Source organism: Electrophorus electricus, chromosome 16 (genome assembly GCF_041902795.1).
Source record: "Electrophorus electricus isolate QZ-2024a chromosome 16, ASM4190279v1, whole genome shotgun sequence".
Classification (NCBI taxonomy): domain Eukaryota; kingdom Metazoa; phylum Chordata; class Actinopteri; order Gymnotiformes; family Gymnotidae; genus Electrophorus; species Electrophorus electricus.
The window spans coordinates 17408217-17545375 of record NC_137512.1 but is presented as its reverse complement, the minus strand read 5'-3'; the positions used below and the strand labels follow the sequence as shown (position 1 = coordinate 17545375).

The 137159-nt window shown below is 39.8% G+C and overlaps 16 protein-coding genes and 1 pseudogene across 42 annotated transcripts; 7 read left to right on the top strand and 10 right to left on the bottom strand.

Annotated features, from left to right (window-relative positions):
• Positions 1-1751: 1751 nt before the first annotated feature.
• Positions 1752-6416, bottom strand: tmem168b (transmembrane protein 168b). Its single transcript, XM_027024551.3, has 4 exons — positions 4608-6416; positions 4288-4430; positions 3861-4135; positions 1752-3672 (listed from the first exon to the last, which is right to left on the bottom strand). Exons 1-4 carry the CDS (start codon positions 5742-5744, stop codon positions 3125-3127), a joined length of 2103 nt encoding a protein of 700 aa, XP_026880352.3. The 5' UTR covers positions 5745-6416; the 3' UTR covers positions 1752-3124.
• A 298-nt stretch (positions 6417-6714) lies between these two features.
• On the bottom strand, positions 6715-13395 carry samtor (S-adenosylmethionine sensor upstream of mTORC1). Of its 2 annotated transcripts, XM_027024554.3 has the most exons (6): positions 13128-13395; positions 10655-10796; positions 10203-10331; positions 9843-9963; positions 9353-9681; positions 6715-9243 (listed from the first exon to the last, which is right to left on the bottom strand). In XM_027024554.3, exons 1-6 carry the CDS (start codon positions 13279-13281, stop codon positions 8799-8801), a joined length of 1320 nt encoding a protein of 439 aa, XP_026880355.3. In that variant the 5' UTR covers positions 13282-13395; the 3' UTR covers positions 6715-8798. The 2 variants fall into 2 exon arrangements, with proteins under 2 accessions (XP_026880355.3, XP_026880356.1); XM_027024555.3 differs by having other exon boundaries at positions 8897-9681; positions 13128-13393.
• Positions 13396-14610: 1215 nt separating this feature from the next.
• ppp1r3ab (protein phosphatase 1, regulatory subunit 3Ab) lies at positions 14611-23708 on the bottom strand. Of its 3 annotated transcripts, XM_081699442.1 has the most exons (5): positions 22639-23707; positions 22119-22171; positions 21955-22037; positions 17924-21174; positions 17686-17825 (listed from the first exon to the last, which is right to left on the bottom strand). In XM_081699442.1, exons 1-5 carry the CDS (start codon positions 23415-23417, stop codon positions 17813-17815), a joined length of 4179 nt encoding a protein of 1392 aa, XP_081555568.1. In that variant the 5' UTR covers positions 23418-23707; the 3' UTR covers positions 17686-17812. The 3 variants fall into 3 exon arrangements, with proteins under 3 accessions (XP_035388356.2, XP_026880359.1, XP_081555568.1); XM_035532463.2 differs by having other exon boundaries at positions 14611-21174; XM_027024558.3 differs by lacking the exon at positions 17924-21174 and having other exon boundaries at positions 17640-17825; positions 22639-23708.
• Positions 23709-24854: 1146 nt separating this feature from the next.
• Positions 24855-35869, bottom strand: ahcyl2a (adenosylhomocysteinase like 2a). Of its 3 annotated transcripts, none has more exons than XM_027024553.3 (17): positions 35567-35869; positions 34080-34179; positions 33462-33590; positions 33223-33323; positions 32768-32870; positions 28061-28155; positions 27678-27784; positions 27441-27557; positions 27052-27115; positions 26542-26630; positions 26376-26446; positions 26147-26241; positions 25818-25916; positions 25574-25642; positions 25340-25418; positions 25121-25241; positions 24855-25011 (listed from the first exon to the last, which is right to left on the bottom strand). In XM_027024553.3, the coding sequence occupies exons 1-17, from the start codon at positions 35867-35869 to the stop codon at positions 25005-25007; spliced, it is 1749 nt and encodes a 582-aa protein (XP_026880354.3). In that variant the 3' UTR covers positions 24855-25004. The 3 variants fall into 3 exon arrangements, with proteins under 3 accessions (XP_026880354.3, XP_081555571.1, XP_081555572.1); XM_081699445.1 differs by lacking the exon at positions 35567-35869 and adding an exon at positions 34841-35560; XM_081699446.1 differs by lacking the exon at positions 35567-35869 and adding an exon at positions 34253-34825.
• On the top strand, positions 28254-32724 carry LOC145651758 (claudin-23-like). Its single transcript, XM_081699447.1, has one exon. It carries the CDS (start codon positions 31214-31216, stop codon positions 31880-31882), a length of 669 nt encoding a protein of 222 aa, XP_081555573.1. The 5' UTR covers positions 28254-31213; the 3' UTR covers positions 31883-32724.
• A 3325-nt stretch (positions 35870-39194) lies between the features above and the next one.
• cacna2d4b (calcium channel, voltage-dependent, alpha 2/delta subunit 4b) lies at positions 39195-62511 on the bottom strand. 5 transcript variants are annotated; one of them, XR_014117711.1, is made up of 39 exons: positions 62210-62505; positions 61578-61966; positions 60013-60094; positions 58607-58723; positions 57679-57738; positions 57237-57399; positions 56957-57088; positions 56818-56878; positions 56124-56274; positions 55862-55936; positions 55294-55383; positions 54959-55072; positions 54544-54622; positions 53974-54107; positions 53458-53475; positions 53002-53160; positions 52836-52910; positions 52657-52743; positions 52484-52555; positions 50967-51028; positions 50530-50597; positions 50291-50336; positions 49908-50005; positions 49717-49810; positions 49385-49477; positions 49168-49298; positions 48840-48908; positions 45158-45219; positions 44724-44738; positions 44442-44486; positions 43956-44018; positions 43253-43323; positions 43009-43084; positions 42606-42658; positions 42441-42496; positions 42068-42088; positions 41467-41584; positions 40344-41089; positions 39195-40130 (listed from the first exon to the last, which is right to left on the bottom strand). XR_014117711.1 is itself a non-coding variant. In XM_027024547.3 (38 exons), the coding sequence occupies exons 1-38, from the start codon at positions 61691-61693 to the stop codon at positions 40038-40040; spliced, it is 3300 nt and encodes a 1099-aa protein (XP_026880348.2). In that variant the 5' UTR covers positions 61694-62511; the 3' UTR covers positions 39195-40037. The 5 variants fall into 5 exon arrangements, 2 of the variants coding, with proteins under 2 accessions (XP_026880348.2, XP_081555569.1); XR_014117710.1 differs by having other exon boundaries at positions 61578-62505; XM_027024547.3 differs by lacking the exon at positions 53458-53475 and having other exon boundaries at positions 40344-40426; positions 40974-41089; positions 61578-62511.
• Positions 62512-62883: 372 nt separating this feature from the next.
• Positions 62884-67906, bottom strand: samm50 (SAMM50 sorting and assembly machinery component). Its single transcript, XM_027024531.3, has 15 exons — positions 67748-67906; positions 67075-67185; positions 66874-66975; positions 66674-66761; positions 66482-66588; positions 66124-66254; positions 65824-65911; positions 65522-65650; positions 65284-65355; positions 65104-65190; positions 64924-64994; positions 64689-64756; positions 64176-64322; positions 63860-64001; positions 62884-63548 (listed from the first exon to the last, which is right to left on the bottom strand). Exons 1-15 carry the CDS (start codon positions 67766-67768, stop codon positions 63503-63505), a joined length of 1410 nt encoding a protein of 469 aa, XP_026880332.2. The 5' UTR covers positions 67769-67906; the 3' UTR covers positions 62884-63502.
• A 599-nt stretch (positions 67907-68505) lies between these two features.
• Positions 68506-79911, top strand: efcab6 (EF-hand calcium binding domain 6). The gene is made up of 31 exons (XM_081699147.1): positions 68506-68624; positions 68984-69149; positions 69269-69489; positions 69725-69804; positions 69885-69954; positions 70035-70171; positions 70266-70384; positions 70607-70728; positions 70818-70966; positions 71080-71163; positions 71325-71445; positions 71633-71806; positions 72376-72459; positions 73950-74110; positions 74198-74320; positions 74463-74637; positions 74800-74914; positions 74996-75120; positions 75296-75525; positions 75631-75718; positions 76100-76218; positions 76378-76509; positions 76670-76825; positions 77046-77262; positions 77391-77588; positions 77736-77963; positions 78082-78288; positions 78512-78704; positions 78844-79028; positions 79292-79441; positions 79776-79911. Exons 2-31 carry the CDS (start codon positions 69005-69007, stop codon positions 79896-79898), a joined length of 4431 nt encoding a protein of 1476 aa, XP_081555273.1. The 5' UTR covers positions 68506-68624; positions 68984-69004; the 3' UTR covers positions 79899-79911.
• A 650-nt stretch (positions 79912-80561) lies between these two features.
• Positions 80562-83099, top strand: LOC113586424 (patatin-like phospholipase domain-containing protein 2; annotated as a pseudogene). The gene is made up of 6 exons (XR_014117645.1): positions 80562-80748; positions 81059-81291; positions 81466-81534; positions 81755-81964; positions 82121-82181; positions 82295-83099. The product of XR_014117645.1 is annotated as a patatin-like phospholipase domain-containing protein 2 (transcript).
• A 78-nt stretch (positions 83100-83177) lies between these two features.
• tdg.1 (thymine DNA glycosylase, tandem duplicate 1) lies at positions 83178-88504 on the bottom strand. Of its 3 annotated transcripts, XM_027024572.3 has the most exons (11): positions 88235-88503; positions 87270-87338; positions 86725-86900; positions 86039-86355; positions 85841-85910; positions 85590-85725; positions 85416-85498; positions 85234-85328; positions 84842-85013; positions 84546-84683; positions 83178-84365 (listed from the first exon to the last, which is right to left on the bottom strand). In XM_027024572.3, the coding sequence occupies exons 2-11, from the start codon at positions 87326-87328 to the stop codon at positions 84232-84234; spliced, it is 1380 nt and encodes a 459-aa protein (XP_026880373.2). In that variant the 5' UTR covers positions 87329-87338; positions 88235-88503; the 3' UTR covers positions 83178-84231. The 3 variants fall into 3 exon arrangements, with proteins under 3 accessions (XP_026880373.2, XP_026880372.2, XP_026880374.2); XM_027024571.3 differs by having other exon boundaries at positions 87270-88504; XM_027024573.3 differs by lacking the exon at positions 87270-87338 and having other exon boundaries at positions 88235-88502.
• A 328-nt stretch (positions 88505-88832) lies between these two features.
• On the bottom strand, positions 88833-93346 carry tdg.2 (thymine DNA glycosylase, tandem duplicate 2). 4 transcript variants are annotated; one of them, XM_027024533.3, is made up of 11 exons: positions 93229-93346; positions 92814-93018; positions 92238-92416; positions 91940-92142; positions 91704-91773; positions 91475-91610; positions 91114-91196; positions 90938-91032; positions 90645-90816; positions 90385-90510; positions 88833-90080 (listed from the first exon to the last, which is right to left on the bottom strand). In XM_027024533.3, exons 2-11 carry the CDS (start codon positions 92867-92869, stop codon positions 89956-89958), a joined length of 1245 nt encoding a protein of 414 aa, XP_026880334.2. In that variant the 5' UTR covers positions 92870-93018; positions 93229-93346; the 3' UTR covers positions 88833-89955. The 4 variants fall into 4 exon arrangements, with proteins under 4 accessions (XP_026880334.2, XP_026880333.2, XP_026880335.2 ...); XM_027024532.3 differs by having other exon boundaries at positions 92814-92886; XM_027024534.3 differs by having other exon boundaries at positions 92814-92874.
• Positions 93347-93710: 364 nt separating this feature from the next.
• uqcc6 (ubiquinol-cytochrome c reductase complex assembly factor 6) lies at positions 93711-95015 on the top strand. Of its 3 annotated transcripts, none has more exons than XM_027024569.3 (3): positions 93711-93735; positions 94487-94600; positions 94699-95015. In XM_027024569.3, exons 2-3 carry the CDS (start codon positions 94493-94495, stop codon positions 94786-94788), a joined length of 198 nt encoding a protein of 65 aa, XP_026880370.1. In that variant the 5' UTR covers positions 93711-93735; positions 94487-94492; the 3' UTR covers positions 94789-95015. The 3 variants fall into 3 exon arrangements, with proteins under 3 accessions (XP_026880370.1, XP_026880369.1, XP_081555198.1); XM_027024568.3 differs by having other exon boundaries at positions 93728-93839; XM_081699072.1 differs by lacking the exon at positions 93711-93735 and adding an exon at positions 93742-93839 and having other exon boundaries at positions 94450-94600.
• A 637-nt stretch (positions 95016-95652) lies between these two features.
• On the top strand, positions 95653-102462 carry nt5dc3 (5'-nucleotidase domain containing 3). The gene is made up of 14 exons (XM_027024574.3): positions 95653-96069; positions 96510-96694; positions 97193-97267; positions 97372-97427; positions 97545-97635; positions 97846-97983; positions 98534-98594; positions 98825-98927; positions 99123-99224; positions 99438-99519; positions 99703-99789; positions 100191-100331; positions 100665-100729; positions 100961-102462. Exons 1-14 carry the CDS (start codon positions 95784-95786, stop codon positions 101220-101222), a joined length of 1734 nt encoding a protein of 577 aa, XP_026880375.1. The 5' UTR covers positions 95653-95783; the 3' UTR covers positions 101223-102462.
• Positions 102463-106640: 4178 nt separating this feature from the next.
• On the top strand, positions 106641-108758 carry parietopsin. Its single transcript, XM_027024567.3, has 2 exons — positions 106641-108071; positions 108176-108758. The coding sequence occupies exons 1-2, from the start codon at positions 106755-106757 to the stop codon at positions 108329-108331; spliced, it is 1473 nt and encodes a 490-aa protein (XP_026880368.2). The 5' UTR covers positions 106641-106754; the 3' UTR covers positions 108332-108758.
• A 335-nt stretch (positions 108759-109093) lies between these two features.
• cax2 (cation/H+ exchanger protein 2) lies at positions 109094-119274 on the bottom strand. 7 transcript variants are annotated; one of them, XM_081698929.1, is made up of 21 exons: positions 119137-119274; positions 117500-117638; positions 116653-116811; positions 116128-116234; positions 115933-116041; positions 115679-115798; positions 115524-115585; positions 114996-115151; positions 114480-114704; positions 113966-114059; positions 113659-113800; positions 113251-113434; positions 112896-112995; positions 112554-112678; positions 112360-112397; positions 112121-112233; positions 111679-111824; positions 110695-110789; positions 110327-110405; positions 109847-109955; positions 109094-109428 (listed from the first exon to the last, which is right to left on the bottom strand). In XM_081698929.1, exons 2-21 carry the CDS (start codon positions 117555-117557, stop codon positions 109355-109357), a joined length of 2295 nt encoding a protein of 764 aa, XP_081555055.1. In that variant the 5' UTR covers positions 117558-117638; positions 119137-119274; the 3' UTR covers positions 109094-109354. The 7 variants fall into 7 exon arrangements, 6 of the variants coding, with proteins under 6 accessions (XP_081555055.1, XP_026880378.2, XP_081555056.1 ...); XM_027024577.3 differs by having other exon boundaries at positions 114480-114668; XM_081698930.1 differs by having other exon boundaries at positions 115679-115795.
• Positions 117808-121531, bottom strand: armc10 (armadillo repeat containing 10). Its single transcript, XM_035531899.2, has 6 exons — positions 121162-121531; positions 120673-120818; positions 120322-120456; positions 120068-120244; positions 119912-119983; positions 117808-119367 (listed from the first exon to the last, which is right to left on the bottom strand). The coding sequence occupies exons 1-6, from the start codon at positions 121406-121408 to the stop codon at positions 119116-119118; spliced, it is 1029 nt and encodes a 342-aa protein (XP_035387792.1). The 5' UTR covers positions 121409-121531; the 3' UTR covers positions 117808-119115.
• A 50-nt stretch (positions 121532-121581) lies between these two features.
• fbxl13 (F-box and leucine-rich repeat protein 13) lies at positions 121582-129156 on the top strand. 4 transcript variants are annotated; one of them, XM_081698927.1, is made up of 21 exons: positions 121582-121657; positions 122619-122722; positions 122845-122935; positions 123018-123085; positions 123237-123391; positions 123500-123609; positions 123756-123860; positions 124791-124886; positions 124992-125127; positions 125352-125404; positions 125496-125596; positions 125817-125946; positions 126104-126202; positions 126340-126460; positions 126724-126886; positions 127186-127305; positions 127422-127548; positions 127673-127756; positions 128009-128143; positions 128267-128430; positions 128619-129156. In XM_081698927.1, exons 3-21 carry the CDS (start codon positions 122933-122935, stop codon positions 128809-128811), a joined length of 2163 nt encoding a protein of 720 aa, XP_081555053.1. In that variant the 5' UTR covers positions 121582-121657; positions 122619-122722; positions 122845-122932; the 3' UTR covers positions 128812-129156. The 4 variants fall into 4 exon arrangements, 3 of the variants coding, with proteins under 3 accessions (XP_081555053.1, XP_081555054.1, XP_026880337.2); XM_081698928.1 differs by having other exon boundaries at positions 121585-121664; XR_014117540.1 differs by lacking the exon at positions 121582-121657 and adding an exon at positions 121684-122161 and having other exon boundaries at positions 128107-128143; positions 128619-128755.
• Positions 129157-137159: the final 8003 nt, after the last annotated feature.

Sequence of the window (137159 nt, the reverse complement as noted above, 5' to 3'; positions counted from 1 at the left end):
GAAGAGATTTTACTTTTAAGACTACTTTACTCTTTACTCTTAAGACTACTTTAGGAAAGTGCATATTGGGAAAACTACCATGACTTGTTGAACCCTGCGATGAACAAAATCAGTGTCCATCTCCCAGTGCAGAGGCAGGAGGAGCCACGTGCCAGTCTGAGAATCGAAGTATCTGCAGATACTGACACGCTCCTGGGAGATGGCAAGGCAGTCATTTATAAAGCACAGTTCATACATATAGCAAATCAAGATGATTTACACATAAAAGTGTAAGACAACTGATGAGCTGACATTCTGTATATCTGATCCAGAGGCAAAAAAAATGGTGTTACTGTACACTCATATATAGGCAACATTATATATGTACAAGCAGTGATTAAATGCTCTTTGTCTGAAGATAACTTAGTGCTAAGTTTTACTGCATTTAAACTCATTGAGTTTGAAATACGGCTGCTCATCCAAATTTCTACTGTACGACTTTCCAAACTCTTAATGGTTAACACTAACCTCAAACATGAAGATCTTCAGAGTCCCTTTACTTTGAATGTAGCCTTCACTGGGGCAACCATCTTCCGCTAGTGTGGGTGCACTAGGTGTAGCATTCCTGCTATAGAGGAACTTCTAGAAAGCAAGACACATTGGAGTTTCAGTGTACTCAGCCAGGGCAGCAATCTGAGTAATTTAGTTATCTTTTTTTCTAAAAAGATACACTGTCTTCAGGAGTTAGCCCACAAGTCAGACTACTTTGCTCAAAACAGTCTCCCTACCCAAGGCTTTTTGTTTTGACTAACTTTGCTCTTACACTGCGTTACCTAATATATTTGCTTATGTAAGTTTCAGAATGTTTATTATCATATATATGAAATTTTACATTCTATCTTAAGCAGTCATGACATAATGTTGAAAATGTTCTCTAATCTGGACATTCAAATGGGTACCCTTTCTCTGCAGTCTTCTGACCCTTCTTTCACCTACCTCCAAATGCAGTGTGCTGCTGTCTCTTGTAACTCTTCTCACTGATGCTCCACTTCCCATATTGCAAGCCAGCCCAATACTAAGGACAACACAAATGCGTGTTGTGCATGTTGGCTGGGTCCCTATAGTCCTCAGGCCACACTGCAATCCTCTCTACAAACCCACGCCAACAGTAACCTTATAGTCCTACGCTCAGGCCCTCCATTAAAGTTGGATGATTACAGCTACAGCTTATAAATCCCTGTATTCTGCCCCTCCTATGTGTTTTCACTCCACAGTTGTTCATATATGGGCAATTACACATCAGCTGCAGATTTGACATTAAAATGATTTTCTAGGTTTCATGTTAATATTGTACAGACCATTTAGCCATTGTATCACTGTGCTGTAATGTCCCACGCTGTAATCACTTTGACACTTAGCAAGAGGTAAGATGACATTTCATGTGTTGTAACTTGACAACTGACCTAGAGTAATTATACCACTGATGGATTACACACCCCGTAACAGAGGAGGCAGTTTTGTGACTTACCCAGACTTCCTGTACACAGTAAAGTATATCTGTTAACCCCCCCCCCCCCCCAACCCCCCCGCGGTAAGGAGATGAAGGATTAAAATACCGGTTAAGAATCACATTTTAATGAATACAACAAAAGTAGCTATGAAATAACAATTACACACTTCCTAAAGTAAACATTTGCCAATCTAACTGCACTCTCCAAGTCAGCAATTCTGAACTGGAGGATTAAAGGGATGAATACAGACCGACAAGTATGCAAGAAGTGTACAATTTCTTTTATTTCTGGAAAACACATTCTCAATACAGTTGATTTCATGCATGTAGGTAAGCACCATTTAAACATCACTTTATAGTTGCTTGTATACATCATATATCTTTCCATGTTCAAGTAAGCCACACAGACTCACTTCATTAACTCGCCTCAAAGCTAATCCGAATTTTTTTTAACAATTTATAGAAATGGGCAAACTTCAGATATCACATAGGCCTCTTGGTGAAGTCTAAGTCACAACAAAACACTTGTTTATATGAATAAAATGGCCAGTTTTCTGGAAACCTTTTAGGTTCAGGACTAAAAAGGTGAAAAAGTGCGAAAAATCTATTTAACATGTCAGGAAAATGGCCCTAACAAATCTACTATACTGGTGATCTAATAGAGATCGTGTTATAACTGTAGTGCAAACTGTTGTATCAATTATCAAATGAAGACGAAAAATAAAAAGTTCAAACATGACCTTGGTTGGTCATGCCAAATTGATAATACAAAATCAGTGCTACTAAATTATGCTTAAAGCTGAACTTTGCTTGGAGGCAAAACATAAATATCAAAATTTACAAAGGGCAAAAATATTTTCTAGTGTAATAGACAAGTTTGTTACCAAAATAATTCAGTATAAATATTTCAACATCTGTAAAAACGAATCTAACCTCAGTGGCCTATAACCTGAGCTGAGTGTAATTCACCTTTCTTCTCACACCATATTGACAATGAAAAAATAGTTTGTCTCAGACCAGCAAAAACAGGGGACAGTGAATGGCTATAAAAGACATCCCATAGCATTGTACTGTATGGAGGTGGTGGCGGTGGTGATGGCACTGTTTCAGAGTGACCTTGATAACCTACCTTAGATGTACCAACCTTGTGCTCATTAAACCTTTACATTACATTACATAGCCTTAACCCAGAAGAAGTGTTTAAAATAGTTAGAAAGGACAGTTAAAAGAAACTAAAGCATTAGCTGGCTGTGTAACAGCAAGATCTTTTGAATCTGAATACCATGCAATGTAGTGCTATTGTCATGGCCCGTAGTAAACTGATTGTGCTCCTTGCACCATTGCTGGTAATTTTGCTTCAAAAAATGCAATTTGATAATAAGGATTTGCTTTTATCCTCGTTTGCACATTATCCTTCCATTTTTAGATGATCCCTTTCTCCTTCTCACACAAACATACAGGTGTACACATGCTTTTTTTTTTCCCTGAGGTCAATGAAAATCATGCTTTGGCAACACTGAAACTACAAGCTGCCATTGCTGAGGGTCTTCAGACAAAGTTCATATGCACCAAGTGCTATGTACTCTTAAGCTCTGACACCATTTACGGTGACAGCAGTGCATTCAAGGTCCCGCTCTAAGACCTGACCAGTTTGAATCCCTGGCTGGTGTCTAGCACCGCTGGTGGGAACCAGGTCAGTTTGACCCTGCGTAGGAAGCGCAGGCAGATGCCACAGAGCCAGAACAAGTTTAGAGCACCACACCAGTGGGCCAGCTGAACCACGGGGTATGTCAGGCGGGGGAAATAGAGCTTCCAGTGCTTGGCAACATCACTTCCTGTGGGCAGATGCAGCTTGTAATCTCCCCAACATCTGGAGAGGCCGTAGACAGCCATGATGGCCCGCCCCCGTTCGGCCCACCGCACGGAGCTGTCGGGGTTGCAGTTGAAGTCCACCCACTCAGAGGTGAAATCCCCGATCTGAGGGACATCCTGGAGCTCAAGGTCAGCAGAACTTGAGAGCACAGCCCCTTGAACTGCTACGTAGACGTCCTCCACCCTGCGCACCTCCTTCACCCAAGGGAGAGAGTTCTCAGTGTCCAGAACCAGAATAAGGCGAGAGCAGCAGCCACCATTCCTCTCCTTCCAGAGCTGCACGATTTCGTACAAACGCAGTACATCGCCTCCTAAGAGGAAAAGAACAGAGCAAAAAACCCATTACCAGTCAAAATAAAGGGCTTAAAAATAAAAACTTATAAAAGTTGATCTAGTTACACCCAAGTGAATTTGAATGCAAAATGTACAAATGCATAATGACTGGCTAGGTGGCCCAGCTTTAAAAATGTCTGTTCTAAGCCAGAACACTCTCTCCAACCTGCCAGAGCCCACTCTCCAGTGCGGTGCGTGTGGCCGCTATAGAAGAGCACATATGTGTCGTAGCGTGGCCCATCAGCCGTGTGTGCCTCCAGAAAGGAGCAGAGCTTGGCCTGCAGGATGTCTCGTGCCAGCCCACTGGTGGAGTAGTCACAGCCATGTGTCTCAATCAGGTGATAGGAGAAAAAGCACTGGATGCTGTTGAGCATGCCTGTGGAGCGTAGGTTCAAGTCCTGCACAAGGTCTGGGGGCAGAAGGATGGGTTGACCATCAACACTGCCAGAGAGAGATAAAGAAAAATAGAGAGATGATTTCTGACAATATGCAATGCTTTCAACAGTGCAGTTGGAGGCCACTGTTATTATATGTATACACTTAATTTTTTAGAGAAGATGAAAACTTATTCAAATGAGAGAGACATTTTATACCTGCAGTAGTTGGTAGGGATGACCACTGCATAACCCACAGATGTTCCTCCAAGACAGTTACCCAGCTCATAGAAAAGACCATAAGCCAGAGACTCCAGAGGCAGGACCAGTAGAAACACACTAATAAACAAGCTGTTGGACGGCTGGGAGAAAAAAAAAAAACTATAAAAACACATTCAAAGCTCACAATCACCTACAGGAGACAAAAATCATATAGATCAGCTTTTACATATCTATGTCTTTTGAGGCCACTTAACAGCCTTTAAGTTGTTACACATCATAAAAGTAACAAATTAATGTAACAAAGCCTGTGTTCCCACCTGCCATGAAAGGACTCCGAGTATGGCTGTGGACACGAGGCTGAAGAGCACCAAGCGTTTTGAGATGAGGCAGAAGTGCCGCATGCCCTTGGAAGTCATCACCTTGTCCAGTGTACCATGCTCAGCCCTCTGAGCCAGGCACACTCGCTGGCAGTCACTCAGCTTGCTATGGAAGCCCCAGAGAGTAACCAGGAACACTACATGGCAGATGGTCCAAAAAATGCCAGAAGCTGAAAAACTAGGGATCACGACATACCACCGATCTAGATCACCAATCTTAAAACCAGCCAGGACCAGGAAAGATATTTCAACAGTGAGCAGAGGCAGAAGAGTAAGGCGCCTCCAAAGGCCTCCTCTTCTCAGAAGAGGCGACCAGCGCTCAGTTGCTGATAGGCCACTAAAGTAGATGTCCAAAAGGGGCTCGCAGATGATCCGGCAGAGAAAGCAGGACAGAGCGTAAGGATTTGTCTGTACCCCTAGGGCCTGGAAGAAAAACACCCCAGTGACCACAGAGAAGCAGGTCAGGTTGGGAAGGGCCAGGAAGGACTTCATTCTCAGGTCGACAACAAGCATAGTGACAGCCAGCACTAACACGATCATGCTCACAGCGTCCTGGGCCACCTGAGTTGTGCTGGCCACTGCGAAACCTGAAAGCTCCAGCACCTCAGCTGAAGTAAGAAGCGCAGGGCGGTGACGGGTGCAGCCACAGACTCTCTCCACTAGAGCCCAAAGAGTTCTTATCACCATGCTGGCTACCAACATGTAGCTGGTGACTTGCTCTTTTAAGTCTGCCTCCAGGGTGGGGCTGCTGAGGAAACACAGCAAACCCAGCAGGAATCCAAACCACAGGTGGAAGAGACAGAGACTGATACGCTCCATACTGAAATAGTAGTAGAAGATACTGGCCATTCCCAAGACAAACAACCCCAAAATGAAAATGACCAGAATCACGGACTCTGCAGTCCTTTCCCACCGGACATAGAGGCCCAGACATATAGCCACGAGTAAGTTAAGACTGGACAAGTATCCCAAGTATCGAATGGATAACGGTAGACTGACTCCTTTATTGACCTCCTCTAGTCTAGTCATTGCTGCATAAAGCGAATGACTGACGCAGTAACGAAGCAGTCTGCACATTGCTGGACTTGAAGACACCGATTTAAGACGAGGGGTTCATCTGCGACCCTTGACCTAGCTACTGCATCTCGTTTAAAATAACTCAGAGACGGCACATAATAATTGGACAATCTCATGCCATTTTCTCTTTTGCGAAAAAGGTTTTAGAAAATAATGATAATACAATAAAAGTTGACCTAGCACTTTATCAAACCCCTACTATCTATGCTCCCCATCGTTATCTACCGCGCCCTTGGCAACTGGCGTTAAACTCTGTAAAAGTACCAAAAATGTAATCTTAAAAACTGTTATACTATGCAAACCGGCACACTGAATGTTTAGTCCAAGGTTAGAAATAAATGCACTTAACAAACTATAAAGCTAGTTAGTATGTTTTTATAAAGTAAGGTTAACCAGCTTGCAAGTTTAGCTAGCTAGCGATTCAAGCCTATAACGTGCGAGGAAGCTAGCTAGTTGTCCTAGCTACACTTGCCTTTCTAAGTTTGAAAGAGTTGAAAAGACATTCGTTCCTTTATGGGTATCGGTAACTAGTAAAGACAGGGTCACACGTGAAAATAGATTTCACTAAATGCACTGCGCTTGAAGTAACGAGGAAATAATGCATTATACTTCTTCACATAGCCTAGCTAGCTAGTACTTTCAAAACTTTTGTCTTGATGTCCGCCATTTTTTTTTTTTTTTTTACTCGTCGATAAATATCTACGGCAGCCCTATTTGGACAACCAGAGTGCTGTTACAGCAGATCCGAAGTTACTTTACAAAGTCGCCACCTGTGGAGAAAGACAAGCAATGTCCCTGAGAAGCGCAGTTAAGCAATTTCATTACCATCGCTTTAACCAAACTAGATTCCAATAGAAGACCATTACTTTCTTGTGTAAATAACTGCATATCATCATGTCACCTGTGAAAGAATCAGTGAAAGAACAGCCAGATAGCACATGTAGCTAAATCTGATGAATGTACAGCCAAATTGAAAGGATCTGATTTTTATTTTTATTTAAGTACTTTTTTGCATGTATGAAATTTCTAATTTATAAAAGATGATCTTCATACAATTCACACCAATAGTTTTGAAGTTGAACAACACTAAACAGAAACTGTTTGTGTACATAGCAGATTAGGGCAATGGGAAGACATTACAATGCACAAACCCATCCAGTAAAGCATTTTTTAAAAATCTAAATCTTTCAGTTTTAGAAAAATGTCTAATATTCCCATGAAATGTAATACTACAGCTAATATGATTAAAGTGGCTGACAGTACTTGGTAATGATGATAATTAACACCATACCTGATTAGAGTCAGTATTCTTTGAAATGTTCGGTTTCATGTCCAAAATCAATATTTAAAGATTTGTACATCCTCAAGCATCAAATTTCCTGCTCTCAGTTTTGCACCCATACAGTCTGGGCTAAAAGGCACCAAAAGAACTGATCAAACTGATTCAATGTCAAATGAAAGAACCAGTGTTCCTTGGTATGCCTTCATTAACATCATCAAAAAGAATGACAAACAAGAATAAGGGATGCCCTTTTGGCACGCTCAAACTGGACCTTTTTAAAAATTAAATGTGTGTTATACTGAAAATAATATGCATCCACTTGAACAAAGCTTTAGAACACACTCCATAGATTTACCAATAAGAGCTATTAAATCATATTTGTGTATCTGCTATCCCATAGTCAAAGCAAACCAGCAGGTCATAAAGTGCTCTATAATAAACACATTTACCATTTAACATTATGGATGTATTGCTGTTCTGGCTTAGAAGCAAGGGTGATGTCAAGTAACTCTTATTAAAAGGTGTTCAGTAAGCGTGATCTTATAAAACTAACTCCTAAAGTGACAAATTGCCTATTTCACAGTATAATACAAAAGGTGATGTGAAGAGTCTAAAAAAAGGAATTAATGAGATGTAAATTTGTCATACAGTAATCAGCATCACAAATGGTTTAAACAATGTTAAGACATTGAGAAGCATACTTGCTTTGAAAATTGTCATTGGAAATAAATTATCATTCAATATTCAGCAAAGCATTGGCAAAAGGAGAGACTGAAAAAAAGGAGAGAACACCTATGACCCCTCCATCCCATCAAGTGCATCAAGTCAGGCCTAGGGGTCAACCAGTTATACCCACTGTCTTATAAATCAAAGTTCACAGCTACAAGTATCTAAAATGCTTTTTAAAGTCTTTTTGATCAGAATAAAGGTCTTACAACAACATCCATTCAAATACCCCCAAAGGGGGAAACCACACCTCCTTTCTAGTCTTCTCAAAGATTGTTCTTATGAACTACAACTATCTTGCATGATTTGTACCATGTAAGTGATCTTTAAGAAAAGCTAGTCACAGTGTCACATAAGCAAGCCCAAAACACACGTTATTGCTGAATACATAAAATGCTAGGAATATATCCATGGCAAAGTCTATAGCAAAGGTGCTCATTTAAAATTTTATAGCCTACTAATGCGTAACAATACAGCTAACCTAACATGAATCTATCTTGAAACAACATTAAAATTTTGCAGGCTATCTAGACACACTATCTTGGATTATTTGCCACTGACAGACTTAAAGTCCACAAAACCCCCCTCATACAGACATGTTACATGACAGGGTTTTGAAAAATCCAGTCTAGATGACACTGTATTACAAATATGGACTATGGAAAAAAACAAAAACACACAAATCCTTTAACCTGAACTCACTCAGATGCTTTATTTATCATATCAGCCCAGTTACAAAGATATTAGTTTCTTCTTGTGTACGTTTAATTGTGTAAAAATCTGTCTTTCCCCTAATTAAAAAATTCAATACCATTAAGTGCAAATACCTTTTCCCTCTGATCTAATCACAGTCACAATATAGTAGGTCTCTCCCCCAATGCACATCACCAGCATGCTGAGAAAGATGCACATATTAAGAATGGTATTAAGAGGACACTTGGCTGCAAGGGAGAGAAGCAGCCTGCCAACCATACATCCCAAGAATAACACGGCCAAATGCATTGCCTTAAATGGACAATGACATGGATGGGATTTGACAATTAATCCTAACAGTAGAACTCACCACCCTGCATAGTGCCAAAACAGGGACTTTTACCAAATATGCTACTTGGGCTCATCTTTGTAAACATCATCATCCACTCTGTGCAAACTGCATTGTGTCTTGTACACAAAACAAACAAACAACAAAAACACAAAAGATAAAAGGAAAGAAAAAGGGCAGAAGAACAGGAGAGCCCAGCATAAATTTTCCAGTGCAGCTGTAGGGCAATAGAAGTGGGCAGCAGGTCACAGGCTTCAGCTGTGCAGCAGAATGGGGTCCTCCAGCTCGTGGATAGGTGCCGAGCTGCTCTGGCTCTCGCCCGAGTCTGAGTCGTACGGAGTGTCTGGCAGTTCGGCAAAGCTGTGTGCCAGCTGGTCATCCTCGGAGTCGGAGCGCACCACCTCACGGCATTCTGCGAGACCGTCGCCGTCCTCGAGTGTGCTGAAGTCCTGTGGGATGTACAGCATCTCGGGGTAGTTGTGGCTCACCAGGTCGCTGGTGGTGGTGACCGAGACCTTGCGGAAGGCGATAAGGTGCATGTGAGAGAACTTGACGTACTTGTAGCGCCTGAAGCCCAGTGACTCCACGGCCACGCGCCAGCTGTGCATCATGCGTGCATGGCGGCCCTGATGAGATGAGTCGGGTGTGATGATGAGCAGCAGGCCATGAAGCGCCAGCAGCTCATGCGCCTTTTTGCAGCATAGCCAGCGCTGGTATGGTGAGGGGAAGTAGGAGAGGAGCAGGGAGAACACCACCACATGGAAGAGCTGTGCCGGCAGCGTGTCGATGGGCCCGTGTAGCTGACGCAGGAAGGTCTCCAGCGCATCAGCGGCCAGCTGCAGGGGCTGTTGCAGCTGCAGGTTGAGGAAGTCACACTTGTAGACACTCTGGAGACGGCAAAAGGAAGCAAATGGTTGCGTCTGATTAGAGCAAAAACACATCGTGTGATTATACTAAGCAAAAAGGGAACTAGCACTGTGTATGACAGGTGCAGAACAACAAGCCTTTAGATGGTACATTATCAGTAACCTTTACTGAGTAAGCGTACCTCAACCGCAGGAACTATATCGATTCCTACTGTGAGGAACTCATCAAACTTCAAGAAGGGATTGAAACAGCTACCCACATCCAGCAAACGCATCTTCCCAAATTGGAAGTTTGAGCTGAAACTGTTCCATAAACAAATAAATACATAAAGAACCCAAATACCCTCTAATTTCCATACTTAGTACAGAACTCTTTAAAAATAATTATATCCAATTAGATCCAGACATTGGGTGTCACATAACAGAGGAGGATACTAGTTTAATTACTTAATTTCTGAATAATAGTCCTGTATCTTACAAAAGTGTCAACAGAAAATCAACATAAACAGACAAAATGTCCCTGTGCAGAAAACACTGCACACCTGGGCAGAGAAGAGTCTGGCTGGGTGTTTAAAGGTGTTCCACATGTAGCTGCAGCATGCCTTGCTGCCTTCTCATCCTTCTCCAACACCTTCCTCACTCCTCCGTCCAGGAAGTACTCTTGACAAACACTTAAGACAAGCAAAACACGACTCAGCTTAATGGAACGAAATGGATATTAGCACTGATGTGATTCTTCATCTCACCCCAACAACCCTCCATCAACAAGAGGGAAATATCTGTATTGGCACTGTTTTTAATCAACTGTTAACCAATCTACCAAACTAACTTTGTAAAGTGTTGTTTTTATGTCAAGATCCAATACGAAAGGCATGTGTATGTGTAAAAACAGTTTTGGAAACATTAAAACTATGTGAAGACAATGGTTCCTCCTTGTATAAGCTAATGAAATGCAAGCATATTGTGCACAATCATGCATGCCTTTCTTTCCTACCTGCGGCACCACTCGATGCGGCCCTCCCCGTCCCCCTTCTTGGCCCAGTGGTTGTCGGCAAGGCTCTTCATGGCGACGGCATATTCACTCAGAGTCTGCTCGTCCTCACAGTGCTCACGCCATATCTTCTCAAAGTCACCCACTGCAGCCAAGCAGACATGGGTCAGGAGGGTGTGGTCACAAGCAGAGGGGCTTAGCAAGAACAGGAGTATGCCAGTATCAGTAAGTACTGTAATTGCTTAAAAGAAATGGATATAATGCCAGGTTAGTGGGCTTGTTTGTAGCTGAAAACAAAACACTTTTTTAAAACAACAATTGAGTAAAACTGAGGAAAAAGCATTAATTTTTGACTACATCAGTATTTTCATGTTGACACACTCCTGCAATATTATATATAACAACCTGGTGGGGTACATCAGTTCTGTGAGCATTTAAGAGAATGTATATTGAATTAACTACAGCATTATAACACTGTTGCAAATATCTAGATTAGAGCAATCAAAGGCAACAGCATAAATAAAAGTAAAACTTTACCTACTTTTGCCTACTCAGTTCAAGTAGATGTGTGATGGCACATACATTTGCATTTAAGATCACAGATATCCTGTATAATTAATTCATCTTAATCACTCCACTCTCCATTCCATGGTCATTACTACAAGGCTGATCTGAACCTACTAATAAAGACTGCATTCGTCAACTGAGGTACAAAAACATCTTGAAAAAACATCAACTTCTCTTCACCACAACCTGAGCCAGGCTTGTGAGCACAAGTAAATAAAACAGCAAGTTATTCCATGACTGAATGGAAAACACTTATCAGTTTTGAAGAAAATTAGACAACAACAAGAAGGACTGGAAGAAACTGCAGAGCTTGCCTAAGTTTGACTATCACTCCACAGAGGTTCGCTGACTAGATCATGCCTGCTTTATTTTGCTGTCCTGGAGCCCGCTGAAAGGACTACTGTGTGCTGATTTCAAGGGCTGAGCTCTTAGGTAACAAGTAGGAAGTGTTTGAAATGTTGCTAAAAATGTTTTCCATAGAATATGAGATACTGAAAAAACATAAAAAGTGCACATAAGTGCACGCAAGTCAAATGTATCAGAGCACAATTATTTGTATTTTTAAACGTTTTTTTAAAACAGCTTGTGGCTTTCAGCAATGTGATGCATCACAGAACTGGAATCAGTTTGGGAAAGAAGAGCATATTTTATATACAAGTAATTTTCCCTTAGTTTCAAATAGATGAACAAGAAAGTATAAAAAGCAGATATGCAGATAGTCTTGAGACCCTGGAGAAGGTTTTGTGTATAACCTTGAGTCTAAACTCATTTTGTCAAGACAGCAGCAATGTTTCTATATGCAATGGGCTCTGCAAAAATCACACAACCTACGTTACAGGTCTAAATCCGGACTGAGACAACAAGGAGTGCTGATGGGATCTGTATGTCGAAGAACATTAGGTTCTGTCACCTGACACGCCAATTTGGGCTGTGACATTAATATCCTGTAGAAAAGGGAAAAAAAAACGCTTTACTGATCACCTGGAAAACTGTGCAAACCTAAGAGACACTGGATCTAAAAAAAAAAAAAAAAAAAAAAAACATGTTTTACGCATCGTCTTAATTTGCTACAACAGAGCGAGTTAGTTTTCCTGAGTCAGGAATTTGCATGTCCAAGTGAAAATGTACCATATATACGCAATAGTCAACAACTGCGCAAGTTCAGTTTTACGAAGTAGGTAGGTTAGCTAACAGGCTAGCTGGCCTTCCCCCCGCCCCCGCCACTTTCAATGAGTCGATTTGGTTCAAAGTTAGCTACAGAACGTTTAGTAAAGCCGATTTCAGTGAACTTTTCTAACTAAAATGAAACTTAGTTACAAGTGTAATTCTACACACTGAGAGAATATTTTTATTTAAAATGCAATTTAGTCCAACTTGCGGAACTTTTAGTGAAATGCAGCTGATTCATTTTGTGTTTAAATACAAAACATAGCTACAAGTGTAATTTCACTGGAAGACTGGGAATTTTAAATTATAAAGTTAAAAAACAGAAGTAGTCCAGCAAATGTGAAGCAAAACAGGAACCAACTTAGCTGAGGTATTTGACAGCTAACGCTAGCTAGCTTTTCCAGCTAACGTAGCTAACGATACAGGAGTCGAACAAACGAGCTAGCCAGCTGATTAAAGAAATGACAGCAAGCGCAAATTGGCTAGCTTTTTATAACAACCCACTATTTTTATGTGACGACTTGGTGGCAACAGCAGTGCTTAAACGAATATGACAGAGACGACAATGTCCTTTTTTCTCCACTTTCTGTTGTTGTTGAGGCCTTGGTAATTCGTAGTCTAGCTACCCCATCGATTCGATAACCAACTCGAATACTTGGGACACTTGCTAACATTAGCTAGACGCATGCTAACTAACTGTCTACGTTAGCTAGCTAGCTAAATGGCTAGCTGCATAACTTACCTTCAATATATTTCCTCCGAAGTTTGCGATGGACGCTTTTCACAACGCCGGACAGCTTTTCTTGTTCGTTTTGTGTACACACAAATTCTTTCGGAACTTCGGGGCAAAAAACCTCTGGACCGATTTCTGTCGCGGCATCGTTCTGCAACTCCATAGCACTGATGTTCCCGTGCTACCGGCGCGTTGGGTCCGCAAGCCAACACTAGGCAACACTGCGCCTCCTCACGCGTGCGAATCTGATGGTGGCACTGCCACTCATTGAAGAGTGGAAAAGGGGCCCGGAGTTTCATCACGCCATAACCCAAGACCCTTCTAGTCTGGAATAACGTCCGTAAGTTAATTATATATTTAAGAAACTGAAAAGTGTTTCAGTGTTTTACCTGAGTTATTCGACAATTGTCACCTTAAAACACTACACCCTTTTATCCTATAGGTCTGTCAGAGGAATATAAAAATTGCTAGTTCATTTATTAATAATAAAATGTGGTATAAATCAGTACTCATGGAAGTAACCACTGAACGAAAAAATAAACTCAAATCACTTTATTGCGCTGATGACACTGTTTGCCCTGGCCACATGCATGACACTGTATCCGCTGCATGCACACGTTACCTTCGACATATAGGCTAAGCGCACTTTCCTGCTTAGTTCCTCTTAGCATGAATTTACAACACTTAAAAATAGAATTGGACTTAAATAGTATCTACGATCAGTATTTCATTTACATTCTGTTGGAATCTAGAGAATACATCCTCAATTAGGAAAGAATATCTTAGAACACATATAATTCAAATTCTTATTTAAAGCAGGTTCATATAACCAGAATTGTGGCCTTTACATGTGCTGAATGTTTCTCATTGCTGAAACTAAAACACAGACATTATAAGTGAGAAATTACTGAGCATAGTCATTGATGAAGTATTTTTGATACTCACTAGAATACAGAACACTCCTGTGCTGTTGTGTCTTTCTTTAGAATCTGAAATGTCATCACGCTTATCATTCACTGTTAATCCTCAGGGAATATTTCTGAGAATTTATCTGGTGGGTGAGCACCACAGCTGTGCAAAGTCTTTAGAACAAATTTCAAGTTAAAGGTCATAAATGTATTGCACACCCTTAGCTGACTACATCAAAGCGTGTCCATAGGGATGAAAAAAAAACAAAAACAAACCCCACTACTGTGATGTAGACTGTTTGCAAATGGACAATATAACTGTCCAATACCAACAGCAAAAGACCACAGCCTGTAATACAAATGCTCAACAGGAATTTGACCCGTGTAAAGTGTGAACACCATGTCAGCCAGAGCTACAATTTTGCTGGTTTCCTTGAACAGTTGAGTACCCTATGCCCCAGCCGTGATGTTGTAGTTACAAAGGCCTCTTTTATGACTTTATTTTGATTTCATATGCTCCCTTAAAAATAGAATTCTTCAAACAATAACTTGCCAGATAAAAAAAAAGACATACACAGCAAATATAGGTGTACAGAAATGTATTTTAAGAAGGAAAATATGACCAGCAAAGATAAACATAGCAATCACCTAAGATATAGAGTAGAAATTCACAATAAAAATAGAACTACTGAAGTATATTCAAATATATGCTCATGGCAATCATATCATTTCACACTTGAAATAATAAAATAACTATTTACTCCATGCATAGAGATATGGACTTTTTCAGTGATAGACACCTGTGTCTATAGAACTGCCTATGCCAATATTTACAACACAAAAGAGATGCTGATAAATATATCTTTATTATAGGTTCTGTCAGGAGGTGATAATACCTTAACAACTAGTTTTAAGAATGATGAAAAATATGTCTTGTACATCCAACAAATGTACATACAGAAGTTGTAAAGATATGGACTGTTTTGAGCACAATTTCCCCACCAATGGATCACTGTCATAATAAAATCACAATTTGCCCATCAGAGAAGTATTCTTTTATCATGTATTTCTTAAAAAGAGACAGTTTAAATGATAAAATCAGAGTTAGTTTGTTGACCCACAGTTGGACAGACACCATGATATCCATCTGGACATTTTTAAGGCATGGGGAAAATTCATGTGGCCATGCAATGGAAGGCTCCTTTACTTGGTTATTGCAAGATTAGGAGTCATCTTAACCAGAAAAAATATTTTCAACATTTTTTATCTCTGACCTTGGGATTTTAAATAAATAGCTAACCTACATGTCTAAAGAAATCATTTATACTTAATTAATTACTTTTTCACACAAAATTGGATTATTGCTGTATGTTAACATTTGCTCAAAACACCACTGGTAAAAACACTGCTCTAATAAGAGTAATGTAAGTACTATTTAAAAGTCAGTAGTTGTAATAGCATAGTTAAAGCTGGCTTTCAGAATCAGAATAGGAATTATTTTATTTCACCAAAAATGATAAACATATGAGGAATTTGTCTTGGTGATTGCTACTAGAAATATGACATTGAACTAAGGAAGAATGAAACAAAGAATACAAATAAGAGTTTTACAGTTTTACAGTTTTTACAGTGCATTATTGTGCATAGGATGTATAGCTACATTTTGGACTGCAGTGCTGAGGTTTGGGAGGTCTAGTTTAAAATGCTAACTGCATTTAATGAGTGTTGCAGTTTGCGGGAACAAGCTGATTGTAGGTCTGGTTGTGCAGGTTTTGATGGCCCTGAGTCTTCTATCAAAGGGAAGTGGCCAGAAGAGGTTGTGTCCAGGGTGAGAGGGGTCAGCTATGATCTTGCCTGAGCACTTCTTGACCCTGCTATTCTAGATGTCCTGGAGTGCTGAAAGGCTACATCTGATGATCCTCTCCACTGTCCTGATTGTGAAATGGTGTTTGGCCCGCTTGTGTGAAGTGGAGGATCCAACCAATTAGTTATTGATGTGCTGATGGAATAAATAATCATTGTGTAGAACTGGATAATCAGGAACTGCTGCAGGTTAAATTTCTTTAGCTGCCTCAGCCTGAATACCACCACCATCTTTACACTTTTCTGGGTGTTCAACAACAGGTGTTTATGGCTGCATCAAGTCAACAGCTGGTTGACTTTCTTCCTGTAAGCAGAATCGCCATTAGTTATGAGGCCATCCACAGTGACATTGTCTGCCAACTTCAAGATTTTCAAAGATTTTTCCTTAGAGGTGCAGTCATTGTTGTATGTATGTTAACTGAAGAGAAGAGGTGAAAAGACACAGCCTTGTGATACTCCAGTACTGAAATTGGGTGTCTGACATGTGCTTTCCTTGTAACACCTGATGATTCTTGTTTCTGAGGAAATCCATGATCCACTGGCAGGTGGGCTGTGGAACTGACAACTGTGGCAGTTTGACCTTAAGGAGGCGCTATGGTATTAAAAACCAAGCTTAAGCACACAAATGCAAAGCATCCACAAAGCCCATGAACTCAAGCATACATCCCTGGACTGTCCATATGCTGTAGTTCAGTGCTAGGTTGACTGTATCCTTGACAGATCCTTTTGCTTCATATGCAAACTGCTGAAGATTCACCTGAGGGTCTCTAATATTCTTCAGGTGGGCTATGACCAGGTGTAAAAGTAACTTTTGTCCTTTTGAAATTGGAATGATGGCCGAAGACTTGAAGCATATTGGAAATAAGTAGAGTATCAATGATTTACTGAAGATAGCTGTGAAAACTTGTGATCACAGCACTGTTTTAGGGTGGATGGTGAGAAAACAGTTGTACATGGATATTTTCTCACCTTTTGTCTACTGAAAACCTGTTGGTGAGAGCAGTAGATAGAGATGAGAGAGGCAGTGCAGGGGAGGCAGGTGGAGTGTGTGGTGGGGGTCATCAGGTGAACTATAGATGGAGACGAGAGATGCAGTGTGGAGGATGAGGGCAGGGTGTGATTATTTCCACTTTAGAACCTGCAGTAAAACTCATTCAGGTTGTTACTGAATTGGTGGTTGTCCAGGAGTTTTTTCTCACTTTGTAGGTTATAATCTTGATATATAATCTGCATACCTTTCCATGCTGAAGTTGGGTTGTTAGTGGCTTTTCAGCCTGTCTGAGTAGTTTCTTTTTGCTACTTTAATACAGGAATCTTACAATAATTTAACTCATTGCTTAATATGGTCCTCATTCTATCTACATTTAGCTGTTCCTGGCATTTCTGGCACATGATTCTGTCTTCAGTTCATGCATAGCTGGTTTAATCTCTTAGGATAAATGTAGGCATATTTTAGAGAAAGCTTTGTATTGTGGTTTGATAACACAGAATGAGCCTCTATGTAGCTAAATGGAGCATAGCCTTAAAGTGAGGCAACAAAATCAGTTTTATATTTGTATATTAATTAATGATAAAATAATAAATTCATGAAGCATTTCTAATTTTCTTGTGTCCCATTGTTATGTTTTGGGTCATTTGTCTTTCAAGTGTTCACTGTCCACTTGAAAGTAAAGCCAATACAAAGCAAGAATGTAGAGCCCAAAACATGCAATGAAGTCATAATGGTATGCAGTCAGCAAAAACAAGACAAACAAGAAAGTAAAACCAATCATTTTTAACATGTTGACTGAGGAGAAGAACCCTCTCCACCACACCACACTGGGCTCAATGTCCACTTCTTCATATGTCAGAGGCAGTGCAGCACTCTCTAGCTGCATCATTTTCTCATTCATCATATCTTCCAGTGAGGCAATTGGCTGGTCTTCATCCATAGACTCTGAAATGGAAGGCATGGGTGAGGGCACTGTTCTTGTTCTGCTTATGGAGGCTCTCTTGCTATAGTTCCCCTTGGACATGCAATCTCTAAATACTGACTGTTGTGTGTTCTTCAGACTGTGGAGATACAGCTCCATTTCATCATCTGTCAGTGATTCTGTCGACGTACCATCATCCATGTCCTTCTCACTCTGCTCATTTAAGGAGTTTCTTTCCTGCTTTTCTAAGTCCTCATTCGGAAGCAGCAGATCAGCCTCACTAAGAGTAGCCTCTGCAGGTTGACATTTGTCTATTTGACAGCATAACTCTTTTTCTTTGTCAATTAATTTGATGGAATCTAAATTATTTTCTAACAACTTGACTCTGCTACTACATGTTGTGATACAGTTTTGTGATGGAGCTTGCTGTGAAGAATCTGTTTTCCAGGAGATAACTTCTATTGCGCTAATGGAACACCTGTGACCCATTGGCTCCTCAGACTCCCATTCCAAAGTTCTGTATTCACTTAGTTGCTCCTGTCTCCCATTTAAACAAATCTCATTTTCAAAGGAATTATCATTAGTGTTACTTTCTACTATAGCCACAGATCTGACTGTGCCGACTGTCTTCTGCTCCTCAGTCTTTACTTCAAGAGACAAACGATCATCATTCTCCCGTCCTTCCGTATTTCGCCCTGTATTGTTTCCCATCTTTTCTTCCTTTGCCTCTTTATCATCAATGTAATGCAATTCATTTTCAAATGTGTCTTCATTACATAATTGCATATTTTCATCGATTTCTTGTCGTTCATTTTCTTCATGTTCTTTTTGTTGTTCTTGTTCTTGCTCTTCTTCATATGGTCGTTCACGTTCTTTTTTTTCAGAACATTTTTCTGGTTGCTGGTGTTTTTCTTCTACTTCATATTTTTCCTGTTGTGCTTTCTGCTGCTCTTCTTCCTCTTGCTTCTCCTCCTCCTCCTCCTCTTGGTCTTCTATTACGGTTTCTTTCTGTGTCTCCTCTGAAAGTTTTATTGAGCGGTGATCTTTCATGTTTGTTAATTTATGCTCATTGCTCTTGTCCAGATTTTCTTCTTGTTCATTGTCTTTATAGATATCAGTCACTTTTTGTGTTGAGCTGCCTTCTTCATTGTCGTTGTTACTAACCATTAATGTTGCTTCAGCTTTACCTGAAGGTATATTGAAATCCATCATCCTATAAGAGAAGTCAGAGACTAAGACACTATGTTCCTTATTTTCATATATTTGGCTGATATGCTGTGGGTTTAGTAAGGTCACATGTGCAGTTGTCTTTTCTGGGTTTATATGCAACTTTTCTGCCTGACTATTTTCAGTGGCAGAATGGAAAATTGTATCTGTTTTCTTTCTTTCACAACCATCATTTTCATCATATCTGCCATTGTTTGATTCCAGATCCCTGCAGACATGACGTAAATCATCATTAGTATAGCACTGGATCTTGTCTGATTGCTCTGTCAGATTTGTACCCTCTGTAATCTGGTTCTGGACATGTGTAGTTCCATCTGATTTTTGACTAGTCTTCAAGGACGTATTCCTTGGATTTTGGGTTTGAATTGTGGCCTCTGAAATCAGATTCTGGAATAGTGTTGTAGCATCACATTGGCTAAAGCCAGGCATCATGTGTGATGAAGTGTGAGCAGGCAGCAAAGCAGAGTGAGGAATGGGTATGTGGCTTTCCTCCAGGAGTTTGCTGCTGTGTTGCAGAGGCAGGATGTTTTTATTGAACATAGGTCCCTCAAGGATCTGAGTGCCCTCTGCACTTTGGGTTTGGGTAAGTGCAATGGCTTCCATATTCTCTATTTTAGCAACATTGGTGCTAAACCGTGTTTCAAATGATATCTGGGTGTTTGATCCATCTACTGTTTGCAGGTTTTCAGAAACTGTAGAAAGTGATGTCTTGGAAGTTGTACTATCTAAGTCATGCTGTGCAGTTAAAGCCACACAGTCAAAAGAATTGGGATCCTGCTGTGAGTTTTGTGATGAATATTCACTCTGAACAGACATATTGTCTAGTGAATATTCTGTGTCTTCTGAAGTATTGTCCAGCAAATGTTTATTTTGTAAAATAGTTGTATCTGGTGTTTGTTTTGTCTGAAGAAATGTATCTTCTTCCCAGGAAAGTGTGCTATTTGGTGAACATTCTAGCTGAAAAGGCAGTCTGTTTTTTAAATGACCTTTCTTTGTGGGTATAACCTTTTGCAGTATTTTTAATTCTGAAATATTAGCATCACATGGGTCCTCTGTCATGTCAGTTAAAGGGATGTTATGAGAAGCTTCCCTCTGTGCAGTGAGTTTGTTTGTGAAACGTGCATCAAATAAGGGTTTCTTAGTAGTGTTTTTTGTGTTGAGCAAATCTTGTGGAAATGGTTCTTTGCAGGCCCCATGATAAACATCACTAACCACATGTTTTTCAAACATACATACATTTGGGTTTGCTTCCCCATGTGGCGCCCTTGGATAACTTTGGTACGTGACTACTCTCAGACTCCCATCCTCCAAATTCCCAGCTGGCCCTTTAGCTTGGATGCTTCTATTCATAAGGTCTCTTCTCTCAGTTTCAATTTTTTCAAAAACCTGATGGTAAAATGGAGCAACTACTGTCTCAAATGTGAAGGTCTGACCAAATGGCTCAATTCCTGGGTTATTTTCTAAGACGACATCATCCTCATTGCTTGCTTTGCCTCTGCTTATGTTTGTGTCTTTACCCATCATCCTTCTGTCTTCTCTTTTCCCTATTCTTTCCACAGTACCTTTTTCAAAACATTCCCATGCTTTTTCCACACACTTAGTATTAGATATGTCAGAACTGAAAAGATTCTGTGTGACTGACACAGTTTGGCTAGTAAGTGTTTCTTTGTCTTGGCTGCTCCCCAGGGCTTGTGAGACAGAGCCTTCCATGGCTTTATGATGGTTTACAGAATCTGTGGAATATAGCCTAGCCTGAGATCTTTTAGTAGTTAGTTCAGGGTGTTGTACTGGAATATTCACTGTGTCCTGCATTTGAATTGGGACAACAGGAACTTGCTTGCTGTCAGTGTCCACAGAGCTTGAGGTGTTTTCCTGCCCCTCAAGCTTCCTAGGCTCAGCAGATAAAGATGTGAGTGTGTTCTTCATCTCTCTCCCTTCATTTGCTTCTGGTGTTGAAAAGTTTGAAGACAAATCCCCTTTTGTTGGGGTCCATTCATTAACATTTGCCATTGCAGTCGCTTCACCTGTGTTTATCTCAGTCTGTTGGAGGTCTTTTTCTTCTCTTTGAGTAAAGTACTGTTGCACTTTTGCTAGTCGTTCAGCTCTTCTCTTGTTTCTCTTATTGTGGTTTCTACTGTTTTCCTCCTGATGACAGAGAACTGGGATTTATTTATGACTTGGTTTTCTTAAGATGTAAGTCAGTTATAAGCTAGTAGTCTAAGGTTCATATTTAAACAATATACAAATATATGTGCCTTGTTTTTAAATTGTTTACTGGACGTAATACTGTGACAGTGGTCTGGGAAGCAGGGAATATACACCAATAGCTTGCTTTAATTAAAGGTCATCTATTTGTGTGCCAGCATATGGATCTAGGGCCTTTACAAGTTTATGACTTGACACTATGTAAAGGCCCTAGATCCATATTTTGGCACACAAATAGATGACCTTTAATAGAAGTAAAGCAAGCTATCGGTATATCTTCCCAGCTTCCCAGGCTATTTGTATTGATCTCATGTATCTTGTTAGGTTAATGTTAAATATGTCAAGTCACATCTTGTGAGCTTAACCTAAGTAGTCATATGAAAAAGTGCAGTGAAGAGCGGTCAGTGTTAAAACACAGCTAAACAAGACACCCCCATCCCTAAAAAAACATACTTTTCATTTATATATTATACTTGACCCTTATCCTCATTTTAGCTTTATTGATAACGAAGTAAAAGTTGACAAAGGGACATCAGAGTAATCTTTTTGATTAGATCAAGCAGCAAAAAGACCAACTAGTGCTTAGTGTAAAGTGTAAATTATATTATTTGGGAAAGTGCTGACAAAAGTAGTGAGAAGTGCACTAACTTGGAGTTTCACTAAAGTAATGAAAAGTGCACTAACCTGGAGTTCCACTAAAGTAATGAGAAGTGCACTAACCTGGAGTTTGAGACACTCCTCTTGCATTTTTTCTTTCTGGACAGGTTCAGTAACAACAGCCACCTCACAATTTAGGATTATTTCTGAGAAAAGATATATAACACCATAATGTATCTATATCAGTCAATAAAAAGACTCACCAACCAGCTGATTGAAAATGTTACCTGGAATGTCCTCTGTACTTGAGCTACTACTAGTCTCAGAGGAACTGCCAAGGCTGAAAAAATTAAGAATTAAGAGTGTTTAAGAAACAGCACCAATGAATAGTTGATATAAATACATATAACCAATTAAACTTATTTTTCACAATAAAAGTAATTTGCCATTATAACATGAAAATGAATTCCAATATTTATAATAGTGTAAAGGCAAGAAATATAATGAAAGAAAGTATTAAAAAGCATGCCTTACATTATATTTTATAAACTTTCAAGTTAGATTGTGTAGCCTTATTAGCTGTGGAAAATGATTTTAAAATGTGTTTCTGAACTAGGGGCAACATTGGATTAGGCAAAAATGCACAGCAGGAAGTAACATGTGTATTCCATTATTCTGCCTCAGATATAATTGATTTTTGTCTGGGTGATATTTTTAGGAACCATTATACCATCGCCCCCCAAAAAATTTACAAACACAATTGGTAAAATATTACTACTTAACTGTGTTGCTCATTTGCACCCTCACCTGGTTGGTTTCAGACAGCTTTTTCTTTTGTGTTTACCCTCATTCTCATCTTGCTCTTTTGCCTTTTCACAGCAGAATAAAACATAGTTCTGTCCGTTATTGTTAGCCCAGAAACTTCCAAAAGGTGTGTCATATCGAAGACAGAAGTCCACCCTGGCTCCTTGCCTCTCAAAAGGGGGTACCAACGTTAACTTGAAGGAGAAAGAGTCAGTATCCCCATCGCTTAAGCCAGGCACATACTCCGCTAGCAGATCAAAATGGCTGTTCCAGCAGTCCAAAGACATGTGGATAAAAACCAACTTATCAAAACACAGGTTCAGCACACGAATTCTCCCTTTTAATGTGGTTGTACCAGGAAGAAGCTCCAGACTCTCGAGTTCTAGCTTCTGCTCACGGACCCTCCAAAGCAGCTCCTCCCGGGTCTGTGGAAGAGTAAAGAGCAGTGACAGAAAGTGATCCTTCTCCTTGTTTAGGTCTCTCTCCAGAGGGCCTGAGGGGTCAAACACAGCCCAAGAATCAAATTGCTTGACAGAGACCAGACTCAGGCCGAAAGCGTCTGCGAAGGACACCCTCCGGCTGCTGGAAAGAGGAGGCTGGGAATCGTCATCGGAGCAGAATGACTCCGAGCTTCGGCGTCTTGGGATGGGGGAGGATTTGGGTTTGATGCCCCCCAAACTGAGGGGCTCATCTTCATCTTCCCAGGGGCAAGACCCCGGCAGAGTCAGCAGGCTGGAGCCGTCCTCGCCGGGTCTCTCCAATTCTCCTGCCACAGGTTCCATTAGGCTGCGTGGGGCGAAGTGAGAGCCGTCGGGATGTGCAGCCAACGGCTGACGTGCAACATGCTCTGACTTAACAGAAGGAATCGAGTTACGTTTGACATTGCAACAAGGAGCCAGCACTATAAATAGGGTATGAAACTTCAGCTATGCAGCTGAGGTGCAAGGGGAACTTCCAAACACACCAAACTTATTGTTAAGAGTAACATATGGATTTCTGGTTTTACATGAAGTTTCAATAACATTTTATTGAGGTGTTACCCTCTTTTGGACAAGGTCTCGAAAATCTCAGAAGATCTTTGTTCAGAAATGTATCATCTGAATGATAGCAGGCCAAACTGTTTCCTAAAGGAAACAAATTGATATTTCAACAAAAATATTTTCTGAAGGGGAAATGTTCTGTGTATTATAGAAACTTATAAGACATTCTGACCAAACACTCTGTTTGCTAAGTCCCATGGTGTTAATATTTTATAATTAAAAACTATAAAGTATAGCAGTCACCTTGTCGTTGACTCCACTTAATCTGCTTGAGCTCATGTTTTTATACATAAAGTACGAATTATAAAAGAGAAGAAGAGGGAATGTTCTGGACACTGGTGAAACACTACTGGACACTGGTGAGACACTACTGGACACTGGTGAGACCTTCACTTCACTTCAGTGCAGCAGTCTGTGTTTGAATGAGTAGAATGAACCAAGAGGAGTCATTGCATAGTGGAGGGGTGGATGCCTACTACTGTGGCATCCATCTAGCACACCTGGTGGACATTTTCCAAGGAGACTGCAGACAGCATCAATCAGGCAGCAGGAAATGGAAGCTGAGAGCATTGTGGCTGGAGCTTGTGGCTGCGTGGGACAATGCTGCACCCTGGAGTACTGGGATAGTGGTGCATTTGCTGGGAGATCGGTCCAGGTGTGTGACCCGTGGGGAAAAGCAAATCCACGGACCAACAGATTCGAGAAGGATGCTGGATGGATGTATTACCCATATTACAAATTGTGCTTCACTGGATTTTAGAGCCTTGGAATGATTGAGTTCCTACTTTTAAGAAATTCTTAAGAGATTTTTTTTTTAAATCACAATTTGGGGCTTTTTTCCCCCTTAATTTCTATAAACAGAAAACAGCAAAACAACAACAGAAATCGCAAACAATAAAAATATAAACAATTCAATTTTATAGTACATTTTGTTATATTTTATAGTACAAAATTTTTTCAACAGAGTGGTACATATTTTTTAGTTTGAATTTATTTTTGCTGAAGGAAGTTTGTTATATGTTATCACATGTACAGTCATAGATGAAAGAGAGAACAATTTTTGTTTGTATGAGTATAGTTAAGTAAGAACAGTTCAAGCAGTTTGTACTTAGAAACAACAACCTATCACAAAATGGCTGTAGTTTGGTCATTGGCATTGCACATGGATAAGTTATATGAATTACTGCTGGTAGAGTGAAAGGCTCATCGATGGATTGAATACAGATAGACATTTTAGGTTAAGGCCATCAAAATGCAGATCCAAAATTTACTGAATCTATCACCAAGTGATCCTCACTTCCATAGTGATGTGTTTGTGTGGGTTCAGCTTTAGTACCTGGCAAAAATAGCAAAAGTATTGAAAAATGGTTTAGTGTGCGTACGTGCATGCGTGTGTGTGTGTGTGTGTGTGCGTGCGTGCAAGCTATGAAGAAAAATCTGTATACCTGTAATAGCTTGGCTTGAAGGGTCCATTCTTGTTGATGGCCATGTATTTAGCCTGCTCGTCTGTGAGCTCTGTTAGGTGGGCATCAAAACTCTGCAGGTGCAGAACTGATACATACTCGTCTGCAAGTGCATAATACCTCATTGAGATATTTTTACTGTTTTACAAGGATTTATTGTCAATCTTAAAAAATTTATTGATGGACTTCTGCAAACCTTACCCATTTTCTTGGGAAACAAATAAATGCCTTGTTTGTAATGCCCTTCAGGTGCATTAAACATCTCAATCAATGCCAAGGCCTAAATATAGAGACAGCAAAGCTCATGAATACACTCATTGTTTAATCTGTTTTTTTTACAGTCTCGTTCAAATTCTAAGGCATGTTTGATCTTTGCAATAAGGACTCTGTAAAACTTAAGAAACAGAATTTCCTTAGCAACCGGCACATACACACCTGGGTTGTGGCTGTGATAGACAGCACGTAAACAGGCACAGTGGAGCAGCTCAGATTAAGGAGGCGACCCTTAAATCACAAATGTTACTGTCATGCCATATGTGCACTGAATTTACCATTCGTTTTAAAACATAAAATCCTATTTTGCTATCATCAGCAGGAAATAAAACAGATGTTTGCCAGTATTTACTGTTGCTTCCTTTATTTATTTGTCTATATTCATTTGTTGACTACATGCTCCCACCTCTGCCAGTAGAACGATTGTCTTGCCATCTGGCCAGACGATGTGGTCCACATGTGCTCTCACATGCCGCCAAGTCAGCTCTGGTGTTATCAGACTGGCCTGAGAACAGAGCTCACATGCAGGTAATCTAGCATCTCAGTGTGGCAGTGCTGATCTCTGACCAACCGCACAGTCTGCATGGACACTATTCATTAGGACAAACTATTTTGCCTTCTGGAGTTGGACATTTACCCTTGTCACTATGTTCATAAGCAGTGTTAGTGAACATCTTTTTGTTGACAATTTACAGCCCAAAGATTGTGAGACCCACCTCTGGACTTTGATCTTACCACATCAATTTCTGTGTTGGAGTGTCCCATGTTGCATACAATACAGCCATTCTTCACAAGCTCCAGGTGTTCCCGCAAGACCACATTTTTATTTCCTAAAAACACAAGCATAAGAGCTCACCAGATGATTAAAGTTGATACAAAAAATGTGCCACTCGACATTTATAATTTAAAAAAACAATAATCTGTCATATTTATCTAAATTAGGGCTTAGCAAAGGATAGCCTACCTGTACAGGTGATGAGGATGTCAACCATGCTGATGACCTCATCCAGTTTGACCACTCGAAAACCATCCATGCTAATTAAGATAAGCAGAGGTAATACCAGTGCTGGCACACAAATCTACAGCAGCTACAGCAGCATTGCCTTGGACCAATGAATGATGTGTATTACCAGGCCTGAAGAGCACAAATGGGGTCGATCTCTGTCACATACACGATTGCCCTCATTCCTTTCAGCGCAGCACAGCACCCTTTTCCCACCTACGTATAAACGTGTACAAACATGACACACAGACATTTCTGTAGAATACTCGATTCTGATTGGTCAGTCAGAGGTATTTTCTGAGTAAAAGACCAGTAGAGTGTACAACAGGCGGCTTCTACAGGCAACCACTGTTAGTTATATAGTTCTAAAAGACCGTTTTTCTTACAAGAAGCTTGAATCTGGCTAATAAATTCAAAATCATTATTTAGTTATTGATTTAGTTATTTTATATATTATTTAGTTATTGATTTATTTGGTAAGGAGCTGTGTAATAAGCAGAGTAATGTTTAGGCAGCCAGCTATGATCAGATCACCCTTTCGCCCTTTCAGAGTTATTTTGAGATTATTTCTGGCTTGCTATTCAATATACTTTACTTGACTAGAGGTCAGATAATAGTGACGCTGTGGTTACTCCACCTCTCCATATCCACAGACAGCCACCTGCTTCCCTGCCAAAATAACATCAGTGGTCCTCTTCAGACTGAGAGATGTGTAAGAGAGAGAAGAGGAAAGACAACAATTACACATTATGCTATGTATGTCCAAGACTAAAATGATATGGACAGTCAAAAAAAAAAAGCAAAAAAAAATCAAACCACCAAAAACAACCAACCAACCATGCGAAAAATCAAATAGCTCTCAAGCTCCTGGTCACATTATGCACTGTACCATTTTGTGTTTCCTTCCCTACCTGATCCAACCTATCTGGTTATTATATAGGCCTTGAGCTAAACCAGGGATGTTATAGAGCATGGGACAAGCAAATGTGTACAGGAGGACAGAGATGCAAGTTATGGGAATCTTACGCATCCAGTACAGTCTCCTTGCAGCAGTAAAAGTTGTCAAACTTCTGCTTTATCAATGACTCATTGACATTTATGGCTGGGCCACAGAGTTTCCCAGTCTTATACAGCTGATATAACCTGGAAAAATACAAATAAAACAAAGTTATTTCACACTGCTTATTCTCAGAGTTCTTCAGACCTCTGAGGTGATTGTATTTAAATGATAATTGTTAACTGTAATACTAGAATCTAAAATACCTGTGAATGCCACTGACACTTTCTTCCACAATACCCTTGATGTTCTCGAAGAGGTGGGGGTATTCTTTATAGATCCAGCGCGTCATATATCCTCCATCATCTAGAATCTGAACGACAGGAGAAGGAAGACCTTCAGTGGACACTTTTAGGTAAAGACTGTTTTTGGCATAGGCTGTTTCAAGCCACTTCAAAACACATACTTTTCTCCTTGCAAATGATATAGCAGGGATGATAGTATTGATTGTATAATTGAATCGCTAAAGTTAATGTCAACCAATTGCCTTTATTAAGCTCTGAAACAGACTGCTGATACTGCCATCCAGGTTTTGATACCTTTGTTGCAAGATTCAGAGAGCAGTATTAAGGGGGAAAAATCTACTTACCATGTTTGGTTCCCAGCCTTCTACATTAACACAGCTATCTATACACCAGAAGTAATCAGCCTCAGACTCTTCTTTCCACGCAAACACTGGGACACCTGTCTTTCACACACACACACACACACACACACACACACACACACCAAAAAAAACAAAAACAAATCTTGTATCTTGTACATCTGGTATCTTGTAGATTTATTGACATGTGGATTTCTAATCAGAGGAGCTCAATATACCAATTGCTAGATAGTGACCCTAAATTAGATCACAATACTTTACAGTACATTTAGCCTCATATCGAAGTTTCAGCATGGTTTACTACAGATTCTGGTAGTAGGAAAGGCAATATGATTGACTAACATGAAATATGGCCCCCATACTGCTGGTCTTAAAACTTTTAAACTGAAATTCTTTCAGTAGATAAGGAACAGTACCATGAAACGGAAACCTTATCATTTACATGCTAATGAAAAAGACCTTTTTTTGAGTCCAGACTATACAAACCTGACCAATTCAGTGTAAATCAGCAGAATAAGGTTAGTGTTATTTTTCAGTTATTTACTCTGTTGTATAATGCTGACCCAACACACTGAACTATAAACATTCAAGCCAGAAGCAGCTTGTACCTATGTTATCCTGCATAGAACCACTGAGCTTGTAGCTTTAACATAAAACATCAAATCATTTTTGTTTTACCTTGTTTTATATTTTGAGTCACTTTAAACAGTTATACTGTTTTCTAAACAACACTACTAAGTGAGGTTATTGTGACATCTTCAAGGAGGAAGTGAAGCGTGAGTGCGAAAAGAGAGCGACTTTATTAGGATTTGTTCAAACAAACCAAAAGAAGACAAAGTAGTAGGCACGAGTTCTGAGAACTCTTCTCAGTAACATGAGCACAGATGAAACGTGAAGTGCTGGAGGAACCTTCTTGTGGGCTTAAATAGAGGACAGTCTGATAACTCATGGGGGACAGGTGTGTGCAGTAAAGCTTAATAATATATGTTATTGTGTAGGCGTACATAAAGGACCTGATGTATATCATGCACATATTGCTCTAGGGAAGGCAAATAGATCAACATGTTGTCGCTGTAGGCAATGTCGCCTCTACCCAGGATCTCCCTTAAGGCCTCATTGATGAATACCTGAAGTACAGAGCATGCCGTGGCCAGGCTGTATGGAACAACCAGGTACTTATAGTGGCCGGAAGCCATACTGAACGCGACCTTCCACCCGTCGCCCTCCCTAATCCTAGTAAGGTTGTATGCACTGCACAGATCAAGCTTCCTGAAGTACTTTGCTCCCGGAACTGCTCCAGGGCAGGACTAAGGGCAGAGTATGGAGTTACTTCAAGAACAGGACATCTAAGCCCCGGTAATCTACACATGGTCACAGACCACTGTCCTTTTTTACAAAGAAGTTGCTGACTGAAGCAAGGAGGTGGAGGCTGGAATGTAATTATTGCTTTAGGCATTAGGGCCTCCTGTACATATTGCTCCATAATTTTATTTTCCACTTGTGACAGAGGAGAAACTTGACTCCTAGGCAGACATGCATTCTCGACCAAATGGATGGCACAGTTCATGGGTTAATGAAGGAGAAGCTGCATATGAGCAGGGATAGGAATGCTGCTGTAGGCCTCTGGCCTCTCTTTTGAGGTGGACTTAAAGGGGCATGACCACAGTCCCAAGGCAGTGTTTGTGGCACTAAGGCAACCACTTGGTCATTTGGCCCTCAGACTGGGAGATCTTGGGATCATGGACATGCAACCAAGGGATCCCTAAGGTGATGGGGAGTGAAACAAAAAAAGGAGATAATTCCTGTGTGATGAGCATCGGATTATAACTGAATGCAGGGTGTGTGATGGGTGATGGGTGACTTCCATCCAACAATTGCACTGCTAAAGAATCACCCTGAATGCCGAGCTTCTATGCAAGGTCCTGGTCCCGGCCCATCAGGTTGTCCACTGCCCGTGAGTCAACCAGGGCTTAACCAATAGAAAACTTAAACCTGTGTGTGAAACCTTCACAGAGAGATGAAAAACAGGACTGGAGGAGAGAGTGGCACTCACATTCTTGCTGCCTCTATTATCAGCCTATTATCAGGTGCATGGGTTCAGCTGGGACCATTTCTTCTCAGCCGGGGGCGCTGATACCAAAGGGAGCAGTGGTTCTCCTTCAGGAGGTGATCTTATGTGATGGCCAGGTGGACGATCTCCTGCCTACAGGCTAACTCTATCTGGAGTTCTCCCCTCAGTCCCTCTGTGAATGTATCCACAGGGGAGGCTTCATTCCAGCATGAGGCCGTGGTCAGAGTCTGGTATTCCATGGAATACTCCACCACTGAATGGGTGTCCTTCCTGACTCTGAGCAGGGCTTGACTGCACATAATACCCTGCTTAGGATGATGGAACCTCCAGACACTGAGGGAAACATGGACCTACCAGCGCTCAAAGAGAAAGCCTCCACACAGCTGGCTAGATGGTCCACAGTAGGCTGGAGATGGCAGATCTCCTGCTATTGCTCTGCCAGCTCCTACTGTTGCCTGCTGATGGCGAAGTCTTGCTGGCCCAAAGCCTCGGTCATGACAGGAGCACTCGCTGCGCTCCCATCTTCTGGCTTTGCATTCTGTGACAGAGGGGCAAGGGCCATGACTGCTGAGAACTCTTCTCAGTAACATGAGCACGGCTTCTTCTGGGCACAGAAGTGAAATGTGAAGCACTGGAGGAATCTTCCTATGGGCTTAAACAGAGGACAGTGCTGATAATTCCTGAGGGACAGGTGTGTGCAATAAAAGTTAATAGGATGGTGATTGGAGTGTGGAGTGTGTTTGTGTCTCTTTGGCTGGATGGCTGGCAATCGAATTGTGACAATTATGATTATATTATTTTATATATATATATATATATAAATAAATAAAATAATATATATAGTGTATTGGCCAATACAGTCCTCTTCTGAGGACTGTAACATAATACCTCTGAAATTAGAGAAAGTATTGATGTTCGTTGAATAGGTTACACATTCCTCGCCTTCAGTGAAAGGAAGACACACCCTGTTTTACTGAGTCACTGGACCACTGCTTCTTTTAAAACTACTCCTCAGTTCTTTCACAGTTAATTATTGTAAGATACTTTCATACACTCAGCAGTCCACTATGCAGGCTCCGGGTATCTTGATGTCCGGAGTGGTCCTGATGCTTGTTGGTTGGATCTTGAGCATGATCAGCACAATATCGCCAAACTGGCGCACTCTCCGTAACATCACCGGAGAGTCCCCTGATGTTGTTTTACAGCAAGGGATATGGGCCATTTGCCAGCCCATCATGAAACAGCAACAGAAGGTTCTGCTCTGCAGCGATAAGGACCAAGCCTACTTCACTGACCAGGTTATTGTGATTGCGGAGTGGATGATGGTGTGCTCTCTGTCGGTCAGTCTTCTTGGACTCAGTGTGGTGATTGGTGCCCACAGTTGGATGGAAAGGCTGCGGTGTCTGGTGGCTGCGCTTGGAGGACTCCTCATCTTGGGTTCTGGGGCACTGGTCATCATCCCTATTGCACTGTATGCTCACAGGCTCACCGACATTCCCTCTCCGTCTGCTGAAATTCGCCTGGGACACTGCATAGTGCTGGGAGGCATTGGGGGCGCCATGGAAGCCCTGGGTGGGTTTGCTGTATTTACTGCACTTAGCCATGGCTGTTGCGAGGAGAAGCATGGGAGGACTGTCCAACGCATCTCGTGCAAGCCGTATGTAATTTGGAGGAACAGCAGGGAAAGCAACATAGTGTATGTCAAAGATTCACTAGAGTGTGATGATGTTTTGTGATATGAGAAAGATAAGGAGGGTCACAACCTCTACAAATTTAATTCATTATATAAATAAATTAAAGTGAATAGAATAAATACTGGTCTACTTGGTCATGGAGGTGATGTCCTCTGAAAAAGAATTTCAGAAGCATACATTGAATGTTAAGGCAAGTTATTCAGCTGGCCACCTAATTAAGTTCAACTTGTTTCAATGAAAGTTAGCAATTTATCCAGTCTGTGAACTGATATTTATAAGTACAAAGCCTCCAGCCACTCTTACTTTTGTATTAACCTATGACCTAGGAGAGGGCAGCCTGCTAAAACCAGCTCAGCTCACTTGCTCCCCAACACTCATTCACTTCATTGGCTGCATATACTTCCTGAGTGCAGTTAATCTTTGTAAAGTCTTGCTAGGTTGCTGTGCAGTTCATACCTTCTCGGTTATACTAGTGCATTCTTTTTTCCCTTACCAACTGTAGTGTATATTCACTCTGAACCTTGCTCCAAAATCAATGTTTGCTGGGATTTGACATTTGCTTGTCTGATGCTATTTGCACCCTATCCTGCAAGAATAAAGCACCAGTCTCTTACAATTTACAATAATAGGTTTAACATGTCTATTATCAATATATATTTTTCTATGAACTGAAAACAGAGTCGCATCTATATTCCCCTTGTTTCACCAGCGAACACAAGGGATTGCAGAGGATCCTATTACATATTAGGTGTCCAAATCTCCAAATGCCCGTGCTTTGCTTTCCCCTCCTTTAATATGTGAGAAACATGCTCATGATTGTAGACTGATGCTATTTTATGTAAGCTATTTACATGAAAAAAATCCCAGTCAGTGTCTGTCACTTAAAGAGTTAAGTGCCATAATAAGCACCAGTGGTCCTCTGCTTACCTCCCTCTGCGAGCGCTGCAGCCACTTCGTTTTGGATGGAGTAGATATTACAGGCAGCCCATCTACACTGTGCACCCAGCACAGACAGAGTCTCCATCAGTACCTGGGGAATAGCTACTAGCATTAGCACACTCAGAGTAGCACTGCTAATTGTAGAATATGCTTTGGTTTAAAATGTTTTAGAAACAGTAGACATTTGGACACTGAAAATTCAATGTCAAATCTGTAATTTAATATGTGATTTCCAAATGTAAAGATAAGTGGCTTTATCCAGAACTCTATAACAGAACCTTTAAACTGTGCTATGCCATGTGACAACAGCATTATTACTCGGGAAGTGAGTGCGTACCCCTTCAGAATGACTTGGGCTAATTTCCTCCGAACCCACTTTAAAATAAGAAACTATAAATGATGGATCTTTTGTAAAACATAAAGCCATGAAAAGGCACACTCACGGCCATGTGTGCTGTGATGTGGGTGCAGCCCACTATTTTAGCACCAGCTAGTGGCTTCTCTCCCTCAGCTGCCCTTCTCAGGGTCATCAATGCCGTCATCTCTTCACCAAAAAACAAAAACAAAAAAATGTATAAGATCCATCTACACACATCTGCACACGTCACATGCTAAATCAATTCTCAAAGAATTCCAGTCCATGCATAAATATGTCCATAGGTTTTGTAGCATACTACAGTACCTTGCTCAGCCATTTCTATTTCCTTGCGACCAAAAGCAGCCTGGCGGATGTTCTTAATGCAGAAGTCCTTGCTTCCTTTAGAGTTCACCTGCTCCATGTATCGGGGAGAAGTCTTACCTTCAGAGCTCTCTTGATTCCAAGCCCAATGGACCAATGAGGAAACATTTATGTGGTTTAATATTGGAATGCATACTGTCATATGTGTTTAGACGGATGATGGAAAATTAGTTAGCTCAGATTAACATCATACTTTTCATATTATCACGTGCACCTTAGAAATGTTGCATACCAAAATACTATTATATGACAAAGATGGCAACAATAGGGTTAAAGATCGGGATCCAAAGAATACAACATTTCAGAGTAAGACTGAGTTTGGGTATGAGCTAAATAAATATAATAAAAAAAAGAGGAGAACTGATCCTAGTAACTTATCTGACATGCTTTATGAATGCAAACAACGGGAACCAACTTCTTTTGACACCCTGAAAAGGTCACCTCAGTTATTAGAATCACTGTTGAAAATGAGTGCATCTTACATCTTTTGTGATTCTCTGGGGAACCTAGGCCGAATGGAACACACAAAGCTTTGAAGAGTTTAACAGGTTTAGGTAGTACCTGAGCTACAGCTGTCAGAAGAGGACGGTGGGAGGGAGCAGCAGACCGCTTTGCTACGCCTTTCACTGAACACCTGCGCCTGTTCTGAGACCTGGATCTTCTGTGGGAAGAAGAAAGTAATGAGCATATTCAAAAAGACAAGGACCATAGACTTAGGATAGCAACTCCTTTACCATCTGCACTGTGGTGTGTGGAAGCAGAAATCCATGTTTGTCATTGACATTTTACTTTATTTGTTCTGCCAAGCCTGCATACAATATGTGAAAACTTACACAAAAGTAATTTATATAATAACCCTTTTTGTGTTGAAGTAACACAATCAAGTTGCACAATAGCTTTTCAGCAACACAGCACAGGGATTTGGTGCTATTTCCTTTGATTACAGAAGGTAATTTGAGGTTATTTGAAGCTTAAACCACACAATGTAGTGAACCTACTGAAGTCAGTGAAGCATACGCAAAAAGCAGTACAGTCTTGCTCAATCACATGTAAGAATACACAAACCAGTGCAGCGTGAAATATGACCTTGTTTTGAATGAGAACATTTTGAATGCTACAGTGCACTCAGACAATGCTATCGTATTGCTCCAGCAATTACATTCAAAAGCAATTCTCGGTTTCCAGTGTTTTTTGCTGTCTTCGGAGAATTTTAGCACATTTTAAGAATATAAATTCAGCAATGTGCCAATCCCCAAGAGATTAGATGATTTTTAATACATACCCAAATGAAAAAAAAAATCAATTTCAGAGTAAAGCAATACCTTTATATGTAGAGATATGACAGCATCCTTGCCGTCCCTGTTCTTTGTGAGGTTGACCAAACTGTAGCTCTTCTTCATGGCATTAAATTTAAATCAACAATAGCCAAATAGTTTTTTTTGTTAGTTTTTTTTTTAAAGAATAATGTTATACAATAATTGATTTGAAAACAGGGAGTGATAAGATGATATAAGAACTGAACAGTGGTTCAGTAAACAACCAAGTGAATTCAGAATTGCGAGAAAAAGGATTTTTATGAAGCAGAAAGGATAGCTAGGACGCATTGTCACGTGTGTCATGTCAAGACAATGATTAAGCTCCAGATTTGATAGTCCGTTTTTACAAAGGTCTTTTATTCATTTTGCCCCAGTTATTCTGACACCATCGTGAAATGTCTTCAGCAAGTTACATCTTATGTGACAGTACTTGATATAAAACTGGAAAATGTGAGAATTAGTCAAAGCATGAAAAGGAAAAATCAGAAAAATAATTCTGTCAAACCAAAGCGCAACTGCGTAACTATCAGGCCCTTGAGTATTTCCTTCAGAGACATCTGTGTCCTGCTCCCAGACATCTCCACTACCAGTAACTACAGCTGTATACTGGTGCCGTCCTCCACACTAGCAACTGGAGAAAGGCTTCATTCAATCGTTCAAAGTTTGATTATTTTACCTGTAGTCTCCAGTCTCAAGGTTTTTGTTTTTTAAGGCAATTCAAAGTCAACTCACTCTGTCCATCCGCGGCGCCTCTGGCACGGTCCCTTCAAGTACGGCCGATGCCTCTTTGGGGGCAAGTAGGTAGGCAGAGTGGCGAGCCTCTGCCTGGTCCAGCAGACGCAGGAGCACCCACCTGCCGCTCCAAGACCCTTCAGCAGCACTCGCCTCTGTGCCTGGGTTGCATTCGGCATCGCTGTGCTGAGGGGCCGGCGGCACTGACGATCCAAGCTGCAGAACATTCTCAGGGATGCCATGTAGTTCAGAGTCTTCAGCCATCGCCGCAAAACTCTCGGCAGGCACGTCACAAGCGCTCATATGCTGGCAGTGCTCCTCATGTGGTCTTCAGGTTCTTCTTCAGATTGTATTGACCTTGGAGGTATGTAAACATTACAACGATAGCGTGTAAAAACACAGGAGGGCATGTGGGTGAAGGACGTTTGTAAAGCCTCTGCTCTTCTTCAGTAGACTGCAGTTCATCCTCATCACTGATGTCATTTAAATGCCACATCATAAGCTTAAAGTCATGTGTTTTGACACTGTCAGATATTATGCTCATAGAAAGCTGTCCTGTTAAAGAGTTTATTTCAAGAGAAATACCTTGTACCTACAAGTGATAGTGCTGCTTTTGCCAGGTTGCGAAATGCATAATGTTCATTTGAGTTTGTACCAGATCTAGATGTTCAATGCATCTATGGGTCTCTGTTTCAGATAATCAAATGAGAACTCTAGCACCGTATATACTGCTAATCAGAATCATAACAGACTATAAGATGCCACACATATATCCTGAACATTAGTGTTCTTTGTGCTGTGTGAGGTGCACTCTTCTCATGATAATAAAGGTGTAATATATTATGGTGGCTTACTAAAATAATATAATTCTCTTAAGTGGTATGGAGTATGAATAATATATACTCTTCTGTTACATACTCTTCTCTTCTATTACAATAGAACATATTATATATGTTCAAACAGGTAGGCCATGTCCAAAGCAATCATGGCATATTCTACTGAAGATGAACAATTTGGTTTGTCTTTGGTATAAATAGATGCCTTGGAGAAAGAGGGTAATACAGTGACATTATTACAGTTTTGTTTACAGACAACTCATCTGTGTTGTTGGCTATACAGTGGCAGAAATCAAAGTTTTCATCTGTGGTTATTATTTTTGTAATAATCCAGTGTCTATTAATCTTCTGCTTTTTATTGGATATATTGCTGAAACACTAAAAGTCCTGTCCTATTATTTGTCAAAATAATAGTTCTTACCATCTCTGGCTGAGCAATACTCATTTTACTTTTGACTCACTCAAACTTAACTTTTGTAGAACATAATATATGCTCCCTTAATTTATGTTAAATGATTTTCTAAGCAAATCATATTAATCACAGATTTTAGCAGTTGTACCGAGAGTCAGTGTCTACTTCAGAAATGGACTGGGATGATAAGACTTAAAATGTGTTTTTATTTAAAGTTTATAAATATGAACACCTCTTTAACTGAATGATGGTCCAACATAGGTTTGTTTTCTAAACCTGTTTTAGAGCCACATGCTTCTGGTGCTGGAGATGTTTGGCCTACAAACAGTATTCCTCAGTTTGAACAATGACATCACCAACTGCTGTGTTGGGGTTGTGGCAATGAAGTTAGAAGCAATAAATATAGCCTCAGCAACACAAGTTTGTGTTTCAATAGATGACAATGCTGAACACGTGTCTTAGTCTGTTCTCCAAGGACGGCATCTTCCTCTTCTCTGGTGAGGTCAGAGTGTCTACTGCTGAGCTTGAAGGAGGGGAGACAGTGGTAGAGCCTTGGTTCAGTTTACTGTTTTGGACTACCATTTTTGGACTTCCAATGCAGCTTCCATTTTCTGCAATGAAAATACATGTAGTATTATATGTGAAACCCTGCAGGTATATCAGTGCAGTCACTATGACAAAACATATTACAAAAAGACAAAGAGGAGGAAGAAGAAGAAGAGGAAGAACATTATTGTTGCTGTATTGTGAAATGTATTATAAACATAAAAACACACCATATCATTGGGAACCAATCAGTATCACAGATTTACTAACATCTTAATTTCCTTCATTAGAAGATTTGTTCAAATCTTGTTCTTTAATTTATCCTTCCAATTGCTCTGACATCTATTGCTAAATACCTTCTACAACAAGTAGTTATCAGTGTTTTCCCATGGTGGTCCACTGGAGACACTCTAAGCTGACTGAGGCTCTCTACTTTTCCTCATTCTCTGGTTCCAGCTGAGTGGGAGAATGATTCCTCTTGTCTCTTCTCTCCCCAGACACATGATGAGGCCTCTTTCCCAACTGTCTGCGCGTGTGTGGGCACATCTTGGAAGGAGGAGGCAGAGAGAAGCAGAGGAAACCAGGCTAGGTTTCTCTCCCCTGCAGCCCCGGATTGGGGTTCTTCTATGGTTTTAGCCCATTCTGGATGTCTGATAGGGGCAGTGGCATGGGGTACTGCTGAACCTTCCTGTCAGAGAAACTGCAGAATGGACCTGTTACAGGACTTTCCTGGTACGTTCAGTGGAGCACACCAGAGCTACTGCTGCTGTGCTCGAGGACTGAAGACTGCTTATCTCAAAACGCCAGGCTGCAAGAGTAACACTAAGAACTACGTTTAGTCTACTGATACAGTATGCTTCATGACATATTTAGGGGATACACATTAAAGGAAAACGAATGGGGTAAACGTTTTATAGTCATCCTCTATTTGCTGTTATTTGTTGGTTGTTATAGAAATCAAGTATTCGTTAGCTGTCAAAGAGAATGGAATAATGCCTATTGAAGTTTAGGTTAGATTAAATTTTCTGCGGCAATAGAACTGATTTTAAAACTTGAGAGTGGCTTGTGCGGGTATGAATCGAGAATCAAAACGGGAGCTTTTGTCCAGCAGGTGGCACTGTGTTTTGGCATTTTCTATAAGCTTAATTTTTCAAAATTGGATTGTCTTGTACGGTTAGCCATGTATAGGAGAACCTTTTCAGAATTCCACTATACCCCGGACAAACTTTAGAAAGAAAAAAATTGAGTACAGTTGACATATGTTTTACTCAAGAGCCTAAAGAGCTGAACATTTGGAACGTTGTTTTTAAAGGGCTCGGGATACAGCAAGCGTCAGGTTAATAGTTATCGTCACATTTAAGGAATTACATAGGATTTTGCCTTTATTTGTTTCCTTTAATACAGTCTTCAGATATGACAAATGCAATAGACAGAGCCAAAATAAGTTGCAGCTGTAAGTAGAGACCATTGATTTTCTCCAATATGCTTCCCAAATCTTGTATTAAGTTGTTTTATAGACCTATTTAAACCAAAACAACAGCCGGTTTCAATTTTATTAGATTTTGGCGTGAGGTAAAGAAAAATATCTTACCTTTAATTAAAACCTATCCTAATAAATAGCAATTTCCCAAAATTGTGGTTACCGCCGCGTGACGACATTACAATACATCGTGTTAATATAAATGATAAAATTCCCTTGCGTCTCACAGCGAATGTGATGGACACTCTGAGCACTGATAGATATGTTCAGCGCGAACAGGCGTTACAAGGCTTAAATGTCAGGGTACTTCACATTTAAGTTCAAACTGCAGAAAAGAACCCCAAACCTACTCAATCGCAATTAATATGCAACGTATTTTACTTATTACTTGAATACAAATTCAAAATCACACGGCCATGCAATTCTGTTTAATCATAATTAGAACGATTAACTCGTTCCTTTCCATTAGTTCAAGCAATGTAGTCTAAAAATTGTAATTGTGACCCATTGGAGCCAATTAAAACTACAGGCATAAGCCTAATTTTAGCACTAAATGTTTTGTGATATTTATTTTCTACATACGTTTAAGCAAACAACAGCAATAACACTGACGTATAATGTATGCTATATTTAAAATAAAGTTTTTACGTGTACTCATAATAGTTCTTCTTTATGATTCTATATATGATGATATGTGTGTTATGCGTCATTTTCGTCAACTATAGCATGAGTTTAAAAAAGTAGCCCATAATATCCTATACCTGGCCTAGCTTATAATATCCTATAAAAAAAATTGTAAAACCGACTAAAAATCACAATACATCTTTATCTCACCTGCATAATTTCGGAATTTCCATAACAAGAAAAAAAAAAAAGCTTACGTCTCTTTGACGTCACCTGCTGGGTCACGTAAACGTCCGTTGGAAAGCAGTAAAATAGTCTGCAGTGTCACCTGAAGACCAGTAGAGGTCACCACAACATAGTTGAGCAGCTGTGAGTGCCTTCATGAAGAGGACCTGATAACTACACCCAAGTTCATATCCTCAAACGTTCTTCTGCTGCAGATCATCATTGCAAGAGTGAAAGTAAAGACTGCAGTGATAAACTAGCCTGTTTTTGGTTGAACTGTGCAGCTCTGCTGCTGATCATAATCCATAGGCGTGTCCGTGACTCCTGGAGGCTGACTGTCTTTTATAGTCACTGCAGAGTCAATGATGTGACCAGAGACAGGAAAAGGAGAGCCACTGATAGGGATATCTCACATGCTCCACCACAATCCTCTGCATTTTCCTATGATTAAGAGCAGAATAGGACATTTTCACAAGTCATGACTCATCTTAGATTGCATAACTAGCATTCATTCATATTTGCATTATGACACTATATTATGAAAACAATATTAATGCTGTATACTTTTAGTTTATTTTCAGGAAAAAATTGCTAAAAATGAAGCTGGATTAACTAAATGTATTTTAAGGGTATTTTTGATTGTGGAAGGTTTACATGAGGATGGTATGCATGACAGGACTCAGGACGTCTTCGCATCTTCTGGGACTTCATCCTGTTGCATTTCACCGTGGTGTTATGTTCAGGGAGTTAAGGCCAGCACGTTGCCATGACAGCACCAGCAACACCTTGAGTCTTATAGCATCCCAAATCTACATCACTTTGAATCTTAAACCATCACAAACCTTCACCATCTCAGACTCAATATGTGAAGCAAAACAAACATGATCTCTTAGGAGAACTAGCATGTTTTTTAGTTTTAAATAAATAATCTCTATCATCTCTGGGAACTATATATATATATATATATATATATATATATATATATATGTGTGTGTGTGTGTGTGTGTGTGTGTGTGTGTGTGTGTGTGTGTGTGTGTGTGTGTGTGTGTGCGCGTGCGTGCACGCAATACTCTCTGCGTGCAATTATTTGAAATAGAAGGACCAAATGCTTTCACATCAGTGTGACCCTAAGCAGTGTCTTGTCCTGACTAAAAAAAACCCCAGCACACCGCCAGTTCCCAAAATACTTCATTAAAGTATCACCCGATCCAGCTGAGCAATTCGTCTGCAAGCTGGTCTACAGGCCCACAGGGCACTTCAGTTACACAGTGTCAGGGAGGATATATTTGACCTCCCTGGGTGTGAGAGTGATGGGGGCGTACTGGCGGGAGCAGTCGCAGTCTGCCTGCACCACGAGCATCACCAGGTTACTGTTCACCACATGCTGGAGCACAAACATCCTGGGAGAGCAGGAAGAAAGGCAACAGTTCAGCACATGACATACTCCTGCAAAGGCACCCAGGGGGCACAAAATGCAAAATCATTTTTAAATTACTACTTAGAAATACATTAATATTCTACTAATATTCTATTATTTAATATATAGAACTATGTTAGAACTATGTTGCAGTCAAGCAATACAATTTACAATATAAAGTAAAGATAAGAAATACATATTTATATAAAATATAATTACATCATTATTATGTAATTAAAATTCTTTTGCGTGAGGTTTTAATTGATTTAACTGCCCAAACTGTGTGAAACCCCAAAGCCTGTTCACTATTCCTACCTCCTGAGTTTGGAAACCTCTCAAATAGCAGACGCATAGACTTACTTTTGACAGCGACCACATTTGATGATGCTGTTGGTCTCCCTAATGGAGGCATCATAAACGAATCCGGGGTACTCAGTGTTACATGCCACCATGGATTCCACCTTCTTCTGCTTGTGTGCTGGGAGACACGTGAATTTCAGTCAATTCTGTCAGTTTTGATGTCACAGTGATGTTGAGAAAATATTGACATGACATCACATTGTTGTGATATTCTTTCAGAAATAGTATTATATGAAAGAACAATTATTGGTGTTCTATGAATTTGCCAAATTGACTTAGTTACAAAAATCCTTCATGTGTTTAACTCACATGTCAGTAATTCAGTCAACACAGGCAGGTACTGCTAAATTGTAGCCATATCTTAATGAATTACACAAAGCATTTACATATTTATTCACCAATATGATATAACCCGAGGATTTATTTATGGTTGGTTTAAATAAGCTTTAGCTAAAAATGTGGACTTCAAATCACCAAATTAACACTGTACATAGGAAATGTGTGTTTGTACATATACAGACACACATACTCACTCATCCACTCACTCAGTCATCCACTCGCTCATGCAGGTTAATGCTACAAAATGAGAAAAAGCTCTTACATGCATGGTACACAGCCTTGGCTATGAGAATGCGGGACATGGAGTGGCAGACAGCAGTAGCAAGAGGGCACAGTAGGAGAGTGATGATGGGAACAAGAAATTACATCAAAAGAATGACATCAAAGGAAATTATATCAAGCAAGAGAGGCAGAGTGCAAAAGTTGATAAAATATGGTGTTATAGAGGCAGTTCAACAGAATACTGATGTTCATATGAGCTGATAAAGTACGCATAAATCAACACATTCATTGCAATTATGTACTGGATAATTGCTTTACTGGTTTCTGCATACACATAACAAACATATCCACTGCATGTCACTCTTCCTATCTGAAAGAATGAAACAGCGTGTATAGTTAATGCTGCAGCCTACCATCTGCCAAGTAGTCATTATGCCATAGACTGCAGATGTTGAACTCCAACAAAAACCTAGAAAACCATGAAAGCAAGGAAAAAGTGTATTTGACACAAGTTCAACGGCTGCAGGTTCCACTGGCAAGTGGAAAAAAAAAACACAGCTAGCAAGAGGGGCACTTACAGCACCAGGTTCGAGATGAACCACTTAACCGCCCCCATCAGGCCATGGAAAGGCTGCGGAGGGTTGAGGTGTGAAGACGTTAGGTGCTCAAACAGTTTGTCATAACAGTTATAGCAAATACCTCCAGAGCTTGGTCTGTGTGAGGCAGGCTGTGTAGGTAGTGTGTCTGCGAGTGCCACAAGTGGTCACTTATACTCCTGAAGACTAACGCTTCTTTACAGGATGGTCCCATCTCCAGTCTTACAGCTATGTCAAATTTATCCATGTGGTGGGGGTGGGGGTGGGGGTTTGGGTTGTTTGTGAATGTTACACGCCGGCTTGCTAGGCAGGGAATAGCCATTATGGACATCTACAGGAGCATTAGTGGCAACACTTGTGGGGATGTATACTCAGGGACACGCACGCTGAGTGGGGGATGAGCTCCACTGGAATGGTGGTGACTGTTCTTACACATGGCCTGGTAGTCGTACAGAGTCACCCTGCAGACAGTTACACAACAATACTCTGTGAAAGTGCTTTTCTCTCATTATTTAGGGAGAAAGATGACATGGCTATTGAATAATAGAACAAGCAAAATAGGTGTATTCCTCAAAATTATTTTCAGATTTAAATGTATGGCATTTGTAAAACATGTAAAAACCCATTACCTTTGAAACAAGCCTGTTTTCAGAAGCTGTGCCATCACTGAGCCATCGATTTCTCCAAAGAATCTTCCAACCTGTGCAACGGGTACCAAATGTAATGGTGATGCATGTAGAGCTTTCTGTGTGTTTATGTCTGTGTTAGGGCAAATAAAAGCCAGCAAGCCTTATCTTTGATTATATTTTGATTATATGAGTGATTATCTCCTCAGTTAATCCTTTTTTGTATTGCATTTACATCTTCATTTAGCTATTCTATTCTATTCTACTCTATTCTAGTATAGCAATATAACACAAACAATAATAAGATTCAAATCGATTTAGCTAATTCAGTTCAGTTATGTATATGCAGATAAAGGGCAGTTAGACTTTAAGATGGTAAATGCCATATGACCATGAACCATCTTGAAGCCAGCACCTACAACAACTGTAACATTTCATGTTTTGGATGTGGTTCTCCCTGGGTAAATCCTACCTAAATTGTGCTGTGTTCATAGTTCATCTACTTCAGGACCACACAAACTCACACACATGCACAAATCTGTGTGCACATACACATTCACACAAACATGCAATGCAAGATGTGTTAACAGATGCTGATCCTTACTGCTGTCACAGCTATGTTTCAGCATTCCACAATCTGGGATTAAGTTTTGTAAGTGCGCAGTAACCCCATAGTTAAAAATATCATAAGGGATTCCATACTCACATCTGACCTCTCCTTTGAGAATACAACGAAGCCATTGTTGTCCACAAGGTAACAATTAATTTCCTGTCAAAATGAATGCGACATCAAACATTACTCTAAGGCTTTTTTAATTTTTTGATTTTTGATTTTATTATGATTATTTCCATCTAAGATTTAGATGGAGTACTGAAATATAGAACACTCCACCATACAAATCTTTGTTTATATAGTTACTGAACAATCTTAATTTTAGCATTGACATTCTAAAAAAGAATTACATTTTACACTTCCATTTAACTGCACAATTAACTAAATGCAAATGCTTTTTGGCTTCTGATACATCCAACCATACATTATACTCAGAAACACAAAGGATGGTCAAAACATTACTTCAGCAGCATGGGTAAGCAGCTATGGCAACTGTTCATTAACTATATACACTTCAAGGTTATTTAAAAAACAAATGCACTGCATGAAATAAGGATAAAAAGAACCAACTGTACTCACGATGCTTTCACAGTTCAGAGGACATAAACCTTCCACATTACTGCACTACAAAGAGTAAAAGAGAGGATATCTTCATTGTCACCTCTCCACAAGTCTACCAACAGAGTCCCCAGAAACATCCTCATCAGCTCTGCCAGGCTGCACTGGATGCCTTCTGACGAGGACTATGTACAGTGTGTTACCTGAAGTATGCTGCATGCAGCCTGGATGTTTCACTCGTAAAACCTGAAACTGCAATGATGGGAAATGGAGGTAGGGTGTTGCAACATGATGTGTACTTACATCGGTGTCACTGGACTGCCCAAAGAGTAAGACAACAACAAGAGAGAAGGGAAAGAACGATGGAGAAGTTAAGGAGTTTAGAAATCTCAATCTCTCTCTCTCTCTCTCTCTCTCTCTCTCTCTCTCTCTCTCTCTCTCTCTCTCTCTCTCTCTCTCTCTCTCTCTCTCTCTCTCTCTCTCTCTCTCTCTCTCTCTCTCTCTCTCTCCTTCCTTCCCTCCCTCTCTGTGTGTGTCTATGTGTGTATTTAGAATAAAAAGGCTGTTGTACGAAATCACACACAGATGTAGCTTGCCATTACTGCATACTTCAGTCAGGTGAATGTATCAATTTGCAACTCATCTAGAAAAGTCAGATACAGGTACGAATGTTACAGGTACCTCTGCATGCTTTTGCGATAGTGTCATTGCTTCTGAACATGTATTTCACCGTTTACCTGTCTAGCTGTGGCCCACACTCTTCTCTCCAGGAGATCCAATGACATTTGCACTCCAATTGCTAGACATGAAATCAGAAATAAAGTGTGTGAAGCTTCATCATCAGTCTCATTCTAGACTGTAACAAGACCTCAGCAGTACATGTGTCTAGCTATCTTATTCAACATGCATGGTGGAAGAGTTTTTAGTTCACTGAAAATAAAATGTCATACGCATATACGGTTATATACAAATTATGCACAGCACATTTCAAACAGTAACCATTTGTATTGGCACAGCAACAGCAACGCGATGCAGGAAGCAGGGCAGGGAGACTGCAGAGGGCAGGGAGACTGCAGAGGAAGACTGCAGAGGGCAGGGTGACTGCAGAGGGCAGGGAGACTGCAGAGGGCAGGGAGACTGCAGAGGGCAGGGTGACTGCAGAGGGCAGGGAGACTGCAGAGGGCAGGGTGACTGCAGAGGGCAGGGAGACTGCAGAAGGCAGGGAGACTGCAGAAGGCAGGGAGACTGCAGAGGGCAGGGAGACTGCAGAGGGCAGGGAGACTGCAGAGGGCAGGGTGATTGCAGAGGGCAGGGAGACTGCAAAGGACAGGGAGACTGCAGAGGGAGACTGCAGAGGGCAGGGAGACTGCAGAGGGCAGGGAGACTGCAAAGGGCAGGGAGACTGCAGAGGCTAATCTTAAACTGCTGACCTCTCGTCTCTCCTGCCAATCCTCATCATCTCCGTCCTTCCTCTTTACTCTCTCTTCCTCTCTCTGTTTCTCCCTCTCTCACTAATACGTGGGCAGGTATAGACTTTTTTACTACCCACTGATGGTTCATTTGAGCCACACTGAAAGCAGTCTGTGGGACAGTCTCATTTTCACAGTCATCCACCTGTATGTGTGCAGAATGGCTGAAAAGCAATGGGAGGTCTTGGCACTTCCCTCTAGCTTTCTTTTACACCGTGATTTATTTATTTTTTTTAATATTCAAAATATGCCATTTATTCTTAAATACACCATATACTAAGTATGTAAACTGTGTGTATGTATGTAAACCTATTTAAGTGGTTTTAAAAACAATAAGGATTCTTGTTCTGCTTGTGAATTATGCTCTGATCTGCTTATTAGTACCAAATGGTGAGCAGTTTTTATTACTGATTTAAGTATATTTTTATGCATCATGGCATGGACAAGCACACAATTCTATGAAAATGTAAATAATTGCAATTGCATTCTTGTACCTAAAAATAATTCATCTTTAGGAATTATGGAACCACTGGGCTGTAAGAATTATGGAGAACTTGTTTACTCTCTAATGTATTATCATTTCTCCCCTGATTAATCTGCTGTCACTGATCAGTAGCAATGGTTTAATGTGACAAATGCGTAGTGGCAAAAATCAGGGATGAATGGACAACCAAGGGCGGCACAGCAAGGACACAACACACAAACCATACCCTTTCTCCTTCTTCCTAAAAGGTTCACATCCACACTGCACACTGGTCAATCACTGAAACATTATGAAAGCTGATTTTTAACTCAATTTTCTTCAGTAGAACACCAGCTTTGAGATAAAAGCAACAGTAATCTCAAACTCAAACAACTTTATTTGTTACAGAAACCTTCATAATCACAACAACAGAGCTCTAGACAGCAACAAAACCAGCTGTGGCTGTGAGGTGGTCTCTAAGAAGCAAACGTCCTAAAAAAACACTGCTCAAGACTTAACACTTACACTTAATGATTCAACAATAATGGTATAACACCCCACCAATAGCAGAATATACAGTAGCAGAATACTTCACCTAAAATCTTAGTGTTGGTAGTAATGACTGAAAGGTAACAGTGGAAACTTGAGGATCATGCAGGTGACATCATACTAACTGGGACCCAGTGGGTTTCGTTTGCGTTTAGTCCTCTTAAGGTTTTTGAGCACAGAGTTTATGCCATGTGGAAATTCCCAAATGAAACAGTCCTTCTTGTAGCTCAGGCTGAGCTGCTGAACCTTCTGAGCATGTGCTCTGATCCTGCAACAGCACCCACTAACTAACATTAACTAACCTCACTTCACTCAGCCTCTCCCAAAACAACAAGCACAGTGGATCCTGTCTCTCTCAACAACCTACAGGAATCCAGGAACCACCTCCTTAACCGCTACCCCTCCACCTTCTCCCAGCTCAGCAGTCTGGAGGTTCTAGATCTTTCCAGCAACTTCCTGGAGAACCTTCCATCAGCCCTCTCCTCTGGCTTAAGTTACACCCCAGAGCTGGATTTGAAATGCAACACGTTAAAAGTGCTGAACCCAATAGTCTGGCTGACCTACAGCAACTGGACCTTTCCTTCAACAGCCTGACCTCCCTGCCCCAAGGACTCCTGGGCCACAGGGCCTGGCATGGCTATCGCTGGATAGCAACCAGATGAGGGCCCTGCAGAGCTCAGTTGTGGAGCGCCTCACCATTTACAGCACCTCCTGCTGGAGGGAAACCAATGGAACGTTAAGTGCTCAAACGGTGGAACCAATGCACTGCAGCCTAATGCCACTCAGACACTGGCTGGAATAGCTGCAGTATAGAGGGGAATAGTATGCTTGATTGTGCGGTAGCATGAAAAGTCTTAAGCACTATCATGATCATATCTCTCTCTCTGTAGCTAACAGGCACCTGACAGTCCCCCATGGCAGCACCTGATGACCCCCCAGAATGCCCATGGCAGCACCTGCGACCCACGAGCCTGCCGTGCCCACCGTGTTGGTGGCCAAGGTGGTATATGCTGGCATGTGCGTCATAGCTGCATCTATGCCATGGTGGCAGCTTGTCAGTAGAAGGAGCTGCCAGAGGGGAGGGCAGAGAAAAGGGCTCCAGCAGTGGAGGAGAAGGGGCCAGAGCCTGAGCTGGAGGAGGTGAAGGAACAGGAGGTGGTGCCAGCTTTTGACAGGGGAGTACAGGCTCTTGAGTACACTGAGTGGATGGCGTTTTCACCCGAGTTCTGTGTGTGTGAGGAGTGAGACCTGCAAGTACGCCGTCTCAGAACATGGACCATTCCAGGAAGGAAAACCTTATCTGTGATGACAGCCATAAATGTAACAGACTGATTTTAACTATACATGTAGCACAGAGGCATTTGGGGGTCATTCAGTGATGCTACTTACAGCAGTCATGAGTTACAATCAATGTCTAGCCTGACTGTACCACATTGTTGGTTTTGGGGAGGGTCAAGGTGGACTTAAATGCAGCTCAATCAGTGATTTCATTCTTGGGAAATAAATATCTATGATTTACTGCTCTCACCCACTTCAATAAAACCTCACTAAAACCTGCAGCCCAATGGCATCTCTAATCATCTTTTCAGAGGCTTATTCATCAGTGCACTAAGCAGGCTTTTTTACAGGGTAAGACCTCCTAACCCCCACCCCTCTCTCACCCAGACTGACACTAAATATTAACAATTTCCCAGAATTAATGTTTATTCATATTTCCATTTTAAAGAAAAAAAATATTTATATGAATATTGTCATATTGGCCACCACACTTTGTGCATTTTTACAGTTGATAAAAATGTAAGTATATTATGCATGAAAAGTATTTATGTCTATTTTTAAGGATATCTATTCAAACATGCTTTCTTGTGTATTATATTATATTCAAATGAATATTGTGGCAGGAAAGGAATTAGGAGGTTAGTTTCCCTGCTCTCATACCTCCAGCCAGGGCTGTCTTCTTCCCCTTGGTCACAGTCACAGAGGTCACTGCCACGAATGTGTCCTTACCTAGGAGAGAGAAGCCACAAAATTCATCTGCTTTGGGTCCCAATGACAACTTGACCTCCAGTGAAGCCTAAACTCACAAGCTTCAGTTTAAGGCCTAAATCAAAAATTTGGAGCATAAAAGACACTCAAATTTCAGTTGAGAATTACATTTTTTGAAGCCTTATTATGCGCACTGATGTATATACAGTGATTGCGATCACAGTCATCTCAGCTGCACTAAACTCAATTCTCTGTTTCAAATCAATGGTCACACAAGCACCTTTGTTGATGTCATCAGCAGGTATGTAGTAGAAGAACTGTCCCGGTTTGTTTTCAGCTGCCAGGCGATACCAGATGGGGAAGTGGTCCACTGTAAATATGTTTGCCTTGTCGGCTGGGGTCAGGAATTTCCTGTGGGGTCAAAATGTTAAAGTGATTTTGTGAGGGGTTGTTTCAGAAGGGATGAATGGATTATTCGACCTTTCAGGCATACTCACATTCCCTTCTGATCCTCAGCGCTGACGTATCTGACCGCTCGCATGAGACCCGCCCTAGTCCCCAGGAAGGCTGTCTCCACTCCGTCCTCCACCCTGCACAGAGGAAGAGGAAAGAGGAGGGATGTCCAAAAGCTTCCTAACAATCACTTATGACAGATCTGGCTCTCATAAATTCTGGAATGCAACATTGTTCTTGTCCTTACTATAGTACACTCGCCTTACAGTTTGCATTGTTTAGTGGACAGTGTATTTTGCATATGATCTGTGCATTAAAAACCCCAGTTCAGAGAACCTGACAGGCTAATGCTGTCAGAGCCACAAGCATATCTCACCCTGAGTCACTCAGCATCAGGGCTGTCCAATAGGCCTCTAGGGGAGCTGTTACCACAGCATCGAAAAGAATATGCTGCAAGAGAACCTCATCACCTGCAGAAAAATATGTAATTTATACATTGGTGCAACATCAAAGAAGAGAAATCTTCCGGTGATCTGAGACATTAGTGAAGTGTTGTGGAGAACCCACACTCCAGGTCGGGCTCCTTGCCAGTCAGGTATCGCACGACAGCCTGAAGCTGAGTTAGTTTACGGTGCTGGGGGTCGATATCGGTCTCACAGTAGGTCCTAGCAGAGAGAAACCATACATCTCAGTATTGCAGTGCATATTAACCATGTTAACCAGTATAGATTCAGTACGGGTGTGCACCTCTGCACTCATTACACAAAGAGCACAGAAGAGGTATGAATGTACAATGTAGGATAACTATATACACTATGGTTGTAAACACCTGTATATAGTACATAGTATAAAGGGCTTGTATAAGGATTCATAAATGTAATAGGCTAAAATGTCATGCAGAAGTTCACAGACCGTTTCTAATGGTTCATAACGACACTATTGGAACTCACCAACCATCAGCGATGGTGAGGTCCGGGTGCTGAAGGTCATGGAGGCCTGTGGAGAAGAGCAGCCATCAGCTCTGCGCACGAACATTGTCAAAGGCGTTTTCACAGAAAATAAAGGAACTCTTCTCACTCAGCTGATTATGAACACAAATCAGGTTAATTTAGCATTAGCTTAATTTGAAGAACTTTATGTTTTAGGCTAATTTCTCTCTCGTGTGTGTATGTGCATGTTGTGAATGTACCTTCTTCGACAGATACATTTCCGAAGAACATAAACTGGCCATGTCCCCGAGTCAGCACCGTGCCAAAACTGAAATCAGCACACACACACAAACACACACTCATGATTCACAATGCAAACAACACAATACATCCCCATACATACCAGTAAGCACCATTCCAAAACTGAAACCCACTCATGACTTATAACACAAACACAATACACCAACCATACACACCAGTCAGAACCATGCCAAAGATGAAACCCCAGCACACACACATTCATGACTTATAATGCACACAACAAAATACACCATACATACACACTCATACACATACGTGCACAGGTTATATAATGGTAAAACTTGTTACAAAAACAAAAGTCAAATTGCTGGAGAAAAAATATGACACACTGCTACAGATGCGAGTATATAAATGAAATGGCTAGTACCTATCTTACCTAAACGGTGTATCATTGATGGTAGTGTAGAAATAATCATGTTTTAGGAACAAGGGCCTTTTCTGTAACAAAAAGCAACAGAGTGAAAATTCTTCTGTTTCAACACAGTCAGGACTGATTCTCACAAAAGGAATAAACCTGAAGCTCCAAAGGACAAAAGGGCATGTTTTATTTGGCTTTGGTTTAATTTTGTTTTCAGTGTAGGTATGAGGATAGCCATCGCCCATGCAGGACATACACTATATTGCCAAAAGTATTTGCTTGTCTGCATTCACAGGCATGTGAACTTGAGTGACATTCCAATCTTAATTCATAGGGTTTAATATGATGTCGGCCCAACCTTTGCAGCTATAACAGCTTCAGCTCTTCTGGGAAGGCTTTCCACAAGGTTTATGAGTGTGTTTATGGGAATTTCTGACCATTCTTCCAGAAGTGCATTTGTGAGGTCAGACACTGATGTTGGACGAGAAGGCCTGGCTCGCAGTCTCTGCTCTAATTCATCCCAAAGGTGTTCTGTCGGGTTGAGGTCTGGACTCTGTGTCAAGGCCAGTCAAGTTCTTCCGTACCAAACTCACTCATCCATGTCTTTATGAGCCTTGCTTTGTGCACTGGTGTGCAAGCATGTTGGAACAGGAAGGGGCCCTCCCCAAACTGTTCCCACAAAGTTTGAAGCATGAAATTGTCCAAAATCTCTTGGTATGGTGAAGCATTAACAGCTCCTTTCACTGTAACTAAGGGTCCTAACTTTACACTTGGCACAATGCAGTCAGACAAGTACTTTTCTCCTGGCCCTGGCGTGCTATACACCACTGCATCCAATGCTTTGCATTGCACTTGGTGATGTAAGGCTTGGATGCAGCTGCTTGGCCATGGAAAACAATTCCATGAAACTCTCTACACACTGTTCTTCTGAATTCTGAATGTTCTTCTGAATCTGAATGGCCTAATCTTTCATGGCCACATGAAATATGGAGGTCTATAGTGATTGACTCTGCAGAAAGTGGCGACAGCTGCGCACTATGCACTTCAGGATCCACTGACCCCGCTCTGTCATTTTATGTGGTCTACCACTTCGTGGCTGAGTTGCTGTTGTTCCCAATTGCTTCCACTTTGTTAAAATACCGCTGACAGTTGACTGTGGAATATTTAGTAGCGAGGAAATTTCACAACTGGACTTGCACAGGTTGCCTCCTATCACAGTACCATGCTGGAATTCACTGAGCTCCTGAGGGCGACCCATACTTTCACAAATATTTGTAGAAGCAGTCTGCATGCCTAGGTGCTTGGTTTTACACCTATGGCCATGGAAGTGACTGGAACACCAGAATTCAATTACTTGGAAGGGTGAGTGAATACTTTTGGCAATATAGTGTAATCCTTCTGCTGCTTTTTTTGTTAAAGGTTTTTCACAAGACAAGCTTATTTTGCTGGTACTTATTACACAAGTCCAGTTGTGTTGGTTAAGAATATGTGATATTAGTGTAAAATCATCCTCATTGTACACAATCTTGACTCACCCCTTTATCAATGGCTACTTTTACATCTAAAGCTAGAGTGCCTGTCTCTCCTTTCACCATGGCTGTTCTCAACTGGAAGAAAACACATATATATGTTATTAAGAGTCACCGCTTGTACGGCCAACACTATGAGTCAGGGTGTGTGTGTGTGTGTGTGTGTGTTTAGGACTCACTCTCTCTTCAGTGTCTTCCCATTCTGCTTCAGACAGATCCACACTGTTGTAATTGGGTTTGGGCTTCAGCTTCTTTCCATCTTCATACTGTTTAAGAAGAGGAAGGCAAACAAAAGAAAACTGGAGAAAATGTCAGATACGGCTGAGGAGAAGCAGAGTCAGGGCGCAGGTATACTCACTAGAGGTCTTAAATCAGGGTGTGCCAGAATGTAGCCATTGTTTGTAATGAGGAAGGCATAGCCGTGAGCTCCAAGCTGAGAGATGCAAACTTTGTTAATGCCACATTTGTTATGGTCATTGTACTATTCAAACTGCCAGGGGTGAAAGGGGTCCCTGATGCTGTACCTTGTGTCGAGGGGCCAGCATGATGACCTCCAGCAAGGGGATATCAGTTCCCACCACACCAAGCAAAATGCCATGACTAAGTGTCTCTTTTTTCTTGCTGAAGACAGGCATTGCCACTGTGGTCATCAGCAGCAGGCTCTGAGCCATGCTGTTAAAGAGCTATTGGGGAAATAAAAAAGGATTAGCCAAATCCATCTCCTTCACTGGGCCATTACTGACAAAAGCATGTTTCATAAGCAAGGTGTGCAGTTAACCACATTCAACACTAGAGCGTGCTGTAAAACAGCAGGCCATAAGTCTCCCTCTGCACTAGAGCATTTTTCTATAGGCTATCAACTATATCTTTGCTGCACAGACTACAGGGCAGGCTAAATCAGAGGCACTATTAAGACATTGCAGCTCATAGGAAAGGCTTCTGCCATTGTTCATTGATTTAATGTGCTAAAGCCCTTTTACCTCTTTAGTGTTGGGGAGCTGGAGGAAAATAAAGACAGCAAACAAAAAGTAGGGGGGAAAAGCACACATTGTCATATTGACTGTAGCATGGTAGGACAGTGGTAGCTCAGTGGTTACGATATACATGTGGTAATCAGAAGGTTGCCAGTTCAATCCCGACCACTGCCGGGCCCATGAGCAAGGCCCTTAACTCTCAGTTGCTCAAATTGTATTCAGTCATAATTGTAAGTTGCTCGGGAGAAAAGTCTCAGCTAAATGTCACAGTCTTAGCTGCGCAATTGTAAAGCTTTGCAATAAACCAAGGCAAAAACTAATGCACACAGTTGTACATAAAGGAATAACACAGAGCAAAGATCATTCTATTGTTGCCCCAAAAGTATTGCATAGGCTATCCAGGAAGGGCAATATGTCACCCATTCTAGGCCACAGCTTGTCCCATCTTTTGCTCTTCTGCAGCGCGAACACCCCATCGTCCTGGGATGCTGTTGGAGATAGCAGAGCTGCATGTACACTTACCACACTGTCCATATACGCCTCAGTCCAGATGATGTCATGGTCATGGCTGATGACCATGGGGCGACTCAGAACATGAAGATACTCCATGACATTCTCCTGAACATCGGCCAGTGTGTTGATGTGGGTGTAGTAGCCTGAGGCAGATTATGTACAGGGGCAGTGGTAGCTCAGTAGTTAAGGTACTGGACTAGACTAGTATTCAGAAGGTACTGGACTTGTCATCAGAAGGTTGGCGTTTCAAGCCCCTCCATTGACAAGTTAACACTGTTAGGCCCCTGAGCTAGGAATTTAACCCTCACCTGCTCAAGTTGTAATCAGTCACAGTTGTAAATCACTTTGCAAATGTAAAAAATATATACATATTTCTTAGAGAACAGAAAAAAAGATCAGATTGCTTTGAATGGAAAAAGTTCAGTGTTTGTATGGATTTTTATGCTGCACTTCAATGATTGCATGCAATGGTTGTGTTTTAACTCTACTGTCTCTACTACCCATACAAAAAAGTAACATATTTACACCCTGCCACAGTCATTATGTATGAGGCTTAGGAGAAACTTGAGTGAAATTTACCCTTATTGTTGCAGGCGATCCACTTCACATTTTCTGCGAATGTCGTGTCTCGGCCAATGAGGTAAGTGAAAACCCGCACCTGGCGGACATGTGGCAACACTTAATGAAACATCAAACCAGTGGCACAAAAAGAACTTACTGTCTACGTCTAAACTAAAGAAGATTTCGTTTCATTTCATTGTTCTTTCAGCCAAAGTGTAAGCAAAATGCAAATTAAAATGGAAGGTTTATGTGTTGTTTATAAAGCATTCTCATATATAAATGCACCATAGGCTAATCTAATAATGGCCCTTCCAATGTTAGCAATTACTGTAATTAGTTAAATAGTTAAAAATACATTAAATTAAAATCTTTATTTTTCAGGTAACTCTTTCCTCTCTTATGTGTTCTTTTCCCCAGACAGATAGTCTGTTACCTTTTTCTCAGGCCAGTTGAACTCCTGAAACACAGACTGGTAGTCTTCCATGGCTCCATCTGTAATGAGCATGATGGCCTGATTACACAGGCTGCCCTGCACATTCACTGTGGCCTATGGAACAGGAACAGTTAGCAATACAGTTTCCATGTGTGTGTGTGTGTGTATATGTGCATGTGTATGTGTGTGCGTGCATGCGTGTGTGTGTGTGTGTGTGTGTGTGTGTGCGTAAGAGACCTTTTAATAATCCATTATTATTAAAACATCCTTCCTAACACACACACAAGAAACAGGCCCCTGTTTCTGGTACATTTCTGGAAGTGCTGGACACTGACCTCATTCAGCACCTGGAAGGCCTCCTTCACAGCATTTTTCACCTTGCCCTCACCCTTCACCTGCAGTTCCTCCACAAGCAGCTTGAAATGCTGTGGAAGACAACACATTTCCAGTGTCATTTACTTGATATATTTTCTCTGTTTATTAACTGGCACCAACAGTTGTTTACCGTATTATTATGCATGTTCTTTTTAAAACTGTGTAAAATTTATACAGTGTATATAGAAGTCTGATGTTTTATTTGAAGTATATAAAATTACTGATAAGCATATCAGTTGCAAGTTAGCTGACTGAACACATGACTATTGTGTATACTGATTTGAGGGACCATAAAATTCTAAAGTAGACACTGACCCAAAATAAGACACTGGCCCAAAATGAGCCTTTGAAATACAAGACACAACAGTGCGTCAGATCACCTGATGCACCAAAACAATATATCCTAAACTACAAAAAGCATCACTGTTAAAACAAAGTGCTCCTTTTAACTTGAAAAAGCTATAAATTCAGCTTTGGCTGCCACTGGCTTAGCAATTTGTTCTCAGCTGACATGTAAAATCAATTTACCTCACGGTTGTCCAAGTCTGCCTGCACCAATGTGCCCTTGAAACAGGGCTCCACATAATGAACATAATCGGTGTACTGAAGAACAAACATAATGTGTTTAACAAGCTCACATTAAAAAAGAAAAATATAAGTACTATTTTAAAAAATGACTGGTTATTCTATGAAAGGTACTCCTTACTTCCAAGGACTAACAAAATTATTGTTTTAAAAAACTTCATTAGCCTCTAGATTACAGGAACTGTATCCCCTCAAATCCTCTTACTGCAATAATATTGACAAAGTCGTTTTCCCCCAGAGTATCCAGGATGGTGTTGATAGTGTGCTTAGCAATGGTCAATTTGAGACCTTTCATACTGCCACTGACATCCACCACGATGATGAGGTCCTTAGGAGAGGTGGCAGCTTGAATGTACCTGGGCCAGTGAGAGACAGCTTAGGTCACACCTTCCTGCCAAGACAACAGTACCTATGTGCATGTGGTATATACATAAATCACCACTCTACAGCACACTACAGCACAACTTTGACCATGTAGTTCCTGTGCAGTCTCACTCATGCGCTAAGCAAGGGAAGGCAAGCAGACTGCATTGCATAATCACAGGTGTCATCCCTTGTGCAAAGCAGTGTATCAAACAATATATATAACACAAAATACTGATCTGTTTCTTTACAAAAAGACTAATTCTAGCTGAACCACCTTAAATGACTGTTATGTATGGCCATATAAACAAACATTCACATATGGAGCCTATGTTGAGATCCATTAACCTGGCTACTGAGCTGCTAACTATTTAAGGACAGGATTAAAGTCTTTGGGATCAGGACCTTATTGGCTGTGCTGCCACTGGTACAAGCCACAGATATTTTGGGTGCTACACACACAGCTAATCTGCTCTTGTGCCTGGGCACAGAACAGGAAGGAGTACTCTCTGTGGTGCCAGCACAGACTCTCTCACCAGTTTCTGTTCCTGCAGTCAAAGGTAACCACTCCATTTGGATCTGCAATCCACTTGATACCTGATGGTAGAAAGGAAAGTATTTGATAAACCTGCAGTATTAAAATCTCCATTAAAGAGCAGTTTTCACTCACTGTACCTGGATATAGTCTGAAGAAACCAGTAGAACTTCCAAAGAACTGCCATGTGAGCGTCGGGTCCTTCTGGAAGTTACTGATGAAGACATCATTCAGAGCTTCAGACATATACACCCCATTAAGAATGTCGGGGTCTAGACAAAGACCGCAAATGATAGAGAGAGAGAAAGAGACAGACATATATTTGAGATCTTTAAATCATGTAACAATAGCAGTGGTATTTTGGATGTAAGATTTTGTTTCTTTGAGAGGTTCAGATTTTGCTGTTAATTTTTTTTTTACCTTTGTTGTACACATTGGTTGGGACTTGAATGTCACTCATTAGTGTGTTGACTTGGAGTTTGTTAAAATGCTCATTTTCTTCAAGTGGAAACTCTCCACCAAGCTCTATGTAGTTGCTTTCTTCGTCCATCGTGTTTATCAACAGGGAGTTGAAGTAGTCAAACTGTTTATAAAGCAGACAAGCAGAGAGACATTTTTCCAGTAATGGTTTATTATTAATAATCTCATAATTGCAGGGATCTAATTTATAAGCAGTGAAATATTAGTTGAAGACAATTCAGGATTATAAAATACGCTTTGTTAGAATTATTGTGACAATCCAATTACATCCCTGAACTGCAGTTTAACTATGTGATGTATGGCAATTTGGAAAATCAAGATTCCTAAGCTTTTCCATATGCGGCTGATCTTTTGATTTTGGGCCCAATCCTCCAAGCCTCACCTCTAAAGATGCGTTAAATTCATGATATAAATCTGCATCTTCTGCTGTGTCTGCCAGCCGCTGGGAAGAGATCACAGAAGGAGAGTCGCATTCATTAAAGACTCTATATAGAGAGGGTTTTACCCTTTATCTTTCTTATTTACCTAAAACAACTGTAAACCAAGGATGCAAAAGCTTCTTGCAATGATGTAGTGAACACTGAAGGAATTCTGTACGCTGGTCATTCTAAAGATTAGAACTGATCAAACCACTCAAAGTACAAATGGCCCTATTTATTAAACCTGAGCATGCAGTAAAAGTCGCATGTCAAATTTCAGTATTCATACTTCCATTTACTACCAAATAATTATTTTTAAAAGACTGTTACAATAAAAGAAAGGTTTATCGGTATGATCTTTGAACTTTGTAAGCCATTCATGCCAAAGTGAAATTTTTTCAAGTCACTAGCTATCCAGGGACACCAAACCAAGAGTAAAAGGGACCATAGTATTCCTTATCCCAAAGACATTGTGTGACATCAAACAGCATTACTGAGCAGGACTTTGACCAGGTATACCCCTCAGTCCTTTAACTGAGATGCCATTATCAAAATATGATAGTGTTACGTTACATTTTCAACCGTTCATTCCTCGTTATCTCTGCTTTCCATTTCCATTTCCATCACTTGGCAGAGGCCCTTGTCCAGAGCAACTTACAGAAGTGCTTTGTAGTCGCTATCAAATTCATATCCCCATAAGACTACAGAGAGGCCAGTGTCAAGAATGCTATCAAGTTAAAGCCAGAGCTGACTAGAGCGGGCTAAAAGACAGTAAACATTTTTATGCGCTTAGTGACTCAGCAAAGAGGTGAGTCTTCAGTCTTCATTTGAAGACAGCCAGTGTCTCAGTACTGCGGTTGCCTTTCCACCCTTGCAAATCTAATTACTGACCTTAACAGACTTCATCTTGCTCCCCAGCATCTTCTCAATCTCCCCTGCAAACTCCTGGACTAAGACAGTTCCATCTACATCTTCTATCCAGATAATGGGCTCCACATCCTTGAGTTTCTGGTTGAATCAACAGAATTGTTAGACAGTAATTCAGATATGAATGTTGAATATATGAATGTATAAGCATTGTAATATATGGTTTATATACATGCAAATTGTATGTGATGAATGCAAAACATTTAAGAGAAATACAAAAAATAACATGAACTTCATGAAACAATTTAATAATTTAAATCTCTCAGCTGGGCTTGGAAATTTGCTCTGGGCTAGACTATACAGACATGTCAGCAGAGGGATTCAGGGGCAACTGTTTCCTTGGCAAGACTAAATGGGCTAGACAAAATCTCAGATACTCTCCATTTGACAAAATGAACCTCCGAGTTAACTGCATCACAAAGATGAATTAAAACAAGCATCTGAAAATCTAATCATCTCCCAACCTCTCCTGTGTTGCTATATTCACTCCATATGCTGCAACTATGTGTCTGTAAGATGAATGAGTCTGATTAACATAATGTAGCCAATTATGGAGTTTTGCAAGAAAACCTGTGCAGTTCATGCACTGTATGAATTCTAGAATTTCTACATTTGTGCTGCAATGTTGGCTCAGCCAAAATAAACACATAAACATGAAATAAACACAATCTCTATGTTTCTAGTTAAAAATATGAGGCATAGGAAAAGTTGACTGAAAAATAGTATTATCAAGTCTTCAATATAGAAATTAGACATTCCGCAGTAAAACTAGCTTAGGCTTGTCAAATCCTCTCGAGAATTGAGGAAGGAGAACAGAGCCATAAAGCAGAACATTAGATCCTGTTAGCAGTACTGCTATATGTCTGTGGCGGCCAGCTCCCAGACCATCCCTGGGAATGGAGCCAGTCCTGAAGCATTATGATGGAGGCACTGGGATCCATCATGCTGGATTTTACTTTAATAAGAAGTCAGAGAAAAAGCCTCAGTGTAATGATGAATGCCACTTGGCCCCGTCATAGCAATGCGAACCAATGGCATTCAAGCATAGGACAAATAATTGTAATGGCATAATTATTATGGATAAATCCCGTGGAGTGTTTGACCTGCAAGCATTAAAATCTAAACTGACATAATGTTGTCATAGCACAACTAGCACCAAAAGAGAAGTAAATTTGAAATCAGCCTAATCTAATCTGAAAGTATCAAATGAGTGGCAATGGAAAAGTTTACAGAGAAGATTATAAAGAAAATGTCACCACATGGACACGAACCATGAGACCTAGTACATATATGAGGAGTCTGAATTACACCGTCTCCTGTTGTTCCTAGGGTTAGGGCCTGATCATATGAAACATGTCTACCTGACTTACCTTCTGTAATACTGCAGCTCCTGAATATTTTAAAGCAACTGCATGCAATTGCTCTGAAATGCCATTGGCCCATTTTTGAACCCTGAGGGAAAAATTAAAGTGCTCAATGGACACGATCAACATGCTTGTTGAAAAATACATCTTTCATGTGTGTCAAACACCTTGCAAGGGTCGTGAATCCATAGCTTATTCAGAGTGCAAGATATAAATCTTTTCCTAAAGCCATTCTCAGCCACAGAAGATATGAGGTGTTTGCCACACTCAGGAGACAGCAGGACCTCGCAGAAATGTAAGAGGCTGTTTGTTTTGCTAAATGCTGTTGGGAATATGACTGAATGTATAACAGAAGACGGCTGGCTGTATGTGATGGATATCTTGGCAGGGTTTCCGGTTCTGCCTACAAACTTATTGTCACAATCGATTCATTGATCAGAGTATACCTACATCCATTTTCAGCAGTGCATCTGAATACATCTAGATGTTAAGTCTGATATTTAGATGCAATATTCTTTGAGGCATATAATTAAAAACATCTATAAAGGTTTATTTAAAAACATCCTTTATGTATTTAAGATTTAAGACCTCCAACTTAAGAGTTCTGCTTTACAAAGATTTTTTATCTCTGTAATTTGAGCCCAAATTCAAGCATTATTACTGATTTAAGGACACACAAATCTAAAATTCAAGAAAACTAAAATGCAATTAAACTGAATTCAGTCAACTCACTCAGAAAGACCTGATCATGTGATGTATACAGTAATTTAGCCACAAAATGAAAGGTTATCATGGAACCCAGCCCAGGCTTGGCAACTTATTGGATTGTGATAGCATTACAGCTTTACAACTAACCAATTACAGACCCAGACAGACAGACAATGACTGGAAAATATTGGGAAAGTGATTTAACTTTTGTGTTTATGAGATTCAGAATTTGCATTAAGTTGCAATTATATTAAGATTATATTATCGGCCAAGTACACCAACAAGACACGACTGTGCATGTAAAAGAGGAAGGCATGAACAATGTTAGTTCCTGTCTCCATGTGGGGAACCATATGCCCATCCATGTGCTGACCCGAGAGTCTGGCTCCTGCCCAGAATCATATTAACCAGGGCAACATCCAGCATAGCACCATAGGTGCATCCTGGAGTTGACAATCTCCAGACACTCCTCTCTACTACCGCTATAATACCGGATTTATTTAACATGCTGTTGAGCCAGTTACCAATACACCTCTCAGAAATCAAGCAAATGTAAAACTCTGCTAGACTGAGGGTGATTCTGATAATTATGAGTGACTCATCTTTGCTTCACAGAATATAAAATACAAAGTACAATCATCTGGCAATCAATTGCTTGATGAGTAATATTACTTTGCATCATGAGATTTTATCATTTTCTGTATCTCACTGCAGATACAGAATCTGGTGAATAGCATTTGTCCCAATAAATGGAGAGAAATCCTTTTGATCAAGGAAGTACTACAATTACTATTGTTTGTGTTAGTGTGCATTGTACTTCTTGCGTGCTAAAGAAGGCCAAGATGAACATTTCTCTGTCTTACGTTTCTGGTGGGATCTTCATCTGTGCCATGGTCAGGAGCCAGAACCAGGCCGAGTGAAGCAGGAAGAGGGTGACCCACGAAGGCTCCCTCCTGTGAAAGACAGTGCCAACTGCCATCCCAGTGGAGTGCCCCTTGCGTCTGCTGTAGTCCTGGAATTAACCAGCCACCTGGTGAAACTCAGGGATCCGCCTGTGCTGCTGAAGTTTTGGCCCAAATCTTATCCACAAGCTCACATTTGTTCATGTTGACCTGACCAAGGCTTTTAAACCTCTCCCAGTCAGAGCTTCAGACCATCAATTATGCCGTTGACTTGGTGTGCTGGTCTGAAACAGGTGCTCCTCGTTCACTGTTTGGGCCCAAATCTGCTTTAAATGATCCGTTTCATCATTCTTCATTGTGAAAGGGAAGGTCAAAAAAGAAAGAAAAATCAATATACCAGGCTATCCAATCTGCCTTTCATCTTTTTCCATTTATTTGCAAATTGAAGAATAAATCCTTGTTTTCACAACGGTGGTAGAATACTTTAACTCTAGACTATTACTATCCAGGATGTACACATAGACCAATATGAGAACAGATACTGCATTCCACATGCAAGAGTTATTAAGCATCTCTAACAAGCTGGCACTCACTTCTAAAATCCACTGCTTTGCCTCGTAATCTACTTGGATTAGACTCTCCTCAGAAAGCGAATTTACAGGCTAGAAGGAGGAGAATGGGGAAGTAGGAGGGAGGAGGTTATGGGGAAGAGGCTGAGGATTGGGCCAATTAGAGAGCTGTTGGCCCAAAGAGGATTAGTAGTGACTTCTGGAGGCAGGCCCTTGTCTATCCAATCAGTGCAACTGAGCAGCAGGGTCTCCTGGGGTGGGACGGTTGATGAAAAACAAGGACATCTAGTGGCCACCTGATGCTCCTCTCACTGACTGCAATAAAGAATTTCATGTTAGACTGAAGGGAGGATGAGCTGCTGACGAAGGCTTCTCAGGTGATCCATGGAAGATTCAGGAAAGTATCGGTGCATTCATTCAGGAAGTGGGTCATTAAGAGGTGGGGGGGGGGGGGGGGGGGGGTTCTGTAGATATTTTCTACCATAGAAGGCAAAGATTTCCAAATCTTCCCCTTAAATTTTTCCAGGAACCTTGAAACAGCTTCCCCCAGAATGGCATACTGGGCAAACCCATTGTTTTTGTGCTGACAGTACTGACAGAAAGAAAAAGCCTAGTGAGAGCTGGGACCTCCATTCTATGATTCATGTTTCCTACTATGTTAAGTTTGAATTGGATGAAAAAAGAAACAGGAGCCAAAATGCTTGTCACTGGGCCACAAGCTTTTGTGGAGTTTTATCTGCTCTTGTCTATTTGCATTTGCACATTTGACACTTTGTAGCTTCATACAGGGAAAATAAATGAAAACATTGAATTCACAAAGAGGGAAGAACCAGTAAGAGAACCTCATGCTTAACATACAGTACCAACAAAGACACCTGCTACTGAAACTGAAGTTCCAGTCGAGCAGAAGCATGTCTTCACTTTGCTGGAGCAGACAGACTGGAGCACAGCAACGATTTACACATAGAATGATATTTCACATGACAATGAAGTGGAGACTCCCAAGGATAGGATGAAAATCAAACTACACTTATAAAGTTAGGAAGCATTATTTATTTACCATTTTGCTATTCAAACAAATAAATATGTCATAAGAGCACTGAAGGGTCATTCCCATCCCCACTCCCCAGAAGTACTTGTCCTTTAATCAATCTGTATTATTTGGGGGTTTTAAACTACTGTCCTTTGAATACTTCATGCCAAAAGAACTACTGAAACATAACAGTTATCGCTCTTTATTGGAACTTCATACATATTCTATCCATATGTAAAAACCTTTTTTTTGTCCAAAGCTGACATGTTAATGTCCTCAGGATATTACAGAAAGCGAATGCCTGCTCCAAACTGCACTCCATCACATATCCTAAGATAAAGAGACATACACATACACTTTAAATATTACATACTATGTAGATTAAATTATTATACTGTAGTTATATTAAACTGTATAAAGATACATTACTCTGTATAAAAATACAAGGTATATAACTGTGTAATATATTCATCTTACATGTCATTTTTATGACAGCTGTTTGACTGGATGTGAGCATGTTTGACTGAAGTTTGGGTTATGGGAACTACTTCCTAAGAGCATCAAGAGCACCACACTCTATAGGAGTGTTTTTGGGAAACACACTCCTGCCTATTTGAGGATTAGGCTGGGTGAGGGTGTACCTGTCTCCACTCTGGACGCCCATGGGAATGCAATAGTTGAGCTCAAGCCGAGCAATGTTTCCCAAGCGCAGTACTATGCCTGCACCATATGACCAGCGAATGCACTCCGCCAGCCTGCTCAGGTGAGCCCTCGGCCCCTCGCCTAGAAAAGGACCATTAGCAGTGAAAGACATGGGCCAGAGATGCTCAGAGCTGCAGGAGCATAACTGTGGTTCTCCAAAAGCACCAGGTAGTGAGGAAAAATGCCCACTAATGCTGATGTTAAAATGAACACATCTAGTCGTGCTGCACTGGGTCCAGGAGGTCCAGGACTCACCATAGTTGAGGTTGCACAAGTTTCCGGCATTGAGAAAGAAGTGTGTCCTGAAGAGGTCCCCAAAGCCCCCCCGGCCCGGCCTGAAGGGCAGTGGGGTGTAAAGGTGGATCCCACCAGCCCAGTATGCCTCCCCACCCAGGTAGTCGCCTGCCATTAAGAGTAGCAGATCTCATTTATTTCCTCCCAGTGAGGTATTCATTAAAAACAAAACAGCTACAGCATGCTCTAATGCTCTGCTGCATAGTGTTACATGGGGTCCCTTACAGCATAATCTGGTAATTGGTTCTGGTGTGTTGTAATGCAACTATTGTTATCACCCTCTAATCCCTTTCTGACAGGAAGCCTACATATAAACAGACTAGAATTGAATCTGTATCAAAGCATGGCCAATTAATGTCCAAATAACTATGAAAATGTTTGTTAAATTCTGATTTACTCGTGTCAATTATATAAAGTGAAGAGGAGGCTATTTTTAAATTTGGTGTCTATGGTCTCTGGTGTGAGTTTCCTTACCTTCACTCTGAGGTCCAATACTGTACATGCTGAACCCCCTCACACTGGTGGGGCCTCCAAGATAAAACCTGACGTTCACATTAAACCATGTCAGATCTATCCCTGTCACAGTACCACTATTAATTTTGTGCATATAAAAAAAAGAGGAAATCTTAAGATCCATTTTTTACTTTAACACTAATTCCCAGGTTTATGCAAGCCACACCTGTCCTCACTATAACACTTCAGAACAAACCTGTCCGCAATGGATGTGGGTTTGTCTCCAATGGGCAGCAGCATGCCCCCCCACAGCGAGGCAGAAAGGACCTGCAGGCAAGAGGGAGGCTCAAAATACCACACTTATAGACCCCAAAAAAGCCCTAATGACACACTGTCCCAAGAGCAATCCAATTCTGTCTGTGCTTTTACCACTCACAGAGTCCCAGAAGAGGCGCCTATTGACCTGAATCTCAAAGTCCTCCTTCAGGAAGCTGGCATCTCCACCTGTATAGCCTGCCAGCTCCTGCACAAGCAGAAAAGCTTGTTCAGCACCAGCATAAAGTGTTTCCGGTTCGGTTTATAAAACCAGGAAAAAAACGCATCTGGCCATACTCACCTGGTTGACTTTTAGTAAGGCACCTTTCTTAGGGAGGATTGCAGAATTGCGTGTGTCAATAACCATTGCATGCTGAAGAAAGCAAAATTCACTGGTTCAGATCATTTCTTTTAAGCACACATTTAATTCCAGCATACAAGTCTTATCTGCAGCACTGCATTATCTGTAGTTATCATGCATTCACTCAGACTACAAGGAAGCATTTTTTCCCCTTAATAATCACTATCGGCAGGCATACCGAGAGGGAGGATTTAAGTGAATGGCCGCTTTCCTCTCTGACAGCGAAGGAGGCGGTACGCGCCAGGCAGCTCAGCTCCCTCCACACGCCCTCCCACTTTACTGTATGGTTCGTCTTCCAGATGGGGAACTGCCAATCAAAACACAACAGCATCTAAATGTACTGCATGGCACATGATGTATTATGATATTAATGCATGAGTTAATGTGCCATCTTTAGCCACTTCAAATTAACCTTGCTAGGATAACACACAAAAATGTCATTCTATCAGTACAATAAGAGCAAGAAAGTAAAACCCTTACGCTGAACTCAGTGGAGATCCCTCTGTCAGTCTCCCTCAGTGAACTCCAAGGGAACTGCCCCGTGACTTTGTAGATGTTGACAGAGAAGCTGCAATAGCAAATCTGAGTGTCAGTAGCAACCAGTGGAAGCTCGGGTATGGATAAAGCAGTGAAGCAGACATGGCAATAAGAAAATATGTAGATTATGATGTAGAGTCTAATCCAAGGCCTATTCTATTGCCAAACTGTGATTAAATTAAGGCTGAAAAGGAAAATGAAAAGAATTAGCAACAGTGAACCATTCCTTAAAGAAGCACATACTTGCGCTCGAAGTGACCAGCCTGGGGCTTGAAGAAGGAGAGGCCGTAGGACGTTTCTTTTGTACCATATGAGAACTGGAAGGTGAGCTTCTCAGCACGGCCAAAAATATTGGGCAGTTTTAAACCCAGTACCTTCCAATCACAGGAAAAAATACTTAGAATTCACTGTCTATGAGGTATTTATTTTGACAAATTCCTCTCAGGGTTCTAAGAATATTCTCAACAGATGAATGAAAAAAGGACAGTGGATATGAAAGTAACGCTCTCTGAGACACTAAACATTAGCCATACCAGTGTGTATGTATCTTTGTGTGTATCTTTGACAGGTGGAATAAAACTTAGGTTCTTATCTAACTCACCATGCTACCCTCATTATTTCCCACCATAGTGTTGTAGCTTCCTGTCAGTCTCCTAAGCTCTTTCACCTCGAATGTCACGTCCAGTCCATTGGGCAGTGCATCCTCACCTACAGAAGAGAAATGCAGCCTTTTCATTTCTTTTAATCTTTAGGTGGCTACAACAAAAACTACTGCCTGTCAAAAATAACATACCTTCTGAAGTATCGATGACGACTTCCACTTGTCTGAAAATTCCCAGACGCAGCAATCTCTGTCTGGCATCATGGGATTTTTTCATCACCTATGGAATAAGAACAACACATGCAACTCTTACCTCACAAGGCATCATACCACTGCTTTGATTAACTCTTACTTCAACAGAGTACTCCCATATACAAATATGAGCTACTTACATCAATCAGGTTCTTAGCCTGGAAAACATCTGCAATTTCATATGTTAAGATATCCTCCTTAGTCCTTCCAAGGCCATCTATATGCACGTGCTGGACCACAACCTAAACAATTACAGAGTTTTGAAAGCTCAAACCTTGCAATAGCCTGCAAGAATTAAGATGTGTTTGGTGCTATTTTCAGTATAAACTAAAGCATCTCACATCTTTGTTTTCAAGAACTTCCTGTTGAGGCTCATGCTCTGGTTCTCCCAGATCCATGTCATCTGCCTGCACCCCCAACTCAGGCCCTTGCATCGGGAGAGGGTCTAAACTCTGAGGAGTAAAATTGTAGCATTTTGTGAGAAAAATGCTGACAAATGTAGCGTCTGTTTTCACGGGTCCTAAATGTAAACAGTTGTCTTGTAAGTTCTATTGGGATGAAGAGTCGCTAAACAAGTATCGGTTCCTCAAAAAAACATCAAACACTCTTTGTTTCTGAACAGCACATGACACTGGTCTATCCAGTTAAAATCAATTTCACTACAATTACCTTTATAGTAAAGGCAAGTTACACTATAACGAAAGGCTTACCCTGTTAGACAGGTAGCCAGCCAGTAGGCTAATACATTCATATTTGAATTTATCATCACAATACAGTACAAACTCTTGCATTCATGTTTATGCATACTGTGGTCTCTTCCTATCGTCTTACTGACTGCTAGCAGCCAAACATATCTACTGCACACGATATAGCTAGCTAGCTAGTACAGATCGGTGCGTTCTGACAACGCTCCAGCTTGACCGGCCATTCACAGCTAAGACAAGTTTGAGGTTGTCAGTGTTCAGAGGTCATTGCGTTAGTTTCTTCAGTAGATATGGAAAAAATGACACTTACTCTCGCATGCACAGTCCCCATGTTTAAAAGCGCCTTTACATTCAAATGTGCCTATAAAAATACAATGACACTTAAATCTGTGGGGGTAAAATTGTGCGGACTCTTGCTAACACATAGCGACTTACGAGGAGGCCGCCATGACACCTTTTAACCACGCCTCTTCGAGTTAAACGACACAGGAGGCAAATGAAACGTCATTACCCTTTCTTTTTGTCTTTTTTTAATTACAAAGGTAAACAAACACATTCATAACCGATATCACTGTATCTATTATGATGTATATGCAATTAAAAATAAATGTAAATAAATGTACAGTAATTTTAAAAAGTCACGTGCAAATGGAAAGGGGGCAGTTTTTTTCTTAATATATTTTCGCAAATTATCTTTACCTTCTATGTTACTATACTATGCACCTATACGCTCAAAATTTAAAACTTTTTAAAGATAGTCTTTATAACACTGTAGCTTAGCCGATGCTAAATAAATATAAGTTGCAAACTCAAACGGTTTATGAAAAGGTGACATTCATACTTGTGATAGTAATAGGTACGTCTGCGTCTGAATCTTCGTTATGTTTTGTAGACATTAAGACTATAAAAATAACTAATTCATTTGTGGGCTAATTGTTGACACACGTGTTCGATTTTTGGCAGCGTTTTGGCGGGTCTCTCGAATCTGGATGAGCCCTTGATTGACAGACTGTAACACGACCATCTCCATGACAACGTAAAGCGTCCTTGGTTTGTTACTGTGTAGTTAACGCTGGCTAGTTAGCCAGCTAACATACGTTTCCTCTTGCGGCTGAAAATAGTACGTGAGGAAGCTGGACCCGAGGAGAATAATTCCACAATCATTTGCGTCGTCCTAGCAGAACTGGGTAAGCATTTCAGGGTCACGTTTCACCTATAGATTAATTAATTATTCTTAGTAGAAATCCATTGTATTCCTTAACCTTCCCTTTTGCTCAAGCCAACTAACTAATTATTAGCTGGCTAATAATTGTATTTAAGCAACAACAGTTGATTGATGAACTGATTAAGTTGATTAAGTATTGCATATAAGGCTCAATACCTACTGTCCTCAGCTTAAAGCTATCAGAAACATTTTTGGAATGGACAAAAATAAACGGAACACTGGCTAAGATTAAAAAAAAATCTATAAACAGTTCCATCTCTGTAAAAGAACATAAAAATTAAATAGAAATGCAAATAAATCATTCTGTGATATAACCTTCAGGTGCCAGTGCACTAGGCAGTGATGTCCTCAGTAGTGCCTCTCAACTCAGACCTTGAGGACCTGAGACCCACGTCACGAGGGCTCACCTTCATCCCCAGAGTCAGAAGCGTCAGTCGTACACCCAGAGGAGACTTTCAGAGGAAGAATGGCCTGAAATCTGATTCCGGTTAGAATGGGCACAAATTCTGTAGAAGTGATTTTTAATGGATAGTCTCAGCCTCAATGTTCAAAACCTTGTGTTCTTGTGCAATATTGAGCAAATGGATCTTTCTTTCTCCTGTGCAGCCTCCTCTGTGCAGTCAGTGGCAGATGAAAATCTGTCTTTAGCAGACATTGAGAGCATGCTCTCACAGAAAGTGGAGGGCAGGAGGGATGACCTGAAGGCAGCTTTCAAAGTCTTTGACCAGGAGGGCAGTGGCACTGTCACCAAAGGGGAGTTTCGCCGGGTCATCGAGAGCTTCCTTGTGCCACTTACACAGTCTCAATTCGAAACCCTTTTGGCAAAGGTGAGCAAGTTAAAAGTTCAAAATAAGTTAAAATATGGGCTCTCATTAGATCTCATTAGATACTTAATGGTGCACATAAGCTAAAGTATTAACATGGTGATATAGACTTATGTTTTAAAGGTGCTTTAAGACATGTAACATGACATCATACAGCATCTCATCAAGCCCATCATACATCACATCATGCACATTCCATTTTTTGACCATGTTCATCATTATATTGTATTTATTTTAGGTTCCAAAGAGAGGAAACAAAACTATACCCTATATGGAATTCCTACAACAATACTGCAAGCACTTGTCAGCACCAATTAGGTATTATGGGTACTTAATTTTTCTGAAGCATTTTAATTGTACAAACATTCAATGCAAATTATCAGCATCTCTTGATACAGAATTCCATCTGTGAGTGGCATTTCTCGGAGCTGGGTACTTGGAGAGCTGCAGTGTCGTCTGAAGGAAAAGGTGTGAGATTATGGTTTACTTTATAACAAAGTATGTTTTATTACATTTTCTAATGGTTTCCCCTATTTTACTTCTAACAGATAGGAAGCAATTTAAAAAACATCACAAGGGCATTTCGTCTGTTTGATTATAACCGTGATGGGCGGATCCAGCAGCATGAGCTGAGGAGGGTGCTGGAGAGTTACTGCTTTCCTATGAGCCAACAGGAGTTTCACAGGTCCTGATCTAATCCATGTATAGATTATAAGAATAGGATGGAGGAGCTACAAATTCAAACAGGGGACTCTATATCTTGGTGCTGATGATTGCAGGTTATGGTCACACTACAGCCCAAATAACTCACAGACACTGTCTTACAAGGAGTTTCTTGAGAGGCTTGGTGCTGATTGTGAGAAATACCGGAAGATCGCACCCGACTCTGCAAAACTTGGTATTGTCTAAGAGTAATATGATGGGTAAAATAATGCTAGTTTCAGTGCTAGTTTCAAGTTCCTGTATTCATAGTTATATTCATAGATTACTTTGGGCAGCTTTCAAAGAGGAAAATTTTTAATGTTTTGTGACAGATGTTTACTGCTCTTTTATAATGCTGTACTTTATAACATTGCTCTGTTTTCCACTTTATTTTATTACCGCTGAAAACCTGTTCAAGCTTTGAACTGGGATGCAGTAAACCAGTCTAGAGCAAGACCCAAAAGCAGGACAGCAGCTTGGACGTCGTCAGAAAAGGCTGGGAATACTTTGGATGAAGTCCATGCCAAGTTCCTAAAAAAAGTAAGCATGTAATACATCATTGTAATTACAATCAAATATCTTAATAACATATTAAAACCTGAATGCTGACTCTATATTCTGTGAAATAGATGAGTGTAAACCACCTTCTTGTGGAGAGAGCGCTTCAAGCATTTGACATTACCGACAGTGGTGTTGTCTCCCATGACGACTTAAGGGCTGTTGTGAGCAGTTTCCTTTTTCCAATCGATGACAGCACTTTTTTGAGTCTCTTAAGCAGGTATGAGGTTGATCTGTGTTATAGTTGCAATATTTGTTTGTGTCTCACGTTGTGATTAAGCTTGTTTTTGTGCCTTATAAGGATCAGCTACATTTACCTTTGGTTCAATGTAGGTTTGGACTGAACTCTGTTGAACGTGTGGAGTGGAGAAAATTCATTAGTCTATTCAAGGAAGAAGAGCAGGTATTACCTGCAGGGTGAGCCTAAGTTATAGTTTCTGAAAAATATTTCAGTGTATTTGATTGCATCAGAGTGTTTTCTGTTTTCTGAAATGCTGTCTAGAAGATCTCTGAATGCATAGGGGTTATAATAACAGGTGCTTTTTGTCTCAGCTATGTGATTCTCCTGTCTCCATTAGAAAAGATGCAGGTCCAGCTACCCATGATCTGTTGAGTATTAATGAAGTTCTACCTAGGCTACAACAAGAAATACTTGAGGTGTATCCTCTTCTGAAGAAATCCTTCCAAGTCTTTGATGAGGTTTGTTAAAGGTTCCTGAAGTCTCATTGTAGCCACCTACATTCACTAAATCATAAATTCTTCCATGATTAGCATTTTTCAGATATTTCAAAATTAAGAGATATAAAACTGCAAAGGTATACTAGAGTATCGTATAACATATATGATTTTATATTTCATGCTGTGTGTGTGTGTGTGTTTATTCCAGAAAAGAAGTGGACTGGTCAGCAGGAGTGATATGCGACGAATTCTGCAGGGTCTGATTTTTAGTCTTACAGATGAGCAGTTCAGAGGGCTGATGAATCTTGTCCATGCGCCGCAATCAGGAGCCATTCCCTACCTGCATTTCCTGGACTTTTTCTATGAGAAGAAGCTTGCAGAGGTATTGTAACATTTCAGTAACATGTATATGCATATATGGCTTTGCTTGTCTGACTTAATATATTCTTAATATTAATTACATTAAATTAAGTACATTTATATTTACAGCATTTGGCGGACGCTCTCTCATCCAGATCGACTTAGAAAAGTGCATTGTCATTTACTGATAGAACGCCTCCTAGCCAGTACTGTAGGGTGCAAGATACCTAGAATGCTGTTGAAATACAGGGATCAATGCTTTTGCCTAGAACTGCAAAACACATATAACTCTATCTTATTATAAATAAACAATACCCTACAATAAGTACTAGAATTTCAGTTAGTCAACATAGGAGCAGGATCAGTGGTCATTCTTTCCACAAATATTCCACAAACAGATGGGTCTTCAGTCTGCATTTGAAGGCAGCAAGGAACTCTGAATTCAATTATTTGATATATTTCTTTTTTATGAAGTGCTAATATACAGTCCCCTAATCTTAAGTCATGATGAACATGCATTACCTTAAGTTTTACTTAATGCTGTTTCAATTAAATGCAAGATAATTATGTGAGTTTTATATGTATCCATAGCAGGCTCAGCAGCAGAGCAACAAGGCTGCAGATCTGCCAGAGAGCTGCACTCAGCCTTCCACTACCTTAGCCACCTGGAGTGCAGTATGTACACTTCACTTCATAGACTAGCAATTAGAATTATTTTAATATGGTTTTCTCTTTCAAGTACACTTTGGTTGTAATGTCATTACATCAATGACATGTAATAATATATTTAATTATCATATGACTTTATTTTTAACGAGTTTATTAACCATATAACTACACCCAATTTGCTTTTCAAACCACCTAGCTTTAAGTCATGTCAAATTATGATAAATGTGTTAATGATTTTGTTTTAAATGTGACCAGGGCAAAAACAGGGTCATAATAGTCATGCTGACTGTTTACTTCCAAAATATTTGACTTGTATCATCAACAGCAGTGGCGGACTTGACAATAAATTAACCTGTAAGACCTGTACATGTAAGGACATGCACTGCATATTGTGACGTGGGGAGGCTTGGCAGGATGCAAAGAGGAGCCATATGACATACAACGACATATATTGTTAAACAGGAAAGACATTGTAGTGCTTAGGCTATCACAGGATCAAACACTGACAATATTCACATTCAAAACAAAAGATCTATATACTCAACTACATACTAAGAACACACAGCAAGGAGCAGGTGTGAAACCCAGTGAGGGTGTGGCCATACATACAAATGAACACACACACACAGGGAGTCTTGGGTACTGGAGGCTCGCCGCTCTCAGAATCTGCCGAGCACGTGTCCATCACAGATGGGGAATCCTCATGGAGGGCCTCCTGTATTTTATCACAGGATCTCCCAAATGGTCGACCTCCGAGTCCGACCAGAAGCTGACGTCCTGATACCCCTCACTCCGCTTGTACTCCCCGTAGTTTTCCCGGTAGTCCCAATATGGATAATAGGACCCTGTGGAGTCGGACCCTGGAAACTGGTTGCCATCATACCAGTTCCGGTAGTCCATCGAAGGTCTGTAGGTCTCTGCCGAGTCTAACCCTGTACTATACTCAGGGCCCCCCCCAAACGTTTCCAGGAGCACTCTCCCCTGTTGTACCAGTGTGGAGAGTGCCCAAGACTATGGGGGGTTTCCCCACAAGGGCTGGGGAGGAACGGTAACGCGCCTACTTCCCCTTCTTCTTCTTCTTGCTCATTCCTGGCATCCTTCGGCGGTAAGTGTTTTTGTGACATGGGGAGGCTTGACAGGATGCAAAGAGGAGCCGTATAGAATACAGCAACGTTTATTGTTAAACACAAAAGACAACGTAGAGCTTAGGCTATCGCAGGTTCAAACACCGACAATATTCACATTTAAACAAAAGACTTAACTCACACACTAAAAACACAATGAGGAGCAGGTGTAAAACACAGGGAGGGCATGGCCGTACGGACGAACGAACACACACACACACACACACAGAGGGAGATGTTTGGGAAGAGGGGCTTTACTGACACATGTGATACACAAAGAAAACTCTTGTACTTCTCCAGGAGTTATTTAGCATGTAGTTGAACAAGCATTTAATTGATGGAGTATATTTAACTATTTTATTCCATTTGTAGGTAGAAGGGATTCTTAAGGAGAAGCTATCTGAGCAATACGATTTATTGATGGCATCTCTAAACCAGGCAGACCCAGCTCAGAGTTGCACTGTCACTCCTGAAGACCTCAAGAAGCTGGTCGAGCAGTATGGACTAGTGCTGTCTGACAACCACTTTGACAAGTGAGAGTCTCACTGTGACTGATAGGGACTCATTTTGATTTTGATTTTCTTAAAGCTGCCTTATCTCTCCCCAATGTCCATCCCCAGACTCTGTAAACCATTTATGGACTCTGGAAAAGTGAATTACAAGCTGATGTTGACAAGCCTTGGGATCTCCAGGAGGAGCGGCGAGATAAAGAGTGCTAACACATATCTCAGCCCTATTCAAAGGTGCGTTTTAAGAGACTGTTTTCATTGAAAAGTGGCGAAGGGCAGAAAAGCCCTCAGCAAACAGCCTAATTGTCATTTCTCAGTCTGTCACATTTTATCAGTCATCTTTTATGTAACATGCTTTGGGCTGTTTTGTGTACAGAAATGAGAGTGCTTGTCGACTGCATGTGGGGAACATTAAAGGGCAGGCAGTGGCACAGGTCATTCTGAGGATGCTCAGAGACAGGCTGCAGATGCGTGGTCTCACACTCCAGCAGTGTCTGATGGCCACGAGCAGAAGCTCTGAAGGGGTGTTGGGCCTAAGAGAGCTCCAGAAGGTAATTAGCTCAAACATTGTTGTTAACAGTAATGATACACTTTGAAAAAATGTTGTCTTCGTCTAAAATCTTTACTTAATCACATGGGCTATTAGATCCAAGGAGTAAAGATACACTGAGCACTGTATTCTATCTATGCCCGCTTTGCACATCTTCTTTTAGATTCTGAATGACTGTAGAGTTTCCATGCAAGTGTCACAGTTTCAGACTTTCATCCAAGCTCTTGGTTTCTGTGATGGGCAGATCTCCTTTGCCAACTTTGTAGCCAAATATGAAGGTAATAAGTTTTATTCTCTAGTAAAATGCCATAGTATGATTTCTAACATAAAAAGGAAATACTTTTTGCCTTTTTACACAGATGCCATAACAAAACAAAGCAATGAAGAGCAAAAAAGAAAGTCAAATAATATCGAGGTCACCAGCTTTATGTCTGCAGAAGACAGTTTCAGTCAGCTTGAGAAAAGAATCAAAGAATGCCATGGGGTAGTGTTTTCCTTTGATTTATGTGAATAATTTTAGTTATGATTTTGGCGTTTTTGGCCCTTTAATAACACGTTTAATAATACATTTAATAACAATGTGTAAATAAGCCTCTAAATATAGTTATCACAAACTGACCTTAAGACAGAAAGTTAAAAAATCTCATATTTTCTCCTAGGATGTTTTAACAGCATTCCATCTGATGGACAGAAACAGAGATGGGCTAGTGAACCAGAATGACTTCAGAGTTCTGTTTGACAGCCTTAGCCTCATCACTAAGGAAAAAGAATACCAGAGACTGTTGGATATACTGGGCTTTAAGCCTGGCTCCACTTTGAACTACACTGAATTCTACAGCAAAGTCTGCTCTGCCACCAGGACTGAAGTACACCTAATCTCTAACAAGACGTAAGTGCGTCAGTCATTACTCACCATGGAAATGGCTGGAAATACTATCCCTGTAACATAGGCGAGGACCAATCATAATGTTCGTTCATGGCATTTTGTTCCCAGAGCTGATCAGTTGCTTGACAATACATGCGAGCAGGTCCATGCCCACCTGGTGGCCACTGCACACGCAAACTTGTCAGAGCTCACAAAGGTACCACTCCTTTTTTATCTTTCAGTGAAAAAGCTAACCATTAAAGAGAAAATATGGGGAAACAATTCTCCAGATTACTGGTTGATGAGTGGAAGATTTGAGTGTTCACTTTTGTATACTAATTTAGTTGTCCCATACAACACTACACAAAATAATAGCTTCATGTACTACAGCATCTATCCTGATGTATCTGAAACTTGCATCTTGATGTATCTGAGTGAAATATTTAAGAGTTCATGCATTTTCACTATAGTTTGTTTTGTTCTTCTCCATTGTATCTACTAAGTTTAAATATTGATAGTGAGATGAAATCTGGTGTAATTCAAATCATTTAAAAATCACATAGAACAACTATAAACATTTTCATGTGTTTTATGACAGGCTTTTTGTCAATATGGTGAAGATGGTGAAAGCTTCATCACTAAGAATGATCTGAAGCATATCCTCTATAAATACTACTTACCCATTACTCCAAGACAATTTGAGAAAATATGGGCAAGGTAAGGAATATTAAACAGTGTCTATAATACATGCAGTGGCTGTATTGAGAGTTGATATGCTTTTGAAAACTGACTCAGGATGAGTTTCAGTTTCAGACTCAAATGTAAGCTTGAATAAAGATGACAAAGAACTGATCCCACATCCTTTGTATCTACTAGGTATGATGAGAATGGCAAAGGCTATATCACTCACACAGAGTTCCTGGACAAGATGAACATCATGCCGTGTACACGGATCGAGTCTCCAGCAGAACCCACCCCTCTCACAGAGCCCACACTGCACAAGCTAAAGCAAGTAGCATGTTGAAAAAGCTCTGCTTCACAGTTAATGCCAATAATGTAAACTTGGAGCTTGAGTTTAATTTGAACTATTTCAGTGATGTTCAGAAACTGAGATTGAGAGTCTTTATTGGCATGCACACGAAGTAGAATACGAACTACCTCTTTGTAGGGAGTGGCTGAAGCTCAACTTTGAGGATGTGCGCAGGAGTCTGGTGGCACTGGATAAAAGGAATGACGGTCATGTGACATCAGTGGACTTGCTGTCTATGTTACGCAGAAATGGCTTCCAGATAGATGAGTACCAGTTATTGCATCTAATTAACAGGTAATACAAACATTCACAAAAACACACTCATTAGTATGGTTTTAACACAAAGCCACATTTGAGAGCTTGTTCCAGTTCATATACTTTCTTTCTAAGGATATTTTGAAATAGTTTTTGAGTTGAGCAGAATGTTAGTAGAGGAATTTGAGTTGGATGCAAGCATTTTGTAATCTTTCTCTTGGTTTTCTTCCTGCTGCTTTTATCCTTTCTTCTTTTGCAGTCTTGGGCTTCAAGTTTGTCACAATAAGCTGCTTTATCTTCATTTTCTGGACCGTATGTCTGGGCCTGTAGTTGATAGCAGGTCTGTCATGATGTCTCCAGTTAACTCATTTTTGGGGTCTCCTGTACCAGGAGAGAGTATAGAAGATCTCAGCCCTGAGAGAGCCTTACAGAGACTGCAAAAGGTGGTCACCACCTCCTCAGATACTCTCTCCAAGGTAAGGCCATACTAAGAAGAAATCATGCCATTATTAATATATGGAAATGCACTAATTAAAAATCATAATTAAAAAAACAATGGTAGATGGTCAGTTAAAATCGCATTCCTGCTGTTTTGGTGATCCAGGCTTTCACAGCATTTGATAAGACTGGAAATGGCAAGATAGCACAGCGTGACTTCCGGCGGGTGCTAGACCACTTCTGTGTCAGGCTCTCGGATGTGCAGTATAGAAGGCTGCTGTCTAAACTGTCAGTCAGAAACGGAGAGGAAGCCATATTGGACTGGAAGAAGTTTCTGCAAACATTTGACCTTTGCAACCAAGAGGTGAAAAATGTTTGTCATTCAGTTATTGCGGATAGTTCTGTTACTATGCTAACTACTAGTGATAGAGCATCTGACTTAATTGTTTCATGGTGTCTGATTTATGCCATATAAATTTGGGGTTTGTTTTTTTGGGTTTTATTTTTTCAGACATCTGAAGAATGGGTTGAGAAAATTCACAAGGCACGCTTCCCTAACCAGACCTGTCCTCTGCCAATCAGTGATATTTTAGGGCGGATCCGAGAGGTAGTCTCCGCCCGTCTTTACACCATCACCAAGGAGATGGTGGACATAGATTATGCCAGAATAAATGCAATCTCAAGAGAGGATTTCAGGAACATTTGTGACCACCACTTCCTGAGACTCACTGATGATCAGGTAAGCCCTAACTTTAAGTAACTCTTACTAAGTTCAAATTTAAAAGTATGACCAAACAACTCTTAATTCCCTTCACCATCCTGAACACCATAAGATACAACATATGTGACCTTTCCAGTTTGAAAAGCTATGGAAAATGCTACCAGTCAATGCCTTTAACAACCTGGATTACTGGGAGTTCCTCAAGAAGTTCACTGGAGAGCCCCAAGAAGCAGAAACAGCAAGAGGAACATCATCTCCAGACTCTGCTGGTCAATCAGAGAGTTCAGCTAATGTTGTCCCTTGGCGGCCAAAGACAGCATACTGCACCCTTGAACAAAACAAGGTATCATTACTAGTACTTGACCAATTAGGTAGCCTCATTTTTAAGTACCTTGCTCTGCATAGTGTTCTGCATAACAATGTGACACATCAGTAACATTATGAAATGTATAAGTAGACAACAGATATATATAAATACAAAAAAAAAAGTCTCATCATAGCATAAAAGAAAGATTAAAAATGACCATTGATGGCTGGTCTTATCACCACTTACCTCCTGACCCCAGTCACTAGTTCTTGAGCAGCCCAGGCGTCCGTCCACGGTGTGTGAAAGGTCTGAGGTGGCCCTGCTGCGGGACTGCGATGCCGTTGAGAGGAGACTGCGATCCCAGATTCAGAGCTGCTGGAGCGAGGTTCAGAGGAGGTGCAAAGAGGCCGACATAGAGAGGAGCGGCGAGCTCGATACAGACACTTTCTTAGGTATGTTGTTGTTGATAATGAGAACAACAGTTGAAAACTGCTTTTCACTTTTCTATGATTAAATCATCTTATTCTGTAGTTTCATCGTTACACGGGTTACAGAGCTAAAGCTGTTTTCTGGTATGTATTATTCCCCCAGGCATATTGAAGGATCTCCATATTAACCTATCCAAGTCCCAGTTTGAGCAGCTGTCCAAGAAGCTTAGCATCACAAGCAAGGGACATCTCTCCTACCCAGAATTCCTGCAGCACTTTGTGCTCATGCTCAGACCACAGGCCAGTATATGCACCAGCAGGCTCAAGATCCACGTGCCCAGAACACCGGTGAGGCTTCTGTACGCACTGCTGTACTGTTACAGATTACAGCATTGTTTAACATTACTGGACTTACTGTGCTTCCATACATTAGAAAACATAGAAGATATATAGTTTTGAAAGCTCTGTCCAAGATATGGAACTCTTATTTACTGTACTGTAGTGGTGAGAGACTACATTGTTCACAGATGAAGATAAGAATCTTAAGGAAATAAAATTGCATTTTCACTACATTACCCAGCATGCTGTATGCCGCTTCCTCTCTACCACAGATGAGTGCTGGGCACCTAAGCAGGCAGTGCATGGATGCCTTGCTCATGCTGTGTGCTCCTGTACAGCTCTACTGGAGGTCCATGAGGCGTGCGTTTATCTCTCATGACAAAGAGCGCTTAGGGAAGATTTCTCTTCAAAACTTCAAAAAGGTAAATAATACTCCCCTCCCCCCAGGTAATTCAAGGTAACCTATTCAACAGGTGATAGTGCTTTTCCAAGGCTTATTGTTGCTTATAATGTAATCAGGAGTAAAGATTTGGAGTAAAGAATTTGTATTCTTATATTGAGTAACTTGCCATGAGTTTTAATCTGTCTAGGACATTTGTAAAGTAAAATAAGAAAAAGAAAGAGAAGCAGTTTATATGATTTTCTGACAAACAGTACATTTATCTTAACCCTCCTTAACACAATTCTGATTAGGATATCAGTCAGTGATCAAGAACTAATAAAACTACTAAACTGCATGTTTGTCATTCTCAACAGGTTTTGAAACAGCACAACATTCATCTCTCAGAGGAAGATTTATTTCATCTTACATCCTTCTTTGATAAGAACATCTCAGGAAATATATCATACAATGATTTTCTACTAATTTTCCAAAAATAAATCCAGATGTTGTGATCATCTATATATAATCTATATATATAAACAATAGAAAACTGTTGTCATAGCTTGCACTTATGACTACAAAATCAATTTTCAATTATGCTATTTTCCTTCATTTAAAACATTTTCTTTGGTTGTTTTTAAATTAGGCTCTTTTTTTTTTAACACAAATAAAATTCAGAATGATTGGTAGATGCCATCACATTACTTATAATTAAATCAAATAAAACGTATGAAAAACAACATGTTCCTTAGTCTTACCATAAGCTTACTATTGTACTACTAATTAATTGGTAACAAGCTGGTGTAGTTGTATTACAGGGCTTGGCTGAAATTGGCATGAAGAGAAAACTGTCCATAGAATGAAAATCCCACCTGATTTTCCTTCACACAGTGAGGGAGGGTGGATCTCTGAATTCAATGGCAATTATTCCCTAAAATGTTTGGATGAAATAACATACTATTATAATTTAGAGGTGTATATTTAGCTTAGTATGCCATACTGTTTTGACTCTCCAATCTTACAAAGACATTAAAGTTGACAGTTCTTCCATGCTTTGGTTGCAAAGGGTTATTGCTGGTAACCTTTCCCCTTATTTATAGTTTGTTTCTCTGAACTCGCCAAGTGTCAGGTGGCCTATCTTAGTGCAAGGCTTGAGAAACATGACTAACACAAATGAAGAATGGACTATCTCTTTTGTTGGCTGTGGTTTTTTGGGAGTCTATTCTTTGGGAGTTTATGGCTGTCTGTTGGAACGGACTTATGAACTGACTCGCAGAATGACAAAGATTTGCGGAGCTTCTTCAGGAGCCCTGATAGGAGCAATGATAGTCTGCCAAATGTCACCAGGTGAGAAATGATATTGGTGTTTCTTTTTTCTTCATGCTATTAAACTTTAATACAAGTCACTTGTTTGAATGATAAATGCAATTTATGAAACATTTCAATATGTGCAATTTTAGAAAGTTTGCAACTGGACAATGCATAGATATTTCATTCTATGAAATGGGCATGAAAATTCCAGGATTGTTTATTTGTAGTAGTTTCATAGTCTCTGTTGACTCATTTAGTTAATGATTTAAATGTCCCTCATGTTAAATGAATAGCAGGAAAGCAAATAACCATTCAACCATAAAATTGCCTTCTATTTTCTGTAAAGCAAAGTGCTGTAAACATCTGACGGAATTAGCCACAGAGGCTCGGAAGGGCATGCTGGGCTCTATGCATCCTTCCTTCAACCTGTTGAAGTTAACCAGGGACCTCATGGATAGGGAGCTGCCTGACAATACTCACCTCCTTGCCAGTGGGAGACTGTGTGTGTCACTAACACGCATTTCAGATGGGGAGAATGTGCTGGTGTCTGATTTTGCAAGCAAGAATGATCTCATCCAGGTGAACACATTGCTCTCTGAAGTTTTTGATAGGTGTGGATCTTTTCCAGATAAGAGCCTTGTATTTTTGGATAAGACACATACGGATCTTATTTCTTTAACATTAAAAATTAAGGCAAATTGCAGAATGCCTGCTCTCAGTTTAACTTGTAATTGTTTATCTTTCATTATCTAGGCCCTGATTTGTAGCTGGGTTTTTTTTCCCTTTTACTGTGGGGTGATCCCACCAAGTTATCACGGAACTGTAAGTAGCATATAATGAACAAAGTATTTCCATAGAATCTAGATAACAGCAACTTCCCAATCAGGGCATATATGGCCTGTAATCATAGCTTATTTTCTTTGACCTTTTTATTAATGAAAGTGAACCTGCAAACTCTGAGTGGACACTTTCCCCACACTTTCTATCCAATGATAACCATTGCCTTCTCCTTTGTCTCTGTTTTAATATGAACCTTTTTCAGCGCTATGTCGATGGAGCTCTGAGTAATAACCTGCCTTATTACAGCCTGAAGAACACCATCACTGTCTCTCCATTCTCTGGAGGAAGTGACATCTGCCCATATGACACCCCATTTTACTTCCATGAAGTATGACACAGCAATGTCTGCATCCATGTCACCTTTGCTAATACACACCGTGTCATCCAAGCTTTCTTCCCTCCAGAGCCTGAGGTACCTACAAATTACAAACAAATTCTTAAATTAAGTTGTTTATTGATATCATGATGTGCGTGGTAAAGCGATTAAAGTTCAAAATGTTGAGTGGGTTGTCAAATTGTTCTTTCTCTAACCGTTGAAATAAAACCTTCACAAAAGGTCTTCTTTTAGGTTATGGCAGAGATGTATCAAAATGGATACAAAGATGCTCTGAACTTTCTGAAAGAAAATGGTGGGCATTTATTTACATGAAGTAAAAATCTTATGGATATGTATTTGACTAAAGTCTGTTCCTATATTTTGTTTGCTGGAACACATAATACTTTTGGATTTCCTACTGCTTAGGACTGGATTTACCTATCACTGAGCTCATACCAAGTCAGAAACAGAACAACAGGGAACTCTAATTTTGTTTCAAATAACTATTTACTGGCAAACAGTATAAAAACATCAGTAAAGCCTATTGTCAGACTAGCACTTGTGCTCTTTTCTTAGTCTTCTGTGAGGCCAATATGTAGAAACATGGGTGGATACGTGAGCTATTTGTAGTGAAGTTGGTTACATTCATAATGATGGTGTGTTATCTGCCTATAGAGGTTATCTACTTCATGCTTCTAAGGTAAGCAGACTCATTTGTAACCATGAGTAAGTTACCAAACCATCATATAAGTTCTATAAGGCCATATGTTTCAAAATGGTCTTTTGAAACATATGCTTCAAATTGGTCAAATTAGAATTTTTGGTATAAAACTAGTAGTCTAAAATGTTTTTTGCCTTTCATAAATACATGAATATAATTATATGGTCAGAGGAAACAGAGGCTCTTAATCGAAGTGCCTCCTGTTAGGCGTTAACTGTGCTGGGCTATTATATTGACCATAAGAGTTGCTACGTGGATGCCAGACATAGCATGGCTGATGGAAGTGACCATACAGGTGATTGGATGGGTGTGGAAGGGACTGTGATCTAAAGGTTTGTAAACACAAAATTAAGATAAGTTGAAATGTATGAGGCTGACTGAACTTCTTAAGAAACCTGATTTGAAAAATCTATTTTCATTTTACTAATATTTCTGTCTCAACTCACAGGTGTATGATACTGATTCAGTGAGATTCCCTTTGTCTATCCTTTAATTGATCAGCATTTTTTAATAAAGATTTTTTAATCAGCTTCAGTAATTTGTCTGACATTCTAGAACAAGAAACAAATAAAGAATATTCCCAAGAAATACAGTCAATGCAATCAAATTTTAATAAACGGGGGAAAAAATGTAATCAAGTTTACAATAAGTAACAAAATAGCACCAATTGTGTTTGATATAACAGTAAAACCACATCATACTGTTTTGCAAATGTAGACTAGGAGTCATTAAGCGTTTTACAGTACTCAGAAAGGCCAAGTGGCTGTCTGACACTTGTTGAATTTGTAATTTGACCTCATTAGGTAAAAACAACTCTACAAATAAAAATACCTCCAGCCATCACATGATTGTATTAGAAGTTTTCTAAAAATGCACCTTGATATTAATGGTAGTAACCTTGTTGTGATTATAAAAGCAACATTGCTTTGATAATTTCATCTATGCTACTTGTTCATTTATACTATATCTTTCTGTGTAAAAAGGGGGGAAAAAGATGGAATGGTGTGATACATACATGGCTTCTAGGTAGAGTAATCAGTTCAAATATTCCACCACCCGTCCCCCTAAAAAACTACTTCCAAACAAGTCAAATTACATACAGACTTTACAAAAAAATCAAGTGTCAATCCCTGATATTACACATAAAGCATAAAAACAATCAACAGTGCTTATGTCATACACTACAGAATGAGAACAAAAATGTTTTGGACAAGCAAGTAGTAACAAAACAAATAAACAAAAAAAAGTTACATATAAAACACTACTTCCTAAAATGACCATTTTAAATTTGTCACAAAAAAAATCTTCTTGCATGAAGTGTGAAAAGTCTTCAGTTGAAGCACTGAGGTACAATTTCTTTATAAGGGAGCAGCAATTCATTTCTCCTTGTAGCTCAAGTAACCATGTCCGTAGTTCAAACCATTGCTGGCATACTTTTCCGCAGAGCAAGTTATGCACATAGCATCCATAGCTGTTTTATACCTAATGTAAGAGTTCATAATAAATCAGCAAGAGGTCACTGGTATCCTTGAAGACTCCTGAACTGGAAGAAGCTGCTGATGGGCACTGTATAAGAGCAGTGGATGAACACAGATGTTTTCCCTATAAGGCTGCATGTAAAGTCCCTTAACAAGGTTCCTGGTCACACGGCCCCAGCCTGAGCTTGTGAAGAGCTGCCGATGTCCGGAATCCCATCAGCGAAGGACTCGTTCATCCACTGCCCATCTGGAAGCTGGCCCACTGCATTTGAATTCCTTGGCTCTTTCTCCGCTGTTTCTGGGATCACAGAAAGACCAAGCCTTTACTTGGCAGACCTGCTACTACTCACCTAACTTTATTCTTTAGCAACCTCTTGCTGGCTAGGATTGCTGCATCAAATGGGACACTAGAGTACTTAGAAAACACTAGCATGGTCATCCAGTGAAACACATTCAGTAACAAGAAGCTGCTGCAAACCTGTGTCTCCAGAAGAAAAGGCACAGTGGCCATTACTCTGGCCTTCCTCTTGTCCAGGTTCCCCATATGCTCCTCCATAGGCCGCTTCATAGCCAGGATCATACTGCTCCTCCTTGATGGCCATTCTCTTTGCATCCTCTGCAAAAAGAAACAGTAGACTATGTATGCAGCATAGCATATCAGATCACCTTATCCAGCACAGGCTTCATATGAACGTTATCACACATATAATAAAGGATGGAATCCAGTGAATGAGTAAAGAACACTCCAGAAGTGATCAAAACCCAGTTACTTACCTTTAGCCATGCCGAGATCGAAGGAATAATTGACTTCTTCCACCTCCTGGTTTCTGACCTCTCCTTTCAGCTGGTCTCTGAGCTCTCGTAGCTTGATATAGAAGTGTACTTTGTCCTGAGCACGAGGGAACTGTGCACAGCGGGCACTTGAGGATGGCATCAGGTACAGTGCCTGAAGAACCACAGCGAGGAAGGCACAGAATGAGTAGTTATTATAGGAGCAAATTTCCCCACACCTAAAATAAGTCCATGCCTAGACTAAAAGTAATTTCCAAAGGTGATCCAGAATATACACTGCGATTTATTAATCCATGTCTGTGAAACTGGCAAAAGTTAGAATTTGCAAAATGATTTGTTTACATTTCTAAGATACTCATGTATCAAGATCCTACCGTGTCTGATTCAGGAATCTTGATAGGCTGTAAGCCAAACTCCAGAGTTTTGGGCTTTTTCCCAAATATCTCTCTACAGAACATTTCATAAATACCTAGAGTAAAAAGAAAGGGAATGTTGCAATTGTATTTCTCCTCATCACAAGCACCTGTAAAATATTTAGTAGTAATCAGATACTTACATTTTCCATTAAAAACTGCTATAAGAGGTTTGAACTTCATTATCTTTTCCACTAAAATTTTGCCACCCTCTCGAAGCTCTTTACTATATTGGAAGTAAAAGAGAAATTGTTAAATGCTTTCTAAACCACTTTTTCATAACATGTATGAAATGCACAGATAAACAGAAGTCACACCTTGACAGATCTTTGCTTCCTGGTGTTGCTCTGGCCACCATATTGGTGAAACCAATGCCATATTTCTCAGGAAGAGATTGGTCATCCATATGGTTCAGTAGTTTCTCAGTGAATCCAGACAGGAACAGACACTTCCCTGGTAGAAGAACAACACTCCAATAAAATGACGAATGGTCAAAGACAATAACAAATGCACAAAAAGATAACTGAAAGACTTTCAGATTAACCAACAAGTACTACTTAAAACTTACAAAAATGGTTCCCAGGTCCAGGGAACCACCTTCCAATGTAGGCCGCCATCAAACCTGGATTGATTCCGATCTTTATAGAGGAAATATATGGCAAAAAGACAAAGCCACCCAAATATTTAAAAGAGCAGGCAGACAAATTAGACCAGGCCTTTATTTCACCACATTAAAATGTCTCACAAAGAAATTAGATATATTTACAATCAAATAGTCCAAGTTGAAGGTAAGGATGTCTGGCAGAGTCTTTTTCATAACTTCCTCCTCAGTCATGCCCTTGAAGCGATCCACTTTCCGCTTAACTTTCTTGAAGGCCTCATCAATCTTCTCTTGTGTTCCTTCAGCCAGCTGGCCTTCTTTGGCCCCCTTGGCCTTCTTAGGCTTTGGGCCTGGTTTAGCTTTTGGGCCTGGTTTAGCCTTGGGCTCTGGTTTAGCCTTGGGCTCTGGTTTAGCCTTGGGCTCTGGTTTAGCCTTGGGCTCTTTGCTTGCTGATCTGGCCCTCTTCCCTTTAGCTTTGGGTACTAATAATAAATATTTGTATTCTCTCAAAATCCAAATATAATCATGCAACCATTCAACCACTTCTTCAAAAAGAATAAATCAATAATAAAATTATATGTGAAAAGTTATTCTGTGCTGTGGAACCAAGATCTCTCAAAACTAACATATATAATAATAAAAAGAAACAACTGTCCAGTATCAAAGATGACAGCCAAGACATGAATTGTCATCTTATTATATAGAACAGTTTATACAAAAGTGGTTGTGCCAATACATTATAACAAACACCATCCTGCACACACTAAACACTATAATAAACAATATAATACCATTTTATAAACAGTACTAACTAAACAAAAAATGGAAATTATTGGAGAGCTAGAAAGTACCTTGCTGGGGAGCAGCAAGTTCCAGCTCTAGAGGAGTCTGTTCCTGGGCAGGCATTTGTACCATGAGCCCTTCCCCTTGCTCTTTAGGTCTCTCCATGAACTGGGCAGCAATACCATTAGCCATATGAGAATACTGTGCCTGGAGGGCCTGAAGGTGCTGCTGTGCTGACTGAACCCTAAGAAAAAACAAAACAGAAAAACCAGTCACCATATATTCATCCATGAAACGTTGTTCTCTGTGGGCATGTTTTAAAAATATAGAGTTCAAGATATGAACCAGTTAGTTAAAGCTTTAAATGTAAATTATATACTAATGAACTTAACTAACATAAATACGATCCTATTAAAATAAAAAAACAAAGCCAATTGTGTAAGCGGTCATTTTCAAGTTAGTGCGGGCAAGAAGTTAATATTTTCCACTTATCATAGGCTGGTTAGTAACATTCAAGAGATTTTGCAGTTGCGCGGTGCTCAATCGGTTTAAGAACCGTGGATAGGAACAAATTTATTCCTGGCGCCATTTGATGACAAAGGGGGAGACTCACCAGTGTTGGATATAATCCGAAGGGACATGAGGCAAAGATCCGTAATTCCTTTCATCCATCTTTAGGGGACTTAGTGATAAACCAACATTCATATATATTCGTTTAAACAGTTCTATTATTAGTGGTTGCTTGGTCAAAGAATGTTTCTAACCAGTCCTCTTGCTCAGCAGGTGAAGTTGTCTAGCCTGCTTGCTAGTTAATTGGCATATCGATAAAAAGTTAACTTTAACGGTTATGATGGCAATATATATAATTATGAAAGTGATATAATGTAGCTAGCACTACCACCCAGAAAGAAATTTACCACATGCAGCAACACAGTCTGTAAATTAAATAACAAAAGTTATTTTACCTCGACTTGGAGCAAGTTACAATTTATCTCGTCAGACGTAGGATAGACAGCTAGGTTAGCTGGGCAACTACCCCGCTGACAACTCACGGATAATAGCTAGCTAGCTACCAGCTTACTATTACTACTCTATCGTCTTAGTTTTAAAATATCATTGATTTATTGCATTTAAGTATTATTCATATCAAAGATCCCTAATAACACTATCAGGCAGAATAACAAGTCCGAGTGTGCTAAGATAGGAAGAAACATCTTTATTTTGATTAGACATCTAGCTAACGGCTAACCTCAGATTTAACCACTTTAAGTGCAGGTTAGCTAGCAACCTACCTACCTAGGTTAGTTAACTGGCTACTGAAATTCTCTGAGCTGATTTTAGATGAACGTGATCAGGTAGCTATCATATCAAACGCTAGCTAGCGTTAGTCAAGAAAATTCATAGCTAAATGAATGTCAGCTGTCTCAGGTTCCTAATTCTGCCCCCAATAGCTAGCTAGCTAGGCGACACTAGGTTAACTAGCTAGCTGAACATTGATGTAAAATATCCATCTAGGAGTAGATGATAGCAACATTTATAACATGTATTACAGTGCATAGTGGCAAAAATAATACATACCGTTGTAATCTGAACAGAAAACGATACCGATCCAGTGAAAGGTTTTCCTCCTAAAACAAATCCCGATGAAGGCAACAAAGAACTATACAGTAGAGTCAGTTTGGCACTGGAGCAGACCAACAAAGGACCTCGGGGGACGTCCGGGAACGAGTACCTCTCCAAAGGATTACTGAGTTTGTCCTGCGCGTTTAAACGGCAATAATCTCAATAATCATTGCTTTCTTTTTTAACAACAAACATATGTTTGTTGTCGTTGTTGTTCAGACGGGTCCACGGTGACCTTTCCTAGTGTACACTCTCCTTTAACATTTAAATGTTTCAGAGATCTTTTTCTATTGGTTATGTGCTTGACGAAAAGTAGCTTCCTTTTCAAGACACTTCTTAGTTTTTATATATATATATATATATATATATATATATATATATATAAACAGCGTGTCGATCACAAATTAAAGTGAGTATAATTTAAATCAGTTTAGTGATTTAATGTTTAGGACACTTATTCTTGATTTAGATCGTTGCATCGCCACAATCATATGAATACAGCTAAAAGCCTTACATTATGGAACCTGAGGAAAAACTGGGAATGACAAGCTGCATGAGTCAAACGTTTTATTTGTACATTTAACAGCCCAGCTTATTATTATTTAATCAAATTTAATCAAACAGACTTGGAGCAACTCTTTTCCTTAATATGCTTAGAAATTGTACATTTCATCTAATGCCCAAGTAATTACACTATAAATAGTATGTACAGTATCAGGTTGATAGACATCTGTACATGTAAAACACTGCAGAAAACCAATTCTCAAAGCATTTACATCAAATTCCCATGTAAATGCAGAGTATCAAAGAATTTAACCCAGGGTTCTTACACTTAAGTTGCATAGGTCCACATCACTGCATGGTTTAATTATTGCCTGTGTAACAAGGGTAACTGATTCATTATAGCATGGATGCAATGGAATATGAACCTGTGCTGTACACAGGTGACTTGAAGAGTTTGAAGTCAGTAAACAGTTCTGAGATTCAGAGCTCTCATGTCCAAGTGTTATTTCTCCATACAGAAAGACAGCATGAAAACAGCATGTTAACATATTCACCTCATTCTTTATGAGCTGAAATCCTATGCTTGAATATGGAAAGCTCCTATACACTATGCAGTCATGTGACCCTAAAAAAGTGTAGTTCAAGCCCTCCTTTAAACTTTTTTTTTTTTTGTAGTCTTTGAACATGACAATACAGTGCAAATAAGAGTATTAAATACATAATACCAAACAACTGAGGTAACAGTAAAAAATCTTAAATAAGCATCAAGACATATGATTAGGTACAGTGGATTATAGTCCAAGTAGACCCAACCATGCATTAAGGTCTTACATGACCTGAAGTGTAAACATATATATAGGCCAAAATCCTGAGATTGTTTTGGGAAGCATAAACAATGTATCTTTGTCTGCTGTAACAGAGATCCAGGGTTTTTTAACCACGTTGTCCACAGATCGGAAGAGGAAGATGATGTTTAACCTACAGCATGCTATGTTCTATTTAAAATCACATAGGCATTCATAATTCATAACAGACATTAACAGAAAAATGACACTGGCCTTGTTAAACATCTGTGATCAGAGTTATACAAAGCAAAGAAACATGATGAAATGCCAAGATTATATATGTGGTCTTGAAAGGTAAAAGTGATTTCCTTTGAGCAGTCAGTGATATCAACATGTCTCATCATTGTGAGCCCACCCAATGTCTGGGATCTGGTCTGCAAATGGCTGCATCGTCCAAGTCAGGTTAGACTTAACATGTTCAGATGCTGAGGAATGTTCTGAATTTGTAGCACCTGTAACAAGACAGTAATAAAAACATAATAAGCAATGTCATATCAATGAGCTGTGAATTTTTTTTTCTTCAAGAGTCATTCATTCATTACAAGATGACATTATCAATGCATTTACCCTGCTCATGATACTTGATTTTGGTTTCACTGAGCTTTGTGCTAACCAAGAGCGCAGACATTTTACACTTCAGTGTCTTCAAATCTACTTTCAGCACAACTGAGATTGTATCACGGATGGAACTAATACAGGAGGAGAAGCACTGAACACCTTCTGTTTGCATGGAGATAGAGTAGGTTGTACACATACCTGGATGGTGATCATCTCCATCGTTAGCAGGACAGAAGCTGCAGGCCTGCTGTGTCCTGCTAGCCGAGCATTGCTCATAAGAAGGATCATGATGTTCTTCTTTGATGGTTATCCTTTTAGCATCCTCTGTAATGAGAACACAAGAAACTTAATTTGTTGGCCACTGAGTCGGCCCCTAAATAAGATTTAGACTTTGTACTTCTGAAGCAATATTTTAAAAGGAAGGAATGCTCATGTCTGTGAGACAGTCAGTGTATTACCCTTGGCCATGGCCAAATCGAACATGTATTGGGTCTCCTGAATCTCATGGTTGGGCAGCAAACCTTTGAGCTGGTTCCTGAGCTCCTTCAGCTTAATATAGAAATGAACCTTGTCCTGAGCACGAGGGAACTGAGCACAGCGTGGACTGGAGGATGGCATTAGGTAACATACCTGTAGGAATACACAAAAATATATAAGTATATTTTTTATATATAATTAAATATATATTTCATGATATTTAATGTTTGCAAGGCCACTAGCAATGTAAAACTGTGAGGTCTCTAGGTCATACTGTTTCGGTGTCTGGAACTTTGTAGGGCTGTAGTCCAAACTCTACGTTCTTGGGTTTCACTCCAAAAATCTCTTTACAGAATATTTCATAAATGCCTGAAATGAAAATGATTTCTTCACATATGATAAATAAACTATAAGGTTTAAATAAGACATTTAAAGGTAAACTTGTCTTACATTTCCCATTGAAGGCTGCAATTCGTGGCTTGTATTTCTGTAGTTTTTCCATAAGTTGTCGGCCTCCTTCTCGAATCTCTTTACTGAGATAAAAAGATAGCTGGCCTTAATCATTATTTTTGTTCACTTTAAACCATTTCTCAGCATCTCTCTTGAAACTACAAGTTTTCTTATTGTAAAAATATCATATTGCATATATTTGAGCCATAGGACCAGTTTCCCAAGCTAGACTTGCCTGAGACTTGAATAAAAAGAATTTCCAAAATAAACGTATTCTAGACTATACTTAACCCATGTATGGGAAACCAGCACTTGATATAATACCACGGATGGATAACTTGGACTTATATTTTTCCCTTACTTTGAGAGGTCTTTGCTCCCAGGTGTAGTCCTCTCTACCATATTAGTGAAGCCAATGCTATACTTTTCTGGCAGAGTCTGATCGTGCATATGGTTCAGTTGCTCATCTGTGAGCCCAGATAAGAACAGGCACTTCCCTATGAGATGGTATATGCACTAATTAGCAACAGCAAACAAACGCAATAAACAAAATAATATTAGAGGACCAAGTAGAGCACAATGCTACATACAAAAATGGTTTCCTGGATTTGGGTAATGCCGTCCTTTGTATGCTGACAACAATCCCGGGTTTATGCCAATCTGCAAAAACCCGTGACATAAGAACAATTGGATCTAATAACACCTGGCAAAATAGACTAACTATAAATGACACAATACTACATGCTCTAAACACTGATGAATGTACATTCACCAATGAAGCATTATTTTCACCAAAGAAGCATTCTATGAGACATTTGACACTCACTATCAGAATGTCCAGATTATAGGTGATGATGTCTGGCAGCTTTTTGGCCATGACCTCTTCCACTGACATGCCATTAAACCTGTCCAGGGTTCTTTTGGGTTTTTTGGCAGCATCTTCTGCATTTGTCTGTTCTTTCTCCTCTTCAGCCTTCTGTCTGGGTGGTCGTCCTCGCTTCTTCCCTTTTTCGTGAGTGGATGCAAGAGCTACAGAGCGCATACAAAAGACTAATTGACATTATTAATCAGAGAAAATGTACTGGTTACGGTTCACTGATTCAGGGGCAGGTCTGAAACAGCACCTGTAGGCTGGACAGTTAGCTGATGGGCGTGATGAACTTGAACTGGATATCGATCTTTATGGACAGCCAATTCATTTATGACTCTGTCCTGTCTGGGCTCCTGCTGGTAATGAAGAGCATTAACCATTGGGCTGTACTGAAGAACGGACTCTGGTTGAAACTGCTGAGTGGACTGGTACCTGGGAAGACAATAAGAGAGAGAGAGAGAGAGAGAGAGAGAGAGAGAGAGAGAGAGAGAGAGAGAGAGAGAGAGAGAGAGAGAGAGAGAGAGAAAATTGCCATCAATCCTGCCAGTTCAGAAAATGGTGTTCATGTGTGCACCAAAGTTCCATAGAAAATATTAACTTTAATGGGATGGCCACACATATATTGTGTGGTGGATAAAATGTTTTAAGATAAGGGACCTGCGGGCAATCTCCATCTCCTCATGAAGATTCTAGATGAAAACAGATTTCTGATAATCTATATTTCAACACAGGGTTACAAAATGTGCACAATGTCATGTACTTGTAAGAAATTATGTTGAAAGAAAGCTCTATAGACCCTGCAACCCTGAAGCAGTTTGGGTTTACTCACCAATGCTGAAAATACTCCATGGGAATCGTCTGAGATTCATACTGCTTTTCTTCCATCTTAACTGGTGGAATTACTTCAATAGATTGATATTCACGTAGATGTTACTAACATTTTTGTGTTGGTAAGCCTCCTTCCTTTGGAGTTATGTTTACATAACCTAACGCTACATATCTAATTTTCTTTTGCAACACAGATCAACTTCTCTCTAAATACAAAGAGAATGGTTTTGTGCATATGAACAGACCTTGCAAAATGCGTCGATCACTTAGCTAAGGTTAGCTAGCTAGCTACCATTTATACCATTTATAATCTATTATATTGCTAGCTGGCTAGCCCGCTAAATCAAGGACCACAGCATAAGACCATCACGTTTTATGTTCATATCAGAGAGAATCCAAAATCAGAATAGACTCACCTGTCAGAAATACCCTTAGACTTTCGTGAACAGTAGATTCTAGCAAAACAATTGAGAAAGAAAATGGTTTAGCTTCACCTGGCTTCACTAGAATACATGTATCAGTAAGACAAAGCCAGCGTCTATAGACTCGTCAATATAAAAGTCTTTATTCAGTTTGTGATTGAATCTGGCACATAAGCACTGCCAGACTTTGTTGTGAATATGACAAATATCCAGATTGTAATGTGAATATTATTTGAATATTACTTAATTTGTATACATGCTCGTGAACTAAAATAAATAATACGTCTTTATGAGCCTGCATTTTTAAAATTTCTTTCTGAATATCGTTTTATGTGTATTGGTATGTGAAATCAATAAATTGTTTTGAATTTTTTTTTTTTATGGAGAAATTTATATTTACAAGCATATAAATGCTTCCCCACTCTTGGCAGTGGAACAGACCGTTTTCCACGAGTGATTTCATTGGTTAGACAAGAACGGCGTGGACTTTGGACAAACAAGGTGCGTTCAGCGTTTCTGAATAAGTTCTCACTAGCTAGCTAAATTGTTGTTGGAAGTGTTACGATGTAGGAGTACGCTGTTTTTCATCCTAACGATTTAAAAAGGTTGGAGCATGCTTCTTTTCGTGATATTACGTCAACCCGATATTGTTATTGTTGTATTCGAACGGCCTAATACTGGATTGAAGTACGGCTAATGTTTGTAACTAGCTAGGTTAGCTAACCCTAAGTAACGTTATAGGACTGTTCGTATGAACTCCGGTGAATGTCATCCCATATACATTTTATGCTAGTAGCAAGATATTGTTTTGCAAGCTGTACACAGCATAGCTGTCTTACAATATGTAAATGTATCCCAGGCATATATGCAATAATTTGGATGTTCGCTAATATCCCATTTTAATCGCATATTAATATATTTGCCTTTTCAATAATTGTGCAGATTACGTGTTTGAGACCAGAAAAGCATTAGCTAACCTGGCTATATAGCTAATATGATATGGAAAGGTAGCTAGTGTTAGCTACCTAACCTACGGTCCGTAAATCAGTAATTTATACAAATGTTATCATTCATCAAGTTTTTTCATTCTTCGTACAGCATGACGATAACGCGATGCTGTAAATATTTTTTTAATTAAAGAAATCGGAATACGTAATTTTAATGTAAGGAAGAGCAGTGGTAACAGGTATTAACTCTTAACTATTGTTTGCCCAGGTTCTAAAACATCTGCCTATTTGTCTGTCATCTGTAGTCTAACATGCCTGCCGGTGTGTCTTGGCCAAGGTACCTGAAAATGTTAGGTGCCAGTGTGTTATCCATGTTTGCCGGTGCCGAGGTCGTTCATCAGTATTACCGCCCGGATTTGGTAGGATTTCAGAATAGTGCTGCATTTGATCTCTCTTGCATATTTTGATGATTAATCTGAGTTGTTGTTTTTATATAATCTGAGTGTAATTTCTATAGACCATTCCAGAGATTCCCCCCAAACCTGGAGAACTGCAGACAGAACTTCTTGGATTGAAAGCAAAACACGAAGCCTCAGAGAAACATTGATATCATTTTTCTTCTTCTTCTTCTTCTTCTTCTTCTTCTTCTTCTTCTTCTTCTTCTTCTTCTTCTTCTTCTTCTTCTCTCTCTCTCTCTCTCTCTCTCTCTCTCTCTCTCTCTCTCTCTCTCTCCCCTCTTGATCTCTTATTTATATATTACACACAAATACAATGTTGCAAATATTTTTCAACTTTTGATTGCTTATTTGTGAATAAAGTTATTCTTACTCTGTTGATTGTCTTAATGTTTTTTTTTTCTTTTTTTCGTGTGTATGAATGTATGTGTATATATAAATTGCACACACAAGATTCTACATAGTTCGTTCATCAGATGGGCAGACAAAATACTTCTGAATTTCTAGTGGGTGAAACCCTAAAACCTATCTCCTAGAACTTGAAAAGCACTTTGCTTGTCCAGGTAATGAAGGACCTTTGTTGGAATTGTCCTGTTTCTCTGGAAACCTTGTGTACTACACCACAGTCTTTATTACTTCTAAAACTTTAACCACAGTACATTGTAGTTACTTCCTGTATAACTGACCATTTCTGTCTACACAATTTAACTACATTGGAATTTGTGTTCTCATAATGCTCACTGATAACAAGGACACAGCAATAGGGAAAAATAATAACAGTATTTGCAAAACTCAATACCAAGGTACAAGCAACTAAAGTAAACTTTGAGGTGTATTTCTTTGTGATTCATGGTACGTTTTATTTTTAAAAAGAGCTGTACACAACAGACCTAGTTATTACTGGTTAATTATCTTAATATAATACTGCCATGGGCATATTGTTACAGGGTGACTTTTATTGTGAAATTAAGTTGTTAACGTCAACCCGGATATCCAAAGTACGTTTTTTATGTGACTGACTGACTGGTCTTGTCAGTAAAAGCTGGTAACCCTCACTGGAGGTATATCAGACCCATGTAGCTAATTACCGCTAAATGCTGTCGAGCGATACAACTAACGGAGAGACGCCTCTGGAAAAGAAAACAACATGCCGACCTTGTGTTTGCCCCTTTCTCGCCTCGTTAGAAGCAAGAACAATATTCGGAAGCTGTTCACAACTAAGGCTTTGAACACGAGAGGTGGAATACGGGTTCTGAGCTCTCGACCGCTGTGGCATGTAAACTGTCGGGGTCCGAAATATCGTCCCACGTCCTGTCATCGAATCCCCATGGAACAGCTGTTATCAGCGAACATGTGTACCAGCTCCTTGAGTGACAAAGATATGACCAATTGGTTGTGGTGTGTTTACAATGAAACCAAAAGGCAAACTGAAGGTGGGTGACTTAATTTCTTCTGAAGAGTCATTACCTCACATGAGATTACATAGTTATTTGGGCTGCTAAAGACGATTATATGGAGTGTATCTCTAAACGTGCATTCTGTCAAAACTAGGCTAGAAAAAAGTATCATTTTAATCGTTTTAAAGGTAGATATATAGGTGAATGCAAAGTAAATTTTAGAATTAACATTGAGAGTTCTATGATTATCTTAATTTCCAGTATCACAAAACAGGTTTACAGGCATATGTGAAATATAAATTCCAGTAGTGATTATAGGTGTCTATCCTGTTAATAGACTAGGTCAAGACAGTTTCTTTTGCAGTCCTTTTAACACAGTGAAGCTATTTTGCATTTAAAAAGAGGGTGGTTTCAGTAAATGAGTATTTCTTGAACTCCAAAATAGAACCATGATGTAATTTCCCCCCTCCACCCAGATTTAATCCCAGTGATATCAAACAACTTTGTGAATCCTGACACCATCTTCGCCAACAATGAGATGAGCTTGCAAGATATCGAGATCTATGGCTTTGACTATGACTACACTTTGGCCTTCTATTCCAGCCACCTCCACACTCTGATCTTCAACATTGCTCGAGACATTCTCATCCACGAACACAGGGTCAGTACTGAAGGGCTCGCCATCCCCTGCATGGTCATTGAAGGTGCACAGGTTTAAGATTAGCCCTAGAAACACTTTTATTTACTTGTTAACCTTATTTGTGACAAATAAACCAAACTTGAACTTATTTAAATAATAATGAAATTATTATTATATGAACTTTAATAGTGGCATAGTGTAGTGGGTAACAATGCTGCCTATCCTGTGGGGGACAGGAGTTGAAACCCTGTCCGGGCAAGTGCTCTATGCTATATCAATAAGAATCCTTTGACAAGACTCCTATCGCTACACTCGCCTACCTCTGTAACATGATTTTAAGTCACTCCGGACAAGAGCATCTTCCAAATATGTAAAATGTAATTGACACAATAAGGAGATTAGAGAGTGCCTGTTACCCATCAGAGATACTGAATTATAGTTGGAATGGGGGATATTATGTGACAAAGATGGAAGTCTCCAGAGTAATGTGTAACCTTTTTTAATTTCTCTTTGGTCCAGTATCCTGAAGGACTGAAGGAATATGGATATATCCCTGATTTTGTGGTTCGGGGGCTACACTATGACGTTCAGAAGGTGTGTAACTGTTGCTACTAATGATTCATGAAAGGTGCTCTTTGATTTGTTGAGATTGTAAATAATATGGCCTGATCATCCTGAGCTCCATATCCTGTTTTTAGGCTTTACTAATGAAGATTGATGCTTTTCATTACATTCAGCTGGGAACAGTCTACAGGTACAAGTTGTAATGGACAAGTTGTAATCCCTTTAGCACACTGTAGTCATTAACAAATGTGTTGTATTGTTGTTTTTCATGCAATATGTGGATATCCATGTGTTTTTGCTTTTGGAGGGGGCTCCATCCTGTGCCAGATAAAGAAGTCATTGCTATGTATGAGGGCTCCCACGTACCCCTGGAGATCATGAGTGACTTTTATGGCAAGGTTGGTGACCTATGCAGGTCTGGTTTCCCAAAATGTCATATGACTAAGAACAAGAGTTATCCCTCTGAATCTTTACTTTAACAGTTAAAAATTCTATTAACTAGTTATCCTATTACTCTTTTTCATTAAAGAGCACAAGAATAAGTTTATATTTGGCTTATTTATAGTAATTTTGTGTAGATACAATCTGTGTCATTCACTACTGTTCAGAGTTCCCATGGACACACTATGAAGCAGTTCATGGACATCTTCTCACTGCCTGAGATGACCCTGCTTTCATGCGTCAATGACTACTTCATGAAGCACAACATTGACTATGAGCCCGTGCATCTCTACAAAGATGTCAAGGTTAGACCAGAGAACCAAACAAGCTAGCATTATACACAATGTTGAAAAAATCATATCAGTTCAAGGCAAATGATGTATAAAATGATGTATCATCTCCAAAAATCAGTTACATCTTGTGCCAATGACAACAGTACAGTTACGTATTATCCAAGTAATCCTTAGCTTTAAATGTTAATTTGTGTCATTTGTGAGCCATGTTTTTAGCATGGAAAACAGCAATCTAATTTTGGTATTGCGTGCCTGCCAGTGCCATCTGGGCCTTCTCTTCTGGGGGTGATGATTCAGGGAAGATTGATGGCTGATGAACTCACAGTTTTGAAAGGTTCTGTAGATCTGAAAAAGAGCAGTAGGGACAGCTTCATCTTTCTCTTCTCTTAGGAAAAAACATTTAGAATTGTCACTATGTATGAGGTAAATTAATGAGACAGCACACAGAAAGGTGACCTACAGGGCAGCCTGTCGGTCTCTCTGGGGCCTTTTGATGCAGCACACTGGGCCTTTGTTCTCAGCCATGATACTTTATGTCTGTTTTTTTGTTCTTTTATTCCAGGAGGCCATAGGAGATGTCCATGTGAAAGGAATTATGTATCGAGCTGTGGAGGCAGATATCGGTAATATTAAATGCCTTTGTTGTTCAACACCAAAAGTTCCTTACATAAATTCAACAAACAGAGCCCTGAATTGTATTTGTGAATACTGGGTCTCTGTGTCATGTCAAGGCTTTTGATAGCTTATAAAGTGTGTGTTTAGGTCTAACTAAGGCATAAACATAATCACTTCAGTATATCACTTCCACACCTTTATTTTATTTATTTGGTTTCCTCAAAAAATGGTTTTGCAGAGAAGTATATCTGTTATGGTGAACAGACCCATGCTGTTCTAAGGAAGCTTTCAGAAAATGGAAAGAAGATGTTTCTAATCACCAACAGCCCCCTGGATTTTGTGTAAGTGCAAAGACGTTCCATTCAAGATTTGCTTTTGGTTAGGTTTTAAGTAATGTTTTTGCTTAAGTTTTATACGTTATATGGATAAAAATCCTGTCTGTCTGGACAGACCTTGCAAATGTGTTTCTTTCAGTAATGTGCCTCCTGTCATGTTTTTTCAAACTGGTATGGCATTGTGATCCTGTCACTCTTTAGAGATCGGGGAATGAACTACATCATTGGAAAAGACTGGAGGGACCTATTTGATGTGGTCATAGTGCAGGCCGACAAGCCAGGTTTCTTTAATGACCGTAGAAAGTGAGTTCCAGGAAACACAGCCAGTAATTCAGTTAAAATTGGCAATTGGTGAATGAGAATTGTATGAATGACATTCTGTCACAGTAAAAGTACTTTGGACTTTTCCTCATGCTGTGTCTTGGCACATTTGTCTGTCCGAACCATGACAGCTCCAGAATTGTGCACAAGTATCATTTTGTTTGTGTTTGGTTGTGTGTCTGGTTTTTCCTAAAGGCCATTCAGACGAGTTACTGATAAAGGAGTGTTGCTGTGGGACAGGATTCACCACCTGGAGAAGGGGCAAATTTATAAACAGGTGCAGTGTGCCCTTTGGGCTAAACCTAAAAATGGCAGCGACTGGAAATGTAATCATGCTGTGTGCCTCCAATGTTCTTGGACTTGTTATCTTGTACATTCTGAATGGAGCACGTAAGTTTTGCTGCTGTAATGTGTGCATGTTTTTCCCATATTTTTAGTGACTGAGAATATCTGTTTCCAGGGAAACTTGTATGAGTTCTTGAGACTTACTGGCTGGAGGGGATCAAAGGTTTTGTACTTTGGTGACCACATCTACAGTGACCTTGCTGTAAGCAACCTATAAGTACACACATACTAAACCATCAAAAACAAAAAATTTCTGCTGAGCACCACTGATCTCTCTTGTTAGCCTTACTCTAATTTGCATTTTTGAGGCCATACAAGATTAACATTGGCATGTTAACAACAAATGCAAGAGAGAAGACAAGCGAGGTAGACAATAATGAGACAATGCTCACACATCGTTGTTCCAAAGAGTGTAGTATTATTGACAATAATTGGAGAAAGGTCATGGCAACCAAGAGACCAACAGTGCAACAGTACAGTTTCCCATGGAAAACATTACATGCTAATTACTGAGTACCTCAGAGTCATGAGCTAATGCTGAACTGAAATCTACCTTGTGAAGGTGTAGAATTATGTATAGTTAGGAGTGGTGTGTGTGTTTAGGACCTGACACTGAAGCACGGCTGGAGGACAGGGGCGATCATCCCTGAATTACGGAAGGAAATCAAGATCATGAACACAGAGGAGTATGTGCATACCATGACTTGGCTGCAGAGTCTGACCAACCTGCTGGAACACATGCAGGTGGGACCACTGGGGGGCGCTCACAAGGACATCATGAATCCATATTTAGAGTGTGAGGAATCCAAAAGATGAATCATTAAACAAAACATATAAATATTATTGGGGTTGTAATCAGTGCAATATATAATGTTGTGTTGTATATGATATAGTGCCACACCACGTATTACTAATTTAAAGAACTGTTTCCTTTTTGCATGCATTTTAATATTCCTATGAAATTCACTGTAGATTTTGCGTTACATATGCCACTGCAAAAAGATTCTATTTCGGGTAAAACGATTCTGTGAATTGTACAGGTCTTTGTTGAAACATTGCTTTCACTATATGTAACAGGTGCACCGAGATGCAGCCTCACAGGCAGTGATTCAGCAGTGGGTCAGAGAGAGAGAAGACATGAGGTAACCCAGCAACTGCACCTCACATCACTTACTTCTTCACACTTTTTGTAGCATGTTCTACATGTTTCTCAACAGTGTTTTTAAGTGTATACAATATGTACGTGACATATTTTTTGCATAGATAGTATATAATATATATTTTTAAATAAATGACACGTGGAAATGTATATCAGTGCACATGAGTCTCTTTTTCATTTTGATGTGAGGCACCTGTTCCATTTGCATTTGCAGGTCTCGGGCAAAAAACATCTTCAACGCTCAGTTTGGGAGTCTGTTCCGCACATATCACAACCCAACCTACTTCTCCCGCCGTCTGTCACGCTTTGCTGACATCTATATGGCTTCCATCAGCTGCCTGCTCAACTACGACCTCCAGTACACCTTCTACCCGAGACGTACCCCACTGCAGCACGAGGCCCCCTTCTGGCCAGAGCAGACAAGTGCAGGGGCTATGAACATACCCTTCCAGAACCATGGGACAGGATTAAAGTAGAACTGTGGGAATAACAGGTGGCATTATTTTTACCTAGCAAAATGTGATCATCATAGCAAAATGCTGCTGTTTAAGTACAGACACAGACACATCAGCCACACAAATGTGGTCTTTTATTTTTTGATATTGGAGATGAGATGACCATGCAATTACCAATTATCAATTCAAAGCACCATGCAATTCCCAATGTAATGACAAAGACATTACTGCTGCACACACACACACACACACACACACAAATAACTGGGACTATTTGGTTTCTCTTTTGCATGCTTTACCTTTAGATGGCAGAATTCAGCAATTCAGCTAAGCATGTCACAATCGTGCAGCTGTGCAGTAAAATCATCGGTCAAGGGTTCACATTCAGTGTTGAATGTTAGAAAAAGAATGTGATAGTGGGTCATCCTCCATCAGACGTGCAAAGCAGCTATAGCTTTTTAGTATTTTAAGCTGTCACTACCTTGTTTTTAGATTTACAGTATACCTGATTCTGTGTGAATGTTTTGTCTTCAGTGACTGGCTCTTTATTAACTATAGTTTAAAAGAATATTTTTGAATTGTTTTTTTTATTATGTTGCTGAATGATTAGCTGTTTCTGGATAATGTGCATAAGAGAGTTGTGGAGATTTTATAATAAGCAATAGCTCCTCTTTGTATGCAGTGCATTATAGAAGCCCAGTTCGGCTCATAGAAATTGTTCATGTCTTCTGTTCATGCATGCTAAAACGGGCATATGTAGAATATAACTGTCCCTTTTTTGCTCTGATGCTACCAGCATCTTGGATCCAGACCCTAACAATAGCCCAGGGATGGATAATTCTAGAGACCCACAGGACTGCACTGTTGACATAAATAGCTTTTCACTGTGCAATTGCCGTGACTCCAAAACATTGTAGTAGTTGTCGCTACTTGTGGCAGTAGTACTGGTATCTGACCAGAAAACCCAGTGCGTATCCTGTCAAAGTAAACCATAATCTGAAATACTGCATTTCTTTTCATAACATCTGTCCTTGCGTTGTAAACAGGAACTTATCAGCCCCAATTTTCCATTGTGGAGTGAACTGTTTGGTATGCACAATTTCTAGCAAGTTACAAAGGTATATGGAAAGCTGCATATAAATTATTCAGATTTACAGTTGAAACCTTGTCTTATGTTTTAAATGCCTTTCATTCTTTATGTATCCAGTGTATTCATGTACTGTATGATTTACACAGTAGTTTTAAAAAAATACCCTAATTATTGAATGTGTATTGACTCTCAAATTGTGTAACTGTGTAATGTCATTACAGTAGAGCTTTGAGTTTTTAAAATGTAAAGTGTAAGTGTGCATTTTCATTCTACAGAATCTAGGGCTGGATTCACAAGAATCATAAGATAAACAATAAGAGGTTCACAAGTTCTTAATTGCAGTTCTCTTAAAACTTAAACATTTCTCAAATATTCTCTTATAAAAATCTTTATTTTCTTATGTAGACTATGCCATAACTAATTTGTTACATAACCAATTGCATTTTCCAGTTTACCATAAATGATGTGAAATACATTTTTAATTTGTATTAACCATTATTTGGTATATACAATATAATCCACTTAGAACACAGCAAGATGGAGGAAAAACATCAAACTAGTGTTAAAAAAACCTATACATGATGGTGGAGGAAATAGAACGTAAAAAGAATGTAGGCCGTATTTCCAAAAATGTATACTTTGAGTAAATTAGTATTTACCTTGTCAGTGCTTACAGTATGTAGACAAGTATGTAATCGTTAAGAAAATATATAAGAGCATTTTTTTTCCAAGAATAACACTTGATGTTAGAATTGTTTTCTATGAGAAAAGTTTAGAAAAAACATTTCTTGTTTTTTTTAAGAATAAGATTTTTTTTTCTGAAGTGTGAAATTAAGAAAAAAATATATTTAAGAAAATGTTCTTTCTTAAGGCACGTTCATGATTCCGGCCCCTGATATTATATATATTATATCTGGTTATCCAGTTGTCATTTTGCTTCATTTCAACATAGCACAGTACACATGTTCTCATCACAAGGCAGCTGCTTAAACAGCTTTATACATAATGGTGTCTTCATATATAAATTAATACAGTTCCTTTTTGTATTTGCACCATGAATTTAAATGGTTATTTTGCTTTTTTTCATAACTGAAAAGGGACAGATTGGGCTGAAGGACCTCCCTAGACACAATAGCCTTGAGTCAAAACAGTATTTTGTGGTTATTTTGACTTTTTGCATGGTTTACTGTATTTCTTTTTTGTGAAACCATTATTTGCAATAGATCATATTTTAGATGTATTTATTAAAGCTTCCATGTTTCTGATGACACCATCAATATCAAATGTATTTCTTTCACCTGGCACTTGCTGTCAGATATTTGTCAGTTCTTGGTGCTTCTGAATGGGGTTTCCTCCTTTTAAAAAGGTACACTGATACTCACTACAAGTCTTCTGTGAAACCTATGTTTCTTTGCTCAGTTTGTTTATGGTTGTCTTCATCCCATCTAGATTTCATTAATAAGATGCAATCTTAAAGTTGCTTCTTTACACTGCCAGGCAATTTGTCAAATGATTAATGAACAGGACCACAGATTACTTGCTTTTTGGGGGAGCCTGGGCCCAACAATGGAGAACATCACCTTTCCCATGTATAAGGACTTGATGACATTAGTGAGTTTGGAGCCCACTCTTTTTCCAAGAATGGGATACAGCATCCTTTCCTATTTCTTGTATATGTTTAACATTTTTTTCTATTTTTAATAATTTATTAGTAAATGTGATTGTTTTGATGCTGGAGAACCCATGTTTTCAACATGAATCTAATTTTTCTCAAGTTAGCAATGTCTAATGATAGCCTTGCGTAAGGCTGAGCAATTAGAGGCAGTACGCAAACACTGAGAATAGGAACATGTATTAAGGGCAAATCCAGAATTGCAGTCAGAACAAAGGTCCAGGGTCAAAGTGCCAGGGGAATCAGATAATGAAACAGAACTGGAGCATGTGGTATGAACACATGAAGGCTAAACACTATACAAGGAACCGGAGAAACTAAAGACGAAAACAAGGCATAAGCATGAGAAACACACATACAAAACCCAAATGTCTAATATCCAGCAGTACTTCTAGCACCAAACAATGACCAGTAACCAGATAGGGAAAATACAGGGCTTAAATACACAAGATACTAAAGACACCTGGCGCTGATTACACAGGGCAGGGATAAAAAAGCAGACGAGAGTGTAAGGTGTGGCTGAGGTGGGGATCAGAACCAAAACAAACATAAAGCTCGTGGCTGGACAAGAAACCAAAAGAACATGGCGAGGCATCGTCGGGGAACCACGATACCAGAGGAGGGACAAGTGTGACAGAACCCCCCCACCCCACCCCACCCCACCATTAACGTGCAGCTACCAAAGTGCAACAGGACAGAAAACAAGGCTAGATAGACTGGGACAGGGGCAAAAGACATAGTAGGAACAGGAACACAAAGCTCAAAGGTGGAAGAAAGAACAAAAGGACATGAACATGACTTTGTGGGAAAGACACAGAGCTATGACAGGAGATGGGACAGGATATTGGACCACAGAGGAAAATACAAGGAACTGAAGGACAACAGAAATGGGCATAGTGCCGGACACACTCACTGACATGAAGACAGACACTTGCAAGGGGACAGTCATGAAACCTGCCAAAGGGACTGAGATGGTAACAACGACAGGCACAGGAACAGATACACTGACAGGGACCAAAACAGAATCAGGAATGGGAGACAGGAAAAACACAGGCAGATGAAGAGTACATGCCAGTAATTAGCAAGTAGCTCCACCAGGTTTATCTGTAGCAGCACAGCTAAAAGGGAGGGCCAGAGGGTGACCACAGTCCTGAGGGGTCTCTGAGACATTTCATTTCACCCATATCATCTTCCCAAACATGAGTGAACACACGAAGAGGCTGGATGACAGCATCAACATCTCAGATTACCAAAAATCTCTATGACTGGGGGCCCCAAGGTCCACACATTTATATACAGGAGGCGAACTAAAAGCTTGTGTAATTAAGTAAGTCTTTATCCTAGATTTAAAATTTTGGCGTGTCTGAGTCTCAGATTAAGTCTGAAGATTGTTCCATAATAGAGAGGCTTTATAGGACAAGGCTCTACCCCTGACTTAATCTTACTACTTCTAGGGACTAAGAGAAACCCTGGATTTTGAAAGTGCTATAATCCCAAAGTATGCAAACTTTGTCAGAACCTCCATAAACGCAGTAGGTATTTAAACAGAGTGATGGTCTCCATATCCAAGGTAGGAAATGAGTTTAGTGTTTGATGAAGTAGAAGATGGGTATTGTTAAATGTGATTCAATTGCATGATATTAATTCCCATGCAGAACAGCATGCTGTTTTAGTGATGAATGAGTGGCTATATGACCACCCCTGAGTAAGGCACTCAGGACCCATATTTGCTCCAGCACAGAAGCCTTACAAAGAAGCAAACCTGACCATTATCACTGGGGTGACCTAGACAGCAAATAAGCGCTGCAAAAAGTCCAGGCGGCCCAGGCAGTGTTGGGTTACTTCTCATATCTGACCTGCACTGATGGTTAATAGTGATATTCTGTTTTTTACTGTCACTTTACTTTTTTATGGATGACAACAATTTACAGCTACCGTTTACCTGCTTATTTTCTGGCAACTTTGTGCCCTTGTAAGGATTGTATGCTGCTGGGACAAACGTTCCCACAGGGATCAATAAACTCTACTTCTATTTTTATACTGTTTCTAATCAATCTGTCTCTATCACAAGATATAAAAATATCACAAGATATAAAAACAGATCCCAAAGCACAAAACTATACTCGTTTGATGCAAGTGCATCTGAGGATCAGTCATGAAAAAACGTAATCCCAGATTTAAAAAGATGTATTAACAAAATGCATCACACAGTCACTCCCATCTTAATCTCCGAAGCACGACTACAGCGTTAGAAAATCTATTAAGAAGAGACGTCAGATAATATGCAAAAAGAGTTTGCAGTACAAATTAAATATTACACACATTGTTGCTGTTACAGATTTTCGCCCAGCCAATCAGAAGCAGCTATGCCACTATTTATATATTCTGACGATGCCCTTTGATAAGATTCATTATTAGGCAATCGCAATATATTTTGGTGGTTTAGAAGCTACCAAAGAAAAAATAATCCAGCTAATCAAATTCACCCCCTGTGTGTGTAATTGACTTTGTTCCAGGGTGGCCAGAAATATAGCTATGAGCTAACGAATCAAGTTTTAAAAACAACAATTCCCTTATGATCAGAGCCTGGCGGGGTGTTAATTGAAAAATGGGCCTATAACGTAAGCAGTGTGGTTGTCACGGTGTTTGAGGGGTAAAACAAAGTGGCTTGCATTGTAGGCGTTCAAAGAACTCAAGAGCAACTAGTGAACAAAATGATCGAACATTTTTTTACTCTGTGAATTTGGAAATTAAACGGGGATGGAACTAAAGTACCATTCGCAGTTTGGAAATGAGAAGTAATTTCATCCAATTTTTGGGATCAGTAAACGACAGTACATTAAATAACGTCGAAGTTGCATTTACAGTCGCGGACTGTGCGGTATTGCTTGTGACCTTTTTCGCGGGCATTACGGCGAACCTGTTCGTCGCGTACGCCGTGTACCGCCAGAAATCTCTCCAGACGTCTAACAACGCGCTGCTAGTTAACCTTGCTGTTACTGATTTTCTGCGATGTGCTACCGATTGCCCGTTGCTCCTAATCATTGTCCTAAGTGGTCGGAGGGGTGGAGACCTCGGAAACATTGTCTGCAACGCAGAGGCTCTGCTGTTCTCTCTCAGCTGTTTAGTTCAGTTGTTCACTCTGGCGAGTATCAGCGCTGAACGATATCAAGCGATTGCGTATCCATTTAAAACCGCTCAGCGGCGAAAACGGGTTATGGCATGGATTCCGTTAACTTGGGCAGTGCCCATCATAATATCAGTTATATGTGTAGTGTTTGCAAAAGATTCTCCTGTGTATGTTCGGTGTAGAGCTTTGAATTTGGATACATTAACGCATGACTCGTTCGGGCGGTACGTTTTATTTCCTGTCTGGTTCACATGCTTTGCCGTTATTATTGGATTCTATGCCCAAATATTCATTTTAGTGAAGGCGCACAGCAGGAAAATATTTGATAAAGGTGTCTTCCCTCCACCTAGTACAAAAGTCGACGAAAACATGAAAAATGTAGTGAAAGCAACGGAAGCAAAACGTACCACTGAGACTAAACCAGTAATGACACCCGTGATTGATAATACAAATTTGACACCAGAGGTAAATTGGTCGGCGGGTGAAACAAAGTTCCCTAAATTGGATCCTAATGTACAAAAACCCTTTAATATACCAGCAGCCGCTGAAAGCCGGTCTCTTAATATGGATACTAAGTCCTTGGATTTCAGAAAGACGAAAGATGCACCTGATCAACCCAAAGAGCAAAATGTGACATTTGTCTCTAAACTGCACAATAGTGCACCGATACTTGGAGAATTGGAAAACAATGAGGATCCCAGTCCCGTAGTTGCTGAGATCACAGATTGCACTACTTCAGTACCAAAAAAAGATTATTCCACCCTCGTGCCTCCGGACAACGCGAACCAAAACGGAGAAGTGATGGGAGCAGTTTGCATGATTCAGTCTTTCGTGAATAAGGAACGAGGAAACAAGAAGAAAGAAGGGAAACTGGCCAAACGCTCCGGATACATAATACTTACTTTTGTAATTTTCTGGATACCGCTGATTGGAACAGTAATCTTCAACATCTTTCTGAACAGAGATCGGAATCCATCAGTAAGTTAAATATGGCCTAAATTATACATGTATTATTCTAAAATTCGACTTTTCATCTGCATATCATCTAGAAAATTGACGTTTGTTCCCCCTTAATATTTTAGGTCGAGATCTTTGAGGAGTTCGAAATTCTGGCAGTCTCGATTGCCTGCATGACATCTCTTACCAATCCAATTATTTACGCAGCGGTGAACCCTCAGTTCCGCTCAGAATTATTCTACCTAAAATTGAGATGTAAAGCATTTTGTACAAAACCATAACCCTAAATACAAAAACGTTAGAATTACCAAACTATTTTGTTTCTGTTTGAAAATTCACAGCTCCATTTGTTCCGTTTTTTCCAACCCGTTTTACCGACTTTATAATCAAATGTCCAGTCAGTCAGTACCACAGCACAAATGGACTCCTTTGGATAAAATGATAACTGTGATAACCATCATTTTCCCTTTAAATACTTTGTTGCATTTCACACATAACTAAACTAAATAATTTCATGTAGAGACAATGAAATGTAGTCACATCCTTTGGGGTTGTATGTTGGTAATCTTCAAAAAATAAATACTATAAACATCTGGAAATTGGCCCAAGTGTATAATTTTAAAATATTGGCAGAAGCAGATCTTAGAAAACAACCTGCCTGACAGGAAGACAGCAGCAGGGAGAGTGGGGAGATCATAGCTGTTACATTATGCTGCTTTTTAAAATTTCACTTACTTAAATTAAAAACATTTACTGAAATCAAGTTTTTTTTTGTTTAAATTAAAAACTTTATTAAGTTGCTCAGACATTATTCCATGAGAGAATGCTAACATGCCTGGTTTCCCAAAGTTATGGCACTGTATAAACATAGCGGACAGACTAACATAAACATACACTTTTCTGGCATGCTATATTCTTGTCATGTGCTTTTGGGACATTATCTGAATGTGTCTGCAATGTATTTAATACCTGATAGTGCTCCATATGTAAAGTGCTATTCCTTTTATAGCATATAAACATTTATTTTAGTATAGTGCAAAAGATTTTCTTGTCCACCAGTTTGGTCAGATTTTAATTAATGAACCTTAAGACAATATATAACAGCATTACCAGATGATACTGGGAACTGCAGTACTTTAACTTATTTTGTTGAAAATTCACTGTCAGGTTGTGTAACAATCAGTGGCACAGAACAAAAAATGTGTTGATGTAAGTTCTAGTCATAATAATGTAGTAGTTATTAAGAATGCTAGTTTCTAAATGGTGAGGTTTCTAAATGAAGATCAGGTCATTCTCTGTCACATTTAACAACCAGCAGGTGATGGGGCAAAGAAATAGAGAGCAAGCAGGATGAGATACACCACCACCAGGGCAGTACCTGAGAGAGAGAGAGAGAGAGAGAAAGAGAGACAGAGACAGAGACAGAGAGAGAGAGAGAGAGAGAGAGCGAGGAGAAAAAGTGAGTGTAGAAGTGTTAATTAGTTGAATTATTCATGATAAGGGGCACTAGGTGTCTGTGCATTGGGGAGAGATGCAGTACTGTGGTAATGAAGATAAAATTAATGCCCATAAAACTAGCATTTTAACATCAAGAACAATAACCGGATTAATTGTTCTGAGATGGATTTGACACAGTAGATATGGTTGAATATATTTTGGGAAGAGTGTGTACACAAAAAATGTATATAAACAAAATTCTAAGTGCATGCTACAAGTATGTACTACCGATTGACACGCAACAGTGCACCTCCACCTTCATCAAGGAGAAGACCGATGCTGAGATTGCTACCCCTTACCCTGAAAGTAATCAGACTTTCCATCCATGAAGATGTAGTTGACGAGGATGACGCTGAAGATGCTTGCCCACAGGTGCAGGTCACTGAAGATGAGCACAAAACCAACATCCTGTTCGAGACAAGAAACACTTTCTAATCAGACACTTGGTCAGCTTTACCAAAACCAGAAACTAATGATTTCCTCGTATTGGGAAATTCCCTAACTGTTCAGAGAGTGTTGGAGTAACTTTCGTTAAGAGACTATAGCAATCTCAATGCTTCTATAAAACATCAAGGCATCTAGAAAACCAGCCCCAGAACAGTTTTCTAAATGTTCTTTTACAATTTTAGCAAAATACATTAGCCTCTGTTGACATACATATCCACTGTGTGAATACTAAATTACTACTAGTAAATTAATACTCACATAGACTCACTGTGACAGTTAACCATTGAGAATTAACAAGGTGACACTGAGGTGATTTCTCAGAAGTGACTCACATAGACAGCGTTGAACAGGATCAGTATGGGGATCTGAATCATGCACACCTGAATTGCAATGCAACTCCCGACCTCCAAACTGCAAAAGAACTGATATTGACAGAGAGAGGCCAAGCAACCACAGCAAAAAGCCCATGGCTAATCAAATGCTACACTGTCCACTTATAGCCAGATGGACACTACAGGTGTTAGTTCAGTGGGGACTGAGGAAGGTTTTGGTGAGTACAGGATGACGTTAAGGGTTTGTGCTGCATGTAACCTGCGCACATACAAACAAAAGCAGAAGTATGATGTGTAAGTTCTGCATTCTCAAAAGAGAAATCTCAGAGCCCGTTTACTTGGTCTCTGTGTTTGGGGAAATCACCCACCTTAAGCTGATATTATTCTGAAGAGCAAACTGGATTCCATTGACAAGCTCTGGTATTTCAGGAACCATAGCCAAAACGGTAACACCTATAAAATACTGATAAGACATACATAACTAACACTGGGCACCAAAATTTGAACTTTTTTTTTGCTTTCCAAACTAGAATAGGTGGACCTCATAATATGGTTTTATTCTGAATTCAAGTCTGTTTTTAGAATTTTTCTATCGCATATGGTTTTTAAGTGTGTAAATTTTAGGTGTGTAAATTATATATTACTTATTCATAAATAAGGCTGTTATTACACCTAAAATGTGTTCATACATACTTCTAAAATGTACAGTGTGTGAACTTTGCCTATATTTGGGCTTGGAACAGCCCTCTTCAGTGTCTAGCTGTAGCCTGCCAACAGAGAGAGTCTCCACTTTTTTGGTACCGCTTTTCCATACTATTATACATAATGACATACAAATGTACTGGAACAAAAAAACTAAGGGTATAGAGAAATTCTTAAAACATTTTTGTATTCAGCATACAAAAATACACAATAAACATATTTTTGCAAGAAGCAACATTCCTCTTGACCAGTGTTATCACATTAAGATGATGGCAAAAGACAAAAGAACGTTACAGCCAAATGTTATGGACCAATTTTGTGTGTGTATGTCTGAAGGATGAGTGCATGCATATGTGTAGCATGTGTTTGTACACACCTAAGGAACACTTAGGAAATTAATTGAATGTGTTTTCTGTGAGGGTATATTTGTATGTGTGTGTGTTTGCACTTGTGTAGCATGTTGTCTGTTGCACTGTTGTTTTGTGTTGCACCATGGTCCTGGAGGAACATTGTCTCGTTTTTGTTTTGTTGTGTACTTGTATATAGCTAAAATGACAATAAAACCTCTTTGAACTTGTTTGTGTTTCTGTGCGTGTGTCTGTGTTTGTGTGTGTTGCCTGAGACAGTGTGGACCCGTGCATGTTACACACCTGAGAGATGCCTGGGTGAGTTAGTATGGGTTGGATGTGCTCTGTGATGAGATCACTGCAGGCAGACATCAGCACTGTGGCAACGATGAGAATGAGGAGAGCTCTCCATCGGGACCAATGCACCACAGGGCCCAGATGACCCAATGCTATACACAAACACGCACGCTTGCACACACACACACGCATACACATACAAACATGCACATATACACACACATACAGACACAGAAACAGACACACACACACACACACACACACACATGAACATGCACAAACAAACACACAATTTATCACAATGGATGTGCCTTTACATCTTTCAGAAGTTCAGAAGTTAGAAACGTTTACTTTCTTCTTGATGATGCCAGTGGCAGAAAAACAATAAACAATAACAGAGTGGAGCAAAATGAGAAAAAGATTCACAGGAAAAGGAAAAAAATATCACCGTGTTCTTCACCAACGTGGATGTCATAAATATGTGAATGGGTCTTCAGCGTGAACAGAAGGCCAATGATATAGGACACCGGTAGCAGAACAGAGACTGTGTATACCAGCGGCCTGTGAAACAGAAACAGTGTGAACAGAGCACGGGGAGGAAAGTCACAACACCTTATCTCAGGACATCTTAAGAGTAGGACAGAAAAGACAGTATTTAACTGAGCTTGAAAGAATGAAGTTGCTTACCCTATATGACTATGAAAGAGGCTGTAGTTGTTTTCACTCTAAAGAAACAGAGGGAGACAGCAAGTGTGGGCTTAACAGTACTAAAGGACATATGCTAATAGCACATTTGTGTGTTATGTTTTAATGGTATCTTAGATGTTGACTTAATGAAGATGCATCAGGAGAGTGGCATGTTTGACATTGGCACATCCTACTAGATCATAGTGGCAGTTTCTGCATGTGAACGTCCCATTGCTGCCATTGTTCTCAGAGGAATTCGAGCAGTCTTCACACACAAGATTCCCGTATGCTTTAGAGAAGAGGGTGGGGGCAAACACGCCTGAACCAAAAAGCAAACAGGTCAAGCAGAGTGCCATCAATTACAGGAAACACTGAAAGTCTGGTTTAAAATGGCAGTCTTGGTGATCTCGGAAAAAGTGTGGGGAACGTGGGAGAGAGACAGAATGAGTAAATGATACAGAGAGACAGGAGCACGAGAGACAGAGAGTTAGAAAGGGAGTGAGAGAGGGAAAGGAGAGAGGAGAGGGAGATCTTACCCCCAATAGATATGAAGAGCAGTGAGCAGCTGACTCCTGCTGAGCGGCTGTTAAACCTCTGCTCCCTGTGCTTCAGCCCACCAATGATCATACAGATCCCCTAGGAGATGGCCAAAGACCAGGGGCAAGCAGTGCACTATGTTAATAGAGAATCAGAGAGCATTCTGAACCAAATGTGAAATATGTCATAGGCACTATGTAAATAAGTGGTATTTTATGAGATCATAAGAGAGAAAGGAACAGGTTGGTTATGGCCATTTTAGATGTAATGCTCTGCAGATGAGCTGAAAGGCCTGGGGTCACCTGTGCTTTTAATATGCCACTGGTGCAATATGCCACTGGCGTGATTTCTTACTGGAATGAAGAGGATGCACCCAAGCAGTGTGCCAGTCAGCGCGGCCTTCACAATCTCCTCTAGGCACTTGTTGCCCAGGCGACGCCCCCTTAGCAAAGCTGTGATGTAAAAGGTGAGCTCAGTGATGGAGCCAAACGTTGCGTTGACCACCGCTCCGACCGCAAAGTTACTCTGAGCTGATATGCTGCAGATGCACAAAGTTTAATTTCAGTTCCGCTCTACTGTGTAAAATAGAATAAAATCAATAATATTATGTCTGTTAAGTGCACTATATACAGAAAAATAACATTCCTAGGAAATTCCTGAGAAAAATACAGACCATAATTCTCAAAATTGGATGTGAGTACATTATGTATGCATGCACCTGTGTATGTGTGTATGTGTACTTTAGGTAAGATGTTTCCTTACCTGGCTATACCCATTCCAATATAGTACGATAATGGAATGATTGAACTGATTGCTGTGGCAAACTTAACCTCAGAGCTGACAAAATGGTTGCCTTGGTCCACATAGCCAATTATCAGTGAGACAATGACCAAAGGGAGCAGATCTACAGGACAGCAATTTTCTAAGGAAAATAACATGCAAACTAAAAGACACATGCTATTTTAACACTGTAAAGAAAATCTGGAAAAATCCTTAACACATAAAACAAATTCATTCAAATGGAGCCACTTGTTCTCCTGATGGGCCTGGATTTGTTTGAGTAGGATACTGACAGCAAAGACGTTGATCCCATCTACGGTGTATTTGTAGTAGTAGATATTCACTGCATGGTAGCAGCAGAGGATGGTTCCATCCTCCCTTTCCTGAGGTTCAATGACAAGGGGAAACAGTAGCATAGAGGATTCACCGCGTTCAAATTAATCGGCACAACCAGCCTTTTCTGCTTTTTGAAATTTTGCATTTTTCATTTAATATTTTCCATCTTCAGTGTTAAGTGTGAAAGTAAGTCAGTTGTGATATTAACATTATTGCCAAAAATGGAGAACAAAGTAAAAAGAGAAAAGAGAACCGATTGCTTTCAAAGGCTGATTTTCCCACTTATCCACTTTCTACAAGTGACAGTACTACTCTGAGGCTGTCTGATGCCAGCATGAATTTATAAAACTAACATGGCATTAGAAATGTATGGATCATGTATATAAATCTATAAAAGTATACATTTAGGTGTTTTAGGGCATTGGACAGTGAAATAGAGGGAGGCACAGGACTTAGTTGAGGCTCACCCCACTGGTGCTAGAGCAGATGTGTACTTGCTCAGGGGCCATAAGCAGGATGCTGCCCAGGGTTCTGAAGCTCAGCTTGGCCACAGGGATGGTGAAGACCAGGAGCCAGGATATTAGGCACAGCACACAGTGAGCTGCAGCCAGAGGAGGATAACCCAACAGCATCCACACACACACACTTGCCTGACCCTGGGAGAGAAAAACACACAGTCTCACACAGCCAGACTGCATGCAAGACCAATATGAGCTAAAGGTGCTCATTAGTACATATGGACCATGTGTAAACCCCACGCCCCCTCCAAATAAATACACACATGCATGATCACATACAGGCACACACACACACACACACACACACACACACACACACACACAGACACACACAGACACACACACACACAGACACACACACACAGACACAGACACAGACACACAGACACACAGACACACACACACACACACACATCACAACTGAAATATATGTTAGTGAATTCACACTGCTTCAGGGCATCTTACCCAGGAGCGCTGCTGTAGAGGCCTGCAGGGCTCCTCCACAGTGTCCCCTACAGAGGTGGGCAGCAGGAGGGCGGAGGTAGCGTTCCCCTCGTCCCTGTTTGCTAGCCGAGCATCACTGTGGAGGATCACGCTGAAACTGGATAATGAGCTACTCGCCTGAGAAGAGCACAGATAGAGGAACTCAGTCACACAGATAGCAGGTGCAGTAGTCACATGATCAACACTGTTAATGAGCCCATTTAGCAGGTGCTACAGCTAAACCATAAAACAGATAATGTAATGTCTAATTTTCAAAGATTAACCACAGAACAGCACATAACACAATAATTATGCATACTATTCAAAGTTAGTTGATATAACTCAGAGGGAGCACTTCAGTTAAATGCTTTTTAAATCCTCAGGTACCCATCTGAGGTTCTCCTAACTTTGAATTTATTTGAGCAAACTACAAACAAACTAACAAACAAACTAATGCTAATGTGTGGACTATAGATGCAACTGTTACATATTATGTATCAGAACCACAACCTTCTGTATTGCTTTTCCAAATGGCCACAGAAAATAACCAGCCAACCTCAAGCACAATTTTCCTAAAGAAGAAAAAAAAAGGAAGAAGGCTAAGTTAAATAAAAAAAGTACAAGGTTTTAAGGGAGATGATGACATTAGTAGACACGTGGCTTACCATGAGGGATTCCTATAATGGTCATGAACATCAACATGCTAGTGAGAAGGTACACCAGGGAGATCCACCAACCAAATAAAACCACATAGAGAACATTGCCACAGGTAAATAAAGAGCCTGCTAAAACACCACAGAGAGATAGAAAAAGAGAGATGATTACCCAGATGGAAAACCATATCACTGGTTTCAATATTTCAAAAGCTAACCTCTAAGCTTTATCAGAAATTGGTATATGGATGATTTATGATTCTGACCTGTGTTTGGTTTAATGACATTAAGCTCTGAGTAGAGCTCCTTTACTATCTCTGATCTGTCTTGAAAGGGCCTCTCGGTTACGTGGCTCTTCCATTTTCTGAATCCAAACTTAACATGGAAAAACACATAAGAAGACAGGAACAGTAAATGTTTACAGATACTTGCTCTCAATGTTTGCAAATGCGGTTTCCTACCTTGTAATTATTGGCGAGTTTTTGTGCCTCCACCTCATTCTCTGCGCTAATAGTGGTTTTACATGGGACTTCTTCCCAGAGTTCATCAGCAGTGTGTGAACTACTTCCTATACACAGGTTGAAGAAGAGGACAAAAAGGACATCTATATGCAAACCACTCTGACTAAAATACAAAAAGTGAACTGGGGTTCACCAGGGTTCAGTATTTTATATACAGTATTCAGTATACAAGGTTCAGGGTTCAGTATACAACCAGGGTTCAGTATACTAAGTGTTCAAGTTCAAGTTCGGTTTGTCACGTACATAGTCATACACGGTATAACTCGCAGTGAAATGGTTTGAGAGTGCAAACTGAGGGAAAAAACAACAACTGGTAGGCCCATTTTTTAAAGAGCAGGCCTTCTGCTTTACCATATGTTCTCATTCTGATTCTCCTTATTGCACATGAGCCTTGCATTAGTGATCTACAAAGTGGACTGAGCTTCTGGGGAATGTGTTGTGTACAGGTGCATTAAAATTCCTCACCTGTGCATTTGCGTTTGGGTATGTAAGGGCTACACTTCTGGGGGCCGAAGGGTAAATGCTGCTGACTGTCAGGGATGTTGAGATGGAGGTGATCCTGTTCATAGCAGGAGCCGCTATCACCAGCATAACCTCTGACACCATCCTTGTCCCACAGAGGGTCTAAAGCCAGATGCAGAAAAAAAAGGGGAAGCGCAACAGATCTGACAACAATAACTGAAACTATTTAACTGAACTTAAACATGGGTAACATGACTCATATAGGTGTGTAATGTCTTTTTTAAACAAGACTCAGTGCTGAAACTCTGTGCTAAGCATATGAACAGAAGAGAACCGACAACATAACACAACTAAACATTAAGGTTGGAGGAGAAAGCTCAATGACCATGTCTAGCCAGGAAGCCATCAGGGGAACCGTGAAGAGATTTATGGTTTAAAAACTATTTCAAAACGGAGAAGTAGGCTGCTTGCAATAAAACACTATTGCCTAACGGTGTGGACAGACAAGACGTTTTGTGACATTTTGGTCACCCGTGGGCGCGATGTTAATGCAAGTACACAGCTTACAGGAAGGTAACCATTATACACCTGTAATATGCAAAACTCGTCTGTAAAGTAACGAAGGTATTGTTAAAGTAGCTGTGATATTAGCCGTATGTACTTATACTTCAGTTGTCAGTTACAAACCAGTTTTATTTACTTTTTTCCCCTTATCACTCTCTAGCTTGTAGACGAGACAGGTCCAATAGCATCCTATGTCAGGAACGCATTACCGTCTACATAAACAACCGTTACCAGGCAGATTGAGAAAACCAATTGTTGTCATTCTACAAACAATAGTTTTTTTTACCTTGATTATCAGAGCCGGCACTGGTCAATCTTCTCCGAGTTTCTGTATCTGCAGACATTTCAGCTTTTGTGCTTCACGCAGTAATGCATCTCATGTGATACCAACGTTGTTGCGCTCTGTACTGGCTCGCAGGCTGGGACTTATGGGAAATTGAGTTTGCGACTCTTAGTATTGAGGAACAGATCATAAATTTACAATCCGATCACTAGAAAGCGTACATTTTCTATCAATCTAGTGTAATCAGCTATTAGCGATTAGCTACATACATAAGCAGCATAATACGACAAATCAGTATGTGCATAAAATAATTTCAAAATTTTAAATAAACATTTATTTGACTACAAATAAATTACCAAAGCAGGCAGAAGTAGTAAATTCACACAGATTAATTTAAATCCCATGTCAAATCTATTTTTTTAAAGCAAGCCATAAAGGATCACATCAATCGTCAACAGCCATAGTAATGACTATACTGTAATGGCCCTCCATAAAATGTCATTTCCTTTTTCGCAGTAACAGCAGCAACACATCACATTTCACCCAAGTGCAGAAAGGCACACATATTTGGCTCTTGAACAAGGAACGTTATGTGGGATCCAGTTATAGTAAAATGGGCATTAAATTATACTGCTTGCTTACAGCATTTAGGTAACATAACAGGATAAAAAAGCTTTTAAGATTTATTATACTTATTTGGATTTTGAACAAGAAATCGTTTTCTGGGATCCAGGTACAGCAGGACAAATGAACCAAATGGGCCTGTAATTACATACTTTGTTTACTAGTTATGAACCATGTGACAGGATAACACAAAAAGTAATCTATTTGGATGTCCCAAACACTTCTCACAGCATGCAGAAAAATGTAACATAACACTAAAGACTTTAGACAGCCACTGAATGATGCATATTCTTACACTTATAAAGGTCAGAAAAGCATTGCAAGTATATTAGCAACCTCATACTTCAGTTTTTGCTTACTCAGACAAGGTCTATGAAGCACTTTATGTGGCATAGGAAACAAGAAGCATTCAATCACTTGGCCTGAAAGGGAGTTGGCAGTGAGAACACAAGCCTCATACAAGATATGAAAAAGACATCTCTCCAATGGGAATTGCTGTGCAAACGTCATCCGCTGTGAAAACGGCCTGTACTGCCTTAGAAGGTGATCTGCATATGGAAAGCCTTTATGCTGTTTCATTCAATTTGCTTTTCCCAGAAGCCACCCATTTCCCCAGCTGCCTTCTAGAAGGGATACCAACACAATATAGAGGAAACAATATTCAAGTAATGTAGTGTATTAACTTCCCTGACTGAAAATAAATCCTTTTAACAACCAATGCTAAAGCTATAAGATTTGATTCTGTGCAAGTTCATATTCACCCAAAAGTCAAATCTTATATAGCCCCATTTCTTGTAATCCACTACTGCATAAAATATTTGCAAGTATCAATGTCTGCCACTCCATCATAATATTAAAAAAAATGTATATATTAGAAGAATTCTCCAAGAACACCTTAAGGAGGCCCTATTGTAAATGCACAGACCATACAAGAGACTTTGTAGGAGACAGCAAAGTTGTGGCAGTGAGAGGCAAAGTGTGGCCCAGATGAGGGGCTAGGTCAGGAGACGCGCTACCTGAGCGCTAATCTCCCTGTCAGGGTGGGAGAGGAGGAGGCGGAGTCTGCCATGGAACTGTGAGGAGCTGTCCAGCAGCACACAGTACAGGGAGTCCTGCTGCTTCCGTAGAGCTTCGGCCACCTGCGCGGACGGCCTCCAGGCCTGCAGGTTCACTACAAAGGTGAGGAGGCGGAGCAGCACATCTGCACTTGTGCAACTGTCAAAGAGGAGAACCAGGGAAGCAGGAGCCTATACAAGCAAAAATTAAATCTGGAGTCAACATGTGCATGGATCATATTACATTTTACTAACAAGTATCTTTAGGTCCTATGTCACTTGAATTCATAACTGTACCTAAGTCACATCTCTTGCAAAAGATCAAGTGTTTAACCAAAAAGAAATCCTCAAAGAGGACTGTCAGTTACATTAAAACTAGCTAGTTACACTTAGTAAGATAAGTTAGGAACTGCTGTTGCTAATGCTGATAGCACATAAAGGCTTGCAATAAGGGAAGTGTTGATTGTAATATAACCATCAGAATGTCATGTTAACAAAAAAATGAACATGCCAACACAAGCTTGAGGCACTGAGGCACATATGGTTATTCATACAAATGTTATCTTTATATAGTAGGCTATATCTATTTTTACCATCTTACATTAACAAGGATTTAGCACAGAGGTTAGCTTCCATCAGCTCAAACAGATCATGATACATAATAGGAGTAGTCATTAAAATGACATCTACTTAATTAGGCTACAATTATTCTGGGTATTTGTTCATACTTTACCACCTGTGCTTGTACTAAGTCATCCATTATATCCGGATTGGATGATAAATTTACTAGAACCTTCAAAACCTGGATCTGTAGGAAAAGAGGCACTCCATGAAAATCTATAAATACTCATTTAGATGCAAAAGACATAAACGTTTAACCTCAATACTGCACCTGAAGAACTTCACTGCTCACTACAAGCAGTGACAAAAGGAGAGTGATGGAGGGCTTCATCAAATGCTGATGGTTGTCTGTGACGGTCAAATTAGTCAATAGCCTTAGTGCAGCCAACTGAAGATCTGAGTTCACAGGGGACATCTCTATCAACTCCAGCACTTGTGGAACATATATCTGCACAGAAAAGAGACTGTTGAAGGGCCAGGGACAGAGCCATGTAATATGAATCTTCTCAGGGCTCTGAGGCATACCTTTAGCTGCTCTTGATTCTGGATGTTCATGCTCAGATTGTTCAAGGCATTCAGAGTCTGCACTCTAAGGTCAGGTGAAGGGTCTGAAAGGAAGCTTGCTATATTATGAAGGCCTCCAAGTTCTCGAATGAGATCCTGGTAAAAAGAAAGAATTAGCAAATTTTATATATACATATATATATACACACATATATATATACACACATATACATATACACATTATATATATATATATATATATATATATATATATATATATATATATATATATATATATATATATATAGTGTTATTGCTTATTAAACGAGCAAGATATTTTATTAAAGAAAGTAAAACGTTTTGGATCTGGACCTGGTTAACTGTAAAAGCAGCAGCGTTTCCTAAAGTTATAAGAACATGTTGTTTCTCCGCTGGGTTGGGACTGCTCTGAAGAAGGGAGAGGAGCATGCTTAGGTGCCTTGGCTCCAAGCTTCCAGGAGACTTTGAGAGAATTTCACCTTAGTAAAAACGCAACAAAAAAGAAAATGGTTCTAGCATTACAAATTAAGCATTTTACAAGAAATCTCGCTAATTCTTATTTACTAGTTGTCAAAAACTTTAAGACCAAGTTAGCTTCCAATCCTTTATGATATATCATGGTTGTTATAAAGTATTAATACACCCTTGTCAAACAGACATAACAGCTATATAGCTAACGTTTAAACTTGTTGATGATCAAGTTGACAGTAGCTAAATTATCTTAGCTATCCTGCTATCGAGGTTAGATAGCCAACACTAACCTAGGTTAGCTGACAGTACTACCTAATTACCTAGCTTAGCAAAGTCATCTTTCCTGCTTACTTGAGGCGATTTCTGTGGTACGGCTCCGACTGTCAGTCCTACCAATGACATTAAATCCTGATACTTTGGCCATCAAACTCCCTGGCTGTAAAACCATGTCGTTTTTTGAATCTGCTTTATTTCTTTCTGTGTCTTCTCCGCGTCCGCGCAACAACTTGTATATTCCATATGAGGCTCCGGCTCCCGCTACAATCCCCAACAACGTTTTCATATTTATCAGACGCGGTGTGACACTATCTTCTCCCATTCTGAAATAAATATATCTTAAATAGCAATCTTTAAATAACGGCTTGCGTTCTTAAGGTCCTTCTTAGCTGAACACCCATGGCTGGTTGGCCAGCTTGTTTCTAGCTGGCTAGCTAGTTTTTACTTCTTATCAGGTTATCAGTGGCCAATTATAACGTTTCACGGGGTTCTTTGGTTGTTGCATCAGTATGGACATTGATACTGCTATCCCTGCCCGTGCCATAAGAAGACGGAAGGTTGATTATTAAAGGTTGAAGGTTGATTATTAGAGCTTGATTATTTGAGCCCATACTAGACAGATTACATCGCAGTATTATGCGTGTGATTGCTTAAAAGATTTTCTCTCGTGTTTTCTCCCTACCCTACTTGCAAGAAAAGTCTTTTCTGTGTTGTTAATGCTATAAAATATTTAAAATTGTAACATCATGAAGATAAACATAAAGACAGTGGTACTGTAGGTTAAATGGACGAAACTGCTGTCACAAAATAGCTAGTACTGTACTAAAGAATTTTGCGTCGTCTTTAATTGTTGGCCATCTGCATACAAGAGTTACTTAGCAACGATCATAACTATTACAGCAACAGGTGTAATCTGCAACGTTTGTAGCTCTCATGTTTTTTAAAGCTGAAATAATTTTCTTACTTAGCTAGCCATCTTATAGATAATTAACAGTCTACGGTTTCGACAGTTGTGATGACAGATCCTGTTTTTAGAGAATATTTTCTTAAACATTCACTTTCTCAGATTTTTAAGGTGATTAGCTAACATTAACTAGCTAGCTGCTAAAGATAACTAAGATTTGACGGGACGGATACTTAACCTAATAGCTAGCCGCCATTAGCTCACTGCAGAACAATAATACATTTGTAGCGGTAGCTAGCTAGCTATGTTAAGACTGTCTAGAAAGATTTCGTGATTTTAAATATGTCTTGCATTAAGCAAACTAGCTATATTACAATGTTGCTGAACTAGCTACCACATATCTAAGATTTGAAGTCAATATTTATATATAAATATGAATATTAAAGTTTCCTAAATAGAAATGGTATTTATTGTATTTGTTTGCAATGATTTTGTTTTTTGTTTGTTGAAACCTGTTACATATTCAAATTCCACATAAAGCATAATTAAAGGGATATGTTCAAAGATTAATTCATGTAATCGATCTGTTTGTGATAGCTAACAGCTACGTTAATTCTTCCTTCGTCAGGCCTTACTGTCTAGCTTATGTGTCTCTTGCCCTGAAGATGCCTTGCACTTTATTGAAAGGAAACTTCTGGCAATTCAGGAAAACCAGGCCCTTGAGATTGGCTGGTATGTTCCATACATTACTAAAAATGTAATTTAAATCATCCTTGGGGCCAGGTTTCAGTTGTTTTTAGCAGCTCTAAGAACTATGTGTCATGACCAGGGGTGTTTTTGTAATATATTTTCAGGCACAATTGTTTTGATGATGTTCAACCAATCACAGTGTCCTTGCTGGCAACGAGCGTGGTGCATGATATTTTTGGAAGCACAGATGACATGGTATAGCTTTCTATCTTAATTGTCAAACCATACAGATTTATTATGCTTGCAAAAACCTAATATTTTTTTCTTTGTCTTTTAGTTTCAGTTACATTTGTTAGAGAAAGCCTACTCATATTATCAAAAAATTTTGACCAATATGTGCTTCATGTAAGTATGGTCTAGCATTCTATACTCATGTACTGTATATATTCTAAGTGATCTTATCTAAATTTCACTGATCTAAAAGTAATAAGCTTTAGTGTCCTATTTGTCTACACTGATATCCTGTGAGTTAATAATCGCCTGCTCTTGTGGGAAGAGGCTGGAGGCAGTATATTTCAAAGAGGAAAGCAGATGCTGCCAGGCTGCTGTTCCTGACTCATTCAGCCAAGAGACATTATGTTGTGCAGAGCACAAGGTTCATCTTTACCAGCTGGGCAGAGTGGGTACATGTTCGCAAGCACAAGCAATCCGGTAAGTTGCCATACTGTCTTTACAGTGGATAATTATGCCCTTGGCTACTGAAACTTTCTGTGATCACTGTATACAAGATGAAGAAGAGCTTGTTGTTTGATGTTTCAGATGCAGTGAAGAAAATACAGCGGGTGTGGAATGCTGTCCTGTGTAAGATCATCATCACAGCATGGCGCTATGTAGTGCAAGATGCAAAACGAACAAAGGAGTACTTTGAGGTAGTTTTTAATGAAACACTATTACCAGTCAAGTAAACTGTGCATTTAATGAAACGTATTAATGGGTGTATTGTGAACATGTACATAAATACAACAGTGTATGTGTGTGTGACTACGTGTGTTTTTGTGTGCACGGGCTTTGGCAGAGAATGGAGAAAGACATACTGGACACTCATGGTCAACACACAGATCTTCCTCAAGCAGATGGACAGGATAGACTGTCTCTGCTGCCCTGGAAACTCTCAGCTAAGGTGCCTCTTTCTCCTACAAGCCTTAAATCGTTTGCACTAAATAGATATTATGCCTGACATAATCTTATATTTTTTTTCCCTTTGCTGTCTGCTACCATCTGACATGTAGCTACAACTCAGAATTTGGCAGATGCACTTGTCCAGAGCTTACAGACTTACAGAAGTTCTTTGTTATCCTGATCCAAAGCATATCTTCGTCTGAGCATAGATAGGTTAGTGTTAAGAATAGTCTTCATTTGAAGACAGCCCGTATTCAGACAGCCATGGGAAGTGCATTCCACTACCTGGGTGCCAGGACAGTGAAAAGTCTTGATGTATGTCTTCTGTGTGGGACAATGGTTCAAGTGGAGCTGTTCTATAGGCTCGAAGGCAGCATGGTGCAGAAAGGGGTTTGATAAGTGCTTTTCAGTATGTGGAAGCAGGTCTAGTGTTGACTTTGTAGGTGAGCATCAGTGATGCGAGCCACTACACAGTGCCCCTGGAGGTGACATGGGAGAACCTTGGGAGATTGAAAACAAGCCTTGCTGCTTCATTCTGAATTAACCGGGGGAGATATCTCCAGCAATATATAGCAGTTCAGTCTTGCTGGGATTTAGAGATATGTGCTAGGCATGCTGAGATAGGAGCAGAAACCAAGCAATGAACTACTGCCTAATGAATATGGAAGCACACAAATTAATTCATTTAATTGCTGAAATAAGAATAAATAATTCAATTGTAAATATTCCATTCAGTTGCATTATAATAATAATAATAATTGTGTGCAGTCTTGAACTCCTAGCAATTCTGTTTCATTTTGTTTAGATACTGATTTCTTTGTTTGTTTGTTTTTAATTATATTTTACAGATCAGTGCTATTAACATAATGACAACATTAACTTGTGAAATTGTTTTGGGAAATGTGGTTTTTAGGTAACATATTTGTCTTAGATCTTTCAGAATTTGGGTGTGGGAGACCTCCTAAAATGTACTCAGGTCTGTCGTGCATGGATGGCCATTGCTCAGACTTGCTCTCTGTGGAGCCAGGTGAGTGTTGGCAGAAGAGCCCCCTAGATCCTTTAGCTTTTCCCCTGCAATGCTACAAGGCCAAGATTTCTTCAGGATATCTCATGACTATGCACTCTGTCACAGATTAATTTCTCAGATGAGAGACAATGGATTACTAACAAGACTGTGGCGAGAATACTGCAGAAGTATCGTCCTTTTATCACCCACCTGAACATGAGTGGCTGTAGTACACTGCACCATGCAAGTTTTAGATGTGTCAGTAAGTTACTGAGTGTGTTTATGGTATGATGCTAAATGCTAATGGTGCTGAGCTTGTTTTCTGCTGAGTGTGTGTTTCCTTTCCAAGCCCCTAATGCTTGAAGAGCATAAGTGATAAATTGTTCATACTCAACTGGTAAACTGATAAATATTGTAAAGTGTGCAATTGGGTCAAATATGACATTAAATATGTAATTGCTCTGTCTGTGCTGCATTTGTTCAAAGGTGAATGCAAAAATCTGCAGGAGCTGAATTTGAGTGAATGTACTAACATCAATGTGAGTGACAAATTTGTTCTGCCATGTTTTTTTGCAATGGTTTTAAAGATCTTTAATTTGGTTCATCTTCATAATAAATCCTTAATGACAGGATGAAATGATGCGGCTCATCCTAGAGGCATGTCCATCTCTTCTCATTCTTAATTTGTCTTACACTAATATCACCAATGGCACTTTGCGATCAATGTCCAGGTAAAAAGCACACTTTGTCTGTAGCTTTACTTCATGCTTTGCCGTCAGTTTAACTATCCCATACAGTAAAATCTGTTGAATTATCTCTTACAGAATGTGGTGATTTTACAGTGTACGTTCAATCCAATTATTAATGTTAACAATATTCCAGTTTAATTTATTTTTAATCCGATGCTAGCAGAAGATGTGCATTTGTGATTCTTTTGGTTTGGTTGTACAGGTGCTCTCTGACGCTCCAGTCCCTCAGTCTGGCTTACTGCAAGAACTTCACAGATAAAGGTCTGCAGCTCCTGAGCACAGGAAGAGGCTGCAATGGGCTCACCCACCTTGACCTTTCAGGCTGTACTCAGGTCAGTTCTGTTTTGTTTGCTGTGCATTTGCTGTGGTTCTTTGTGGGAGTGTAGCATATTGATTTTAACACATGACCTCATAAAAATCTCAAAGTTCTCAATGCATGCACTTGTGTACATTCTGTTTAAATTAAGGGATGATGCATTTTTGCTGTAGATATCAGTGGATGGTTTCAGACACATAGCTGAAAGCTGCAGTCTGCTTGAACACATTGTGCTTGATGATATGCCCTCACTGTCTGATGCCTGTATCCAGGTACTATACCTAAAGTGTTTTATTTCATACTTTAATGTGTGACATTGTGGTGTTGGATGGCCCTAGATTATGAGGGCAAGAATGATGCATTTCACATACAGCAGTATGGTGCATGCTGACTGAAATCATCTCATCAGGCGCTGACCTCTAAGTGTCACTACCTGGCTGTGATCTCTGTCTTGGACACACCGTATTTGTCAGACACGGCCTTCAAAGCCATCGCTGAGGTTGCCAACCTGACTAAGTTAAAAATAGAAGGTTTGCCATTTTCTCCTTAAGACCTTGGAGCCTGTACCTGGATATGTAACACTTTAATTTCAATCAAAAGTACTTTTCTCACTTTTCTTCAATTTGATTTTGTCCAAACTCCCTTCTGCTGATCAGAACAGTCATAACACAAGCCAAACAAATCTTTGAAGGACCGGTGCGATATTATTTAAAAAGACATATAGCTCAAGTTGCTAAAGGCTCTTCTTGTGAAGTGTATAAGGGCACTTCCCATGTGTGTTGTGGCTGTCCAGGTAATGTCTGTGTGTCAGACAGTGGCTGGAAAGCTCTGTGCAGGGCTTCCCCTCACCTGACTGTGCTGCACGCGCCAGGCTGCACTCGCATGACTGATACCAGCATGAAGTATATAGGCAGTCTGAGGAACCTCCACATCCTTCACCTTGCAGACATTGCCAAGTAGGAAACATAACTAAAATTACATTTATGTTTACATTTATTCATTTGGCAGGCACTTTTTTGCTAAGGGGCATAAAAGGTAAGGAACATTACCAGCATTCAGTTGATACAGGAGTCAGGTTTCCATTTAGTCAGTCTTAATTTGAGTCTGGATTCTATTAAATTTGCCATGAACTGTTTATCTATAAGAAACAATTTAATGTAATTGATGAAACATATTAAAACATGCTGTAGGTGTAGGTTCTAGATTTCTGTGTGTGTGTGTTTTGTGTGTTTTGTGTGTGGTCTGTCTGAGCCAGACTGAGTGATACTGGAATCCGTTACATTGCTGAAGGACCAAGTGCCTCTAAACTACGAGAGCTCGATTTATCCAACTGCCACCAAGTCAATGACTTGTCCATCATGAGGCTTGCTCAGAGGTGATCACACTCCTTAAAACACACAAACCATCACAACATTCAGTATGTAACAGCTTCATCTGCAGATTTGATGTGTGTGTGTGTGTGTGTGTGTGTGTGCGTGTGTGTTTGACCAGATGCAGCAAACTGAACAAGCTGACTGTGTGTTACTGTGAGTATCTGACGGATAGCAGCTTTGAGTGGCTCAGTGGGTGCCCCTCACTCATCACTCTGGACATCACAGGCTGCAGCATCCAAGATAAGGTCCACTTCCTCTGTCTACTTCCCATGTCCACATTTTCAGTCAGCTGAAAACCTCAATATGACAGTCTGCTTTTGAAAACCAATTCAGCCAAGAAAACAAGAGCCCTGTGTGTTTCCTTTGCAGGGTCTGATTGCGCTGGGTGCAGTCTGCACTTTGAGAAAGCTGATTGCTGCAGAATGCATATGGATAACAGATAATGGAATAGAGGCACGTTTACTTTGGCCCTTTCTCAGTTCATCTTACAACAGTTTATCCATTGTAGTTATTTATGTTATCATTTATTGCTTTTTTTTAATTTTATTATTTTATTTTTTTATACTAGTACTGGGTTCCAAAATTTACTGCCCACTCAAATAACCAAACCTCAAGATTTTCATGTTCTCACACACATTGGGCATAATTTCATCCATTCTCGGTTCCTCCTTATATGTCTAATTTTTTTTCCTTTTATTGATGCAGAAATTTTGCAGACAGGCACAGGATCTGGAGCTTATTGATGTGTGTCACTGCCTGAGTTTATCTGATCAATCTGTCAAGTTTTTGTCCTTCTACTGCAGAAAAATCATCACACTCCGAATGGCTGGATGCCTCAAAGTAAATCTGATTTTAGAGATGTCCTACTTAGTAAGACAGAGTGAAAGAACATTGATGGATTAATCCTTACAATGGGAACTTTAACCAAGTAAATTCACCATGAATTGCTTCTCTAAACCCCAGATGACAGACATGGCACTGCAGTATCTCACAGGAGCATGTCACTATGTGAGAGAGTTGGACCTGAGTGGCTGCATTCTCCTGACTGACTGCACCCCTCGCTTGCTGCACCGTGGTTGCCCTCAGCTTACCACCATCAGCATGTTCTACTGCAGAAATATCTCCAGGTGAAGACCTGAAGGCTGCAGCCTCAAGGCAGCTGCAGCTTTACTAATATAATTCCTGTATTCACTTCACAGCAGGTGTGGGAAGACCTGCTGTGATTACCCTTGTGGGTGGTCATGGGTGCACATGAATGGTTTGCTTTATGTGTTGTCATGTAAGATCATCATGTCCCATCATTTGCCCACCTCAGACAGGCAGCCCTGAGGCTTCAGCCGCGTGTGCGGCACTGGGAGCACAGCTGTGACGACATACCCTGCTCGTATGGCTACGATAGTCAGGGGAGGCTGCTACAGCCCACCAAGAAGCCCGACAGGCTGGAGAGCCACTGGGAGGATGAGGAGGACGTTAGCAGCAGTGCCAGAGAAACCACTGCTGAAACCTGAACTCAGCTAGTGCTCATCACACGCATTGGCGTGCTGAAGCAAAATGTCTAACCTTGTATCTAGTATGTATGTAATATGTAGTGTGTTTCATACAATCACTCTTTCTTTGATGCAGATTAATATTATTTTCACTAATTATACTTGTACTGCTACAGTAATGTGATGCTATATAATCCTACAATACCAAACACTGAATGTGTAACTACCTAAATTACATCTGAATAAATAAGTCCAAAAGTGTTATATAGTTGAACCTTAGAACCATGACTTTTGTGGATGTAGCTTTCAGGTATTTGATTAGTTGTGAATTTGCTATCAATGAATAAATTAGAATTTTTTGGGGCATTTTGTAGTCTACTGTGGAAAATCGCACATGACATGCATAGCCTGGAAAATGTAAACAATAACTGTAAAAATGAAAACAAACAAAAAGTATAAAGTCATACATTCATATTATTAACCTATTTTATTATTTACTACCATAAATATATCCACAAATTTATTAGAAAAAGTTAGATTTTGTAAAATGTTTCAGTGTGCTAAGGAAACGCCCTATTTGGGGACACCACATTCATTGTCTTTGTGTTTAATATGATCAACGGTATTAAGATAAAAGGTTTGGTGGGCTGTGTGTAGGTTTTTTTCTATTTATGTGGGGATTCTACACCCGCCTGTGAATGTGGAGGGCCCATTGTACATATAACATGTATATGTCAGCTAGGTCAGGTTTAGGTCATCTTAAGGGTCAAGTCTACCTCAGTTCCCCAGTCAAAGCATGTCTATGCAGCTCTGGGTCTTGAGGCTCAAAGCCCTCTCAGCAGTGTCCTTGATCCAGCATTCCTCCTGGGTTCCACTGTTCAGTTGGGCTGCGCACACACAAACCCGAAATAGAGCACAGGGTCCCACTGTTCCTTGAATAGTCCCCAGAGACACAGTGCAGACTAGATATGCTTCTTATAGTTGATACTATTCCACATGGGATATAACTAATTATTAATACTTATTTTGTATACCTTTTTGTTTATATAGGAAGTGCCACTAAGACTGCAGTCTTATTTTCAGTGCCATTCTATTTTAATTTTATAAACAAAAATATAGACACTGGCTAAAAATTTATTAGATATAACAAATGTAAGAGCAATGTAGCTACCATGAAGGGAATGTTATGTTAATTAGTTATATATAAGATGTCTCTCTAACTGCTGCTATATCAGGGAGGAACAGGGTTTGGAGACAATGGCTTGTTTGTATGTACAGCTAGACCTAGTGAACAGCCACAGTTTCACTGCATGGCCCCCCTCCTCCTTAACGTATATATATATATATATATATATATATATATATATATATATACACATACAGGAATGACTATAGGCTATATACTGAATATCAGAGATATGTTGATCAATAGGAACATTACCATCATTCAGTTGATACAGGAGTCTGGTTTTCATTTAGTCAGTCTTAATTTGAGTCTAGATTCTATTAAATTTGCCATGAACTGTTTATCTATAAGAAACAATTTAATGTAATTGATGAAACATATTAAAACGTGCTGTAGGTGTAGGTGCTAGATTTCTGTGTGTGTGTGTTTTGTGTGTGGTACTGGGATCTGTTAACATTGCTGAAAGACCAAGTGCCTCTAAACTATGAGAGCTCGATTTATCCAACTGCCACCAAATCAATGACTTGTCCATCATGAGGCTTGCTCAGAGGTGATCACACTCTCTTTAAAACACACAAACCCTCACAACATTCAATATGTAACAGCTTCATCTGCAGATTTGATGTGTGTGTGTGTGTGTGTGTCTGTGTGTTTGACCAGATGCAACAAACTGAACAAGCTGAGTGTGTGTAACTGTGAGCATCTGACGGATAGCAGCTTTGAGTGGCTCAGTGGGTGCCCCTCACTCATCACTCTGGACATCACAGGCTGCAGCATCCAAGATAAGGTCCACTTTTAACACATTATGTTAACATATACATTGGTTTAGCACACTGATTGAGCATAACTGACCCAAAAGAAAAGTTCCTAAATCCGTCAATATGCCAGTGTTATAATTCCTAATACATTAAAAAAAATAAAGATGCATTAAGAGAATAAAAATGCAGACTCAAGAAATAGTTGGAGAAAAGCTGGTGCCACTTCTTTATTGCAAGTAATGTTAACACCCCCAGAGAATGCCTGATAATTACGCAAAGTAACCCAAATTTTATACAGTTTTCAGGGCTGATAATGTAATTGCTCCACCTTCTTTTACATACTAGTTTTTGAGATTTCCACCATTATATCAAACCATACAATATTCAGCATTTGCAAATTGAAATCCATCATTATACAAGTTGAAACTTGACTCCATTATATCGCATTGGAAGAGTTTCCTTTTTTTTAAACAAAGATAATCTCAACTCACAGCACCAAATACCTGCAAGATAAAGTTGTTCTACTGTACCACTCTGTCCTTGGGGGAGAGATGTTGAACAAAGGTCCACAGAAACTCACAAAGGAGCCTTCACTTCCTTTAACAAAGATGGTCTTACTTTGCACCCTGTAGTATTGATAAAGTTGTGCCCTTATGCCTACTACTGGAATAATGAAGTTGTTTCCCATGCCTGCTAAGGTAATGGTCTGGTATGGTCCATTTTATGCTTACACAGTAATATATTTCTGTATCAGTCTGTGCCTGGCGAACCTGCATTACACTGAGGTCACAAACAATTTTATAAGAATATGGAATAATATCTAACTTAGTGCTATAACCCTCTTTTACCTCAAAAACATTTTATTACCTCAAAACAACCCAATCACTGGTGCTTACGATATTAAAACACATAAAATGTTGATTCAAACAATCAACTGAAATGAAAAACTCATAAGTACCCTTGACTGCACAGTATGTAGGAACCTGTAATAAGCTGTCTGAATACAACAAATGTACACACAAGCACACACTAGCTAATCTCAATTTTAACTGGTTGTTGGTTCTTCATCTCAATTAGTCTAGATACTGGTTTTCCCACTCTTCATCTAAACTGCAATGGTTATCACTAATCTAAAGAAGGGTGAATAAGGCTAGACTGTAGGACCATACTGGCTGCATATTAATTATCAATGTGTTTTGGATGAGTCAAAGGTTGTTCATTAGACTTTTCATCACAAAATTCCTCAGTATGACAAAAACTGTCAGAAGAGAGCTCTGGCAGGTCTGTACCTAGCTGGTGAGAATGTATATGGTCAATATGTGCTGTTATTACATTGTCAGGAATATCAAGCACAACCTCACTTGGAGGAAAGGCTATAGCTACCTTCAAATCCTTGCGTAAACTGGATATACTGATATTACCTATAGAAAGTGCTGCTATGGGCACAGTGCAGCAACACCAGCATTCTTTACAACACCAGCCACAGCATCAGCATTGCTTATAACAACAGCTTCGACTACAGAATCCATGACAATCATATCCATTATGATGCCAGCCATAACAACAACAGGCACTACCAGCTCAACTAACAGAGAATGCAATACCCTTGAGGTGCCATTTAACATTGCTGGAATGGACAGTGAATTCCCTGAGAACAGCATTATTCTCAAGAGAGGACATATCTTCCTGCACAACGAACACACAACAAGCACACCCAGGAGCTGTTTGAGAAGCCAAACTTCTTATGCAGAACGAAAAGAACTCAGGGGACTTGATCTGGTTTCTCTTTTAGAGAATTGTATCAAATTAATAATTTACACCCCCACCCTGGTGTTTGGTGTTTTTTTGTTTTGTGTTGCACCATGGTCCTGGAGGAACATTGTTTTGTTTTTGCTCTGTACTTGTAATATAGCTGAAATGACATGAAAGCCCTTTTGAACCTTTGAACCTTTTGGTGCTCGGAACAAGTACAAGAAAAATAGGCAAACACTTTAGATTACCAGTGTGCTTCTCACATTCATGTTTCATGACATGTCAAACTGAACTTTGTTGAGCAAAACCACTAGCAGTTGCTTTGAACATGAAAAAGCCCCTTAAGTTGGTTATTCTTTGTTCAAAGTGATTTATTTTTTATGAACCTGAAAATATGGATAGATGAATGTTCACTTGTTCTCTTTCTACAAATTGTTTGCATTCCACATCAACTATACTCTACACATATTTTTCTCTAAGTAGATGTAGATTTGGTATGATATAAATACTGTTAAGTTACTGTACCAACAATATTTATTAAGAACCTGTTTAGAGTATGTATGTAGCATTTTGCTTTAGCATTACAGTGAAATTTTTTAATCCTTATTTCAATACATTTATTTAAAATGACACAAATCTCTAAATTTAGAAGTTCTTAGTATGCCAAAAAAATCATGCACACTACAATATAATTCTTCAACTTCCTTGATAAGTGTGTCACAGTGTGACAGATCTATTATCTAGTATGTTTCCAGTGGTTCCACAAGGATATGATTTGATAGGAGCAAAGACAATGATCAGGCGAGGCATTTTGTAACAGCAGGGCCCAGCAAATCAGAGCTCTGAGTCACTGTGTCCAAGTGTGTCTCAGTATAAGCACAACAATGGAAGCTTCACAAAATCTAATAACAATTTTCCACTTCCCACCAGCAGACTCGCATTCTTTCTGTCTTAACTCTGCTGTGTGACATTTATTGTGAAAGAGAATATCAGTGAAGGCTTTTTATTGATTGGTTGTTTCTAATTCAGGGATATTTTGTATTGTGTTTTTTTGTTGTTGTTTGTTTGTTTATTTGTTAGTTTTGTTGGGGTTTTTGTGCAAGAAAATTGTCATCTTATCTTTCATACTTGCTAATATGCACATTGTATTAATGTTACATTTTGTGCAAAGAGTTGATCAAATATTTGTATAGTTTTATATTTACTTTGTTTAAATGAAAACTATATCCACACAAGAGTGACCTTTCACTATTCTGTGTATACATGACATGATTCCAGAAGAGAGATGTACAAGTTCTGGAGTCAGGTTAATTTTAGTGAAAGAAGATTCTTAATTGTTCTTCAGCAGAAGACAACAACCAAACATTAGTCTTCGATAAGGCTAATGTGTAGTTTCAGCGCAAGGGATCCAGTGGAAATAAATAAATAGTTAAAGGTGAAATGGAAAAAAGGGGTGCTCAATAATTAGTAAGAAGGTGATCTGGGAAGAGATTGGGTGCTGTGAATGATGAATGAGTGTATATGTTCTTGGCTGGGTGCTGACAGGAGCCTTACAGTATGTATTGTTTCAAAGCAGAAAATAAATATCACAACAAAAATACATATTATCTTTGGCATTTTTTATGGTAGCATGTTATTTCATCTAAACATTTAAATCACAGTATTTAATATATAATACAGGTCTACATGCAAAAGCTGTAAATACCTTAATGTCACGATTAGTCCCTCCCAGCTTCCGTCTTCCCTGTCTTGTGTATTTTAGTTCCCATGCCATAGTTTCGTTTTCTCCGCCCCTCGTTTGATTGCTCACACCTGTCCCTCGTTTCTACCTTGTTTAGTTCATGTATTTAAACCCTTCCTTGTGTCCTTGGTCGCGGCTGTTCATTATTTCTTTGAATCCGTGCTTTTGTTTGTGTGATTGTGTTGGTGTGAATCTGAAAACCCATCTGTATATCCTAACCTCTATTATAGCTTGCTTCCCCTTTTTGCCTTTGTATGTTTGTTTGTTTGTAATGTATCCCCGTAATCAGTGTTGGCTCTATGACCCTGGACTGCTACAACGACTCTGATTTTGGATTTGTAGATAATAAATCTCGCTCTTCTCCGCACATGCGTCCGCCTCCTTACTGCTCACCATTACACTTAAACTGAAGCATAGCTATTAGATAGTAGCAACAACCAGAGAATGTAGGAGATGGTAAGTTATTTTATGGAGAGGGTTGGTTATCCTATAGGGGAGGCAGGTTATTTTATGGAGAAGGGAGGTTATCTTATAGAGGAGACACTGTATCTGACAGGATTTGGACCATTTGTACTGCTGTCTATGTTCCATTATAACATTACCACAGTGTTAGACTCCTCACTCTACACTTGAACCTGTTCTGAGTTAGCCTGGTTAATGACCTAGGTGTCAAACATAGCTTTAGAAGAATGACTGTCATCTACTTTACACAGTTTACCATATAAGCACATCCATGATACTTGTAATATACTTTCCATATAATCTAAATGCTAAGGTCTTTGCTTTACCTTAACAAATGTATGAGTAAACTCAAATTGTATCAAGTATAATTTACTAATGTCTGGTAAATTTGCAAAACATAAATGGAAATTGTTCAGATGCAGAGAATATAGCCAGTCAGAAATCTCCTGCGGTAGAAACACCTAGTGGATGTTCTTTCCATCATCTTACCAGCACAATCAAGTCTGAACCACTAGAAATTACAGCCTGCAAACAAGGGGCTGAGCTAATTTTCTAAGTGTAAATAGTGATGGTAAAGAATATTGTGGTATTCAGTATGGTCGAAAATAACCTTGAGCCTATGTCTGTGATATTAAGTTGACATTGTGATACTGTGCTGGCCAATGCTGGTCCCTCACATGGAGAGCCTTTTCTCTGCACAGTGTAGTGCTCTCCATGCACCAGCAGACTTAGATCACTAAAGGGCTCTGTACTTGGCTTTTCATCAGTATGTTAAAGCAGCAGGGTAGGGGAAAAGCTGAACTCTGCAGGGCTGTTGGGACTAGTGTTCGTATCCCAGTCCCACATTTAACCCACAGCAAATTCCTTCTGATCACCACTAGGTGGTCTAGAGGGCTTTGTCATATACACTGTAAACCTGCCAAGAGACTTCGTGTTGTATTTTGAGCGGTCTTAGGTTTACTCCTATTTGGGTTCCTTTTCACCTCATCTTCTTAGCAAATCAATTGTGGCATGTGTCATTTTGTAAAGATTAGCAGGTTGTTATTGTCATTTCCACTGCATATTGTTCCTCTCCATCAGCAATATCCTCACGTCTATGGGAAGATCACACCCATGTGAATGATCAATTCAATTGCATGGTCAGTGATAGTAAATTTAATTAGGTCTTCTGTTCAGTCTCTATGTATTCCATCGGTATCTATATTTGCAAAAGAAAGGTCTGCTGGGAGCTGTTATGTTCCTTGCATTCCATTTAGATTATTTTGGCATCTCTCTGAGTGATTTTGTCTCTAAAAGACAGTTGTGTAAAGGACAACACACAACTTTATTTCTCTGTGTTTCTCTCTGTGTAAAGTAAGTAAAGATTAAGGTGTTCAGCATTGCTTAAAAAAACCACTCTATAACGGAAGAAAATTTTCAACATAGACTTATATGGTGATCAAGAAATTAGATTACATTTCAGATAAATAAATGTGTGTGTGTGTGTGTGTGTGTGTGTGTGTGTATACGCGTGCACATCCATCCATCCCTGGGGAAGTGCAATGGATGTACATACATCCATATCCTTCTCCAGGCCTGATCTCCTTGCTTACTTTGTGCACAGAGCATGAAATTGCCAGCAAGTCTCTTCTTGTCTTTTAGATATGTCCTTTGCGGGTTTGAACTATCAAAATGACAAAGGTCAAAACTCAGTTTTTGAGTTTGGAACGACCTCATACATACTACAGATTTCTATGTATACTTATTTCTGTTTTGATATATTAGTCTATGTTGATTCTGTATTTATATATATTCATCCATGTTGGTTCTGATTTGATATTTAAATTAATCCATGTTGAATTATGTCATGCATTCTCTCAATGCTCCATTCCATCCACCTGGAGGCTGGTTCATGCCTTTGCATTGGTATGGCAGAGTGTGGATGAGGTGATGGATCTTCACACCTGCTGAAGAAGCGTTCTAGCTGTTCCTTCTCATTGCCAGTGAGATCAATCAGATGGCAGTTTGATAAATATGAAATGTGATAGCTGCCAAAACTTTTTATCACAACCCATCAAATGTAATAGGTTTAATAGATGAGTTAGGATGTATTTTATTGAGAGTTCTGTTAAATAACAACCCACAAAATGCCCGAACCCTTTCCTGAAGAATAAATACAATTCATGAAGTACTTGAGCCTGCTAAACCATAAAATGAGAGCAAAGACTGCCAAGCTACACAGCATGAGAGAAAGAGTGAAAGAAAACATTGACCTCTAAAGTGACGCAAGCAGCCTCCCAGATTCCAGCACACAGCGTCTCTGAACTGCACCTGCTGAAGAGAGGAGACTGAAGCTTAGTGATGACTCTGTGGGGTGGAATGTGACCTTCTTCATACACACTCTAAGCTCACATAGCTCCCCAAATCCCCAAATCCTCTGCTTCAACACGTGCCTGACAGGACGAATGCAAAATGTGGATTTTAAAAATGC

Coding starts and splice junctions, on each gene's coding strand:
- tmem168b (XM_027024551.3), bottom strand. CDS start 5,744: ATGTGCAGACTGCTTCGTTACTGCGTCAGTCATTCGCTTTATGCAGCA. Junction 4,431..4,607: donor TCGGAGTCCTTTCATGGCAG/GTGGGAACACAG, acceptor TTTTTCTCCCAG/CCGTCCAACAGCTTGTTTAT. Junction 4,136..4,287: donor ATCCCTACCAACTACTGCAG/GTATAAAATGTC, acceptor TCTCTCTGGCAG/TGTTGATGGTCAACCCATCC.
- samtor (XM_027024554.3), bottom strand. CDS start 13,281: ATGGAGTTGCAGAACGATGCCGCGACAGAAATCGGTCCAGAGGTTTTT. Junction 9,682..9,842: donor ATATAGTTCCTGCGGTTGAG/GTACGCTTACTC, acceptor TGCCGTCTCCAG/AGTGTCTACAAGTGTGACTT. Junction 9,244..9,352: donor CTGGGCTTCAGGCGCTACAA/GTACGTCAAGTT, acceptor TACATCCCACAG/GACTTCAGCACACTCGAGGA.
- ppp1r3ab (XM_035532463.2), bottom strand. CDS start 23,417: ATGGAACCTGTGGCAGGAGAATTGGAGAGACCCGGCGAGGACGGCTCC. Junction 22,172..22,638: donor AGCTGTCTGAAACCAACCAG/GTGAGGGTGCAA, acceptor TAATTTTTTCAG/CCTTGGCAGTTCCTCTGAGA. Junction 21,175..21,954: donor AGGAGTGTCTCAAACTCCAG/GTTAGTGCACTT, acceptor CTCTGTCATCAG/GAGGAAAACAGTAGAAACCA.
- LOC145651758 (XM_081699447.1), top strand. CDS start 31,214: ATGCAGGCTCCGGGTATCTTGATGTCCGGAGTGGTCCTGATGCTTGTT.
- ahcyl2a (XM_027024553.3), bottom strand. CDS start 35,869: ATGAGCGCTTGTGACGTGCCTGCCGAGAGTTTTGCGGCGATGGCTGAA. Junction 27,785..28,060: donor AAGGCTGGGAACCAAACATG/GTAAGTAGATTT, acceptor CCTGTCGTTCAG/ATTCTAGATGATGGAGGATA. Junction 26,242..26,375: donor CATCCTCATCACCTGTACAG/GTAGGCTATCCT, acceptor TTGTGTTTTTAG/GAAATAAAAATGTGGTCTTG.
- cacna2d4b (XM_027024547.3), bottom strand. CDS start 61,693: ATGGCAGTTGGCACTGTCTTTCACAGGAGGGAGCCTTCGTGGGTCACC. Junction 50,006..50,290: donor CTCACCATCGCTGATGGTTG/GTGAGTTCCAAT, acceptor TCTCTCTGCTAG/GACCTACTGTGAGACCGATA. Junction 41,090..41,466: donor AAATGTGGTCGCTGTCAAAA/GTAAGTCTATGC, acceptor CTGCTCTCCCAG/GATGTTTGTGCTCCAGCATG.
- samm50 (XM_027024531.3), bottom strand. CDS start 67,768: ATGGGGACTGTGCATGCGAGA. Junction 64,323..64,688: donor TATTGGACCTCAGAGTGAAG/GTAAGGAAACTC, acceptor TCTTAATGGCAG/GCGACTACCTGGGTGGGGAG. Junction 63,549..63,859: donor GGCGTCCAGAGTGGAGACAG/GTACACCCTCAC, acceptor TCTTTATCTTAG/GATATGTGATGGAGTGCAGT.
- efcab6 (XM_081699147.1), top strand. CDS start 69,005: ATGTCCTCAGTAGTGCCTCTCAACTCAGACCTTGAGGACCTGAGACCC. Junction 70,172..70,265: donor AGCCAACAGGAGTTTCACAG/GTCCTGATCTAA, acceptor TGATGATTGCAG/GTTATGGTCACACTACAGCC. Junction 70,967..71,079: donor TTTTTGAGTCTCTTAAGCAG/GTATGAGGTTGA, acceptor GGTTCAATGTAG/GTTTGGACTGAACTCTGTTG.
- tdg.1 (XM_027024571.3), bottom strand. CDS start 87,361: ATGAATGTTGGTTTATCACTAAGTCCCCTAAAGATGGATGAAAGGAAT. Junction 85,726..85,840: donor TGGACCTGGGAACCATTTTT/GTAAGTTTTAAG, acceptor TTCTTCTACCAG/GGAAGTGTCTGTTCCTGTCT. Junction 84,684..84,841: donor CGATCTCGGCATGGCTAAAG/GTAAGTAACTGG, acceptor TTCTTTTTGCAG/AGGATGCAAAGAGAATGGCC.
- tdg.2 (XM_027024533.3), bottom strand. CDS start 92,869: ATGGAAGAAAAGCAGTATGAATCTCAGACGATTCCCATGGAGTATTTT. Junction 90,817..90,937: donor AAGTTCCAGACACCGAAACA/GTATGACCTAGA, acceptor GTATTCCTACAG/GTATGTTACCTAATGCCATC. Junction 90,511..90,644: donor CGATTTGGCCATGGCCAAGG/GTAATACACTGA, acceptor TTCTCATTACAG/AGGATGCTAAAAGGATAACC.
- uqcc6 (XM_027024569.3), top strand. CDS start 94,493: ATGCCTGCCGGTGTGTCTTGGCCAAGGTACCTGAAAATGTTAGGTGCC. Junction 94,601..94,698: donor AGTATTACCGCCCGGATTTG/GTAGGATTTCAG, acceptor TAATTTCTATAG/ACCATTCCAGAGATTCCCCC.
- nt5dc3 (XM_027024574.3), top strand. CDS start 95,784: ATGCCGACCTTGTGTTTGCCCCTTTCTCGCCTCGTTAGAAGCAAGAAC. Junction 96,695..97,192: donor TTCTCATCCACGAACACAGG/GTCAGTACTGAA, acceptor TCTTTGGTCCAG/TATCCTGAAGGACTGAAGGA. Junction 100,332..100,664: donor ACCTGCTGGAACACATGCAG/GTGGGACCACTG, acceptor TATATGTAACAG/GTGCACCGAGATGCAGCCTC.
- parietopsin (XM_027024567.3), top strand. CDS start 106,755: ATGAGAAGTAATTTCATCCAATTTTTGGGATCAGTAAACGACAGTACA. Junction 108,072..108,175: donor ACAGAGATCGGAATCCATCA/GTAAGTTAAATA, acceptor TTAATATTTTAG/GTCGAGATCTTTGAGGAGTT.
- cax2 (XM_081698929.1), bottom strand. CDS start 117,557: ATGTCTGCAGATACAGAAACTCGGAGAAGATTGACCAGTGCCGGCTCT. Junction 116,235..116,652: donor ACCCAAACGCAAATGCACAG/GTGAGGAATTTT, acceptor ACCTGTGTATAG/GAAGTAGTTCACACACTGCT. Junction 114,705..114,995: donor CTCTACAGCAGCGCTCCTGG/GTAAGATGCCCT, acceptor TCTTGCATGCAG/TCTGGCTGTGTGAGACTGTG.
- armc10 (XM_035531899.2), bottom strand. CDS start 121,408: ATGGGAGAAGATAGTGTCACACCGCGTCTGATAAATATGAAAACGTTG. Junction 120,245..120,321: donor AGAATCAAGAGCAGCTAAAG/GTATGCCTCAGA, acceptor TTTTCTGTGCAG/ATATATGTTCCACAAGTGCT. Junction 119,368..119,911: donor ATGACTTAGTACAAGCACAG/GTGGTAAAGTAT, acceptor TTGCTTGTATAG/GCTCCTGCTTCCCTGGTTCT.
- fbxl13 (XM_027024536.3), top strand. CDS start 122,102: ATGACAGATCCTGTTTTTAGAGAATATTTTCTTAAACATTCACTTTCT. Junction 125,405..125,495: donor GTGAATGTACTAACATCAAT/GTGAGTGACAAA, acceptor CCTTAATGACAG/GATGAAATGATGCGGCTCAT. Junction 127,549..127,672: donor GCTGCAGCATCCAAGATAAG/GTCCACTTCCTC, acceptor TTTCCTTTGCAG/GGTCTGATTGCGCTGGGTGC.